Genomic DNA, 144,179 nt, shown 5'->3' with positions numbered 1-144,179 from the left:
CATATGGGAGAAGCGATACTATGCTCCCATATGATTCCTGTTCAGTCCAACTAACCTTTGTTTAATCTCTAACTAGCTCCAGTCTTCATTCCAGCGTAATTAGTGGTTCTCCATATAGCAAGCAGCACTGAGGACAGCGTCAACGAGTATTTTGAGCAGAGCTAGAGCCCACTCATTAGTGCTCAGCATAGGGAGCTGATTATACACCTGTTTGCTAACACATGCAAATTGAGCACATGCATTTTGAACATATGTATAAAGCTAATTGGCCGAGTGCAAGGCTTTTATTTCGGTAGCTAAGTCGCAGAAGCAGAGAAAAAAGGTAAGCCATCATATATATAGCTGACCATACAGATTGGTACTTCAATGTTAGAAAAAACTGATAGCATAACTTGCTGAGCAAAAACGAGAAGTCTGATGGGAAACCAAAAATAATCAGCAGAAGCATCCCTGCTGGTCCCCGTTTTTGGGGTTTTGTTATTCTTCAAGATGTGCTGTCTGAGAAAGTTAGGAGATGGAAAAAAAGCCAAGCTTTCTATTGAAAAAAAAAAGCCTCAGAATGTGAGAACAACATCCAAAGAAGCGTTTTACATTGGCTCCTGTATAGGTGAGCTTTTTACACTCTCAGCAGCATGTCATTGAGAGAGGTGGATCTTGTCGAATGCTTAGAATGGATGGTTTTCTTTGCATTTGCAAGCGAGTTTTAAACCTGGAAAGAGCAAGAGAGATGAGGATGAAAGGCTGTACAACTGAGAATAGGGAGGGGCAGGGGGGTTAGAGAGACAGAGGCAGACAGAGAATTGGAGATTGGAGCTTTCTTCAGGTTATATTTGGGGTCTGTGTGACAGCTGAATTCCCTTTGCTCCTTATTCTTCCAGCCATCATGTATCACTCTCAGCTGCCAGTGTAAAGATAGAAAAAGCAGCTGATGAAGAGGGCAACCTCAGACAGCCTCCATTTGAGCTGCACTGTCTCCACAACTGTTGAGCTTTGTTTGCTACGGCAGATCATGGAAAGAGTCCTGCAGGCCAACATCAATACTATTTCTCAATCTTTCAACATGCTGCAAAAGATCCAGTGTCACCAGGTCCTGCATCTGTTCAACACGACTTAAATCCGCAGTTCTTATCCCAAAAGAATCGGCGCCATCGACCTCTTTTTATGATACAAGCTCTGTTTTGCCCAGAATTTAATCAATTCCTACATAAACAGTTTGGTTCTTCAGGGAGCTTTATGAGTTTTTTGTCTTATAATGCAGATCAATAAGTGCGGTCAGATTAGATGAGTTTACTCCAGAGAATTTCCTATTCAAACATGGAGGACTCAGGAAACAGTGCTCTACACCTGTCAACACGTATCCATAATTGGGTTGCATGTATCGGGATAACACACACACACACACACACACACACAGTGTTTTTAACAAGGAATACCACAGGCAGGAGCAGCTCTCACCCCAGGAGATGCACTTCAGATGGAAGGCCGAAGCTTCTGTTTGATGTCTGCATGTTACTGGAGTCAATACTGCTCTCTTTCATCACTGTGTACATTTTCCTTCTCGCATTTCACCAAGTCTGAACACTGAGTGAGCAAAGCACTTTCGTTATCAGTAAAAAAAAAAAAAAGAAAGAAAAAAAACCTCAGTAACATATTTATGACGTCATGCCACGTTCTGATTTATTGTTTATCCTGAAGCTGCATTCATACTCAAACATAGCCGTAACCACCGTTTTATTTTTGTGCCTGCCCAAATAAAACCAAGTACATACAAGGCTATCCATAATGAACATGTTATAAACATATTTCAGAGACAGACATCTCAGACTCTTTCACTGTCTGAAATTTCTGCCTCAGCTTGAATATAATAGGTTGGTTAAAACTATTGACAGCCAGGTCTGTGAAAATGTGTCTGGAAAAACATGTTGCCTTTGCAGATGTCATTTTTCTCAATGCTGTGGGCTCAAAGACAAACTCCATATGGTTCTTATGTGATAGTAGAGGACCCAGCAGAAGTTTGGCTCAACATTGGCTCACCGTTTAAAACCTAAATACCACCTTTATTTACGCCTGAGGGGTGACAAGCTGATATTACTGATGCTCAGTAGTGGGTACCAGTGTTGTTCAGGCAGTGATGTTCTCCTTCAGGATGCTCTTGAAGGTGCAGGAGGAGAAATTCCTCAGTGTTGACACCTGGGATTTCCTCAGGTGTCTGAGGTTGCTGATATTCAGGAGTAGCTTGTTGTCCCGACATCAGGAGGTCAGGTTTTCTACTTCCTTCAGGTTGGCTTTTTTATTATTATTTGTGCTCAAACTAACCACAGCTCTGTCCAGAATGATGTGAATGCTTTAAACAAAGGCAAGTCTACACATGAAGAAACACATGAAGGCCCATACCCTGTTAAAAATGATTCCAGCCCATAGCTAACAGTAAAGCCACATCTCGCTTATCCATATCCAATGAAACATCAGAACAAGGCTACTTTCCGCCCTTTATTTCAATCTTTATGCTAAATTAAGCCGAGCAGCTCGAGATTCAGAACGTTTGAATACTATCCAATGCGCTGAATATCCTATGGTTTTGGGATTAGTATCAATATTCTGATCTAGCCCAACTAGAAAGTGAGTGAACATATTACACCTTTACTGCAGCCTGTAAAAAATGTAATTAACAAGATCCCAGGTGATTGTAGTTTGGTAGAACTGAACCTTTAATGTTTTTCATTAAACATACTTTGAAACCTGAACCAGTTGTAATTCCAATTCCAAGTTTGTACTGTATTTTCTGATTTCTAAGAAACACATTTTCATGTGCGGTTTAAATTATGCTGTGCTATGTGGAAATGTTTCAGTGATTGTGTGTGTACATTGCTTTCACTTTTGACATTAAAAACCCTCAATGTAAAAAAAAACAACAAAATAAAAACAAAACGAAACATACTAACATGAACACCTGTTGTGAATAGTAGAACATTTTCTTCAAGTGACTGAAAAAATGTTCTTAAGTCTTAATCTTAAGATTCAACGCAGTGACCAGTAACTGTGTCCACACTGTCAACAGGTGCATTCATTCAGTGTCTAGGTCAGCGCTGCGTTTAAGTGTTGCACAACAAAGAAAGCACTCCTTTTATGTTCAGCTTCACCATTCAACCCAGGCTCTCATGCCTTCTTCACTCTCCACTCTCTTTCTATGCATCCTTCCCTCTGTCCACCCTATTCTCCATCCAGCACGATGGATTTATCCTCGTTTCACCTAGCTGACTCGGTATTACTCATACACTGCAGTGCCAGAAGAACTTGTTGAATTATGCAAATGGATACAGAGCAGCAAAGCTCTTTGGAAGCTACTAAAACAAACAGTTGTGTGCGTTAGGAGAACAAACTCTGTTGTGTTGAGAAATTGTGTTATTTCCTGGAAAACCGTGCAAAGGATGTTAACAGCTGTTTGAGTCAGAATCAGAATCAGAAAACAAGACTTATTCTTTCTCAAGAGTGAAACTTTATGTGAGCTCACCTCACATGGCTCCAACATGCCATACATGCCAAATTTTTGTCCTTTTTTCTCTTCCCTGCTCTTTAACTCATCGTATTTGAGCGTATGCCCACGCTTTCCTTCTCACCCTTCCCTGTTTTCAGAATCATGCATATATTCACGTTATGTGTCCTAGTTTTTAACTTCAACTTATCTCCCTCCAGCTAAACTTTCTGTGTGGTGTCCAGTTTTCCTTTGACATGTGTGAGTATTCCTGGTCTGTTTTTTTCATCAACATCGATGCATGTGATTGTGTTCCATGAGTAGCATGGCTTGTAATGACTTGAGGGAAAGAGAGTGGCTGTGCTGAGGGTAGACAGTGTTGACCACTGGAGCAGAGGGAAAGGGGGAACGGTTAGCAGTGAAGCTGTCTAGTGGCAGTGAATGTAGAGTATGTTTGTCCATGAACAAACATCCACTGGGCTATCCTTTGGTCTCTGCACAGGCGCCTCACCTCATCCAGTGCAGAGCCTTCCTTTACTGGGCCCTGCACATCCCTTTTAGTTTGTGATGTTTCCAGTTAAGATCATATTGCATGAATGTGAATGTGGCCATGGGTGCACAGTGTGAAAAGGAGCACACTGAACATGCAACCCTGGGGGACTCCAGTGTTGAGCACTACTACGCAACTGTCTTTTGTGTCTCTCTGAGTCCAGTTGTGGAGATGTTTGGTCCAGTTGGTCTGGCTAGTTAATTGCAAATTGCCAAGGGCAGTGATAAGAAGATCTCCTGTGCTAAATCCATTGTCTGCTTTTTTCCCCCTGCATTTCTGTCATGAGCAATAGGTACTTCAGTAATAAAGGTGAAAAAATAAATGAAAACAAAAATGCTGGAGCTACTTGCTGCTGCACCCGCATTCGTCACTGTCACCATGGTAACATGATATGTTTTGTTTAAAAAGGTGAACTAATGTGTCGTATGGCCAGAAGCCCCAGAGGGAACCTTAAGTGGACTTTAAGGAGGGATACTTTAGTCAAGAGTTGTCTCTAAGTTCAAGCATGTATGGACAACCTCAGCTCTCAAGTCAAGGTAGATGAGAAGTCCTGGGTACTCAGACTGAAGGCTTGCATGTCTACAGTTTCATGACAACCTGCGATGTCTGTGGAGAGATGATAGATAGTTTTATTAACTGCTGTTGTGGTAGGACTAAGCTGTCAACCTCAGTTAACACTAGTGCTACAGAGTGAGGAATTAAACCAGTGATTAGACCGCTAGTACTGGCAAGAATGTCGGCGTCGCTGACGCAGAAATATACTGAACCCCGATGCAGAGTCTAAGGAGCAGGTAGGCAGGTCCAAGCAAAAGTCTTTATTTAAACAAAGCTAAACTCAAAAATCACACTGTGGCAAAAAACTCCTGGGCAAACATGGCAAGGCATAGCAAGGTAAAACAAAAGTGCATGGCATGGCATGGCATGGGGAAAAAATGCAGATCCTGGCATGGCATAGAGAAAAATGCAGACGCTCAGACAAAGGTGACTGGGAAGACAAGGACTAAATAGACAGGACAACGAGACACAGGTGACACACATCAGGAGGGAGAAAGTAATCAGGAAAACCAAAGCAAAGCTACATGAAAACAGGGCACAAAGGGGAAGAGACACTTTCAAAATAAAACATGACAAAAACCTTGAACATAAAACATGGAAACACATGACAAGACAAACATGAAACATGGCACATGGACTGAAATCAAAAGACAAAGCATAACGAAAAACCACCAGGCATGACAAGTACAGTGAATAGAAACTTGGTTTTATGGGGACCCATTATGTTCCTGCTATGGTACATCTGGGAATACGTTTTATTGAGTGGAAGTGTGTTGATGTACCTCTTCTGAGTGTGTGGACAGATCTGAATCAGACATGTCAGGTAACGATTAGAACCATCAGTTCCTGCCATGTTATTGTGTTACATAAAAATGAATAACAAATAAGCACATAACATAATCAAAACATAAATAAAAACGATCAAATGAAACAATGAAAGCGATACATTGAAGTTATGTAGGCCTCAGTTGAAAGTACTGTGCATTTTCTGACATTTTTCATCTTATATGTTATGTTGGAAAAGAAAGTAAAAGAAGTTAGCAAATAAATAGTTTTGTGAAGAATAAAGAAAAACTGAATAAATATGAGAAAAACAACACTGTTCCTGATGCCAAGGCTGGAGAAGGTCACTAGAGGTCAAATGCAGAGATGTAAATGCTTACATATTAACTTCTCACTGTCCTGTAAATAGGGCATAGTGAGCTTATACTCTTATTTTAAAACACTGGAAATATAGTTTATAAAAAACAATATCAATACGTTGGTCTCTTTCTTTTTAAATCTACAATAATAGTGTGAGTACAGCAGGTTGCAATACTCATTATTCAGGAATTCCATGAAGAAAAGTAGCTAATTATGCTGTTCAATACGAGGTTACCTTTGAAGAGTCCTTTCATCTGATAATTCAAAATCATTTCAATAATATCAAGGTCTCTGGTCGGTTCTGTTCTTCTACCTCTTACTCTAGCCTTACTTGTTTGATTTGGTTAAAATAAACTCAAAGTCAGATCACAATGTGGGTATTGTCCTGTGTACGGCATTAATACGGCAAAAACTAAAACAAAACTTAATTAAAAACAATAAATTTTTAATTAATTGACATGACTTTGTAGATTTTTTTTTTTTTTACTTTGACATTAAAGGTATTTTTCTTTTAAATCAAAAAAGCCAAATGATATAGACCACAAGTCCATTTACAGAAGCAATAAAAGGGGAAAACATTCAAGGGGATGGATACTTTTATAGTTACTGTATATCTTGTTTGATGGATACCAAGGTATGGTAGGCCTATATATTTGTGCATATGTGTGTAGGTATATATATATATATTTGCTTAGGTTATAGTATTGAACATGCAAAATGGTGGTGCAGCAATGTCACATTTTAAGTAGGTTTACTAAAGCAAGCTCAAGAATGGAAGTCGGGCAAAAACATGAATCAGTGCCTATGACCAGAACCAGACCCAAGTCAAATTGCAACAGTGCATTATTTTTCCCCATGGTCCAGACCAAATGAACTGAACTACGGGTGTGAAATCACTCTTAGTGTCTGCAGGGCCTCCTCTCAGGTTGGATACAGCCCTGACAAATATGTTACACTGGGTATAAAAGGACTCAAAGCACTCACTTCTGCTCCCTAAGCTTGCAGCCGTGCGCTTGCTTGAAAAACTGAAAGCAAATCTTTAGAACATATGACACTTTTATCAACTCCTCATATGGATTTTGGCAGCTTTAAAGACAGCGGACAAAAAAAGCCTATATCTATATAAATGATAGGGGAAAAATTTGGATTTTGACAAGTGAAGGGGACATGTCCCACCATTCCCATTGGACATTTCACCATTGATTGTCTCCACTGAGTATTGCTTTTTCAATTTACTTTTGTAATTTGTCTCTGTCTTCTCTTAATTGTATTGATCAGTCTTTAATAGCAACACTAGTCAAAGTAATACAAAAACTCATGTGTCGGTGATGTTATACAGAGACCATAAAAATAAATATTGTCATATTGTTCATCATTTGTGTCTAGAATTTTTATCAGGACAATGCCAGAACATGAGAGAACTTTTCTTCAGTAAAGCAGACAAAGAAATCTGTGTACTCAAATATCATTATGTCAAACCCTTAATTAAAATGTATTGTAATAAAGTGGCCTGTTGCACTGTGTAGTTTTAATCATAAAAGGACTGTTTCTTTTATTAAAGGATAAAAGAACTAATCTGGGAGATTTTTTTTATAATAAATTATTTTAATTCTTTTTTTAAGACAATTACTTGTTTTTTTAAAAAAGCAAACATTTCTATGCTTATTTGAATTCAAATGGTAATTGGGAGTCACTGAAAGATGATTATTTTATTTATATGTTCCTCCACGGTAGTCCATGATATCCTCATCACAGCATCTGTCTGTTTGAACACTTCTCATGAACATATCTTAACAACTTGATAGAAGCTGCACTGCAGGACCCTCCTATGGAGAGGATTATTTCATTAGATTTAAGAGCCTTGTCTGCATAAATCTACATACTAATGTGGAACATCAGATTTTGATGAAGCCAATACCCCATTTCCTATTCTCTTAATGCAACAGGATTTATATTAATTTCATTATGCTATAATATTAACATTAACCATTATTATTTAGTTCAAGAGAATGGCAACATGCTGAGAAATAAATATTTCCTACTTAATGCAATAAATATCACTATTGAAACATTCAGTATGTCATTAATTTCTTGTGCCTTTTGTCTCGTTCATTTATTTTCGGGACTCTCTTCAGCTGTTCTTGCTCTTATGGCAGCCACTGGCAGAACAGACACTACAGCTAATAGAAGTTGAAATACACAAAATTATGCATTATTTTCAGTTGATATTCAGATTATTCTACTCTCATGCTCTAACCAAGGAGAACCACCGCTCCTCTTTGACAGAAAGATTGTGAAGTAGCTGTGATCAGAGCAGAGTTTCTCTTAAATATGGATGATATGAATGATTAACTGACAGTGGAGGATAGCAATGGACATCAACACAAAAAAACAAGATTTGTACAGTTCACCTTGATCAACAAAGAGACATTCTTAGCTTTAATGCTAACAGCTACATTTAAAAAGACAGACAAGGGCAAAATTTCTTACAAAATGACACAGCATAAAGTTTGAATTTATGGTCGCAATCTGTGCATATTTAGTTCCTGATTTTTTAAGGCAGAAGCTCATTACACAACCAGCTCCTTACTTGACTTGAACTTCCAAGACACATTTTGCCAGGCAGGGAGAGCTCACACATACAGTTCAGTGGTGGGATTTCAATGAGCTCATCAGCTTCTGAAAATAAATTATTAAGAATGATGATGATGAAATGATAACTTGAAATAGCGATCTTGATTTCACAAAGTTTGCTTCCAGCATAGTCAAACTCCACTTGAGAAATCTTTATTTCTCACAAAAGTCTTAAAATCTTTTGGACCTATTCTGATTTTAATCCAGTGGGAGGCAGAATAAGTGTATGGGAATTACAAAGCGATGGAGAGCAGCAGGTGCAGGTATTGATTGTATTGATACAGCTAATGTTTATCAGTAAAACACTGAGGTGATTGCTATCCAATGAAACTATATAAATGCTTTATCAAAAGATAGTTATTTTACAATACGGTCTGTGTAAATTTAAAATTCAAGTTTAGCAAACATAAGCTACAACTCATTACATCTTAATTAGTTTGTCTAATTATTTTTAGATAACTGATAAGACACGGCTCTCTGGATATTTAAGACTGATCTAAATCTGATGTGGCTAAGATTTCTGTAGAATCAAGGTACAGTCTTTTCCTTGTGACAAGGGTGAATCCTATCAGAACAATGTTTATATCTACTTTTCATAGACTGAGAATTACAAAAACTGCAAATAGTGTGATTTTCATTCATTATTCAGTATCCATATCAATATATTCATCATCCAAATGTGAATTTGATGCAAACTGACTTCAGTTTGCATGTGTTGGGGCTGAATATGTCACATCTGTATCTGAAAGCTGCAGCAAAGGTCTTTGTAAATCCCTTCCTGTATCAACATTCTAAGATGCTTGTAATGACAATGCTGACATGCTGATCTTAAGCAGGTTTAAGGTTACCTTGTTCACTAATTTAGTGCGTTAGCCTGGTAACATCTGCAGATTAGCGCTAAACTCACTTACAGCTGCACCTGATGGGAAGGCGATTAGTTTTACAGGTATTTGGTGAAAGAAAAAATTGAAATGTCAGAGAACCAAAGTCAGAAATTTGTGCACTGCCTTTTTAGGTACTGTCATAATAAAGTGGCCAGCTTAAGTGCCACATGTTTGCAGTCGACCTTCTAAAGGCATAGAAACTGCAATATTTTCTGAGGGCACTGAAGTTATTTCATTCTCATGCACAGACCATGGTTGACCATCACCTGCTGTCACTAGAAGGAATGTAAAGTAGCTGTGAGCAGGTTATTCATATGTCTTGCAGCAAAGAGATCACAGGAAAAGAGGCAGAATGAGACAGGTATGTTGCACTTCACAGTCAGTGTCTTAGCTGCTAAAATGTGTGCTAGCATTTTATTTTGTTTATGCTAATTTGTGTGTGATGATCCATATTGTAGATAGATTAACATCTACTACAGGGGCAAGTTTAACCTTTGACCTCAGACTCCCCTCACCCCCTCCGAGGAGGAATTAGAAAATAAAATTTCATAACAATCCATTCAGTAATTGGTGAGATATTGCAGTCTACCAAAGTGGTGGACTGACAGACAGACTGACATTGTGATACCAGAGATCCTTGCCATTAGCAAAATCTAGTTTACTAGCATGTCCTGAGAGAGCTGGATGGAATTATATTCATGGGAACACAGCCCAGCTAGCTGGCAGTGCTCACCAGGCTTCAGCCAGTCAGAAACATAAAGTACAATTCTGTAGCAGTCATAAAATCATGACAAAAGTCTTATTGTAGAGTGACAAGTTAACAACAAGTGCACCAGTTTCATTTAGAAATCAATGGCTGATCGTTACGCAAGCATCAGAGGTGACATACATTGATTTAATGCTGGATTTACACATAAAATCTGAGAATCATGTAGAAACTGCTGCCTAAATTTTGATTGATCAGAAATAGCTTGCTGCTGCAGAGATTTTCATATGCTCTTTTCATAATTAAGCGATTGTGTAACGTCATGGTCTCAAGGAAATCCTGCTGTAACCAGACCTCTTAAGATGATATACAATGAAGCCATAAAAACTTTGAAAGCCAATACTGTTTTGGCCTCATAAATCAGTCTAATCCTCCAAGCTGCTGTGACCGCAGGGCTCCACATTGTTGTGCTCCCTCATGTCCAGGATAGGATCCTGAAGGTACAGGAAGATATGTGCTGCTACTATAAGAACTTGTTCAACTTAAAGGTGCAGTACATAAATCTGATATGTGGTTATACTGGTCTGTGAGTCAGACCAGCTTTAATTTGATTTTGGATTGATTGTAATTTAACAGTTGCACAAAAATAGAAAAAATAATCAGAAACCTTACTATAACCTTATTATACCTTAATTATTTTTTTCTGTTTTTTCATGGCAACAGTCAGTGATTCCTGCAGACAATTGATGGCATCAGTAGGCATCAAAATGTGCTTTGTTGCACGTGTAACCACACACAATATTCCTCCGATGTAACGAGTAATCACGTTTTTTATATTCTAAATAGTAAAAAGTAAACTGACTCTTGTTCTATAATAAAGGGGGCAGATAACATGATGAGGAAAGCATGGTGAAATTTAGGGCTGGTCTGGTGCCCAGAAGGTAGCTATTGTGTGTCTAACATGTCACTATCAGTAACCCTCATCTCTACCTGCGTTTTCAGTTGATTGTTGTTAATTTCCCTAATATTACATTTTAGCTTTATATCTGAAATATATCTTACTTGTGTATTCAATGATAACTGAATGCAAGCACTCGAATGTGGACATTACTTAATATGTCCATTCCTAGCATATATACATATACACTTATGCATCTAGAAAGTAATAACGTGTAGTGCATTGTTTTGTTTGCATCTGTGTAAGTTTAAACAGTGGGGAAAAGAGAAACATTGTCCATTAACTTTGACTACATTTTAGCGCTACGAGCCATTGGTGGAAACGCATGTCCCCCTGCTTTGACAGAACCTTGCATTCTGTCTATGCTGAACACAGTGCAATAGCTCGCCAGGTCCCTGTGAAGACGTGGACAGACTCCACATTCTTCCTACGGCTGGGTCAGCCGGAGTCCTGTTTCATCTTTTCCATTTCTCTGTAAGTGGACATTGGCCATGAATAGCCTGGGTAGTCTGTCTCCCTGTTTTCTGATCTGTGCTTTGCTTGCAAATGACACAATTTATGTCAAACTTTGACCACCAAGGGAGAGCATGTAGATAGAGCAAAGTACTGGACCAAGTACCAAGCCTCGAGGAGAACTATACCTTGTTGTTGAGCAAAGAACTGTTTTATAGGCAAAGTCACCTTTAAATATTTGGTTTTATTTTAGCATATTTTATCATAATAGTAGGATGGCTGTTAAAGAGGGTTCCAGGTTCGAATCCCGGTCTGGGCCCTTCTATGTGGAGTTTGCATGTTCTCCCTGTGCCTGCGTGGGTTTTCTCCGGGTTCTCCGGCTTCCTCCCACAATACCAAAAACATGCACATTAGGTTAATTGGCTGCTCTAAATTGCCCCTAGGTGTGAGTGTGAGAGTGTGTGGTTGTTTGTCTTTGTGTGTCGGCCCTGCGATTGACTGGCGACCAGTCCAGGGTGAACCCCGCCTCTCGCCCGTAGTCAGCTGGGATAGGCTCCAGCTCCCCCGCGACCCTGACGGATAAGCGGTATAGAAAATGGATGGATGGATGGAAGCTGTTAAAGTAAACTATAATTCCTCCTTGCTCCCCCCTCCCCTGATAAATGTACAACAAAAGCCATAGAACAACAGCACAGTACAACAGAGTTATGTTATATTCACCACTCTGCTGCTGCAAGTTAGGTTATGCTGACAAAATACACTTTGCTGTTCTTAAAGCTACTGCCAGTGACACACAATGCTTCTTCACAAATGTTTCAAATTTGAAGTCTACTAGTAGCTACTAGTAGGACACACTCTTTGCTTGACAATCTGCAAGAAATGTTGAGTTGCACTGACGGTAGCTTAAAAACAAAAAAGCGGAAGCAAATTATTTAATAAATAAAATTATGTTTTATTTATTAAATAAAATAAAGACTTTACATGTATCTTTTATCTGTAAAGGATTTCAAAAGTAACAACCTGTAAACTTTATGTAATGTAAAAGGTGATGAGCGCCGTTTCTGTAAGATTAGCAAAGCAGGTTGCTCTGTGTTTTTTCACATCCCTCTCTTTTGCGTCAAATACGATTTCAGAAGCATCACGCTGGTTTCAGAAGGTCTAATGAATACCAAGCATCTATTTGGCACCCTTGCCCATGTGTGACCTCCGGGCTCCCATCGATCATCAAATGGTCCCTGTGGAGCAGCAGACCACAGGTTGACTCTGGAGAGTTGGAATAATAAATCAGCACTGGAGTCAGTCAAATGGAGAGACCTGGAGAAATGGGCCTTGATAGGGATGGTGGATACGTTGTTGGGACCTGTGGTTGAACTGGAAGAAGCTAAATCTGTAACACAAGGAATTTTAGACACGTGAAATTCCTTTTCATGAAAGCGTTGTATTTGTAAAAGCATTTTTTATGGATATACTTAGAAATGTTTCAATTCTTGGGTACACATATGTCTTGGCTGTGCTAATAGGGGACAATTCTGAATCAGCTAAGTGCTCTTTTAAAGAGCCATGGTGCCAGGTAGTAGATCTTGTCTGAGGAGAAATGCACCAGTGTCAGCTGCAAAAAGTAGATTGTTAAGCCTTTTGTTAGGACAAGTTTCAGGGCTGTGAAATGAATGGTTAGAAAAAAAGAGATGTTTGGCTACTATACATTGCCAAACTAAACATTTTAATAAGTGTGTTTGAAGTTGTTATGTGTATGTGGATCTAAAGTTGGCTTTTTGATATCTACAGTTTTAAATGCAGAAGACACAGCCCCTGTGGAATGTGATGCATTAATATTTATTACACTAGGACCATGTATTGATCTAAATCCTTTTAAATGTTAGATGAGAAGTTTAGCTCTTTCCCATGCTTTGCTCTTTCTGTGCATATCTATGTTTGACTACAGAGCAATATATGAACAAAAAACAGAATAAGTACTTTTGCACTAGGTTTTAGTCCGTTCCCTGTTGCATCCAGTGACCTTTGCTGTGCTAACAACTCAGTCTCCCTTCAAGATCAATAATATTTCACCTCATTTTCACAGCTATTGACAAGCCTGAAATTGGCTTAGATTTTCAGTTCCAAACATACAGCAGCATCAGTAACGCTGTGTCATCATCACAATAAATTTGTCGCTAGCATCATTCGTCCCTCATGAGGCTGTCAACTGAAATTATTTACAAAGTCTTTCCCCTGAGCTGTTGTCGCCTCCTGCCTTGCCTCTGCATCACTTTACAGTTCCAACACTTTCTCCTTCCCCCGTTGGATCCAAACAGGCTACAGCCCTTGAACCGAAGAGGCTAAGGGCTTTGGGTTATGATCACCCTTGAACTACAGAGGTGGCAGCTCTCGTATTCTCTTTGAAACCTAAATCCTGTCTCCGGCCCTTGACATCAAAAAACGGCAAGAGATCAAGACGAGGAGGATGAGGAGGAGGAGGAGGAGGTGGTGGTGGTAGGGGTGCTAATTAAAGGCATGGATTATTTATTTGCTTTGCGGTGGCATTTTGCTTGTTTGCCAAACAGCTGCTGTGGGCTGAACACTGCCTTAGCTTGGCTGGCTGCCTTACACTGGCTGTATTATAGACACATATGGTCATATACACAAATCCTCTACACACACACACACACACAAACACACACACACAAAATAGTATTTCCCCAAGAATTTTATTCCTGTCAGGGTGGAAAAACCTCTGAAAAAGTGTAATGATGGAACTCACACTGAATGGTAACATGTCTACAGTGTGAAAGCAGGTATTGAATGTGAAGAAACAGAATTTATATTCCATATTCTAAATTTGCAATGTTTTAAAAGTGAATGGGGGAGGGGGGGGTCTCTTCTTGTATGTACTTGCTTTATTTGTCTCCTTGTACTTAATACAGGCTCAGCCAAGCTCCCAAAGTATGCCAGGTGCCTCAAGTGAACGATGTAAGAATGGCTTATTGTCATGGTAACGCTGACAAATTATAATTGGAGTGTTCAAATGTAAGTTGCATGTAGGTTACTTGCCTTGGGGATCAGATTTGGCACCATGTGTTACACATCCATGAGGTCCAGATGGAATAGAAAAACAGAAATACAGCTCCACGAAGCTTTTTTTGCTGCTCACACTGATTAAAAAAATCCATCAGATCTGTGTCACATGTGAGGGGACTGAGAACTGGGACAAGTTCAGCAACACTGTGGCTGTAGCCTAAAAGCCTTGAGAGGCAAAGTTAATGAAATTCTTGTAGGTGGGTTACCAGCTTGTTAGGACAGTTAGGCCAGAGTTTTATTTTTTTTCATTTAGCAACTTTGTCACGCATGTGAAAATACCAGAGTCCTGAAAAAAATTAAACAGTATTGAAATCGATTCTATAAATATTAGTTTGAATTGATCCCATTCACATCTGACTCAGAGGGCTACAATGCGATGACAGAAGCGATTACAGATGCCTCCTGAAACATTATTTGATTTATCGCCGTAATTTTTTTTTTCTCACTGTGACATTCTACATTTAAGACAAAGCTTATTTGCAATGATTCATAATTAGTGCAGACACAACTTTCATGCAGTGTGACTCTTGTCTTGTCTTTTCCCTTCAAATTCATGGAAGCCTAAGTGCTTCCATAAGCCAGCTTTTAAGGCTGGGATGCCTGTCAGATTATTTATTAATTAAATGACTTGAAAACTTCCCTTAGTCCCCTCCCATTATGAGCATAACAAAATATGGTGAAAGTGCATTCATGTGTTGTTATTGACAACAGCTGTATTGAGCAGCCTCTCTGCTGTACCATTTGTGTGGGTCAGCTGGTCTTCTTTGTTGCTGCTGATTGCTGCTCCATTCCTTTCAGTTTGTGGATGATGACATAGATAGTATTGACTATATACATAATATTTGTTGGACAAATGTAATTATTTAGATTTTACATGGAAACAATGCCTTTTGTGAAAATGAAATGAAAAGAAAACAGTCCACTGTACACTGTCCAGGTGCTGCACTGCCCCCGCTGTTGAGTTCTGCTGTTGAGTCAATGTCATGTCATTAACAAAATGTTAAAAAAAATAATAATAATCATAGCTGATGGCAGCCGTGGCCTAGGGGTTGGAGAAGCGGCTTGTGATTGGAGGGTCACTGGTTCGATTCTCCTACCAGACGGGCAGGAACGATTTAGGTGTGGTGGAGTTATTAATGTGAAAAATGCCCCTCCCACCTCTCCATTAGCTGGCTGAAGTGCCCTTGAGCAAGGCACTTAACCCCCCAATATGCTCCCTGGGCGCTGCCCACTGCTCCTGTGTGTGTTTCACTGCATGTAATTTGCTGGGTGTTGCATGTGTGTGTTCAACTAAGGATGGGTCAAGTGCAGAAGACGAATTCAGTGTGTGTATGTAAAAATATATATACTGTCAATAAAGCTGATTCTGATTCTTCTGATATTTGTTAATCAATGCTGGATCACCCATGTCCACATCGCAATGCATCTAACTTTCTACCAACCGTTACACAATCATAGCAGCAGCAATAGTTAAAACAGTTGCCAAAAAATTTTATATATATATATGAAAAAAGGACATTTGAGTCAACCAACTCACACAGAATATGTACAGATTGATTTTTGGCTTCTAGGCTCTGACGTTGTCACCACCCACTGCAAAATTCCAAGCTCAGCACAGCAGGAAGTGGAAAGTAATGGTAATAACTTCACTTGTGCCGCCTCGTTCACCTGCCTTAGCAAATCTTTATGAGACATTAGAGCAGTTTTCGGTCTCTCAACAGGTTCCCTGTCACTTTTAGGAGTGCTTTTAAATTGTTACTTTTGACTTGCATTACACCAGTGTATTTAAAGTTTGTTGTGCTCTTTGGATCTTCAGAGCGGGGACTTATGACTGTTCCCAGGTCAAAGCTGAAAAATAAGTCTGACAGTCCTTTTCTGTGTAAAGGCATCCCACAGAGTCTTAGAGAAGCCAGATCGATGCTTAAAATCAAGTCACAACCCTTTTGTTTTCTTTCACTTTAACTCGATTTTGGGACCGATGGTTCATTTAAATCTGCTTTGTTTTTTTAAATTGGTCAGAGGCAAACTGACCTTACATCAATGAGAAAATGATGTTCCACTTGACATGATTGAGAGGGAATTCTTTTGTCATTGTATCTGTAAGGCCAAATATAGCTGGCTGGACTCTACATGGCCTGCAACCTTGAATAACATGGGGGAGTCACTGTGGACAAAGGAGCTCAGCAGCTTCCCAGTGAACACTGCTGAACACCAGACCAGGACCAGATCTAACCTCCACGATTGGCAGATGCCAGTTTGACGACATGGGATACAGCACAGAGGTTTACAGCGGATTTACAGCACCTCCAACTGCTTTTTCCTGTTTAAACTATGTCTTTTAACATCATATGGCTCCAGGTATAAAGCAATAGACACCACTGTGTGCTCCACTAAACTACAAATAATGTCAAGAGCTAAGGGTTCAGAGTCCTTTTTCAAGAAGTGCAAGGAGCTCCTAAAACTTGAGGTGCCCATGGTGCATTAGCAGTGCATAGAATGCTTACTACCCATAGAGAACAATGCAATAACTCTCAATGCAACAACTATGCTCTTAGGAGGTGCAGGATATCACACGTCGAGGTATGGATAGATCAGCTTAGTTCTGCGGGGTGAAGGTGAGGCTGTATGTTGGGTTGTGTGTGTGCCATTAATAAGCAGCCACTGTCTGACTGTCCCAAAGCCATGTTATGATCACTTCAGATTTGACACATCTTCTCTCCTCTTGCTCTTTCTCTCATTCTCATCTTTGTTCATTATCATGTGTGCTTACTCGTGGCAATTAATCTGTGATTTGTCCAAAGATATTGTAAGGCAGGCGCCGGCTTACACTGATCAGTCTCTCCAGCAGCAGTCCTGCTTCACTGAAAGCAGCAGGATCTCAGAGACATGAAGGGCTCTCTGCAGCTCTGATTAGCACTATGTGATTGAAGCTATGACTTTGAAAGGGATGCTTTTAATTGTCAACTCTACAGACCTCCTGTCTCCTGTGATTTCAGCTTCAGATAAAATACTAGATGAATGTTCTTCTTTGGTTTATGGAGCCTAAATACCAGCCTGAAGAAAGAATGTATCCTACCTCTTGTGAGCCAACATCCATATATTTTCCTCACAGTGACTTCAACTCGCCATGAGATGGAACACACCATATGACTGCTCTGCTGTCATACAACAGTGACAAGAGGTAACACAGTGGCCACTGTGACTACAAGACAGAAGCATTTAACCCTTTACTACCAGCTGGAACAGTCCAAATGATACAAAGGTCCTCCAAATTATGTGACAAAACACGTTTTGTAATTGCCTTTACAGAACAACGCAGAAGCATTTCATACCTTATCAACAGGATATGCTTTGTCAGTGCAATCTTTCAAATTTCAGAATTTCAAATTCCTGGTGCTTCATCACCAACTTTGAATGTTGGTAATTATCTCTCTAAATTGTGCTTGTTTTTATTAGTGATGGAGTCTGCCAGTCCTGGGCTGGATTCATATTGCCTTCACATGCATAAGGGATTGACAGAAAAATGATACATGCATGTAATCCAGCATTAGATGATCACATGATAACATGAAAGTCTCACATTTACTGTCCTGACTCTTTACATCATATTAAAGCTACAATAAGATCCTGTTAATGCAAATGGAACATTCTACTGCTGCTGCAGCTTCAGATTAAAACCATTTGACCAGTGAAACACTGGGTGGCTTTTATAGTGAAGGAGCCACATGAAACAATTTATGCCATGACAGTTAATCTTGATCAAAACTATCAAAACACATTTCTAAAACAAAACAATGGTCATTTTCAGCATTTTTTGACAACAGATCATTTTTAATTTTTGCAAGGAATAATGGAAATTCAGTCCCAAATTCAAGTCAAAGGGGGGCTATTAGATAAAGAGCTGCAGGGAACAGGCTGCACACCTCCAGCTTCTCAGCTAGATAACAAACTTAACTGTGTCCTGCTGCTTTCAAAAACTACTCACGCTGTGTGCAGCATGAAAAAAGACTGGAGTTGGAATTATGTTTGACCGACCTCTTTATTGAACCAAAAATAAACAGAGCAACCGCTAAGTGTTGTGCTGACAATTTTGGGACATGTAGTAGAGAACCAAAAACCCCTCCCCCCAGCCCTAGTAAAGGGAAGCTGGTGAACATGTGAGATACTCTATTGGCCCAGCTTGATTGTGCACCAGCAGAGTCCGAAATTAAAAAGTAGTTCTTGAAAGGTATCTGCCTCACTGGTGTTTAAATGTTTGTACCAAAATATGCTGAGAGTCCAGGTTTTGGTGTTATTTACATTTCTGTCTTACTTTCTGTCCCTTCCTGTCTGCGTTGGAGTCTGACGCACAGGAACGGAGACTTAATCTTCTTATAGTTTCTTCCTTTAATGAAATGCACAGACCTGCATCTGTACTTACTCTGGTCTTTCATCCGAGCGTCTTTAATAATTAAATACTAAAATCATACCAATATCTCATTCAATTCTACGTAGGCAAATTTCAAAAATTCTACGGAAAAAAATCTTATCAGTTTGTTATCAGCATATTCAACCATATTCTTGCACAACATGTGGCTCATACTTATGTATATAAAGATGGATAATGTGCTTCCACATCCTCCCACTTGACAAAAATGAAGCCACAATATCCCGGATGTGAGCACTGCCATCTTGTGCTGATGATGTCATTTGGAGCCAGAGTCTGTGCAGTTGTAATCAGGCTGACTCAATCATGAGAGGCACTTAGCTGTCCATTTGGACATTTCAACCCCTTTTTATAGCCTCAAATAACTAAATTAAACCAAACTGAACATGTGAACACTTGGTAAATCACCTGGTAAAGCATGGAGCCCTGGTTCAATTCCAGCCTGTGGCCACTTGAACATACAAATATGTGTATGTGTAAATAAAGAAGCCAGTTTTAGCATGTGCAGCATAAATATGCAAGTGCAAGTGCAAGTATGAGGTAGTCCAGGAAAGTAGTCCGTAATATTCCACTTGTGGTATTGCACTTGTAAGATCAAGTGTTTCTACGTTACGTTCTGAAGTCAAACTCAATATCCATTTTGGCTAGAAAAAAATATTCTTGGCCAGGGGATATTTTACTGTACAAGTCCCCTTTGCTACTGAGTGATAAAGTCAGTTCTATTAGGATTATGTGTTTTTCTGTCAATTCTGCCTGTCTCTCCCTCACTTCCCCTCTCCTGTGTGTGTGTGTGTGTGTGTGGGTGGGTGGGTGTGTACTCACCTGAGCCAATCCGGAGCACAGCTGGGTGTCTCCTGTGTTCCTCCAGTCACCTTCACTCCTGCAACCTGCTCCTCATATTGGCCAATCAACCCAATCATTTTGGAATAATTTTGAAAAGTAATCAGGCTATTGCCTCTCAACTTTTACATCTAACTCATCAGGTTTCTTGTCTTTTCAGTCTTTGGAGGCTTAATGCTGTGCTTCTCAGAGCCCTCTCTGCAGGAGTGCTCATCTTTGCCTGAACTAGCAATTTTTGATACAGTAAGTTAAAATATATTGCTTTTATAATTAATGTAGTTTCATCAGATACAAAAATGACTAATCAAAACAAATGCATACTTTACATCAGCTGCACGTACCACAATGTTCCTCTACGAAAATGAACATGTTCCCGTCTTTCTTCCTGACTTCCACCTGAGAAAAGGTCTCAGTATTTGATCCCTGAGATATTTTATCAAGTCAGTTCAAAGTTTATTTGTTGGTTTATCTCCTTTATGCAATCTCTAAATGTCAGCACCATGTGGTTTTAAATCTGAGGGAAAATAGATGGGGGAATGACGGAAAGGGACACTAGACATTTTTGGGTTAATAGTATCGTACATTATTTATGTTTCATATTCATCACCACATGAAAAGAACACAGCAGGAAACACCAGCCAGCAGTTTTGGCCCACCATGGCTGTTGTCAACATGAAGATATACAAAACAGCTTTTATATGCTGTTCTTTTTTTGCACTTTGTATTCATCCTCTTTATTGTTCAGACAGGTTTTGTTGCATTTTAATCCTTTCTTCACAAAATAAGCAGCAGAAGGTTGTTTTGTGCCTCCATCAACAAAATACTGTTTCAGACACTTTTAGACCTTACCAAACATTTCACATACACTGAAAATCATTTCCCACTGGAATGAAATAAAGTTCTTGGGCATTATGCATGACAGTATCCGGGGCAAACTTGCTGAGCAACTGTACACAACCCGAGTTTTAGATCCAAACCCTAGCAATTCCTTATCAGACAAACACGATCAATAATCCCAGCACGGAAACCTTTCTCACGTTTGGATGTCAGTCACACACATCACAGGATCAGTCTTATCAGGAAGTGGAGCTGCAACCATACTGACTCTCAATCTGAGGAACCACGTCAATGGATGCAGCCAGTGTCACAGTTCAAAGCCTTCTTGACATTTTGATCTGAAAATATTTCTGTTTTTTTTTCTTAACTGACTTTTCACTCACTTCTTGAATCCATCCTTTGAGTTTGCATCATTCAATCCACCAAGTTTAAAGAACAATTTACAGAATAAGGTTAAGCATGTTCCTTGAGTGCACAGGTCATGTTTAGGTAAATGACTGTGAAATTATGAACTTGATATTACATACAGAAAACGTTGTGATCTTAAAGGGACAGTCCACCCATAAATCAAAATGCATACCCACCATCTTACATGTAGTGTTGTTTAGGCATCTAGATTGCTTTGGTGTGAGTTGTAGAGATGCCTGCCTTCTTGTGAATATAATGAAACAAGACGGCAAAACAAACAAACAAATAAATAAATCTTTCTTTCCAAATATCACGACCTAGATCAAGATAAGACCTTGTTTTGCAGTTTCTTGCCTTGTCTTCTGTTTACAGAGGTTGCTGTTCAGAAAATGTTATGTCTTTTTGCTGTTTGATGATAGCAGAGCAGTGATTTTGTACCTTTATCATATATTTATTTTTATAAGGGTTATTCTCTTTCCTGAAATGTGCATCGTCTCGCTGACAGGAGCCTCACGCTCATGCAACATATGTAGACATCAATGGCATCCTCCTCTGCTGAGCTGTAACATTAGCTAATTTAATGAGCTTAGTTTGCTTAGCTAGCTAGCCTCTTGTCCATGAGTAGATGGTGGGTGTAGCTTGGTAGAAATAAAATAGTTCCTACATGAAAACAGTGTGTGTGTGTGGAATATTGTGAGTAATTTTCTGTTGAGTTTTAGGCTCTTCTTTATAAATTTCTCTGTTAAGCAATCAAAAATTGATGCGCTCCTTATCACCTCAATCTCTTTCTTTATCCTCAGCCTGTTTGCTGATTTACATCACATCACCTCTGATCCCACTGCTTGCATTAAGGCTCCCATGGGTGTTTACTGTTAACACCGATCGTAGCATTCTCAGTCTGGGTGTTCATCTTAAAAGGAAACTACATCAAAGTTTGATAAATGTTTGATCAATAAAGCTTTGAATCCAGAATCCTAATCTCTCTTGATTTTAACCACTCTTCACAGGTAATAAGTTGACAGTTCATTCAAGGTAAAATAAATTCATCTCACCTCAAAACAACCCTGTCAAATCTCAGATCTGGGGAATAACATTGTTCAGCGCTGTCAGGTTGGTCTGTATCTGCAAGAACGATTAGATATTAATGTTAAAGGAGCTGACAACATCTTTTTTCCTGAAAGAGAAGCAGCTGTCATGTCACCTCCATGCTGTCTCGTCACTGCAACATCTGTGACTTAATTATTTGAATTTCCCATCTCTCCTCTTCCCCATTGCTTTTTTTCCCTCTGCATCACCCACTGTGTCTCTTCTGGCTTCACCTTGTCTAATAGATCAACCTTGCCAGAGCCCTCAAGTCTGCGGCACATATCACTTTTGACTGGTGAATCAATAACTGAATTACTTTTATGAAACCACACCACTAGAAGTGATGAGGGCGCAGCGGCTGCCTCAAGCCAACCACTTAACATTTTTAATCTCACAGGAGTTCAGAATGGATCTGCCAGTTGGGGAAAAAGTAGAGGGAAATCAGACACCCGGATGTTTTTTAATTAGAGCCAGGAGCCAAACAAGCAATGTCAGCTGGGCCATTTATCAACATTAGTCAGCAATAGTTAATAGTGAGTGTACAGGTCACTTAAATAAACAAAAAAAATGAGCATTTTAGGCATTTAGCTGAAGCTGTTTACAGGAAGCTGATAGACAGTCAGACACTTAGGATGAGTGGGCACGCAGAGAGACAGACAGGAGAGTGATTCAGATTGCTTGTGCTTGATGGCTTAGTAAGGTTTGCACAATTATTAGGCCAAAAGACATTAAGACTGAAACCAGGTTAAATACAGACAAATGTCAACATATTTCAGGTTTCTAAGTGTCTTTACCAGCCTAATGGACATGGCATCTTATTACTGTTGGAATATAGTCATTGATATGCAAAGCACAGACTGGATGTCATGGAACAACAGTGTTGTATGAGCACTGTATATGAACAACCTGTATGTAATGTAACCCAATCTGTAATGTGTTATGGGTGTATTCATAGAGTATTACAATGATTCATAATGCTATGTAACTACACTCACAAATACATGCTTCCTGAGGCACTATATAAACAGTCATAAAATATTATAGATGATTTATAATGAATTATAAGTTCCAGTATCTTATGGATGCTCTTGACTGGTTAGAACCTACAGGTTGACCAATTTCTAACCAAATGCCTATAATGCATTATATAATACCTGCATGACTACTTATACTAGGGCGGCACGGTGGTGCAGTGGTTAGCACTGTCGCCTCATAGCAAGAGGGTTCCAGGTTCGAATCCAGTTCGAATTTCTCCGGGTACTCCGGCTTCCTCCCACAATACCAAAAACATGCACATTAGGTTAACTGGCTATTCTAATTGCCCCTAGGGCAATTAGAGTGTGAGAGTGTGTGGTTGTTTGTCTTTGTGTGTTGGCCCTGCGATTGACTGGCGACCAGTCCAGGGTGAACCCCGCCCGTAGTCAGCTGAGATAGGCTCCAGCTCCCCCGCGACCCTGACGGATAAAGCGGTATAGAAAATGGATGGATGGATGGACTACTTATACTCATCTAATACACACCTCGGCATTTGCATACTCATAGTATGCAGATGCACATGTGATAATGAATTCTTCATCATAGCTTTCATTCTTTTTTGTACATTAATTATATATATAAATATGCAATAAGTGTTGCATTCTTTGGCAAATTCCAATAATTCCAATATTCCAATAACAAAAATATAATCACATTCAAAACAACACAGTGGTAAAAGCTAAGAGAAGAAAAGAGAGACATATTTTTTAGACACGGGCATTGTCCTGATATAATGTATATTCCCTCGGTCTAATACTGTGGTCATGTTGCATGCATTTTCAAGTATACCTATTGTTTTAAATGGCTGAACACATACGTAAAGTGTTATGATGCTTGTCAAACTGCCCAGATGGCCCTTCTTTGACCTTGTTTCAGTTTTGGACCATCAGATTAGGACACAGAGAGGAAAGCTGCACCTGTTAGGTGAGGAAGAGTGAGAGAGTGCAGCTGAGCCCCACTTGATTCTTATCTAAGTTGGGAAATTCTGTGGTTAATATAAAAATGTTCTGTCACATGGAGGAGAGAAAACAGGAGGAGAGGTCAGAGTGATGCAACATTAGAGCCAGAGAGAGTCTTGTTTTGTTGGTGGGTTTGACACAGACTGCATGAGTGTGTTTTTGTTCATGTTTGGGGGAATCTGTGTGCGTAACTGTGTGTCTTATAGAAGAGTATGAGTGCTATGTATAACAACATTTTCCCAAAATACTGCTGATTTCGTGCTTCAAATCTGATGCCTGCAGTGCGCCACAGGAGCATCAAATGACACGTGTCAGTTATAGCTTTCAGTGCATTTGGGCTTCAACTGTGATACAACACTCGGCAATTGGAAGCAATAAGTAAATGAAAACAGCATTTTGTTCAAAAAAAAAAAAAAAAAGAAACTCAAAGTTGTGTTTTGTTGTTGAGTATGTAATTGCTTTATTGATATACTGGTGGAACTGGTGCTGCATAAATAAATTTTTGCCTTGAAGTGCATTAGCACACGATCTATTTAAATGTAGACAATTGTGGACTATTCCTATTATCAAATGTTACTCATTCAAGTTTTTTTCAAAGGCCAATGACCAGACCCACAAAGATCCAGCAGACTATTCGGAAGTGACTGAGGCTTTTGTGCACTTTCCTCAGTTCTCTGGCTACCTGTCGATGTGTTATTACCGAAGAGAACAACTGTAACAGTTTCACAGATTGTGTAATGAACCTGCCAGAAGAGGACGAGCTATAGAATGAAGTGGTTACTTCTCTGTAAGCACACTGCAAGCTGATAACCTCTGTGTGAACCAAACCATCAGCCGGCACTCTCACACTCTTCACACTCACTATGAAAATGCTCATTGAAGGATGGCAGTAATTTTATACGTGACTGTATTGTAATATAATTCCGAAATAAATCTACAAAAGTTATTCACTCGGATGGCTGGAGATTCCATCCGGGTTGGATAACTATTTTCTTGAGTGATACTGAAAACATTACAACACTATATAATGTTCAGAGGAGGTCTGGGAATAGTCATGGATGGGGCACCGCTGCAGTGAGGCTCTCAGCATGTTTTACACTGATAAAAGCTCCCATTATTGGAGGGTTGACACCAAGCACACACTTTCCATCTAGTGCAGTTCTAATTTAACATAAACTAATTCATTAACAACACGTGGTGATTAAAAATTGCTTTGTGTCATGTTACCTGAAAATTCAATTAAAAGAAGATAATATAAGCAACTGCTACATCCCCCTCGCAGTCAGCCAGCATGGGTAACCCCAGATATATAATTATGGCAAAACCAGCGTGATGAGTTCACTCTACAGGCCATTTTATTTCATACACTCGAACACCAGGTAGGAGCCCATTCGTCTACAGAACAGCCTGAATTCTCTCAGCGTTGTGGTTCTGGACGTGGTCAGAATGGAGGAGCAGAAAAGAGTCCCCACATAAATATGGACCTTGCTGTGGGCTTCTTACCGGCTCACTTCAAGGAACAGAGTGGTTCGAGTCATGCTGTGGAATTATTTATATACTTCTACTTTGTATCATGTTATGTTATATAAATGACTGCATAAATTGTGACACTGTATGTGCATGTTCAGATAAAATGTAAGAGATGAAGCAAAAAAAATTACAGTTCTAGTATATTTTCAAAGGGTCAGCGGGTCATAAATTTAATATATCACAGCAATTGAACTTTTGTCCCGAACATATTGTTGCGCATGGTTCTTAGATGATACAGAAAACCGCTGAATTGATGTCTGCTCCAGTGATGCAGCTCTGTTTGTTACACCAATAGACACAGGCATTCATTTTTCAAACTGTGATGGGGAGATGGAGGGAATGAACCTCTCAGCATCTGACTAGTGAAACTGTCACACGACATCAAAATGAGCGCTGACTGGGATACAGACTGACAAATTAGTTTCAGTAAAATTAATGTTTTACACTTGTCACTTATTTACATATAATTTGTACATGACACGACCCACTGCCTGTTTGGCTGCTCTTCCAGAATGATTTCATAGCACAATTAGAAAAAACTCAAAGCAAAACAATACAAAGTCAAACATCACTGGCACTGCAAGTTTTGATTTACTGTCACTCCCAACATCACATTTTCACATGGAGGTCTCTGTCTTTAAGGTAGCAATAAAAAATATGAACCATCTGGTTAGACTTTCAAAATAAAGCTTACCAACAAGTATTTCACATATCATGACTTAATATGATTTCTGAACTGTCGTTAATGTTGGAAAATGGTTGCAGTTTGGTTAGGTTTAGGCACAAAAGTTATTTGGTTAGGTGCCATGCTTGTGGTTAAAATAAACAAGTCAACCTACGTAAATAACATACATACATGTCATACATATGTACATAGCTAATGTCGCCAAAGTAATTAATATTTGGTTACACATGGGACAGGACCTAGGGTGTCCTGCAGGACCTGTATTTGACCCATCCAACTCCTGTAACAAAAAAGGCTAGTGAACGGTGTGAGGTCAAAAAAGATTCATATATGATATGTTTGTAACATAATTATAGGACAGGCCTACAGCTGACAGTTATGGGAATGTCCTTAGTTTGGTATTGGTAGTGGCTAAAACTTTAATATTGGACAAACTGAAATTTTGGCCCGATGAAAACCTGATGATTCATCTGAGGAGGACATTAATGCCTATACCAAATGTCATGGCAATGTTTTACAAAATGAGCCAAAATTCCAACATGATAAGGGTTATAGAGGAAAAGTCAGAGGATCTGTCTTTGTGTCTGTTGTATGTATATATGAATGAATGAATCATGGCCAGAGTCTCTGCGCTACCTCGCATGTAAAGGAAGCGCGACGAAATGTTAGTGCGTCATGGTTCATAATTTTCTTCACGCCAGGAACTTCCTCATATGTGCAGTTAACTCTGCAGGGAAGAGGATTCTTGTGTGGGTGTCTGGTGACAGCAGAGAGAACAGGCCCTGGGCCTCTCTGTGAGCTCCCTTGTGGAGGTTGCACCAAAGAGCGGGGGTGGGGAATGACCCTCTGCTGTTCTGGAGACCAAGCAGGGGCCTGAAGAGGAGAGAACAATCAGTTATACAAAGTGTTTTCTCAGGATGAAATGACAGCCAGCCAATTGAGAACGTATCCTACGAGCTCAGGAGGGTTAGACGTGAAGAATAAGACTTTCTGTGGTAAATTTTGCAGTCAAAGATGCTCTGTTAAAGTATAAAACTGTTAACTTTCATGATTTTATGTGGTGCTATAGCTATCAATCAAACTTTTATTCAGTCGCATACAGTCAAGTAAGATGAGACTCTCAGAGGACCAAAAGGTGATGGACTGACCCCCATTTGCACCTCCTTGCAATGAGCTATTGAAAAATCGAAATCGAATGAGCCTTAGAGGGTTCCCCACTTTTATTCACAGCTTTATGTTTACACAAAGTTAGTAATGAGATTGTCTGATCTGTCACATGAAACTCATTTTTTGTTTTAGTACTCACACAAATGTAGCTTTGTATTAGTGAGAGTGAGAAAGGTAAAACTCTGCTCCGACAACATGAGAAGAATGGAGCTCATTTGATGTTAATGGCTACAGTTTGGTTCAGTGTGGTTAGGTTCACACACAGAAATACCTAAAATAAAAAAAACTATATTAATATTGTAATTATGTCAATCAAATTTGTACATAGGGATGTAAGCATCCATGCTAAAAAGGAACATGATCAATGAGAACGGATGCCTGAAATGGAAACCATGAATATTCTGGCTTTAAGACTAATCACATTGTGATCTTTTGCATAACAGTTAGGTGGAGTTCATATTTTATGGCCATGAAACACAGCCACACTCATGGGTTGAGTGAGATTTGGTCATGGACATGTTTACCAAAGCATGCATCGGACATATCCTTATACAAAAAGTCATGAATCCATGCATTTACAGGCACATTTGCATACAGACACACCCCCAGAATGCCACACGTGGTCATCTCTCTAGTTAGTAGTTGTGGTTAAAAGTAACAAACCAGAGACATGAAGATGAAAAACATCTCAAACAATAATGTTATTATCGTTAAGCATCCGGAAAGCTGGGACGTGAGAAAGCTTCAGAGGCAAACGACATGAAAAAGTTTCATTTAATGTATAATTCTGCATCATTACCGGTGTTTTTGTATTTCACAATGGGTTCTATAACATTTCCACAATTTATACACTTCATTTATTGCTACACAACTAGTTATTAAGAGCAAATGCAGTCAGATCATTAGTGATGTGGTTTACATAATTTCTCAAGGTCTTCCCAATGATCTGTTGTTACCCATATAATTAGACTGTATACTTGGACACATTCTCTAGTCCATTAACATTTCATAGACTAGAAGAAACAAGAAACCAAGACAACAATAGAAATAAATGAAATATTGCTTAAAACAGCTACTCCAAAAAAAGATACAATATGAGCAGAGGTTTACAACTAAATAGATAATGGCTACAAACTACTTGGATGCAATTTGTAGACTGCAAATTTATTTGCACTGTAACTGTTGAATTGCAACAATACAACATCAGAAAAAAAAAATGTATATGGAATAGTTACATAAATTTGAATGTATAATACAGATGTGTAACCAGTAATTATTAGTGCAGATTGATAACAACTGCATGTCATTAACACATCCTGTAGAGATTCATTATTACTATAGAGGTCTTTTATAAGTATTAGTATTAAGTATTAGAATTAATACTATTAATACTATTATTAGTATTAGTATAGTATTAAGTATCATTATAAGTGGCAGGTGCTCAGTACTGCAGTAGGCCTACTGGAGAAGAAACGCAAGATGGAGCCATGAGTGCACTGTTTTACTCTGAAAGAATGATTACCTTGTTTTCTAAATATATTTTTTAAAAAGTCACGTATCGATATAGCTGACAATAGAGTCCGTTTTGTGTGTCTGTAATTAACAAACCAGTTCAATTTGTCTGTGTGTTTGTTGGGTAGCCTTGTGTGGTTCTTCACATTCTCAAGCACAAGAAGGAATTGATCGATCTGATTCAGCAGGTAGAAATGAGACACACACACACAGATGATAATTGAAGCCTGTGCTGTGGTACGTTGTTGTACTCTACGTTCTTCAAAGTTCCATAAGCTTTTGTGTGCACCAATGAGCTTTTGAAAACAACTGCTGTACTGGCTGCTGCTTGGCTGCCTTTCCTGTTAGCTTCAACAAGCCTGGCCAATGCTGGCTGACCTTTCCCATGGGCAAAGTGTTTTAGCCACATAAACTGCTACAGAGTGAATTTTTTTTTTGTTTGTTTATCACACCACTTCCTGCTAACTGTAGAAACTCTAATGAATTCTGCTGTTTCATGACATTGAATGCCCTGTGTCTGGCACCAGTAATCACAACACATTCAGAGTCACGTAGATGAGACATCTGGCTCATTTTGAGATTTAGTCAAACAGTAACTGAACCTCTTGACTGTGTCTGCATGCTGGGCGTATTGAGCTACAGCCACATAATCTGGTGTTTGGAGGAGCAGGCTGTTTGCTTTGCCAGACAGGTGTTACTAATGAAGTGGCTACTGAGTGGATGTTACACCAAAGAAAGGCAAAGCCATCCAAAATGAAAGGGAATCAGACTGTTTAGCTTGAAAGGCATGTTTGTTACTTATCATCTAACTTTGGCTTTCTGTCAAACAGACCTTGTTTCCTTGTGATTTTCCATTGAACCAATATCACACTATGAATGAAAATAGCTCAAACAGAAGTAAAACAGTTCCTCAAAAACACACAGGATAATCAAACGATAACAAATCTCAGTATTTTATTTCTTATGGTGATGTTTCTGCTAACAGGTCTTGATCAGAGCATCAAGATTGGTCTTCTTATATGGAGAACAATCGGGTTTGTGTTCATAGCCCAAAGTAAACTTGTTGGAACCTATCACCCAACAAAGCCAAAACAGGGAAAATTACATGCTATAAAATATATTCTGTCAAATAAATTTAATAAATGCCAATAGAAACTACAAATAGTGTTTATTTGCACTTAGCTGAGAAAAGTCAAACAGCTTTACTGGGATGTGATTGGCAAATAATTATTGCCTTGAGGTATTATTGAGACTGGGTGTGCCCAGCTGTGTTATGACCTGGAGACTAGATATTGGCAGTTTGGAAAGGTTTATGGGTGAAGTTATGGTGGATAAATGGGTCAGACACAGGCCCTTCACACAGGAAATGGGGTTTAAGTCCAACTCAGTGCTAAAATTTGGTGTTTATTTGTACTTATTAGAGTTACTAAATTGACTTATTCTTTCTTTGGATTATTTTCTGTTTGCATTTGCAGTCTGGCAACAAAAATTACTTCACTAAGTTACTACTTATGTGTAAATAGCCACACTGGTGAAATCTTTTTCACCAGGACTGCAAATAGCCTTGTGGGCTATGAACACCAGAACTTCACAGCGTCATGGATAATGGTGGATCACAGAATATCTAATATTCTCCATGAAGGTGTGAAGGCTGGGAAAAAATTAAATGGAGATTTATTTAATTGTGAGAAAGTGGAGACAAAGGTTACGCACTGTAACAAGCAAGTGAGGACAGAGTCGGACAGAAGGCAGCTCTCCATGCACCGACAGGCCAGGGGAAGAGTGCACAACCGAATCACCTGCTGCCAGACAGCAAAACGGGAAATCCAGCGTAAAGAAGTAAATGAAAGATCAGAAAGAAAACCTGAAACGAACCACACCCAGCACTCTATGTGAACAAGTGAGCCAAGCAAATACTTATCTTTTTAAAATGTTAAATGCCAAGCTTATCAAGTTAACTCCCTAGCTGCAAAGCTAAATGGAAGTGAACGTTACATGTATAGATGGTGATTGCTGACTGTCCATAGGCGCTAACGCTCTCGGATCTTTTATAGGGATACCGCAGATGTTGGAATTTGTGTCATTTGGGCTTTGTGTGTAGTTATTAAAGCCAAATATAATGAATGACAAATGTCTCAGCATCTGCAGGTGTGCTCATTGTGGTGCTGGTACTGCAGCAGCATTAGTGGCTTGGCGCTCCAGACTGGTAACAATAATAAGGGAGGGGGTGACACTCAGCTCGTGGTTGTCAGACATTTTCTCAGTGTTAATGTGGCAAAAAGCATAAAATAAAGACTCTTGGAGTTCCAGTCTAGTCTTAAGTCCTTTGAGGATGAGTCTCAACTCAAGTCTCAAGTCACTGTGTGTGACTCAAGTCGAAGTTGCAAACTTGACTCCCCATTTCTGCTGCCAGGCAAACAGGAACCCCCACTAGACCTGTTAAATTTTTGAGGAAACCCTGATGAGGCAGTATTGTTACCCATCAGGCAGGCATATCTACTTTGAAGACAGAGCCCTGCACATGCAAAACTGACACCGGACAAGTGAGTAGAGCATCATTGTTTGTGCTTTAACGGCCAGCGACCAAGCTGCTGTATTTGAGTGTTGGGAGTGAAAACATGTTGTTTGTCAGGATTTAATTCTCTTTGTTTGTTTCATGGCATTTTGCTTTTGACAATACATCAACATTTTTATTTCAGCAAAGTCTATAAAACTTTTCAATGTTTTATTTTTTTTTTTATTGTGGACTGAGTGTAATGTTTTGTGATGGCATACCCTATACTACCTGTATAAATTACTGTTTCATTTTCAGATATTCATATTTTGGGATCTCTTTTGATTTGACAATATATGCCTTGCCACAGGGACAAATCAGCATGAAAATTACATTTAGGTTCAGCAACTCAAATGATATCTATCTGAAAGGCGCATTGCTCGAGTGTTCCAAGAGAAGTGACCTATTTTTATGTACCATTATCTAATCACCCGGCTGTATTACAAAAGAACAAACCATTTTGGAAACATGACATGAAAAAAAAACACAAAAAACAAAAACACTTGAGTGTATTGTATCTAGATATTTTAATTTGATATGTCTCTGTAAAGATCTGCCAGTTTTCCTCCCTACTCTCCCTGTAATCTCCTCTGTTTTCCCCTCCCTCGTGTCTTGGTTTTCTTTCTAAAACATTCATTCTCCCTCTTTCCTGTCTGTCTGTTTGGTTTGTCCAGAGCTGGGCTTGGCGTCCTGGGTTCCCTTTCATGCCTGTCCACCTGCAATCACTGACCTCCAGTCAACTCCACCTCCCGACTGCAGTTAAAAGAGTGACTCTCCCGCTCCATCTTGGGCAGAACGTTTTGACACTCATTATGTCAACAACGCTTCGGGATCTGCATCTTGTTGGATTTTTGTTCTGTATTTTTGGATGTTCTTTCTTGCCTCTCTTGTCCATGGTCAACCTACCTCCCTGCCCTGTTTCCTGAGCCTAGCTCAACTCCTGTTTCGTTGGACTCCTTTGGTTTTCCAGCATCCAGACTTCCCGGTTACAGCACCATTTTCTGAGTATAACTTTGACCACATTGCATCGCCTGCTACACCAACATTCGTGGCTATTCATCTCTGCCTTAGGAAGACACCTGTTTGCATTCTTGTGAAATTCTGCTATACAGAGTTCGAATATCCTATAACCTTTGAACATTTGTTGCTAAATCTCATTTTTACCTGTTGTACCTGAGTTTGGTGTCATCATTGTGGGTTCTTTTCTAGTCTAAGATCCAGTTCTTGACATTTTCCTGATGTCTTGTAGACTGTGTTTCCTGGCGTAAAACACTCCACAAGCCATAATGAGATTCTGTTATCCATCCATCCATTCTCTATACTGCTTTATCCATGCAGGGTTGAGGGGGGCTGAAGCCTATCCCAGCTGGTTGGCAGTCAGTCGCAGGACAATCACACACACTCACACCTAGGGGCAATGTAGAATAGCCCCTTGAACCCAAAACCCTCTTTCTGTCTAGTGACAGTGCTAACCACAGCGCCACCCTGCCATCCAAGATACTCTTAGGGTTAATGGCAATCAGTTTATCCGTGAGTCCCAGCCACTCATGATGTTTTTTTATTCTTCCAACCATGCTGGAAATAAGAAAATAATCTGGGAAGAGGTCTTGTATCAGTGGGTAGCAGCATTAATAAATGAAACCCAATGTTGTCATCTCTAGACAGGACATCTCTGGGCATTTCCATTGCTTGAGTGACAACATTATCAATTGCATCACTAGGGTACCATACCACTGTGACCAAATCTAGTTAATCTTTAGCTCCCTAGGAGTCATTTTTTGGAACAGCCAATGGCTTGTGTTACATAGCGTATGCAGGCAGGCAATATAGTAATAGCTCTAAATTAAGAAAATTAATGAAATTTGGTCAACATGATAGGAGATTATAAAAGCATAACGAGTGCAGCTTGCAAGCAGACAAGTGCAGGAGCCTCTGGGTGTAAACATTGTGAGGATAAATATTATTTGGCTCCGATGTAGCTGTAAAAATGAAACAGTGAATTGGCCCATATTTTATGACATGAGCACACGCTGTGTACTACATTAAGAAATTAATTCCCTGCATAAAGACAGATACTGGCCCTGTAAAGACCAGCCTGACTCATTTAGTTGTACATGATGAATTGCATCGGTTATAACAAAACATACAACCTACATATCATTTGTGCAATGCCTGCAAATGTTATATCGCTCTTTATGGCTAATTCAGGCAGAGTAGAGTACACCAAATAAATTATGGCAAGTTGCAGCCGCTCGCACGAATTATTGAATCTAATTTCTTAAGGCTCATGTCGTGTCACAGTGATATTTGGCTTGTGTATTAAATTCATTCACAACAGATGAATGCTCACTTCTATCATTCTTTTCTCTGATGCTTTCCACTGGCCTTTCTCCTCATGATCTCACTTATCTCTCACCTTTTCTGCTGGCCTCATATGTTTTTTAAGCAAATATTCATATCTGTCCTATGGTGTAACCCTCATTGCAATTAAACAGTCAGGAACACACTAAAGACAGGCTATGTTCGGGAAAATTAGGCTGATTGGGCAAGTGATGGCAGTCATGCATGTTTTTTCCATCAGTGTGTCCTTCTGATCTCCATACTAGTGATAGCTTAGCCAAGAGTCATGGGTGATAAAATCTGAATGACTTTCAGACAACAGATGCTTGACCTTACATAAATCTCTGGTTGAGAAGTGAGATGAAAACTGCCAAACAGCATCCAAAGTATCCAGTAAATTCAGAAAACTTGCCATAGATGGTGCGACTTGACAACAGTCAATATGGTTTCACTGTTTCAATAAAACAAATGCTTTTCTCAGGTCAGAAAACATTTATATGTGTTGTTATGTAGGGCAATTACAAACAATATATTTTGGCATGTAATTTGGAGGGCTTGTTTGGAAATTTGAATGCTCTCTCTATATAAATATGTATTATACAAATGCAGCTCACTGACATAAAAAAGTGATTGTGATGTGAAAGGGGAATTGGCACACCGCTCAGTAAGAGTATTATTCTGTTCTATACAGGATCTGCTCTGCTCTGGAATATGGTGCTCCACAACAATACCAGTCTACACTTTGACCTTGACCTTTCACATGCAACATGAGTAACAGCAGGAAAAAACCAAAGCCAGTGTTGCATTCATATGCTTCCACCAATGGTGATTTACATTGATTTGCGCTCTTTATTGTCAATGCTGAAATTCAAAGCAAAGAAAGAAACTGGGGATGAGTGTATTAGTGATTGCTTTTCAGCAACAGCAGTCGCTGCAACCAGTTTTTTTTAGTGGCAAATGTATTACTAATCAATCAAGGAAAAAATAAATAAATTAAATCCCATATAAAATCTTTTTTGCAACATCCAAGTTACAAAAAGGTTTTATATGAGATTTGTAAAGCAACAACAACAACAAAATAACAACAACAACAATAATCATCATCATCATCACCATAAAGGTAAAATACAGCTATGTAAATGCATCCAGCTAGTGTCACAGCAAAATAACTATGTAAACGCAGCAATACCACACTGTAAGAATGCTGTGCACCAGTAAAAATCAAGCATTTTTCTTAATTGTAAAGTCTTTGCATGTGTGAACACGTCTGAAATATGCTGCCAGTCTCTTTATGCGACAGACCTGGCCAAAGCTAAGCATGAGGTTCTCCGAAGTCAGTCCATCTTTTATTTATTAACTGCTGTGTACTAAATTACGATTTCAAATTGAACAAAGAATAACCCCATGTGATTGATTTTCTTATCTTTTGTGGGACGGTCAAACTGCCAGGGCAGTCACAGACCTTTTACCTAATGGTAATTATGGTAATTGCTCTTTCTCTGTATTCCCACCTGCTGTTGAAATGGAAACCAGTGCCTGAGCCCGGCACTCCAGTGAGCGAGCTGTGCCGAGAGCCCATTTAACTCGCAGAAAAGAAAGGGATTATGGCTCATAATTGACAGAGGGCAACAGGATTTGGTGGGATTTATTGCCATCTGAGCACATCCTTGCTCTGATAGCCCACACTGCCTGACCAGCTCTCCAATCCATTGGCTGTCCAACAACATCATCTCCTACAGAGTGCTGAGGCCTAATATTGGCCATCGTGGCTCAGTGTTCGACAAAATGCTTTGAATTCTTTACTGTCTTTGCACATTGGATCCTGAAATAAATGGAAGGATTAAGTGATTGCATACACAAGTGAGAATGAAGTCTGTAATTATTCACAAGGAGGAATGATAGGAAAGCAGGGAGACATTGACTTGGGAGTTGTAGGTCAAACTGAAAACAGCGGGGCATTTTAAGAAGCTGCTGGGCCGTGCAAGTGGCTGTCTAAGTGCAGAAATTAGTGGCCTTTTGTGCCTGGCAATTATGCACTTCAGCATGCACGCACACACATAAGTTTCTCCACTTCATCACTCAGACACACGCAAACACACATGAAGACGAACACTGTGCAGTCGCAGGTGCAGACCGAGTCGAGAGCCATGATGCATTCAGGGGCACACAGCGTCATCCAGCCACTCTGGGATCCTGAAGTGTCCAGGAGAGCAATCCAGAGCCAGGAGGGGGGCTGACAAGCCAGATTGACCTTGTCTGCACTCACAGGTCGAGAAGAATAAATGACAGAAAGGTGACCATCAGTCTTTAGAGCCATGACAGATTTAGGAGTGATGATTTCAACCCTCCCTCCCAAGTCTACAGTGTGCACGAGAGGCCTGGCATTTTCAGGTCTGAGGCCTACAATTCGTTAGATTCTCATTCAACAAAGTCAGAGTTTTCTTGGCTGTGCTCTCACTTGCAGGATCGTACATCAGATGCAGCTCATTTATCTTCTTAAGGCATGGACCCAGTGGGAATGAGGTGGACAGACCACAGGAATACTTTAAATGGTAGAAATGGACAAGAATGGAGAAATAGAGGATGGGAGATTTGGCACTACAATACCAAAAGATTAAAAAAGTTAAAGTTTAACGGGCCAAATGAGAAAGTTTTTTCTTTTTCCACTGCACAAAGTGTCTGTGGAACAACAACAGGGGATCAACAGGATGAGCCCTCATGGAGTCATTTCTGACTAGAAAAAATTCCCATTTTTGCTCATACTAAAACCAGCAGCTTTTTCACCAGCAAAGGGCACGTGAATGCAAAGTGACATACTATTTGTAAAATACAACTTTCAGTGCTTCCAGAGACCTACTGTACCACCATTTTCTCAATTTCTAAAACAGGACTTAATGAAATTACAGATTGAGTTTTTCTTTTTGTAGATCAGTGTATCCCATAGGACTTTGTCAGACTGTGGCAATGTGGACCTCATGAAAGTTCAATGCCTCAGTCTCGTGCTCTTTGAGAGCAAAATTAATTAGGTAGATCAATAAAGAACTTTGTGCTCTTGTAACCAGTTTAATCATAAACTCAGTTGTATAGATGTGAACGGTGATGACGCAAAAATATCACACCCACAAAGCATGATAAATGAGATACAGTAGAGTTTAATTAATATACCTAACTTAATCTACATTAGATGAGAGTTCAGTTATAACGTCTGCCATAATGTTATGTTACTGTTTGCTGTTATACTATGATAATGATAAAATTGTGTTTAGACCAGTGAATAACTGCAGTGGATACTATAAGTTTAATATTGCTCAGCTCAAACAATTAGTCCTCAAAATGCCTTAACCCCTAACCTTTACAGTGAGGGCTCAGCAAGTGTTGAAACCACAAACCAATGGGTGACATCACCACGGCCCCAACCACTATAATGGCTGTTCATAAAAAACGACTGAAGACAGCACGGAAACAGAAACAAACAGTAGAGCTGTAAGAAGAAAAATATCTGGAAGTTGCTGTTGATGTGCAGAGTTGATGATAATTCATTGTAGGTTTGTCAGTATGACCAAGATATTGTTAATATATCCCATTAACATAAAATATAGATTAGTGCAGCTTTAATACTCTTGTAGGTTTGTTTAGCATGGTCTGATATCTCTGTTTGACACGTTATCATCTCAAATATGAGTAATGAATAATGTAAGAAGTTCAGAAATCAGTTTAGCCTCAGCTTAAACAATGATTGTGATTATCTCTAAGTAGGTTTCCTACACAGGGAGACTCTATCAGTTTATACATGTTCATTTGTGAGTATTGACAATGAAGTTGGTGAAAGTGAGTTCAGCATGGATGAATGTTTCTTTTTTAATTATGTTTATCTCTCTCTCTCTCTTTCATCCTCTCTGTCCTGTCTACCTCTTCTTCCCCCCTCTTCACCCAGCCGACTATCAGCAGGATAGTTCTCCCTCGTGAGCCGGGTCCTGCTCAGGGTTTCTTCCTGTTAAAAGGGAGTTTTTCCTTGCCCCTGTCTGCTCGCTCAGGGGTTCAGGCTCTGGGGTTCTGTGAAACATCTAGCGACAGTTTTGATTGTAAAAGGTGCTACATAAATAAATTGAAAATTGAAATGAAATGGAGATCATGTACTACAACCCAATTCCAAACACTCATAAAACTCACAAAGTGGAGGAAGCTCTATATCACTCTTTGGAAAGTCAGCCTTTAATAAACTCAGTGAATTGGCATTACCAAGACAACATTAAGCCCAGTGCAAGAGTGGCTAGAGATGTATTATCCATCAGCCTGTGGGGGAGCCGGTTGTGGTAACGACATAAAAATATAAGAGTAATTACAAATGAAGGCAGCAGCACGGAAATGAATCAATCAAGCCGTCCTTGTTCAAAGATGCAGTGGTGTTTGTTGATGTGTCGGCTGTTAGGGAGAACAGGACTCCTGCAGGACACATCCATCAGCTCCAGACACCAGCGAACCTGTGATAACAGTAAACAAAGCATTGTGGAGTGTCGGGTTTACTGAGAGACACCATGAAATACAAACTAATAACCCATGAGAAGCAACCATCCAAGGGAAATGCTACACATACAGCAATATTTTTAAGTAAAACAACATAATGTGTTTAAATCGCAAATGGAGACACAGCAGAGTGCCTCATCCCCACTGACTGTGACACTTCGGATGCACTGCTAAGGTCCAAATTGAATTCTAAGTCTAATTTGGAACTTAAATTGCACTCAAGGAAAAACACATCTACATCCACACATGTTGAAAGAATGAACAATTTGAACAAAAGACAGGGTTGGTCCTAGGTTTTCTGCAGCCAGAATGACACCCACTACCCACACCCCACCTGCCCCGAAGCCCACTGCTCATGCTACAGTGCGTCTTTGCTGCATTAATACTGTTGTCTCTTACTGGGAAAATTGCTCATTAGCCAACCTCGTTTTTACATAAAGTGTGTATATAGTATGTATCTTTTGTCTGTGTGAAGTCTGATAAATGTCCTCAAGTGATGCCACTTGAGTCATCATAAACTGAGGCTGAAGACTAAAAATATATCTCTTCTGCTGCGTTGATTGTGGTCTCTTTTTTGCATGTCTTTTCATTGTGAATCTGCCATAGTCTGTTAACATTCTAAAATAATATAATAAATTGAATAATATCAACAACAAATGGAAAAATGTAAGAACACATTTTGTGATTTCCATTTTGTGAGCAGCTTGGAAAACCATTTCTCTATTATGAAAAATGCTATTATTGTAGATTATATTCATATGTAAATGTATTAATTTTACTGATTACGATCATGATTCAACTCTGTTTATTTTAAGAGCGTTCTTTGCAGTTTTCTGCAGGGCTGGAAATTCCAGAAGTGAGAAAAGGCTGATGGATTCATTTAATGCATGTGTTTGGAACAGTGCTGTCACTTCTGCTATCTTACAGCTGTAGCGATCCATCAGATAAACAAGCTCAATCAGAGGAGGAGTAAACATATGCCAAACAGATACAACCTAATCCTTGCCAATCTTTACTCCTAAACAACTAATTTGCATTAGCTCTTAGAGTTGCCACTCCCTAACTGACTAATCATGTTAAGTATCTTTCAGTCTGAACAAACGGGTATGAATATTAGTATATTTATAAATACAGTGTGTACTTTTCTCTTTGACAATCAATCAATATCTTAATGACAGCTGTAATTCTTCATCTATAACAGCCCAAAGCTTGTATATTTACTAAAATGAGTTATTTAGACACGGAAAAACTGGAGTCACATTCCTTGTAAGTGTACACATACTTGCCCACTAAAGCTAATTCTGATACATCACAGGAGAAAAAAACAACAACACAGGATTAAGTAGTTAAGATACGTTTTACGATAAGCTTTCAGAGACTTAAACTAAAAGGCTTTGCATATGGACAGGATGAGGTTTCTTCATCAAAAATACTCCAAATGCAAACCTAATTGGTAGAAGACAGAGTTGGACACCTGGCTTTAGAAACTGCAGTTTGGGACCAATCTGTGAAGTAGCGGCTTATATTATTGCATACATGTGCAAATTTGAGACAAGTTAGACAAATTTGACTGTTTTAATATTTCTCTATAGAAACTTTTTTTTTGAAACATAAAGATTAACAGGATAATTCAATTTGTGAAAAGCCTTAAATGTATTTCTAAACTTAAAATAAAAATCTTAACAGTGGCCTCTTTCAGGTTTTTCCTGAGCTTTAGGGGGTATGTATCTGACCCCTAAATGGAGTTTACTGACAACAGATGGCGAAGTCTGTGGGGAAGAAAATGATAATAATACAAATATAATGCAAAAGAGTACAAAAGTTTGACATTATGTAACTTACTAAACAATTTATTAAGTATGATAAAAAAAGAACATTTTATTTGTAATTTACTCTCTTGTAAGCAGTTTAGTTCAGACTGCCTTCAAAAATATTGTCTAATGTTTTTACCAATGTATTTAAGATGGTAAATAGGATGGTCAGATTTGTTGATGACTCTTTGACATGGACTGAGTTTTGAAAGCAGTGGCTCTGTAGTCTATGAATTGAATTTTCTTATGCAGCAGATAAACGCTGCAGCTTTAAAACCACTTTTCTGCCTGTCTGTTTGCACCTTGAAACAATTTTTTTTTCTGCTGAGAATGTGCTTACCATACCAGCTTTTTCATTTACCTTTAGAGACTGCATTGACATATTTCTCACACTGTGCTCACTTTGCGTTCTCTTTTCTATATGCCATGCCATTAAGCCTACGTTAGATAGTCCCGTAAAATGCTCCTCTGCTTTAATCCCAGAGAAAAAAAAAGTCTGAAAAGAGTCTGAATATAAAAGGCATTTCATGAAGGTACTTACAGCAGCAATCTGTGACTGCCCAGAGGAAAGGAAAAAATAAGATCTCCTCTTTGGCCAGCCTATCTCTCCTGGACGTAATGGAACTCAGTTTATAATATGAGATTTTGACCATTATCTGGTACTACTTAAGTTCAGCTCCTGAGAAATAACCTCCCTGTTGCCCCAGTGGGGCCCTAATTTAAGATCTTAAAATGCACAGTTTTTTTCTCTCACTGCATTGTTCTTTATTTGAATAATAATCACCTCTTGAGATGACAGTAATATCCAAAAGAAAACCTGATTGTCTGCATAATATCAGAAATGTGACCAAGTTCAAGTGCCAACTATATTTTATTTGTTCTCAGTTCTTTTATTCCTACCAAAAACCAAATCAAGACAACACCTGCATATAAACGTCAATTCCACTTGTCACAAATACATTTCAGATGCCTTATAAACAACAGCATTATTTAGCATTATTGCTGGTGGCGCTAGAGGAAGGGTCATGGGCTCACCAAAATTGCCAGCATGTTTCATGCCAACATGAATGTTGTCAATGTTGTTGGGGATACAAAAATATGTTAAAACATATGCTGCTTCGGACAAAACTGTTGATGGACCAACATATCCTTCACCTCAAGGCCCTACATAGCAAAAAAAGGAGAAGCTGACTGTTACTGACTGTAAATGTCAGATATGTTTAAAATTAGGGCTAGGTCAGTTAACACGTTGTTATTGTGGTCTGGTTTCTGGTCTTTGGAAGGTCACAGAAACAAAAATGTAACCTCCAAGTGTTTGCTTTCACACTTCCACTCATCTTCTACAATAAAACATCTAAAAGTGAAACATTTTTTTTTTTTCATGGAAGGACAAGAATCGTCTTCATCTTGACATAAGATTTTATTTAGCTTAAAATTTGTGAGTAATGGTAACCGCCTAAAATAAGCTCAGAGCTGGATCAAATGTGAGCACAGCTGGTTGGCACATGTACTTCATAATTATTATTTTGAGAGACCAAAAACTATTATGAAATATTTAAAACAATTTCTATATTGTACTACTGGTTCATGTTTGAATTAAATTTGCACATTATTTCAACTATTTTCTTCAATTTTTATTTTTAACTATAGCATTTCAACATTTTGACCAGTCCCTTAAATGATAAATTATTTAGAAGAAAATATTTATGTATATTAAAGCATTTTTGTTTGTAGGTAGAACATGAATTTTTCATTTGATGCTGGTTAAAATATTCTGTGGATGGAAGTATGGAAAAAGTTCACTTCACAGGCAGCACCAGAATCTCTCGAGTTGGTGTTGAGTTGTTGAGTAGTGTTTACTCTGGTATGAACTGTTCACATCTGAGGTGAGATTTCGATTTGTCATCGATCGGCCGCCTCTTCTCATTGGTTAGCCAAATTTTTTTTCCAAAGGCATGATCAAAAAACGTTTGATGCACAACAACAAAGATGACTCTGGATCAGGACTTGAGAGTCTCTTATTATCTTTAATGTGGCAGCACAAGTTTGGTACATGGTATGGCAGTCAGAACAGGCAAACAAATCCAATGGGCTAGACAAAGACGAGAGGACAAAACACTGGGGAGAATGCTGGAATGTATGACGCTATGGTACAGTGCCTAAAAAGTATTCACTCCCTTGGATGTGTTCCCCTTTAATTGCTTTTAGAAACGGAATCAAGGACAATATAATTTGGCAATTATTTTTGACAAAAAAATTACAAAAAAAAAAACATGTCAAAGTGAAAACAAAAGTAATGTCAGTTAATATATAGTGCAAGTAAGTAACTGCATAAATATTCACCCCCTTCAAGTCAGTATTCAGTAGATGCACCTTTGGCTGCAATCGCAGCACTGAGTCTGTGTGGATACGTCTCACTCAGGCTTGCACATGTGACTTTTACTCCATTCTTTTCTTTGCAAAACTGCTTAAGCACTGTGAGGTTGCATAGGGATCAGGTGTGAACAGCCCTTTTCAAGTCCAGCCACAAACTCTCTGTTGGTTTGAGGTCTGGGCTTTGACTCAGCCACTCCTGAATGTTCACCTTGTTGTCTTTAAACCATTTCTGTGTAGCTTTTTCATCTGTATGCTTTGGGTCATTCTCTTGCTTGAAAATAAATCCTCTCTCAAATCATAGTTCTCTGGCAGACTCAATCTGATTGTTCTCCAGGATTTCACTATATTTTGCTGCATTCATTTTATTCTCTAACTTCCAGCTGACCTTGGAGTATCCCACATGCCTTTGGCAAAGCGCTAATTGAGATTTATTATGAGCTTTCTTCAAAAGTGGCTTTCTCCCATGAAGCTTTGACTAGTAAAGAACCCAGGCAACAGTTACTGTATGCCGAGTCTCTCACATCTCAGCTGCTGAAGCTTTTAACTCCTTCAAAGTGGTCAAAGGTGTCTTGGTAGCCTCCCTCGCTAGTCTCCTTCTTGGACAGTCAATTTGTGAGAGCAGCCTGGTCTTGGCACATTTATACATGTGCCATATTCCTTCCATTTCTTAATGATGGATTCAACTGAATCCCAGGAGATGTTCAGTGACTTGAATTCTTTTTTTGTACGCATCCCCTGACTTATACGTTTCAATCAGCTTTTCTTGGAGTGTTTTTGTGTGTTCAAGGTGTAATTGTAGCCAGGAATACTGATCAACCAGTGACTTTTATACTACAATCACTTGAGACACATTCACTGCACTCAGGTGATCTCCATTTCACTAATTGTGAGAGCAACTTGCACCAATTGACCAGGCCTCTGTTGAATGAGGCCAGTCACTTTAAAGGGGGGTAGACATTTCTGCACTTATTTTACATTATATATATTTAATTCATTGATATTTCTTAGTAGAAATCAGTTTTCACTGATATTAAAGAGTTGTTTTGTGAAAAACTTTCTTTCATACGCTCTTTCATACGCTCTTTACATGACAAACTGGCAGGTAACACTCGGGAAGTACAGGTATATATAGGCACCAGGGAACAGAACAAAGATGGGACTAATCAGGGCAGGTGCAAACAATTGCAGTGGCAGGAAAAGACAAAGGCAGGAAGTGTAAAGCAGAAAACAATGCAACAATTGATCAAACCATATTAAAGCACAGAAAAACACTATACAGTCCGACGGGAGGGTGTGACAAGTGCATAATGCTATTTTAATTTTCATAACTAAACAACTTAAACCACTGATATTAGCAGAGAGAAGAGGCCTGCTGTCAGGTTTCAGTTCAATTTAAACAACCTGTTATGTTAATGGTAAAAAGTGCAAATGTTTAATCCCATTAAACAGTGTTAGTCAATCAGATTGTTCAGCAATAAAAACTACAGAATTCGGTTGTTAGCAACCTGTTTACCGCTCCAGCAACCTGTTTTCTTTTCAGTACACATCTAGTTTGGAAGCATTGTTTATATATTTTATCTTGTAATATCCCCACAAATTTTATCATGTGTTTCTTTATTAAATCATTAAAAATTAAATAATTGCCACCAAACCATTCATAAGTCTGATGAATGGTTTGGTGGCAATTATTTAATTTTTAATGATCTGAATCATGCAATAACCTTTCTCTTATTTGTACATTTATTGCGCCATAAAAGGAGAAAACTCGGAGAAGTCCACTACTGCAGCAAAACACCTGCTTTTCTTGTGTTTCTGCTGATTTTCTCAAACTGGACTAAATCATTTTCCGAGATTGATTTATACTTTTCTCCTTATTTCACCTAAGGGGGAAAGGAAAGAAAAACAGATCAGAATTTGGAGAATTCTCAAAATAAGAGGAAGATTGATTTCAGAAGAGGCACAGAAAAGCTTGTTGTGAGCAGCATACAATATCTGGACCGCGGTCAAAATGAATGTAAAACAGAAATTGTACGTGCCGTCCTATCTGAAAGGTGACCCGTGTTAAGGTGCAATTAAGAAGCGTACAGCACCGAGACTGCCAACCTTGAGATATTAGTTACAAAATGGCTTTTCCTCATGCTGTTCTGTATCTCTTGGAGAGGTTTCAGTGTTTTTACAAATGCATTCGAACGGGCTCTCTAACACTTGTCTGACCCAATTTAAATGACGTGTGGAGAGGAGCGAGCGGGGGGCATTTAAATGCAGGAGATGACAACATGTTCGCCCCCGCATGTATAGACTGTGTCTTCTCTCGCTTACTTTCACACCGCGACTCTCTCCCTCTCTTCCTACTTGCACTCATCTCTTCTTCACACTCTCTTTTTTGTTCACTTTTCTTCCCTCTCAGTCTCTGTCTCTTTCTCTTTTCCTCTGGTTACATTAGCATAATGCAGCCTTTGCCTGCCAGTGAAGGGGAGCGTATCCGGCCCACACTTCCCTCAGTCATAGCGTGCCAGCCACGGCTGTATATACTGTCGAGGCTCATAGAGATGGCAGCAACCCTCTCTCCTCACATATGGAACGCTGTTGACAGGATTATAATTAATGGAAAACAGGGGACCCACAGTGAACTTGCAACAAGTTAACTTTGTAAAGCTGCATTTGGAAACAAATTCCACACAGTCCACTAAAAGTCCCGTAACACAATGTGCCTCATTTGCATCATCTCCAGGAGTGAGTTACCTAATGTCATGATACCAAGACTGACTGCAAGGCGCAAAAAAACCACCAAACACAGAGAGTATGACAGCTTGAAATTAGAGGAGTTTATCTCAGTCAAGTGCAGTTCTGAGATACTGAGCATGACAGATTTTACATTTCAGCTTGAAAACTATTATGTTCTTCAAATACTCAGCCCCAAACGTTTATTTAAAAAAAATAAAATAATAGTAATAGCCAAACAAAGCATAAAGAGCACAAATATATAGCACACATCAGATAAAGAAAATAAAATATAGCTGCACTGTTACATCAGATGAGGATTTTAATACCTTTAATACCTAGAGTTTTAATGATCACAGAGCATGGATTTGTAATTATGGAGCCAGTTGTATGTGTGAGACTTAATTACATATAAATATTTTCAAAACATATGGTTTTCATTCTCTGTCACTGTTTAGGCATGAAAAGGAAGTGTGAAGGGAGATATAACGAAAGCGTGGTTTGTATGTATGCATTTTAATGTTTTACTCCAATATGTGCTCGTGTACTCCCACTTACCACCATGAAATTACTGGCCATTAACTGTGAGTTTAATATCAGATCAAAACAAAAACATCATGACCAGCAACACCATAATTTTCCTGACAGCCAGAATTCAGGGTGGTGATCAGGACTTTCATATTTTCTCTATTTTAACGGCACCTTAAGGGACACCACTGAAAGGACCCCTTTGAATGTATTTTGTCATGTTTTATCTGCTAGAAATGAATCCAAGAGGATACTTCTGTGATTTTTGGGTCAAGTGTGATAAAGTCCTCAAGTGATGTCACTTGAGTCAGTGTCATTTGGGGGCTGAAGATGACAAGTCTGAAAAATAGTGTGGAGTTAGACAGAAGTGAGTTTACTTCATCTACGTAACCTACTCTTAATATTTACCATTGCTAGCGGCTCCAGGCTACACTGGCCACTACTAGCATAACACATAAAAACAGATAAAAACTTCTGCTGGTAAATTGTTTCATATTCATTATTTGGGATGACATAGGCCAGTTATAGATGCTGGCTATCTGGTCAGCAGGTCACTGTTCAGTGATTAACGAGTGGCTCTCAGTAGTGACAAACCTATTACAATAATGAATAACGTCGGTTGTTTGCATGTCAGGTTGATGTTTGAGGTTGAGCGGAGCTGATTGTGTTTTATGAAGTAGGTGTGGATATTAAAAAACCACAACATCACTAATCACCAGCATTCATTCAGAAGTGGTCTCTTGTTCACGTAGGCAAAGTAGTATTGCACCTTCAAGGGCCTATGATTTACCTAATGACTTGTTTTTTTTTTTTAATTAAAGGATTTTATTAAGGTTGGTCAAGATTGATTCATTAATAGTTCAATCTAATCAGCAATGATGTGTCCAGAATGGGGCGCTGCAATAATGTTGCAATGGATGAGGTAGGTCCCCCCGCCCCACCTCCCCAAGTGGTTGGTCACAGTAGCAGCACGCTAACATGTTTAAAGGAGCAGAAGGGTTTCTTTGCATCTCTGGGGCTGTTTAATCAATAGAGCGTATATTCCAGAGAGAAGGGCATTTTCTGCCTGGCTAAGGTGGAAATGGCCAGAGAATTAACATGTTTTAGAGTCCTCAGAGGCACCTTTAGCCATGAGGTCAGTTTGGCTAACAAGATTATCATGCTTGGCTTGAGTAGCAGCTGAGCAGTAATATTGTTGTGACATCTTGCATAAAAGATCTGACCACAGTTTCACACAAGTCAAGGTGACTGTCTGCAGCAAGCTCAAACAGGAGCTTTAAAAGAGCCTATCTAAGGAGCCTAGCAAAAGGAAATGAGAATTTAACAGCTATGTTTGGACATATATGTGAAATGTATGCTGTATTTACAACTTAATTCTGTAAAAATGCCTATATTTCACATTGAAAAGTCATTTTTATGTTGAGCAAATCTATTTTGCAGCAAACAACTGCACTATATAGCTACAATCACTGTCTCACAGTTTTATGCCTCTGCGCACCACGTCTGCCAGCATTCATATTATACCTTTATGAAGGTGACGACGGTTTTCAAGAAATTTAATGCTATGGTAAGTGGTGGTTATTACTATATTGACGTATGATTCAAGGTAACAATTTCCAGTGAGAAAACATGCTGTTCATTTACAGACTTTTTTTACAGAGGAGTACAGAGGACTGATTGAGAGCTCCATCACATGGTGTAGTGACATTAATCAGAGGACGCTCAAAAAAGACTCGGGTTCCTTCTATATGTTTACGAGCTTATTAAAATGATAATTCTGATGCTTCATACACTTCTTCAACCTGGCTGCAGATAAGATCAATACAATCAGTGCATTTTTAAGAAGAGCACCCATACTTAGTGTCACCAGTTTGGTATCTGACCAAATGTGAAATATGGTCACAGTCTACCGTTTTGTTACTGAGTTATGGTCAGAAGGGTGTTGTAAAAACATTATAATATCAAGAGACGGGGTTAGTTGACATTGACAAAAAAAAACATTTTCTACTATAGACTGGTGTTGTCACAGTATTAGGAGGTACACGAACTGCACAAAGAATGTCGAAAATTGATAAAATCTATGATAATTTTACTTAAATGCATCAAGCATATGGTGACACGGAGACACCCAGTCATTTAACAGATGTGTTGTTTGGTTGCACCTTCAACATTACCACATGACTGGAATTTCAGAGAAAGTGCTGTGACAGAGATAAGGACCATATCAACACCAGATGCACTCTCCTCTTTCTACTGGATAAGCCATCACAACCTGATTTGTTGTGTGAGGTCAATTTGGTAGAGAGTGGAAGTGGCCTATTAGATCCCAAAGCAGTCTACAGAATTCACTTCCTTCAGTCTCCTTATTTTGAGTCAGATTTTGTAGGTACTGCAGATTATGTAGGCCACAGTTGTTTCTCCAAAATAAAACAAAATTCACCTTTGTCACAAGATAATACAACGCAAAATGTGGTATAATTTGGAATGAAATATTTTACCTTGTTAAAATTTTCAGTCATCGCCTGTCCCGATTTGATGCTATTTAAAGTACTACAGATGACTGACTGTAACTATGACGCTTGCAGTCAACACCTCCCTGCTGCTTGTTTTGTAGCAATGACTGCAGGTAAAGACGGACAACATAAGAGCTCCCCAATAGTGAAGTCAAAACATCTTGTTAAGTACCGTGGGGTCGAGCGCCAGGGGTCAGAAACCCCTCCATCTTTGACCTTTAGGGGGACTTTGACCAAACTAAACATATGTATAGTATATGTCAAATAAATTATTCCCAAAGTTGGTTTCTGTCATTTTGTCATTTTGGTCATTTTGGTTCTGAGCCGTGGCCTAGAGGTTGGAGAAGTGGCTTGTGATTGGAGGGTCACCGGTTCGATTCCCCCACCGGACGGGCAGGAAAAATTTGGGTGTGGTGGAGTGATTAATGCGAAAAATGCTCCCCCCTCCATTAGCTGGCTGGTGTGCCCTTGAGCAAGGCACTTAACCCCCCAATATGCTCCCCGGGTGCTTGATGCAGAAGACGAATTCAGTGTGTGTATGTAAAAATATATATAGTGTCAATAAAGCTGATTCTTCTTCTTTCATGCTGATGTATGTTAAAGTTTTTCATTTTCTTATTAGTTTGGTTTCAATTAGTTATTTGATGTTATGAAAAAGGTGAAATGTAATGATTAATAATGATTGACAGCTGAGCGTTTCCCACGGCTCCATCGCCTGATCACTACTGCACAGTTGTGGATTCCAAATTACGTCATCAGTGCAAGATGGCAGTACTTGTATCCAGATATTTTGGCTTCACTTTTGTACAGTGGGAGTAAGTGGTGGCACATCATCCATCTTAATATATGTCAATGCTCCCAAAGCATGAAGATAACTCAGATGTGCTTATAATTACCCTCTTCTCTCATCTGGAATATGGTGGCTTGACAGTCAGAGGACAATGTTCACTGAGGAGATGTTAATAAAAAAAAACAAACAAACAGAAACTTAATTTTTTTTTACCTTAAAACCTTTAAACATTAAAAATGAGGAGCACAAATAAAATTTTGAAAAGCCCCCAACATCCCCATTAGAAATAACACAAATATAACATACAAAGCAAGTCAGTATGCTGACAGAAAATAGGCAATTTAATTTCAGTTAAACTTAATGAGTCTTCCCTTTTATTGCCTTTTTCATTTTATTAGAATATACAGTGGTCAGTCTATGACTATAGATAAATATGAGAATACCACAACACGCAAACACTACCTGAGGTGTTTTGTCCTGATAAACTTGCTTGGCATATAATTGCAAATGTCCTCTTTATAGGCTGAGCCAGTATATTATCTCCAGAAGTTTATATTTGCAAGTTGTGACCTCAATATTTTCAATGATAGCCTGGGTTACTGCAGGCAAAAACATATTGCTTTTTCTTTAATGCGAAATGTTCAGCTCTTTTGTCCATTGTGCCCTTTATCATCAGATGAAAGCAAAATCATTAGGTTGTGTAACGTGTTCTGTGATCACAGGGGCTTGTAATGAATTTGGGAAAGGAAGAAGGACTCAAAAGTAATGTCAAGCATGCGCCTTAAAGGCACACCAACTGGGAACCAGTGAGCTTAGCTAATTGAAGTTGGGCTTTGTTCTGCATGGCGCCTGCTGAAAAAAACAAGCTTCTTGAGTTGAAAATAGTTACTGAAGTTGACTGAGGAAGAGAGCAGCAAAGAGTTTGACCAAACTCGCTGAAGTCGTAAGCTGTGTTGTTAGAGCAGCCCTTGGGGGGTGGGGTGGGGGTTGGAGAGTTCATTTAGGATTGAGCTGTAGCTGGCTCCTCAGAGGACTGGAGCTGTAGCTGTAGCTCCAGCAACATCAGAAGGACTAAAAGATCAACTAAGCCAATAAATAAATAAAGAAATAAATAAAAATGATAATAACTGCCATTCCTGCACTTGTAAAACCATTCCCAAAATTCACACAAAGCAACAGTGCTTGAAATTGGCTAACAATGATGATTCAGAAACAATATTTGACTCATCATGAAGCCTTGGAAAATGTTTTGAGTTTACCATGTGTTTTCTGTGATGAATTCCTCTTCCTCAATAATCCCCTGTCGAGAATCACCAATTATCCAAGCTTAGTCTGGCAGTGCCCTTGCTTGTGTACAGTGTACAGTGTACAGTGCCAGAGAGGCCAAACTTTGACAGAAAAAAGACAACACGTTATTTACTCTGTTGACAGACCCAAAATCTCTTGTTGCCTGCAGAACACACAGAAAGCAGGAGGCTTCGTCTGGCTGACAGCTGGGCTCCAAAACCCTGTTTCTTTTTCCCTTCCAAAACTTTCCAGGCACGAGTGGATCTGCCATTTGGCATGACGGCTCAAGCACCGGATACAGTGAAATTCAGCTGTGTGAGCTTGGGAAAATTACCTGCAGCGGTGAAAGTCTGAGGCCTGAAGGAGCTGCAACTGCACAATGTGAAAGCTTTAGAGAAAATGTACTTACGAAATAGCGTGGCTAAAATGTGAGGTTTGACAACTGAGTTGCAGGACAAGAAATCATCAAATTCAAAAGGGGAGCATAAAGCAGAGCATGAAATTTGTACATAAAAGATCTTCTAGTAAGTGGAGCATGTGACTCATCCAAATCACCGTTTAGCTTATAGTTTATACAAAGTTCATTATTTGAGTTGAATATATTTAATGGTTAACCTTCCCATTACATTGTTGAAATTTCATGTCTTCAAACAGGAAATCTTTGCATATGGTAGCACAAGATGATAGGGATCAGGAATCACTTCACTTATCAGGATTCATCCTCTGGGAACCGTGAATCTGAACATATCATTTATCATTTTATCTAAGAATCGAGATATAGGAGTGTATAGGAGTCAAGGCTCAATTTTCCTCAGTTTTATGTGATAACATCATGTGGCACTGAAGGTACCGACTGTAAGATTCCTATGTTTATGATTTATGCTGTTTTTTTGTCATTAGACAAGTCAAGAAGACTACTGACTGCTACTACTACTACTTATTGCCATTAAAAGATGAAAATCATGAATTGACTGATTGTATCATAAGTATTGTGCCTATAAAAACCTGATGTATCTTTTTCTTGTGATGTAGAACTCATTGTAGAACTCATCATAGAACACACTGTTGTCCAAAAACTATTAAAAACACATCAGTGAGCCACATTGTTACACTGAGTGACATGTTCATTCATCTTCATTGCATTCCTGACAGAGAAACATTTTCATATAAAACTACCAGACCTTTTTAAATAATAATATAAAATAATTTGTGAGCTGTTTTTTTATAGATTCTCCATATACAGTATGTATGTATGTATGTATGTACATGTATATATATATATATACATATATATATATATATATATAGTGCCTTAGAGGTGGAGCACAGCCAACAATATTTCCCTGTTTCTTGCCCTATAAACACTTTCTTTTTTACATGCTCCATCACACATCTTTTCAGTACCATAAACAAGAGGGATGACTCACAGCGACGCATGCTATGAAATGTCGAAGGTAAGTTGGGGCTTCAGTAATATGAAACAAGCTTGTTTTTTTTTTTTCCATGAGCATAAGAAACATAGGTATAACGTTTTGACTTTTGCAAACTTCAAAGTCTTCACTGAATGGATTGTACTGTCACATTGTGGAGAAACTGCCCTTGGAGAAGCGATTGTACCTTTGAACTCAATGCTTCATAAAAATGGTTCTGTGAAATAGTAAAAGACCTAGGTCAGACTTCTCATTGTCTCTGTTTGAAGCTTGGACTGAGACCTATCTCTTGCAAAGTATGACAAATTGCTTCTGCTTCAGCAAGATGAGCAAACAGAGCGCAGTGGCTCTGTGATTAAATATGGGTGACTGGTATCCTCTGTCTGAGCAAATACGGACGTCTCCCTATCCACATCCTTTATTAATATAAAAAATATCACACCACAGCCAGAGCAGGAATTGAATAAAATGAAAAAAAATACAGTTCAGTGTACACATCTAGTCATTTAAAAGTTAATTTATTGAAAGCTTATAATTTTGTTCTGGCACAGATGGAGGGTATACAGTTAAAGGCCAGTGAAGGCCAACTCATTCATTGCAGTGCAGCATACACATAAGTTTTCCAACCCTCATTATGCACAGTTGATGGGCAAAGTGTACATTTATCAGTGTTCCTTTGCAAGGGACTGAATAAAAAAACAGTAGATATGATTTATTTTGGCACCTGAAGAAGAATGGAAAGTTGTTATTAACAACAGGGTATTAAAGCAGAGTCTTAAGACCAGAAAGAACCAAAAAGAATAATAGTGCAATAAATTGTATTATAGATATATTACAAACATTGTGTGTATTTACTGGTTGAAAAGTTCCTTTTTTAAAGAATACATATAAAGAAGAAGCCCTGTGAAGCTGTTCTTTGGCACTGCAGTAGTTTCAATTTAATGCTAACATCAGGATGCTAACATGTTCATAGTGATTCTAATGCTGTTTAGCCGCCATTTGAAGTACACCTGAGGGGAGTAAGTATACATCGTTAGTTACCAGATATAAATATCATAAATAGAAATATTAAATATCCATCCATCCATTTTCTATACCGCTTATCCGTCAGGGTCGCGGGGGAGCTGGAGCCTATCCCAGCTGACTACGGGCGAGAGGCGGGGTACACCCTGGACTGGTCGCCAGTCAATCGCAGGGCCAAAATATTAAATAGTGGTATACAAAAATATACTTATTGTTGCTAACTTAACAATGAAGCCGTGAAGAAGGGTAAGAAGAATATCAGAGTTTTCATTTTTAATTTTTTTTTAAATCCTGATCTTTTAATAGATTTAATGCACCCTGTTATGAATGCAGGCTTTCTGATAAATGTCTCCAAACCCAGGCTTCATGGGTATTTAGTACTCCTTATGATGAGTAAACTGAATGTCATGGGTAAAATTTGTGGAACAGTCCTTTAAAGCATGCTGAAATCCCAAGAATGTTCTGGAATCATAAAATAAACAAAGAAAATGATGGGGGTGGGCCTCAGAGACCTGAGAGTTTGAGCCTACACTTGCAGATAACAACAATTAAATGTTTTAAAATTATAATCTCAGTTCATTTTATTTCAGTTGACTCAAGTCTCTTGTATTTGTATTTGTACAAAACCAAGCACCCACTTATATGCTGTGAAGGCAACGATTCTGCAGTATGAGCCTTGGGACAACACGCACACGCACAAAACTAAATAAGCAATGGAAGATAAGAAGTAAAACTTTCAAAAGGCAAATACATAAATTATGTGATTGTCAGTCACTTTCAAAATGCACAATCAAATCCCAGCTAAAACCACAGAAAAAGAAACAAATGTACACAATGTCAATAAAGTAAACTTTCTGTCTACTGGAAAAAGGTTTTGTTCATTTGTGTGTGGCATTTCTGTGATGAAAGACAATGAGAAAAGTTAGATTATAGTTACGAATGCCACTTGGGCTTTGTTTTAGCAGCTCACTGCTTTATATGTGCCAGTGGATGGTAGCATAAACACCCGTTTACAGCCAGCATTAAAAAGTGATGTGTATCTGGATATGTTAACAGGTTCAGAACGAGAACACCACATTGGTCCAGCAAGTGTAACCTTTGTGATTTGGCTCTCTAACGGTACAGATAAGAACTTTCACAGGTGTGGCTGGATGGAGGAGAATAAATAGTTTTTGGAGTGCTATGCTAGGCAAACACTGTGTTATTGTGTTGGTGAAATGTTTGGCTGTATGGAAATTTATGGACAATGGTTATGTAATGCGTTGAAGAACATTAGCTGTGAGCAATAAATATTCCATCAAGGCAAGAAAAGTCTGACTATAAGCTCACTACGAACATTTGAACCAAACTGAACCAAATGATTCAAATCAGAAGAGTGAGTCCTTTGAACTGGGACCTTCCATGTTTATTGACTGTTCTGCTAACTTCATCTGCCCATTTTGCATATGAGCTGAGACTGTAACTGATTTGTATCTGTTAATGTCTATTATATTACATCTTATGCAGCTGGATGCAGAATACTGCATACAGTAAAGCTGTGTATGCTGATGAAGTTACAGACAGACATAAAACTGCTGCTTTTGCAAAGCTACTAATGGGAGAAAAACATTCAATAAGTAGGAAAAAAACTACTGTAATATGCTTCATTATGCCATGATAATGTTTTTTTATTATTTAGAATACCAAATAACTGTAGTACATAATGTACATAAAAGGCTGCTGGTTGAATGTCTATTTTTAATAAGCCCTGCAGTACAACTCACTTTGAGGAAGATCTTCACTGTACAGCAGTAGGATTTAATGTATCTTAAGTATCATGTTTGCTTTAATCTACAATATGTGTGTGTGTGTGTGTGTCTACGAGTATGTGCTATTGACACAAATTACATTCTGCTGTGAACTCCTAATGGACACATTGGTTTGAATTCTGTGGATGACTGATATGACTCATAGTCCACATTTAGATATCAGAGAGTTTTTCTGAGGCTGGAAAGAGTTCTTTTACATTTCAAGCAGCAAGCTTCCATCCTTCTGAAGGATCCTATAGCAACACACTGCTTCCTGCCAGCACCTGACCCTGGCCTGCCAGTGGAGAGGTGAAAAAGAAATCACTCCAGCAATAGATTTATTGGTACCAGTAGTGAATTTAAACACTAAAGTTTCAAAGTGAGACTTGTAGACGTGTTATCCACAATGCATGTGTTGCAGTTAAAATTTGGATACAGTTATTCTTAATTTAGTCTCAGGATCAAAATCCTCCATTATTCTCAGCAACACTCCTCTCTTCTAGCAAATCTTGTGATTCTTCAGCTTCTCTGTGCATAATGAGTTCAGGGGATTTGCATCACAGTTAAGTCTGACTTTTCACTTCTGGACCAAAGTTAAAAATTGTAACTTCTGTTGTAGAGGTATAGTATGTGTGTGTGTGTGTGTGCGGAAGAACCACTTCCACAACATTTTGATGTCTGTTTAAGCAGTAGCCTGTCAATATGCCAGCTACTATAAGCCTTTAAAAAGATTAGGATTAATGGCCCTTGGGCCCTTCTGAATGCTCCAGTTGGAAAGATGAATACTTATGAATGAACGTACATTAAAACGATCAGTTGCTGTTTTTTCTCATGTTTGAGAGTAGGGGTCGCAATTAGACGGGGCTATGGGCCAAGTGATATTCTCTGGGGAGCAGGTGCAGTCGAACCACAGTGCTGCATTTTGATTTTGAACTTTTGTTTGATCCAATGCTCCCTTCTAATTGACAATATAATTGGCAACCTAACCAAAATGCAGTTGTTGATATCTGGAAAGGGAAAATCCATTTCCACTAGTTACAATCTTTCAGTGGATTGAATTTTAGTTGGAATGAAGTGAAAAAGAAAATGAAAAGGTGAAAAAGAAATGACTGATATCTCTACTTAAATTTACGATATCTGTAAATCAGTTCATTATGCTGTTAATGCTTTTGTTCATTTAATTAAGTAAATGTAAGTAAGACAAGTTATCGCCATACTTTTCATTAACAACATGTCTTCTACAAGACCTCACAGGACTGGTGCTGTGACTACAGACTTTTACCGTTTTATTGTGTTTTACTGCAAATATATCACTGCATAAATCAGTCTTTGGGAGGAAGGATAGTCTTGTGTAATTTCTTTTGACATCAAACATAATTCAAATACAATTCAAAAACCACCACTGGTGCTTGTATTAATGATTTCCTTTTCAAATTAATATCAAACCAGGCTACTTCACACGCTTGTCACAGCTGGTGTCTGCAAATGGAGTCAGAGGTTCACAGCTTCAGAATGTTTGAAGCTAAGGGAAGATGACTTCAGCGATTCAGCTTCTATCCTGACCACTAAGCTTTTCACAAAGATAAGATCTCATGTAAATGCTTCTGACATCTTATGGAAGGTTTTGAGAACAAATTTCCTTTCTTGATTATGAATTTTAGAGCATGAACATACTGATGGACAGTGGAGAAGTAAACTGTGCAGCAGGAACTGTATGACTGAATTCAAGCTGACAAGATACCTTTCTCAATCAGTGTGCAAACAATTAAAAACAAAAAACAAAATTAAAACCAGCCTTTAACACAGCTGATGTGCATTTGACACAGCAGCAACAACCTGTGAAAAACAATTGCTGTTAACATTTACTATTATGATTATAAAGTCCAAGGAAATTATAGAGTCATTCGTTATCATATGTTTCTCTTTACTTTTCTGTCTTTTTTTGGTTCAGCTGTTCTCTTCTCTCTCCATTTTATATGTTTTTCTTCTCTCTTCTCTCAGTTGCTGGCAGTGGTAACACCATTGCCTTGACAGGTGTATGATTTTGAAGAAACCTTATAGTCTTGATGTCAGCTTCCTCGCCACCAAAATTATCAAAAAAGCCAATTTTGAACACATCACAGCCCATTGTCCAGCCCCCCTGGCCAAACATGAAGCTCTGCAGTCTGTGGGCTGTGATAACATGTTACTGTAGGGCACTGTCAGAGGAGGAGCACCTGTCCCTTTGCTCCTGATGTCCAAGATGTCAAAAGTGGCAGCGTTATGTGTGTATTGTTTGGTGTATTCTGGAAGACCAAGTGACCATACTGCGCTTACTTTATATCTGTGTTTATCTGCGGTGCTGTTCTTCGACTTTAAGGTAATGGCCATCAGCCACAACACAGTTGTACTGCAAGGCTAACAAGCATAAGCAGGTTTTAGTTCTTAGTTACTCTCTGTCTGTATTTCTCCTGTCCATCATTTTAGAAAATGCTGAATTTTACTCACAGAGATTTACTATGTGGTTTTACTACTAATTGACATGTAGCCTATACTGTTTATCTGTGCAGAACATTTGATATGTTTTCTGACTTGCGCAAGGTAACCATGCAAGTGTACCAACAAAGTGAATATTACTTCTGCTTTATGAATGTAACTATGGCAAGATAAATAAATATTAAGAACAGATTCTGCATGAGTACACTGATGAAAACTTGTCACTATGTGTATGTGTTTAGGTGCAAGCTTGCCACTGTGGTCTGCACTCTGTACATGTATGTATTTGTTTGTTTTGTTAAAGAGCACATCCTGTATGACTACTACTGTCTTACACTGTGCATGGGAGTGTACTTTAGTGCAAAGCAAAAGTTGCAAATGTTTTTTTTTTTTTTTACTTTCGTAAATTATTCACATGTCCACTCACATTTTATTTTGGATGGGAGTCAGAATTTTCCTTGGCTGCCATGAGGAAGCCATAAATACAGCATAAAAATGTCAGTGTTGTAATAATTACCCTGACAGTATGTACAGAAGCTAGTGGGACAGATTGGAAGCATTAACTCCTTGACATGCACAAAGTTCAGAAAACACCAGCCCTTCCCATGGTTTCCACCAATCATTTGGGTTGTGTAGTTGCATGTTTAATAGTTGCCAGATGAACACACAATAGAGACCCAATCATAGTCCCCCTCCAATTTAATTGGATGATAAAGTATGATGTGGTTTGTCACAAGATGCCATGTTGGGGTTGTTAGGGTGTTTGAATATGTGTCACTATAATTCAACAGGTTATGCTGGTGTTTTGAAATCGTGTTCCATGTTCCCTTTTTTTTTTTTCATTTTTACCACCTACCCTTCTAAATGTCTCTGCCCTGCTATGGATGCGGTGGCAGCTGCCTTCTGATTACCATTCTCCATACCACACTGTTCAGAGCTGCAACGAACTGTGGCGTTGACTCAACCTCTTTACCTGCAGGACAGTCCTCAATGGGAGAACATAATCTTGCATTGTTTGAGAGATTATTTCTAGATACAATAGGCTGCTCAAACCAGCATTTCTCATGTGTGACATCATATTTTGAATAAAAGGCAAGCACTCAGTGTAATTAGCACACATTCTGTTGACTTCTGCTAACTTTATTGTACAAAGATAAATTAAATCAAGTAAGTTGCTCTTTTCCTCTGAGTTTTGCTGGAACAGTTGAATAAGGTTTGCTGAAACCTCATTTAACATCTGATTGTCTTTCTCCAAGAGATGTTAGCATTTATACACATCTTTTTGAATTCCTGCCATAGCCCTGCTCCTTGGAAATCTTTTTAGCCCTGCGTTACCATGGCAATTCAGCTCCACTGAGCTGGTGAAGGGTATATATGTATGTGTGCGAGTGTCTGTGCAGTTCTGCCAAAGCAAAAGGGGACAAAAGCATGATTACTGAAATGACGGAGGAGATAATCTGTAAAATGTTGCCAGTTTTTGCGTAAGCGTAAGTTCCTTGCACCCTTCTCTCCTCACTTTGTCGACAGTTATTTGTGGGTACTTTACAGGTGACTCATGATGGTGGATTAATGGAGACCCTGAGACTTCCTACAGGCCTACAGCAGTGGGGAGGATACATTAATCTCTCAAGATTAAAGCCTCTCGAGCTGGTAAGGCCTGGTAAAATGCAGGTTATGATCAATGTGAGAGGGAAAGTGGGAACTTTTGCACCAATCTTCACACCATGTTTCGATTAAGGATTGGAAGGGAGTCACATGTTGCCATCTACTAAATGCTGTTGTAATATTTTCTTCGTTTTAAATGGAGAAAGCTAACCAGAATCACAGGCATCTTTACTAAAGGGGTTCTCCAGGGATTTAGTGCACTTTTATGAGATCAGAGAACTTTCAAGATTTAAAGTAAAAGAGACAACAGACTTTCTGTGAATATCTCCACACCTCTAGTTTGTAATGCAGCCTTTTTTGTTGAATTTGTCTCCAATCCAAGCTAACACACTGGAGACTACTGTCCATCTTGCTGTAGCTTTTTTAACCACTAGCAGAATCTTTCTCTAAATCTACTCAAGTAGTCTCTGTACCTAAATTTAACCTAAACATTAACTGCAGCACTGGCTGTTGAAAGCAGATTTCTGAGTCATTTCTGACTCATTTAGTCATATGGAGAGCAAGGTCTATAAGAAAAAAGGTCCAGAAAAACTAACAACCCCAATTGCTTTTCTATCTTTTGAGTATGAAGTACTGTTTACTCATCTTCAGCTTGAAAGGTTGCTCTGACGAGTTAATTGCTGTGAACTCAGATTCACAAGTCATTGTGGATTACAAGATTGACCCAGAGTGCTAAAAAAACAGGCCAGAACAGCCAGAGGAACTTATCACATCCCTCCATCTTATCACCCACCATTGATTCCAATGTTTAGTATGTTCCTCACTTTGCCAATCAGTTGCTAAATATACAGCATCTAGTGCAGCTTTGGGGTAGGACCACACAAAACGACTGTATATTTATCTATGTTGTGTGAACATACAAGTGATACTGAATTCTTTTAAGGGCCTTAATATTAATGCCTTTTGTTAATGCGCCTTAATATTAATGTTGAACTCTACAAAATAGTACACAACAGTTTGTTGTGTTTTCAGCTGTTGTATTTGTCTCACCATGTTCTCATAGCAATGATAATAAAAGCATTTTAACACCAAATCTGGAACAAACTCTTGCTATCAATACACCATGAAATGCTTCTTTAAACTTAATGGTTGAGGGACTAACACTGGCTGTGGCATTGGCTTACTAGCAGAATTAACATGGGCAGGTTGGCATGTGTACATATTAACCTGCTCAGCATTACACACAGATAATCCAGGTCCCTCAGTTTATTCCCACACTTATTTTGCAACCATGTGCATTTCTGAACACTCATTTCACTCACTTTAGCCGGCATAAAATGTTCTTAGCTTTTACCGGAGTTGTTTCTTTTGTTTCACACTATCTTAGCTATAAACACATGGCGACATACACTCTCTTACTCTCTTAACAACAATCCAATGCTACGTCTCTTTTGTTTTCAGACCGTAGACTTTCAAAATTTACACAGGGCCAATACTGTTCTGTCTTTCTAAACACACAGTGCTGCAATACAATTCTCTAGTAACTCATCATTATCCTTGAATCAGAGTCATTCAGGAAGTACATGTTAATTAGTAGCTTGGAGGTGCTGATACACCAACTTTGTTACATTTGGACAAAGCCAGCTAGCTGCTTCCCCCTGTTCCCAGCCTTTAGGCTAAACCAAGCTAACAAGCTGCTGGATTCAGCTATATATGTCCTGTACAAACACGAGGGGTACAAAGCTGCTCATTTAACTTTCAACAAGAAAGAATTTCTCCAGGACAAAATGGTTTACAAAGGGAGTATCTGTTGTGTTTTTAATGTATGGACACATGGATCCATAGGGACACAGTAGCTGTGTGACCATAAAGGGGGGTTGCACATTGGAAATGTTTCAGCCACATCTCTCAGCAGTTTCGCAACCTGCTCTTACACTGCAAAGGGTTATCATTAGAGGGGAACTGTTATTACAGTGTAGATTGGATATCAGAGGACACATGTACAGTGGTCTGATGTCTGAGCAAGACTCTTGCAATACTCTGAAAGACATTCCTCTTTACTTCGAACACAACACAGCTCTGGGTTGTGGTTTTGTGCGAATCTAACATCTGATAACAAGCCATCCTTCTTATCTGTCACGATGACATCAGCATGAAGGATGCATGAAAAACCTGATTTGGAAATAAAATCTTTGCTCCTAACCCATAAAATTAAAGAAAAATTAGACTTCATTCCATTATACTGAGGTACTCTGCTGTAGTGAAAATAAGTTTCTAAGAAATGAAAAATGACTTTTTCGCCTGGTTAGCTAATAAACAGTGACAAAATGGGAATGCGCTTTCCTCAGGACTTTAATGAAATGCTTTCATTTCACAAGGTGAATCTTTAAAACAGTCCCAGACTCATTTCAGCTCAATTAAATCTTCGTCAGGATGGTGCGAGGACAGGAAACAGGCCACTCTAACCTCTCAACTGGAGAAAATTAAGTGATAAAAGCAGTCATTAAAGCTAGAAATCACAGAAAAAGGAATTGTGAAATAATAGTGAAATAATTTAAAGCGAAGCAGTGAAAAATGAAAAACAGAACTGACTGTTAATGTGTGGAGTCTGTGTGTCCTCTGGGAGCCTCAGTCCCACAGTCCACAATCATGTAACTGCAAGTGAAAAAAGGTCAGGAGAAAGCTTTGAAAAGTTCAAGTACACAGAATATCTCTGTTTCTGTAATAAACTCTTTGTTAGCTTAGACTCTGGAGCTAGTGATAATGAAGATTTCAGCTTTATCATAACTACTTTTCCTACATCCATAGACTTGTGTTTTTTCACCACTTTGCACTTTGTATGTGGTCATTTCCTCACTCACAACCACATCATCAAGTCCTCTTTCAATTTTTATTTATTTTGAAGAACACAGAATTACACAAAATAACACAAAATAAAATATCATACACAAATATTTTCATAGCAACATATACAATGTGATACAAAATCAGAAATAATCAATCACAAATCCTTTCTACCAAAAATGCAAACCTTAGCTCTTTATCAAGAGAAAAAAAAATCATGTTCTCAAATATACATATACACTCCATATGCACATACCGTATACAAATGCATACTCCCTATCCATACAGTATACAGTATGTGCATGCAGTACTTACATAAATAGACATACACATACATTATTTTAATATTTTTCCAATGGTCCTCATGTTTCAATATCATCAATTTTATCAACATTTAACATCAGCTGTTCAGAGAGAGAGAAAAAATCAGATCAGTTATAAATCAAACCCAGGTTTCTGTCCAAGATTTCAATTTTATTTAATGATTACATAAGACACCTAATAAAACAATATGGCCTGTCCACTTTAAAAATATATATATATATATATATATTCAGAAAGTAGGTCTTTGTAACTAGAGGTTTTGTGACATTATTACTAGAAGCTCCGTGGTGGCTGATGTCAACATCAATGTGCAGAATGCAGCTTTTTACACAGTTTAGAATGACAAACTTTACCAGCTTACTTTGATGTCAAAATACATTTGAGCTGCAAATTTGAGTGTGAAAGACACAGATATTTTCTTTTGCTGTATAAATGCCACCTTAATATCATCATATCAACGTGTGGTCATTGTGGTCCTAAGCATCGCTGAGAAACATTAACAGAATCCAACTAGTTTAGCATGAAAACTTCAAGGTTATTTTTTGACGATAAAGTTGTGTTTGTATGTTGTAAAAGTTCCACATGGTTGTCTGCATGATCAGCGGCTCTTTCATGACACTTGACATTTGTGACTGTCTAAATTTGATTAATTTACTAACATTTATATAAGCAGTATGTCTGTTTTATACCATTCCATTGTGCGATATTCAGATTGCAATGACCTTACCTCCAAGTGCAGTACCCATTATAACACCTCGGTATTTGTCACTTTCTGCCCACTGCACAATGTTCACTGCCCTCTGCATGCAATGCTTACATCCATCTGACTATATATATATACATGTAAAGTCTATACATAGCAATACAGCTTAGTTGTGGTAAATCACAGAGTTGCACCCATTTTTCTTACGTGTACTTTTCTAGATTCTTTCTTAGTTTCATTGTACATGTTCAGTGACAATAAGGAGGACATCTTATCTTATTTTATCCTATAAAAATATTGAACCGACTGTGTGGTTGTACCATGGGATGTAAATCTTTGGAGGTGTTGCTACATTTGTGACCCTCCAGCAATCAGTGCACAGTTACACATGGGTCTCCCCAAAATGAATGTTGGCCAGTCACATGTCAGTCAGTGTGTAGTACTTTTACAGCTTCCATCAATTAAATTCACTAACTATGTAGGTGTGATCAGCAATCTTGCCAACAAAATGGACATGAATGTGCCAACTGAAACATTCAGTAAGTTTGAATAACATCATTAACAGTTTCTAGCTGAAATGTTGTTGATTTGCCTTGAAAGCTATCTCAGTTATCAATTATTCTTACCTTATACAGTATCTGACAGAGAGAGAAAGCATCATATAATCATGTAATGATTGTAACTAAAAAAACCCTAGTCACTTTCACTCTGATAGATCTATATTACATAGCGCAGATTTAAATGCATGATTATTAGCAATTATGTTCTCTTTCAGTTATCAGCAACAAGAATATGTCAGTTGCATCTGTAGTCTCATCTGCAGTAAAATCACACACCTTTTTTGATAGCAGCAAACTCTTTAACATTAAGCGAACCTCAAAACAACATTTCATCTCTATAACCAAAGTGTGTTAGCAGGATTCTTTCAGATTTCTTAGTTCATGTAAGTGACCAGATTTCTATTCTCACACCTTTGACTTTGTTGTTGCGTACAAATGATGATGTCACTGCATGCAACCTTTTCCTTAAATATAATCATATTGTATTTTATTTATTCCTTACTAAATATAAATTATTTTGAAAGCATATTGAGGATGTTGCATATTAATATTTGAATCAGATTTAGATTTAAGATTTCAATGTACAGCCAATACATGCCTTTATATTAGCAGCATATAATACAGGATTTAATCAGTCTGCTGCTTTGACAGGGTTAAGATATCTGAAAGAATATCTTAAGGTGAGGTGAGGCTGGATCAGGCTGGAAGTAACCCCAACTCAATCTGTTTAATATTTATTATTTATTTAATGTTTCTCAGCATCCCTGAGCTCTGCATCCTTTTCTTCCATGTCCCTTCCTTATTTCTGCCCTGCAACTGAATGTTGTCACTGGGTGTCAGAAAGTGAGGAGCTGTACCGTCTCAGCCAGGAACCAACCAATAGTCACTTATGCTTTTGTTGTGCTTTTAACCTCACCACCCAAACGAAATCACATCTAAAATGTTTTTCCATATGTTTGTGTTCACTGGTAATTTCTAAAGTCACTGGACAGGAACTTTGGAAAGATGAAAAGATTTTACTATAAAATAAACCTATTGATTTTTTTCTCTTTTTCTTTTCTTTTTTTTTTGTAAATACACACTGAGTCTAATTTTATGCCTACAGCATGTTCCAAAAACTGGGGCATGTTTTCCACTGCGCTGCATCACCTTTTAACGACTCTCAGTGTTTGAGAACTGAGGACACTAATTGTTGAAGTTCTGAAAGAGAATTTCTGTCCCATTCTTGTTCAATACATGACCTCAGCTGCTCAGTGGTCTGGAGTATTAGTGAGAACATCGGAGAGAGATCTCGAACTCTGGTTAAAGAAGTGTCAAGAGACCAGCAAGGTAATAAAACAGTGTCTTGCAGATCGTCATCTTACAGAATATCGGTCTTTTGTTTTTTTTTCTCTGACTTACAGGTTTATTGCTCCATAATATTCAATACAATTGAAGCCAACACATAGATATTTTTGTTTCGCAGCTATAGACAGTTGACAGCCGCCTCAGGGGATTTAGAACAATAAGACCTAAAAATATTTACATTGACTTTTTTTTTATTTCACTTACATTGACTGTTCAAAACATTTCTAAAGAGATGTATATGGCTTTAATTCAAAAAGCAATAATGTGCAACATCATCTGGGGCACTTTCTGCAATTTATTTTCCGTCTCTGCTTTGGTTGCAGCAAATGAAGGTTAAGTAAGATGAAGTGTTAAGTAACAACTTCTGTAAAATTCAAGTTTTTATTTTTATTTTCCTTAAATACCTTTGATGCTAAAAGAAGGGAGGCAATAATCTAAATTAAATTCTCCCTGAATATCAATATTTATTTATTTTGCTGCCATGAGGTGGCATTTCATTTCTTTTTCTTAGTTTAATGTTTCCTGTAAATGTCACTGGCTTGTTTGTTTATATGACTTTATAGGGGCATTTCCATATGCTAATTAGAAATCTCATGGCAGGCACATCCAATTAAAGATACAAAGCAATTCATCAACATACTTACATGGGTAAGGACAGACTTGGTTCATGAATCTCACATATTTTTTTTTTTTTTTTGATTTTTATTGCTTTGTTCAAGAAGAGAAAAATGCTTATTAAGTGCTATTATACAAGAACGGACTACTCCCCCTGTCCTTTCTGCCTAGCTAAAGACCAATAGCTGCTTTTGACGGTACCAACAAGACCCTGTTTAAGTTGTACTCCAACCTCCTCACCTACATCAGTGTTCCTCTCCATTTTGAGTTGGGTTTTTCGAGTGTTGGCCTCCTTTCATGTCCTGTGTTGATGAAGTATTTGTCACGGTCATATCAGCATGCATTTACACTACAAAAGACATGTCTCCGACAACTTCGAACGAACTGGTTTGAGTGATCGCATTGAAATGCGCTTTGGTGGCCATTTCCACTGAGAGCTGTCTGTTTGTGACTAGATCACCTGAGATGCATGTCAATGCCAAGAATAAACAGGCTCTGAGGGGATACTGGGAAGTAGTTGTTTGGGGTTTGTTGATCACATTGAATAAGTTAACCTTCAATTGCCTTGTCTGTTTGGAGGCGGTCAGATATTTCTCTGCCTGCTTTTGTAATATGCATTAACAAACCAGTTGGAAAACAATCCAATGAAAGATTGTTGAGTCTATTGATGTGGTTGGAAATTATGTTTGCACACTGAGGTGGAAAGAGAAGATAAGCATTCACATTATAAAACTTGATTAACTTGCATCTGCTTAGGGTGTGTTACATTTCCCCAACACGGCAGGCTGTTGGAACTCCTGACAGTCCTGTATCTGCAAGCTGATATCACTTCAGTCTCAAAGTGTTGCACTGCATTTAACATCAACAACCATTACTGCAGAACTAAACACAGATCATCCACTGATCTTGACAAATAAATGACAGTGAAGCGGTAAAAGATGCATCACAAATGGAGAGAAAAGATACAACAACTGTTGATTTATTGTTCATACTTAAATGTTGGCAATACAATGCACACAACTTAAACATTAATTTCTGAACCCATAAAGTGGTTTGCATCCAGAGAAACACCACAGAAATAAGAACTAACTTGATTCTAGAGGTTAGCTGGTGTTATTACATATATTTTCAGATTATTAAAATCACAAATCACTTGAAAAGCGAACAACAAAACCAACTGTGAGGTTTGTCTCTGTTCAGTGGGAGATTAATCCTCATTTGGTCCTGGGATGAGGACAAAATCTAATGGTGTGGTATAATCCTGCAGGCCTGTGCAGAGGTGTGGGTGTGTTTATTTGTGCTTGAGTACATAGTCACTGTGAAACAATTAAGAAAAAAATCTCTTATTTGCTGTGTTGTTGTCGCTAATGCTGCTCCCTCGCTTCATTCAACCGCCGCTGCTTTCTTGAGCTGGGAATGAACACACAATTCTACTGATTCTGTGAACCTGAAAAATGATCTGTGTGTATCCACCCCATGATTCAGATTTGCTCCAAACTTGAGGGTGTGTGGCATCTAAGCATTTATTAACTACAAAACCGTTGCTGTTGTTGTGTACCCTTCATCTTGCACCTGTGGTTGTTTTTATATAGGCGGAACAAAGAGACAACTAGAAGACAGATTCTCTGAGCAGAATGCTAATTTGGATTAGCCTATAGCTCAGCACTTTCATAGTGCACTAATAGTAATCCAGACATCCTTATAGTTGAAAGCCTAAGAATATTAGAAATATAAGAAAAAAAAATATATATATCATATGCAGGCCACAGTATTCTCATACATATATATAAAAAGAAATTAAATAATTTTTTTGTTGTTCTGATGCTTGAGGTCTGGTACCTGTGATAATGGGTGTAAATTGTTTTCGCTTTCTCTCCTATTGTTAGTACATCTATTTTTACTCATTTTGTTCTTTGCATTACTATTATTCTTTTCTTTTTCTTCTTTCTTCTTTTTATACGCACTGCAGTGGTCAAACTGTGCTGGTGGTTGCACTTGAACAATGCAGCTGATAATGAGTCACTGTGGGTTTGTTGTCACTCATAACATGCATTGTGTCTGTTTTTTTTTTTATTATTTTTACAAATTCAACACAAGACAACATGGACAATGACTTTTATACCCTTTCTCTGGAAAAATGCCGTGTATTTTTCTAGCCTGAATTTTTCTTAAATTTAATGGGTTCTACCATGGCCCATGATACCCCTGATGTCACTGAATCACCCCCCAAATTCCCACCCCCTGTGGGGCCCCACCAAACTCTACAATGTTAACTGCATCAGGTATCTTGAGAAATAAATAACTTTTATCTTTAACAGCATAGAGTGGCTCTTCAGATATTTTGTTTTTAGAAGTTAAAATAGGAGAAAACACATTCAAGACCTTGACCAGTGCCATAGACATAGAGTCATAGAGTATTTTTAAATGACATGCAGACATTTAATCAGCATGATAAAGACAACAGGTTTTCTCCTCTTCAGTCCAGTTTGGCTCCTTTTCCTCTAATATTCATAAGATAATTTTAACTCTAACTCTTTTAAAAATGGTTAAGTTTGCAGTCAAGGCTTAATTCAACTGTGTTACCATAGCAACTTCACCATATTTGTGTTGGACTGTAAGAAATCGCACACAAGAATCTATCTGAGATGTTTCTTTCGGAAGTTGATTGCTTCCGTAAGCAAAATGTATGAAAAATGTGGAAGAAAAATGTAAAGTGCAATAGAACTGTTTTTGAATTTGGACAATGTAACCCCGACATGAAGGCAGACATTAGCTTTAGAACTGAAGCTGAACTATCACAGAGGCGTGTGAGATAGCCTCAAGGAAACGTTTTCAGTTGGCAGTCGAAAAATCAGTTGACAGAAGAATTAGTGCTGCAGTATTTGGCTGTATGTACGGATATGAGCCTTGTTTGGAAGTGAGCAGCGGGTCCAGGAATCCCTCCTGCTGATGGTTTAATAACCAGAGTGTTGAGGAGACTGGCAGCATCCAGCATCCCTAAGACTGCGGAATCACAGGCCTTTTCTTCTGCCGTCTGAAAATCTCATATGAAACGGTTGGCAGCTATTCGCATGTTGTTAAACGCCCATGGCTTGGCAGTCAATTATTTCATCACACTGATCTGATGGAGAGACGGGGAGTTTAGAAACAAAGACAGAAGAAATGTATATAGTTTGAGTTCACAGGGAAGTTCAGCAGCATAGTCCTGGTTGAAGTTCTGTAAAGACACTTTGTTCCAGCAGTGCTGAGCAATAGACACACATGATCTTGAACCATTTCCAAGTCCACAGCAGCACATGCAATACTCTGCAACAAATGCAGACATGTGGTTGATATCTTAATCTGTCTCCTCAGTTATTAAATGATGAAATATATATGTGTGCTTACCGGTTTAGGCACCGTTTGATGACTTGCGCATTGTGGCGTGAAGTGCCTGTTGTAGCACTCACATTAAATAATGTTAAATAGCTGTGACTTGCATACTGTGTGTCAGCTCAGGAAGCATAAATAATCAAACAGGACCCTACTCAACGATGCTGCAACATATTTTAGTGTGTGTGTGTGTGTGCCTAAGATGCCAGGAGTGATGTAGCTTAATCAAGCATTCATAAAATAATTAGTTAAGAAAGAGAAGGAAATTTATGATGATACAGATGCTTTCAAAATTATTGAAAGACTGAGAGGTCTTTCACTGACGACAGACCTAATGTTCATGAAGTAAACATGAAGTAATAAGGCCACTATCCTTGCACGATGAAATGAAAGAGTGAGTGACCAAATCACATTGCTCATCTTATTAAATCATTTGATTCTAAATTTGGTCTATATTTTTGTCTGTCAGCATTGAGGCCTTTGACAGGTTGATGCTCCTCTTTAAATTTCGAGACTGCTTTAACTGTAACATAATTTGGCTGTTATAATTTTCATGTATCATCTTTCAGAATTTTTTTATAATAATATCATGAATCAGCCTTTGATATCTACAGAAGTCCTTTTCCACAGAGACTGCCATGCTCCCACAGTAGCCCAGAAAGGACAAACCAAACATGAGAGGACATTTTGTGTTTGTCACAATTTAGCCACCATAGAGAAGAGTTCACAGCTATTCAATTGTTTGCAATCTGACAATCTGATGCAATCTGATGCCACTACATCCTGCGTATATTAAGTTAAAACTTGTGTGTTACATGTGGTACCATATCTTAGAATAGTATTCAACTATTATTATGATTTATACATAAAAATACAAAAAACAAGAGGTAAGGATAACAAGTGGGTGTCAGGCTAAGCTTAAAAATGTATACTTACAACTCTCTAACTGTCTAACTGTCCCACTACACAGAACGTGCCCCCCCCCACCAACATTTGTGCCTGAACAGCTGACATGAAAGTACGAAAAGTGGTTTCAGTCGATAAAAACAACTTCTATGAATTGGAGAAATAAGATAGGGTGAGATAGGCCTTTATTAGTCCCACAGAGGGGAAATTCTCATTGTTACAGCAGCAAGTCGAGTAAAATTAGACAAAGTACACGCTCAGCATCTGGATGATCTGCTCCCACAAATGGGCTTTTCTGTCTCTATTATGAGTGGCATGAGACCGTATGATAAACCTCAGGATGGACAGACACTAGCAGGGTAACAAGGCCATCTAATTTAATTTTGAAAGAAAGAGCATCATTGATGATCCCTTCATCTTTCTGAAAAGTTCAGATATATTCAACATGAACCACTGAGAATGGTCACACGAAAAAAAGTTGGAGCACTCTGGAAAAGACAATGGGAACAACAGAGAAAAAAAAACCCACTCTACAGCACGGATATGGGCTGTTCGCCCTTATGACGTCTGTTGATATTGTGGTAGTCAAAATAGATTAAATAAGAACAATCCAGTTAATAGTGTATACACAGTAAGGCTGGAACTCTAAGAGCACTGGATGTTGGCAATGGACATAAATTGCCCAATATGACCACAGAATTTCTAAGAATACTTCAGTTCTCACTTATAAGGTACTGCTCTGATAGTACTGCTCTGTCTGCTCTGCGCAGACATCATCAAGGACACTATGCTCTGAAAAACTCAGCAAGGTACCCTGGAGACTTTGCTGTGTAATAAGTTGCAGGTAATTTAAATCATTTTGAAATCACTTCTAACACAAATTGGATGGCGGTGTAATGAAGCTAAAATGATTAGTATTTTTTTTTTTTTAAGTCAATCAGCAGGCTTTTTGATGAACTGACAGTGTTGTCTCCCATCTTAAGCCAGTGTAACACTTGGCTGAGTATTGCTGGTGCTGTGTGCTGGCCTGCAGAAAAGTGCAGTCATTTGAGTTTAATGGTGCAAATGTAGCTCTCCGGTTTCTCTGCTAAACTGAGTGAGGCACTGGTTTCTTTTCAGCGTGCACTTTTTGACAGACGTTGACAGGTCCCGTTGGGCTCTTTTACTGTGCTGACTGCTGACAGCAACATGGTGGAAACAAAACAAAAAAGGTTCCCTGTAGCTCCCCATGTGATTTCTGCTCTGCCTTTACCCGTACCTGACCAGGCAGCAACATGCACTTCTATCAAACACGCTCCTCCTGACTGAGTGATCGCAGCTGCCTGAGATACTGCACCTCGTTGAAGGTACCAATTATAAAACTCAATGAAAATCTGCTCAAATAGACCACAATTTGAGATTTCTAACCCTGGATGCTAAAAATATAATTCAAAGAAATAAATTGTCTTCTCATGATTTTCTTATTTTCTCAAGTGCTGTTTTCTGAGGTACTGTCAGCCTAAGACAGCAGATCTTGCCATATATAAAGACAGGCAAATCATGTGTTATCTCATTATGACTTAATTATCTTGACACAAAAGACAATGGAAAAAAAATTGCATCACTATTCCAGAGACGGTTCTGATTGAGCCCCTTCATGCATGCATTATTAGATCACAAAGTAATCTTTTTTCTTTTTCTTTTTTTTTTTTTTTACTTTTAATCAAGTGAAAAGTCAATAACTTTTTTTCAATGTGTTATTTTAAAAGAATGGTCACCATGCATCTGTGATATGAAAAATGATTCAGGAATATCTGTTAAATCCTTTTATTCTCAGAAAGCCAGATGTATGTGATGGTAAATCTGGCACATGCTAACATGTAATTGTAATGTGAAGAAGAACAGAGAAGCTGAGAAAAAAAGAAAGAGGCTTTGAACGCCTCATCAGTGTGAAGAGGTTTGATAAAGGTAGGCTTCTCCTCTTTGATACAAAGGAGTGGCCTGCCACTGAACTGTTCTGGGTCATCTCTCTTTGCTGAGTTTTGTTGCTACATGTAGGTGGCAGAGCCCTCAGTGGTGTTCATGCTATATAATATATATAATTTCATGTTTGTATGTGTAAGGGTGGATTAATTCTCCAGCATCTTCTTTGCTGCTCAGATCCTTTAGGAACTGCCTCAGTGAGCAGAACCTTTTCCACCAAGTCTAACTATGACGTGTATAACCACTTGTTATAAATGTGAAATGCCAAAAAGTATTCATGACTTAACTCAGATACTGCGGAAATCGAATGATTTTTTCAGGAAGGACTGTTATGAAGCGATAATAAGATAAAGTTTAGATCACAAGACAACCTGTTGATATAAGATCAGTAAGAGCTAATCTCCATATAATGAGTCTGAATGATATTAGTAACCCTCACCTTCCATTGCTTTGGTGCGTCACAGCTAGAAAGGAATAATTAACATGAAAGGGTGCAACAATTTTAGCTGAGATTCAAGTGGAAAGCTATTAACTTTTGAACATTTAGACTTTTTTCTGTGCTCTCTGTCCCTGACTGTAATTTATTTGCATATGATGCACCACTATATGGCTCTTCAAGTCCTTGAAGCCAAAGAAGAGGTAAATAAATAACATTTTGTTGATGATCTTGTCCAGAATGCTTTTTAATTCAGGATAAATTTAGATAATGTTGGAACAAATAATACAAATATGGACAAGCTACAGTCATGCTGAAGCTTTCCTTAGCTCATTTTATTGCATAAAATTGCTTCATAGCTCAAGTGGAGCTCAAATGGCTGTTTAACAGTCTGCCTTGAAGACTGGGTAACATCACTCTGGGCTTTGATGGAGGGTGAAGATGACACATTTACTTACTGTTTAATTTGGATTCACACTACATTTCCACAGAATGCAATCACCAAATGACCATCTTGTGCCATGAAAAACTGTGTGCAGCAGTAAAAACAACACAGAGGCTCATTTTGCCTTCTTATTTTCCAAGTGTTTACCCCCTCCTCTTGCTGTACGCACTCAGGACTTTCATTTGCTCTTGAAAATAGAAAGTTTATCTCAAATTCATTTTTAATCTAATATCCAAGCTATGCTGGCAGTGATCTGGAGTGTTTGGCGGGGAGGTGGGGGCGAAAGCATATCAAAAATTTCTGTTTATACCTTTGGACATCCAGGAAAACCAGTCAGCTTATAAGTGAAAGGTTTAAATGGACAGCATTTCGCTGATGGACATGGTGGCTAAATGAAATCTCAGTCCTCTGAATAAGGGAAAAGATGGAGGGCTAAGCTAACTGACAGACGGCCCAGGAGTGTCTGTAAACCAAAACACATTACAGAGCCATCAGACTGAGTGACACCCCCCCCCCCCCCCCCCCCCCCCCCCCCCCCCCCCCCCCCCCCCCCTTCTCCGTTTACAGGAGCCACAGTGAATGGCAACCCCTTGTTCTCCCTCTTGAAATGACAACCTCAGAATATCAAACGTCAATTAAAGAGGAGACAGGCACAGTTGGAGGAATGGCATATAATTATCATCAATGTGATGGGTAGAGAAGGGAAAAAAAACTGCAGAGAATGGGGTCACTTTGAGAGGGTGATCTGGTCATTGTGCTGCCCTGAGATATTAAAAAGGGAAAGGCTGTGCACAGGTGCTAACAGAAGTCGTATTAGAGCTGCTGGGATGAAATCAGAAGTGAAAAGTGTATCAAACAAGGCAGAAACAAGTGAATAGGATTGTGTGTTTGTATTGTGTGCTGTTGTTTAGCTAATTTTGCGATTTCCCATCACAGCTGGGTTTCAGGACATGGCCTTACAGCCCATTAGATATGATTCATGCGACAATGTAGATAAAAGTCAAAATAAAGCTCAAAGATTTACATGTCGTAACATATACATATATGTGCTAGCGAGCAAGACATAACTTGTCTTGTTGGAAAGAAAGCAAATACACGTACATACGTGTAGTTTCAAAAATTTGGAAGTGTTTCTTTAAATAAGGATCTCTGTCTCCTACTTAATACATAGACCTTATAATATAACATATGATAATTACAGTTTTTGCTTATAATAATTTGAGTTGAAAAACCCTACATCACTCAGTGCATATAATTTAATTTTCCTTTTTCATGATGTTATGTTAAAGTTTAAACATTTTATTCATGTATGCATGAATGCATGTTTGATGATTTCAGAAAAACAACACCTTGACTAATGTTAGGTTGGAGATCTAATTTACCTCTCGGGCCACTGAAGAAAATGACAGCTTAAATATAACCAAAACTAGGGTGAGATGTTGCTGTTGGGTAGATTTGGTTAATCAAAGATGCAAACGCAGAATTTAACAGCAAAAGCATCAGATAGTTCAACCTGCTATTAACTAACTGAACTAAACTAACTGAACATGTGTTCACAGTGAACAATGGACAGATACTGTATATTCAAGATACACCGATTAGCCATAATGTTATTACCACCCACCTAATATTGAGTGGGTCGCCCTGACCTGTCAAGGTATGGACTAGGACTAGTAGGTCTCTATGAGATGTGAGATGAGGACTCCACGGATCTGACATGTTTTTCCACCACGTCCAACAGATGCTCGATTAGACTGAGATCTGGAGAATATGGAAGTCAACACCTCGAACGTCTTGTTGTGTTCCTCAAACCATTTTTAAACCATTTTTGTAGTGTAGCAGGATGCATTGTCCTGCTAAAAGAGGCAGACAGGCCTCAGCAACAATGTTTTGGTAGTTGTCAAAGTAACATCCACAGGAATAGTTGGACCCAAGAATCCCGGCAGAATATTGCCCAAAGCTTCACACTGCCTCTGACAGTTTGCCTCCTTCCCATAGTGTATCCTGGTGCCATGTTTTCCGCCCGGTAAGCGACACACATGCAGGTCATCTACATGATGGAAAAGACAGCACGATTCTTCAGACCAAGCCAGCTTTTTCCATTCCTTCATGGTCCAGTTCTGATATTCATGTGCCCACTGTAGGCGCTTTTGGTGGTGGACACAGGTCAGCATAGGCACCCTGCCTGGTCTGTGGCTACACAGCCCCACTGTGTGTTCTGACACCTTTCTGTTGGGACCAGCACTAACTTTTTCAGCTGTTTGAGCTACAGTAGCTCTTCTGTTGGACTGGACAACACGGGATAATTAATGTTACTCACCTCACCTGTCAGTGGCAACAATGTTATGACTGATCGGTAAATACTTCTTTGTAGGGAAGAAAAAGAGATGTGCTGGAGGGCAGTATGTTTCAAGTTTGTTTTTGTTTTTTTTCCCAAATGCCAGTTAGATGTTTATGTACATAATTTTGAACAAAAAATATGACAGCATAAGGCCTAGGCTTAGGAATGGAAGTCCACAATGCAACTGAATTTTCCTTCATGGGTAAGGTTTGTAGATATAGTTTTGGGATATCCCCAGTAGAGGGTCGGGTGTCTGGAATTTTATATTATCAGTCCACTTTGGATCAAGAGTCTGTACAAAATGAAGACAGAGTGCTCAGTTCAAACTAAAGCAGACATACTCTGACTGGGGCTCATGAACTCGCTGAAACATGAATGACAACATATTGCAAAATGGTTTCAGGGCTGTTTGCAGTTAATCATCAACCTAGTTTGCCACTGGCCCTAAGGTCTATAGCTCATCTCGTTAAAATTAGAACATAATAGATTATGAATGTGGACGTACACCAAGGTAATTTCCTTTTCTATCCAGAGCTGTAAAAAGAAGCATGAATCATTGAGGCTGAAAGTCTTGCTGTATGAAGCAATTCAAAGCCAGTGGAATAGTTTCACTTTATCTTTAGACCAGAGGCTGCCCTTTAACTCCTCTTCTACACTTTATCCTGAAACTATGGAATGTAGGCAGAAAAAAGGTAAATCAAGATGTATGTTATTTAATAACTCAAACCCAATTTATTAGCTTTCATATGGAAAACATTGTGCTTACAAATCAATTCCAACACAATATTTGGACGTTTGCTTTATGCAGAGGTTTTTATTTTTTGGGGGGGGGGTAATGTGTAAGGGTGATATTATAGATTGTTAATATAGTAATAATAACTAGAGAAGTTAATTGTTAACAATGATATGTGCACATTCCTGGTGAACTGCGGAGGTTGCAACATTAATGTAAAAAGAAAAATAACACTGCTACACTAAATGTGTATATATATGTATTGTAGACGATTTTCTGATGTCTTCTTTTTTCTTCTCTTTTGAAGAAGGGGAAAAATCACCTCATCTGTAAACTAAAAGTGCTTACAAGTCATAGGCATACAACCTACAATCTGCAGTGGTCAGGAGCAGGTGTTGGTTGTATGTGTATGTATGGATAGGCCTGGCAGTATTCTCTGTTTTCTCATTGTCAACAAATCCAGTGTCAAGACCAAATCAACAATGCACAACAAATCCATTTCTCTGTACTTTATGATTTCACTCCCTAGTCTGTGACTGTCAACTCCAAGCCCATTCCTTCTCACTGAAAATGCGAATTAGTCACAAATATATAGTTTCGTTTTATTTGAAACAAAAAAAAAAGTAATTTCCAAAAATATGTAGGACATGTCGTTTTAAAACATGCTCATCACTCCCCTGGTGGCTGGTACAATACAGGTCATACTCCCCTCCACTTCCCTGTTAGCACATATATGTATGTATGTTCAGATGTTCGTTTTGCTAAGTTTGGTTTTAATTAGTTTTCTGATTCTATAATGGGTGAGTGAAAAGTCATGATTGACAGCTGAATCCTGCTTGCAAATGAGTCAGACGGGTGTATGGCCAGGAATCCAATACCATGACTCCACCACTCGGTCACCACCGCACAGACTCTGGCTCCAAATGATGTCATCAGTGCAAGATAGCAAGATGAATTTAGAAGCCTTTTACATTAATCATGTTGCTTTTCAGAAGATGTAACTGTAAGGTAATGCTTCATGATTTTAATGGATGGATCAAAAATGCTGCTCTTAGTCCTCTAAGTTGAAGCTTGTTTTAAGGAGCTGACCATTTATTTTTCAACTTTTTACACAACTGCCAACTATTCATTTGTTTGACCTCATGCCACAGATAGAAACTACATGTGCATATCTTCTATATTGTAGTACAATGTAATATTATACAACTCAGCTAATAAGAACATTAATGTTCCATCCATTCATCTCTGACTGTATATTAATGTGGACATTAAAAGCTGCACTGCTATGTCTGTCGGGAATCGGGGAACATAAGCTAAATCTATCAATAACCCCAGTCTTTGATTCAGCATCTGCATGCAACTGTAAAATGTATATGTAATAAGTTATGTCATATAATCAATACTTAAAGTCACGTCATACCTAATCAGTCTATGTCTTGTTTTGTTTTCCTGCAGAACACAGAACATTCTGAACCTTCTCTCTGGACCATGGTCTTCATGAACAATACTCTAAGCAATGTAAGTCTTTTATGGCTTCTTTGTCCTTATTAAGGCATAGAATCATTGGGACAAGGCATAACATGTGTTTAATCTTTTCCAGACACAACAAACACAGATGGGACAAAGTATCTCTTGTGAAAGGTTTTAACCTTATGCAGAAACAACAGATATTTGCTGTGTTCCTTGCATTTGCATTTGGAAATGTTATTTTTGTCTATGCTGTTGTAAATTTCCTGTGACTTTAGCATATTAAAGGGTTAGTAGTCCTAAAACTAATTCCACTTAGATAAGGCTTATGGAAGGAAGCTAGTTGATACACCATTTTGTAACACACTTACTCCTTGATTTAACATGACCTGGAGAAGAAGAAAACCTGGATTTACCGTATCTGGAGATGGTCTTGCTGTATGATTTCCATTTATACTTGGTTGAGATCCAATCATAATGCTGGACTACTGTGCAAGTTGAAAGGTCACATAAACTCCACCTCTTCCTCTTAGCTTAACCTAGCAGAAGTTACAAGCTGCCTTGTAACTTGCATTGCATTACAAAGCAGGTAGAATCAAGATAACATGAAGACTCATTAATACCAGGTGTAAATGCATAGGGTTGTGGATTGAAAAACATTTCTAAGAACCAGTCACATATTTATACCAAGTGGAAACGTGGTCTTAAACAAATGAAAAGTTTAAAATATATTTGAAAAAAATCCACATCAAAATTTGTAACATTGGAATTCATTTAGAGTCTTGTTTCAGTTGTTAAATCCTCTGAATTAATGTATCACTTTTATCCAAAGCAATAAAATAACTCATTTAATTTACCCATTCATAAACTCATTGAGACACTGATGCTGGTGAGATGGTACTAAGATACTTGAGTGGGTCAGCTAGTTTGTTGTTTTGCACTGGGGGTGTACAATTAGAGGCTTTATTAAACCAAACCAGTAAAACCAAATGAGTTTAAAAAAAAATGTCAAGAGGAAGTCTCTATTGCTATCATAATTCACATCTTATTTTTTTGGATACAGTTAATATACTGTCTCAGCATGAAATAACAGTGGGATTCTCATTATTATAGGCTGAGTAACAGTAATAATAACCTATTTTGGGTACTGCCTGAGCCTTCAACATTTGACTGAACCGAGATGTCTACCTGCACAGTACAGATTAATACCAAGCTTTCTTCCTGTTTTTAAATGTCAATTAATTCAAGCTGCCGTGTGATGTTTGAGACAAGATTACATTTGTATGACTTCTCCATGATACAAGTTGAAAACGAGGGTTTCAGTGCATCATTAGTGGATCAGGGTGATGAGGAAACATCAGGGGCTGAATTCATAAAACTCGACTAAAGAAATGATGAACACATAGACAAAATTCGCTTTGGTCAGCTTTGTAAAGCTGCTTGTACAGTTGAGTCTGTTTTTTTATTTCTCATTCATTGTGGAAATGAATGGAAATTCACTTGCATTTATAGCTACTTGTTGAGTTTCATTTCCCCCTCCCAAAATTATCCATAAACGGATCAAGAAACATCCCTTTGCACGTCAACGTGTGCATCTGCGACCATTCATTAGAGCTGTCAATGAGAAGAATTGCAAGTGCTGGTATACCAGCAAGGTTCTCCGACAGCATCAGAGCAGTTGTCATCACCCACAACCAACATGCACAACTGTGACTATTTAAACATAGCAGTCATAGCAGTAATGTCAGTAATCTCAATCTCAGTCATCATTATTAAACAGCAGACCCTCAATGATTAGTCTATCGAGCTCATACTGAAACAGACTAAACACAGTACTTCACACTTGCATTTACCTAATTAAAATAAAAAGAATGATATAATTCATTTCTCATAAACAATATGCAGCAATTTCTTAAAAAAAAAATCTCTCAACCTCAAGAAGTGTGTGATAGTGACTGTATCTGCAGAGTCTCCGTCCTGTGCCTGTTTGTGTGTGGTTAAAGGCATATATATGGTTTTTATTTCATTTACACATCGTTTATACATCTGGCCCAAGGTCTGTGTCACATGTAAGGAATAAAAACCAGAAACCAGGGACACTTGAAGCAAGATTGCGAGATTGAGACTGATTGAGTTGTGGATCTCCAAGCAGAAGTTATTACCTCTGCAGACTAATTTATGGAATCTTGTTAAATTATCCTCATTGCTACTTAGCTGAGTGATTTATACAGATAGAGAGCTTACATAACTGAAGGTCAATTATGGAAAAAGTACTCCACTTTAGGCCAGTAATTAAAATTTTGGTCAAAGTGCTTATCAGGAGATGGTCGTGTTTATTTCCATTTCTCCAGGGAGGGTGATGAGGGAGTATTTACTAAGGATTTATTTTTTAGGTTTTCCAGAGCTTCAGAGCATCATTTCATGTCAGTGTTGTTGCTTCTGAAATACACAAAGATGATTAGACATGTCGGCGGACACAGTGAAAATGGCTGATTAAAAAGAAAATGCACCATATATACCAAAACATCTGGATCTAATTTAACCCTTGATGTTCACTTACTCAAATCTCTACACACTACTATATTTCTTGTAAAGTTTTATAAACCTTCAGACATACAAGGCAAGAAGGATAACAGAACATTTCAATTATCAAGGAAATCTACTTGGCCTTGTGCACCACTGGGTTACACATCAAAGTGAAAGTCAGTAGTCCCCTTCAGGTCTCACATATGTACACTTATGTACTTATGTACTCTGCCTTGTACTAGTAGGTCTATTAGTACATGTACAGTGCTTTAATGCTGTGCTGAAGAAAAGGTTGAAGGCTAGCGAGAAATGCTGTGTTTCAAGGATTTCTAAATTAATTAACGAATGCTGACATCAAAGAAATTGCTGCCAGTTTGTTCAGCTTCGACTAGTTCAGTTTTGACTTAGGGGGCTGCTTTTTGTCACAGTGCATGAATCAAGCGCTGAAAGCTTTAGCAAAAAATGCATAGCTTTAGCTCTTGAATGCATCCTTAGGTGTTAAAAAAACACTTTTTTTTCTTTTTTTTTTTGCCAATTAAACCCTCAAGTCCATTCTATTCCTAAAACTACTTAAATAAATTAATAATGTGTCAAAGTAGCAAAGTTATTGAAAATCATGTCTGTCTTTGTAGCATGTGTGCGCACACTGAGCTCTGCAAAGTGTGCAAAATAAATAATGCAAATAATGCAGTTACCTATGCAGGGTTTGGAAGTATGAGCTGTACTAACTGGTACTGCATAACTGCAAGATGAGGGATACACACTGATTTGATTGATTTATTTTAACATGCAATGTAAAAACACCCACGAGTTTGCTCTGCTGCATTACATTGCCTTTGGTAAATGAGATATTTATTTAAATCATTATTAACAGCAGTGAAGGACAAAGTAGATTTACATAAGTAAAAGACCTGCACCCTGCATATCTTGAGGAAAGCAGCAAAGCATTAGATCAATTCAAAATATTGCATTCAAATTAATGTCACAGCTTGTAAGAGTGGTTGGTTTGGTAAAGGTAGTTAATTTGTAGTTAATTTTTTATTAATAATCAGAATCTTCAAAATAAGTAGTACACACACACACACACACATACACACACACACACATATATATATATATTTACTTATATATATATTAATGTAGCAGAGTAAAATGTACAATATTTCCTCCAAAATGTAGTGGAGTAGTATTACAAAGGTGCAGAAATTGGAAATATCCCTGTACAGCATAAGTGCCTCACCTCAAAACTGTACTTGTATGATATTAGATGTACTTGATTATTTTCCACCCCTGGTGTCTACATGTGCATGCGCCTGAATGAGGCAAAGTATTTGTAGTGATCATGAAGTGATCATGTGAATAAGACACACACAATGAATTATTTAAAAAAGGTAAAGATTTTCAGAAAGTTTTGGCAAGCAGACTGAAGGCAAATAATTGGAAAAGACATAAAACATGGCAGTAAAACTGCATGACAAGGAAACCCCGAAGTGTTTCATTACCACCAAAGACACGAAGGAGAAGGCCTGTCTGTGAAAATAATTGAACCAAGCAAAAGTCAAGCTGGTGGAGGGAAAAAAAAAGCGCAAAATATGATTGCATTAGCTGCAGGGCAGAATATCAATTGCCTTGGACTATAATTTAATAAGTCACTAATTAAGTTACTGTCCAACTTTTTGGAGCCTGCTTTGTCTGACTGACTCACCAGGGAGTTTGTCCTGGCCTTCATAGACTCTAAGTTGAGCTGTCTCCCTCCCTCCCTCCCTCTTGATGGCAGCAGCAGGAGCAGAGATAAGAGGACTACGGGAGTCACACTGGACTAGTTGTCATTTCCCAGAGAAGCGTGCTGCAGGGTAGGCCTCATCAGACGATAGTTTACTCTGTGGTCGGACACATCCTGCCTAATGAGCCACAACCAGATGGAAAGAGATCATTAATATGAACTGATGTTTGAGTCTCAAGACTGGTGTGAGATACTACATGGCTGGCGATGGGTGTATGATGAAGAACTACTGGTCTGCAGACTGGAGTCATGGATTTTATTTCTTGGACGAATCCAATAAGCTGACAAATATTATAAAGAATCAGTTGCTCAGGGGTGGTAACAGAACAGGAGGAATGTTCCTCACTGAGATATAATTCTGTGCCTGGTTTCAGCTTAGCTTTCCTCTGTAGGTTAAAAAATACAGGACAGTAAACAGTGCAGAGGACAGGTTTGCGACTGATGTCAAGAGAATGTCTTGTATCTGCCTTCTTTATCTTCCAGTCAACACGTAACCCTCAGTAAACGTGTCACAAAAGTTAATTCAGTTCATGGCATTGTTGGAGTTGGTAGATTTGAACTTTGCATTTGTGATATGTGCTGCTGTGACCTCAGCCACTTTTATGCAGTTCTTATTTGGCAGATTGAAATTGGAATGCATACGGCATTGGTTCAGTTAGTTGTGATTCTGCATGAAGCAGAAGTTACTCTTTAAGAGAACCATTCAAGAGGTTTTGTTTTGTGCCAGAGTGAACCGAATGCTTCTGCATATTATGAGAATAAACTCACTTGTGACTTTCTGACCATTAGTAAAAAGTTGGTGCAATGTTTTTACATGTGGGTCCCTGTTTTGTCCTGGTGAATGCACGTGAAGATGCATATCTACTTCCTGTTAATGATTTCAGGCTGCTAGTAAGTAAATATGGATGTAAGCAATGCAGGTTTAAATTTCTCAACACAGCTTTGTAAGCATTTTATTAGAAAGGAGATGTGTGCAACAAGTGTGTTACTGTTAAGAATACACACTCACCGTCTGTCACAGTGGCTGGCTTGGCTTGTGATTCCTTAAATAAGCAAAGTCTACTCGTCCTGACATGAAACTTGTCCTCCTTATGAGTGTTCCATGAGTTTTTTCCTTCACAGTTTCTCTTTAATTGGATGATGTCAGAGTAGGTATGAATCTAGTATTTGTAATTTCATACCTGTGGTAGGCCAGTAGCATTAAGGACCTTGCCTAGGGGTCCACACTGGATATATTGTCTTGCCCTGTCTAACCCCACCTTCCTGTGCCAACGTCAGTGGTGTCACCCACTGAACTATCCAGGCCCTCTCTCTCTCTCTCTCTCTCTCCATATCTATATATATATTTATTCCCCTCTCCCCCCTCTGGGGTGATCTGTGTGTGTGTGTGTCTTCCTCAAGTTTGATCCTCTACCTCTTTCAGCCCTTGGTATTTTTGAGCTACTCATGTTCCTTCTTCTTCGTATTACTGTTGCTTGGGACTACTACGTCTATCACGACTGCCTTCTACTGTTGTTTGTCAACCACCATAATGTCCGACTGGTTCGCCAGCACCATTTTGTCAGTCTGGATCCGGAAGTCCCACAGGATCTTGGCTTGGTCATTCTCAACCACCTTAGCAGGTGTCTTCCAGTCTGACCTTGGGACTTCCAACCCATACTCAGTGCAGATGTTCCTGTATACTATGACAGCTACATGGTTATGGCGATGCATACTGCTCCTGCCTGCCTGTTACACCCTGCTGTTATGTGCTAAATTTTCTCAGGGGCATCTTTGCACAGCCTGCACCTGCGGTCCTGTCTGGTGTGGCAGACCCCAGCCTATATTGATCTTGTATTGGGTGCTTGTTCTTGTGCTGCCATGATTAGCACTTCTGTGCTGTCCTTCAATCCAGCCTTCTCCAACTGGTAGGATTTCTTGATATCAGCCACTTCTATCTTTTGGTGGTGCAGGCTGTGCAGGGGCTTGTCCCTCCATGATAGTTTGCCCTGCCTGAGGTATTCACTTAGCAGTTCATCTCTGTGGGTCATCTTCCTGACATATTTCTGTTGTGTCATGCTGGACAGTAGCTCTGACCCTCTGACAATCACTAGTCCTCAGCCTCCCTCGTTTCGCTTAATGTATTTCACACACACACACACACACACGTATACATATATATATATATGAATAAGATTAATTATATGTTTACAATGCATGTTCTGTAGGAAATCCTTGGGTTCTGGCAATCATGTGGACGCTCTGTGACTCACACCACCCATCTCAACATTGCAGACCAAACACATCCCATGGCAACTGCTCTTCCTATCAGCAGCACATATCCAGTGCAGACCCTTAGGCGAGGTCCTCAGTGCTGTGGACCTACCTCAGACATGACTGAAACTGAACAAACAAGAATCACGCCAGCTCAGAAGTCGTCCAGGGCAACAACGTGTGCATCAGGTGTTGGGGGACCGGGGCAACCTGATAAGAAATGGGCTACTGGACAAAGGTATTTGTTGACAAGGACAGAGAATAGGGAACTCTTAGAATGCTACTATACAAGCAATCCCAGAGAGAGGATACATGCAGACACTCTGGGATATATGGATGTTTTAAAAACCAACACCTATGCTAACAAAGAAGCAACCACTAGCACAGTCTTCCAACATCTGCAAACGATGGCCCATCAGGTTTATTTTAGTACCCCAAGGCGCATGTTAACATTTAATCACTTTGATGTTAGTTGCTAGACACGTACACAGACATACCAGATACATTATTTGTACATGATCAACCAGTAAATGATCAGTTTCTGTATTTGAATAGAGGACTGGGAATGCATGTAGTTTATGTTGAAAGTCATATATTCATTCATACCTTCATCTCTCTCTCTCTCTCTCTCTCTCTCTCTCTCTCTTTCTCTCTCTCTTTCTATTTTCAACTAAACTATTTTAACCCCCACTCCAGTCTAACATATTCTTATTTGTCGTTGATTATGAGTTTGCATAGATTATTGCATCATATTGTAGTGATGGGTCAATTTTTCAAGAGAATATTGTACACAGTCCTAGGGTAAAATGGCAATCGCTTAAACAGAAGCCCTGCTTAGTTTTATTTATTTATGTACAACTGCCTGCAGCTGGTGCGTATAATGGAAGAGACAGCAGCACAGACAGGAGCTTTATGCTTGTGGTAGTTTCTGTAGTGGCATTTGATGTCCTCTGAGAGAGGGGGGGGGGTGTTTCCTGCAGCACATTCTGAGTCCTGTGCAGAGTGATGCACACTGCCAAAAAAATGTATCATATTCCCTCCTTTAAGGCTTCCATCCATCAATCCATTTTCTATACTGGCTTATCTTGTTTAGAGTTTTATCCCAGCACGCAGCCATCAATCCCCAGCTTACCACAGGACCCTCAAAACTTATTTTAGGACAAAATCAGCAAAGGAGTGATATAATTCCACGTACATAAAAGAAAGTTCATCCAGACCAGAACACCAACAACTTCCTTTTTGCAGAATTTGTTCATTCTTTTGGGCCAAAACAAAAGGTAATCAAAAGTGTCATCCCCAACCACACTGAGTTAAGTTAAGCTTTTGTATAGCCGCTTGTGGCAACTGTGCTCCTCCCACCAAGGACACCAGTTTCCCCATGGGACTGGCTTATGTGGCAGGTCTCGCCTGCACTGTGCACCAACACAAAGTTACCATGGCATAGAGCACACTGCTTTTAACAAGAAGGGAAAGGGAAGGGAAGGGGTGACTTAATGGGTCATGACCAAGTGCCCACTGCCATGGCTAACAGCTAAGTTGATGTGGAGCAGGCAGTATTATTAATGACTGCTAGATGCTGCTTCTAAAAACATCACATTGTTATGGGCTCCCTTCAAAATGCCCAGACTTAAAATGATGTCAATAGCATATTTTGTCTCAATAATAAATCTTACACTACAAGAGGTTTCAAGGAGGCATATTTTGCTTTAAGCACATAACAGCCTACTTTGAGCAAAGTCTACTCCACATATTTTATTTACCATATATACATATATATATGGTATAAATAAACCACACGCACATACTGTATACACACACATACACTCACACACACAAATTCTATATGTATATATAGTGTATATGTACATTGCAAGGTAGTATGTTTGATGAACAGTGTGTTTCCATTGTAGACAGTATAATAAATAGACAGAACTTCATGGTGTGAAACTTGAAACAAGTTCCTTAAACTTGCCAATCAGTGGATGACTCTACTAGTTTATAATGAGAGCCTGACTGCGTGCAAGTTTATAAGAAAATGACACAACATGATGTATAATTTTTAAATTATAGTCCCATTTTGAGTAAAATACCACCTTAAAGCATACTAGACCTTTTTGTAACCAGTTTTAGTGATATACAAGTGAATTACAGTGTAATAACAAGTTGGATTAGTAATAAGACCACGGCCAGAATCAGAAGAAACCAAATTCATTAGGAGCCAATATACTGAGCAGCAATATTGAATCAGACAGAGGGATAAATGTTAGTTAGAGTAGCCACTCTCTTCTCTGATTTTTTCACAGTATAGAAAGAAAAAATTTCAAGTTATGCAAAATTATAAAGTAATGACCCAAATGACCAGAAACATAAAGTGTGCACACAAAAAGAAATAAGATTGTCTGTTGGAGTCCTTATGAATTGAAAATTGTTGCAGATGCACCTGAATTTAAAGGTTTGTGGAAGTGAGATGGGGATTCACGTGAACAAGTAGTACAAGTAAGTAACCATCAACATTCAAAATGTCATATCATAACCAGAATAACATATTATGCAAATAAAATAACAGTACGCATGAGTTTGTTCCAGAGGTATCAAAGAAGTGTGCTTAATTACTCCTACACTGTAGGCCTACTAGTGCGAGAGAACTGCACCAAAAATTACCCTCCAGGTTACTTTAAACTCACTCTGAAATGAAATGAACTCCCTCACTAACTTGCATTTTCAAAATAAAATTGTGCTCTCATATAATAAGTCAAATTACTTTATGAATTTGCAAATTTGCAAACAAAACAGACTTCCCTTTTAATGCGTACATCGGCATAAAATAATAGACACAATATACTCAGTATACACGTGTACAACACATTGCACCATTATTATATAGAGACACGTTTCTCAAAACCGAGTGCGTCGATGTCAGAGCCTGCAGCAGCTCTCCCGCAACTCGTCTCCTTTGTTTAGTCACTCGGCTCTGGACTCCCAGTAGATAAGTGCGCTGGCTTTGTCTTTCTCCAGTCACGGTTTAATTCAGTATTTTTCTCCTTTTTCCGTCCTCTTAGCAGGTAGCTGTCCTCACTCCCGTAGCTGAGATCAGAAGGGACCGGGACAATAGCGCACCTGCACTTCACCTCTGAGCTGACAGGCTGCACGTGGCCTGCATAGCCCCTGATTGGCTGTTGAGGGTTAGGTACCCCCAAGTGGGGTCATGCCAACTGAGCGGTGCAGTAGGACATTTAACACTTTGTCGATGTAAACAAATAAAAATAAAGAAAATAAAAACCCTCTCTTCTCTCTTCTACATGGGCTACATTTTGATTGACAGCTACCACAGTGTGTCCTTGGGTTCTCAGTCATGTCAAATCAGATAGAGATGTAGCAATGCATATCCTCCTCCAGCTCCACCGTCTTGTCTTAATGTTGTCACTTTTGGCTCCAAAGAAGATGGCAACGGTCATAAAGCCAAACTTAAGGCTTTTAAACTGTATTCTGTCTACTATTTATGATATAGTGTATGGTTTTTATGAAGTGTGGGTGATCTGGCCAAAAAATTATAAGCTTTCTTTCTTAATTTTTAAATACCATTACCCTGTGTAGACTATAGACAATTTTGAAATAGACAATGAATTTCTCAATTTTTACCATTGTGCACAATATTTGCATTAAGTAGCAGTATTGCATTAATAGTTATTTTTTGTATGTTTTCTTTTGGCACAAGCCTCTCCTCTGCAGTGACTTACACTGTGTTATTTACAATATGTCACCAAAGAAAGAATGACATTAATTAATCACCACAGCTATCTAGTTGGTTCCATCACTCTCTTGGTTTATTCAAGTAACACAGATCTGCTAGTCAATGAGGTCATGTGGTTGGAAAGAGATGTAAGAGGACATTAAATATCACAGTCTCTATGATTCACCTAAAAGTAGACCTCTTCAAGACTGACCTTGCCCTCAAATTGTCAGATTGTCCACCCCTGGTTTCTATGCGTTCTTACATTTAAAGTTGCAGTGGGAGGCACAAAAAAACCCCTCCATCACAGCCACTATCTAGTAAGCAGTGGAACAGACAGCCTAGATGACTAAATAATTGTTTTATGGTTGGGACCTCGTCCAATAAAATCAACATAAATACACATAAATGACAGCAGATGTGCCGTTTGATCAGCTATGTTGATGCTTAAAATGAGCACAGAAAAGCTTTTGAACTGAGGGCTAAATGAACATTTTGTTTTTACTTTGGCAAATGAAGTATCTTGTCATTCCTATTTCTGCATGTCAGTTTGTCTGTCTCAAAAATCTGCCAATAGATTTTAATGGAATATGGTGGAACAACAGGTCTTCGGCCAAAGAATCGTATGCTACATGTGCACTGTGCACAACTGGATTTAAGTGCAGATGAAACTTTTTAAATCATTTTTCTTGTCAAATGTTGAAGGCTCTCAAAGAGCACATATCCTCACCAAGGCTATTTTTTCTCATATATCTCTAACTTAGTTGACAATAAAAAAAGCTTTTGGTTGAGCAGCTACTGCCCTGGTGTGGGTTTAATTATATGAGTATTCATGTTGTTCTGTCCTTCCTCTGTGTTTCATAATAAAAGCCTCAGTGCATTCATGCATGAAAAGTTTTATCTTTCTTCGTGGGGGTCAGTTTAATCCTTCCACAAAGTTGGAGGACACTTTGTGTGTCCTTGGATTCGAACAATTTGGCAGGGATGTTTAAAATGAGCTTTTTTTCTTTCAGATGTCAAATTAAAGTTTTTATGTTAAAAAGAAGAAGTAGAACAGCATAATTCGACACTCTGGCTCAAATTTTGGTGGTGGCAGTTCCAGTCACAGCAGGGATGCAAAACAAATCATATCCACTGCCAGTTGTCCTTGATTCCCAGTTTGGAAGCATTTCTATTGCCCAGTGCTGCTCATAAACACCATAATCTGTGGAAGCAAACAGTCTGCTGCTTAACATGCGCAGCACCGTTTCCTGATCTGGCAACCACACATGGACAATTTGGATGACCTCTGATCATAAAAGAGGCTGCCTTCGTAAGACAACGCCTCGAGACAACACGTTATCACCTGGACTCTCGCCATCTAACAAGACCTTTTAATAGAGATTGGTTTATCTATTTATGAGGATTTATTGGAGGGAAAGGTATTTCCGTCAGTCTTGATAACAAGCCTTAAGGGATGTGCAGGGGGCTGCACTTGTGTGTGTGTGTGTGTGTGTGTGTGTGTTCTTGTCACCCAAAGACTTCAATGTATGTGAAGGACTGTTTGCTTGAATGTGAAAAGCATCTTTTAGATGCAGTTTTCAAGGACATACACACAGGAGGCTTTGCAAGTGCACTCCCAAACACTCATACAAATGAGAGCTACAAACACTCTCACTCATTTTTAATACTGTTCTTGTAAGAAGCTTTAGTACCAGCCTTATTCTATGACCCTACTCAGTAGGAGTAGAAAGAGTAAGGAATAGAAAGTAAAAAGAAAACTGAAATCTGACTGGCTGGCAGCAATTAGCTAGAAACTTGCTGTAGTACATTGCGCAATATGCTTACTGTAAATTTAGTTACAATACCTTTAAAATTTTATCACTTCAATCAAATTTCAAACATTTTATATTTTCTTTCTGAGAAATGCTGACATTTCTGCATATTTTTTAGAAACAAAATGGAAACTCCAAGTACTGGAAGCAATAAAATGAAATAAGGGCCAAAGAATTATGCAGAATTTTAAGGGGAAGGAAAGGAAAACAAAGGAATAAGCTGCTGGAGTAGAAATGTATAGGCAAGAGCAGTATTACGATATGTTTTTATTTGTCACAACACAAGATCAAAGGGCAGTAGGATGCTACTTGAGCTCTAGAATGTCTTGTTGGAATCCAGTCAAAGTAAAGTGAAGTAAAACTGAACACTCAGCCACTATCCATTGTTCAGACCACCATGGGGAGTGTCCAGCTCCAAAATGAATTAAGTAGATAAAGACTAGCAGCAGGGTCCTGACATTGTGGTCCCAACCTAGTCCAAATCTACGCCTAGACAAGCTCATGATGCATACAAACTAAACACACCTTCAATTATATTACCTTATGTTCATTTTGTCAATCATTGTACTGCCATTTCAGTTACTTTTTACAAAAGGAATAAAAGTGTGCAATTAGAGGTTAGAGTACTAAACTAGAAGAGGGTGTCTAAATAACATTTGGATGGGGATAAACCTTGGGTTAACGTTTTTAATCTGTATTTTTAACAATTTTTATACTGCAGAGAAAATTCATCCCAATGAAGAGCTCAAAGTCATTTTTCTTTGTGTATTTATATCATTGGCATATATAAAGATGGTTGACATGTGTCCACTTTCTCCCACTGTTCCAAAAATGAAGCCAACATACCTGGGATTCGAGTGCTGCATTCTTACGCTGGTAATGTTATTGGGTGCCTGGGTCTGTGTAATAGAGATCTTTTCATTTATTGGAAAAATGAACACTTGAAAACACCGGTGTGATAAGAACTACCTAAAATGACAAAAACAGGTATTCATATCTTTGAATGCACCATCATACAGCTGCAGGGAACATATTTTTTTGTGAGGTTTATGACTAAATTAATTTGGCCCCTGGAGAAAAAAAGAAATCTATATATATATATATATATATATATATATATATATATATATATATATATATATATATATATATATATATATATATATATATATATATATATATATATAAAACGTATATAAATAATAATATTGCCATTTCAGATTCCCAGCATCAGTTGATCACGGTGTGAGCAACCAATGCAAAGTGAAACTGATAGTTTGTGTTCTGAAGATTGGGACTTTTGTCTTTCATGGTAATTTAGATTCGCTCAAAGCACTAAAAAAATTTTATAAAGTTGCATTTTTTTGTTTTTAAATCTATTACAACTATTATCTCCAGAGAAAGCTAGAGGTAGGTGGCAAAAGTGACTTTTGACTGTGTTTGATTCATGGTCCTTTACAGTTACACCAACATCTCACCAATTACTGAGAGATCTCTGCCATTTTTGATCGTGCGAACAAGACTGAAGCAGCTGAGCGTGAGTTGCACAGACAATCAGCCACTCACACACAGAGGTGTAGTATTTCCAAAGCTGTGTGAAGAGCGTTCGTGCTGACAATGAAACCTGATAATCGCCATTGTTCAGCAGAAAGACATATAATAGTAACATTAAGCATGAACTGTATACCTGCCAGGCAGAACTGTGCTAAAACTGCTCAGTTTGACAATGTGATGTCTTCTTAATTGTTCCTGAGAGGAAACCAATGAAACGCCCTCCCCTAGCAGACAATAAAACTGTCTATTACATTCCTTATCAGAGCTGTTAATACAGCTAGTACTGTGGAGGGCTCCGGAGTTGGAGTTGTAAAACCGAAATGTTTTTGCAATCTTTCATTTCAATCTGTCTCTTTTTGCCTGGACATCTTCTGCATCTGTAAATTTTAGCACATGCACTCTAGGAAAAACTCCTTATGATGAAGACATCGAGGGCTGAAATGAAAAGCAATTGAATCTATTTTCAAAATTAAAGTCATGTTTGAAAATAAGACTAATTTTAAACATTAAAATAAAAATAGAGAGCTTAAATATCTTGGCTGCAAAAGTAAAGGCAGTAAAGGTGTATTTGAATTTAAGGTTTAACTGATCACATCCTTGAGCATGTCCGACGCTAATCACATCCTTGAGCATGTCCGAAGCTAATTTGCTTTCAGCAAGTGAAGTTCTTAAAATTAGACAAACCAATGAAAACCAATGAAAGCATGGAAAAGGCTCTTAAATCCTATCTTTATGTAAACATAAGTTGGTATTTTTTTAAAAACTCTGCACCATCTAATCCCTCATGCTCAAGCACAACGGGTTTCATTCACATGAAGAAACCGCCTTACATAACTGTTTCTTGTCCTTTTAATAGCTGCATCAAATGTCTAAAAAGTCAGAGGAAAAAAAAATGAAAGAAACAGTGGAAATCACTGTAATAGTAAAGAGAGAAACTTACAGTAATAAAAAAAAGTCTTCTTTATTTCTTCAGTGGTCTTCTGACATAAGTTATAGGTCCAAAAGACACGTTAGTTCAGATCCATATTTGGCTTAACCCTTAGAGGCCAATGTACACAAAGTCTGTCCAAATTCACACCCCTTCTTCTCTGTGGAATTACTCCAAAATTACCTGTGGCAGCGAGATGGCACTCATATCACATGAAACTGTACAACCTGGGCTATCAAACGGTACCTGGCACTTGTCTTTGTGTTCAAATCTATGAGAGAAAAAAAATAAATGAATTTACATCACATTTCAGCATAGTCACAGTCTGTATACAGCTTTGCATTCATCTGTGCCTCTAATACTATTAGGAATTGTGTTAGCATCGTGTTATAAAGACAGATCAAAAACTGCAAAATAATACAGTAACTAATTTCTACTTCCCCCATTTTACACTCCTATCTAGCAGTCACTGCATAACATGAAGAACTACAGAGCATACTATCATGTGTTTCTCTGTGACAAAACGTGATCAGGTTATGACATTACAGTAATTTTTTTGCATGGTGTCCAATATGAGGCTGACACTGCATCCTGCTTTGAATGATAGAGAAACACTTTTGCTTTTCATTGCAACGACTCAAAAGTTTTCAAAAGAAGAGCGCAGGTCACCAGTGCTCACGCAGGCTACAGTAAATGCGCAAAAGCAGTAGCCTTAGTTCATGTTCAGGTCAGATCGGTTCAGGTCACAATTGCTGAGCAGAAAGTTCAGAGTAAGAGCAGTAAGAAGTAAAGAGTAAACTAAGAAGTAAAAACTAAGAAGTAAACTTTCTGTTCTGTGAGATGTGATATATATATATATATACATATTGTATGTTTGTTTCAAATAAAGCACATTTTTCATCAGGGGTAAACCATTATCATTTATTTTATTAAAAAAATATTTTTTTCCAGCACATGTTTTGGTAAACTGGTAAGTCATAGCGTATCCCACCATGATGGTTCTTATATTGTGTCCTCCTGGCATGGCAAGACAAGGCCAAAAAAAAAAGATTTCCTGACATAAACTCTCAGGCACACAAAAGTAACACTCTGAAACAGCTGACTGGGAACACGAGGACTAAATAGACACGACAACGAGACACAGGTGACACACATTAGGTGGGAGAAAGCAATCAGGAAAACCAAAAGCAAAGCTACATGAAAACAGGGCACACAGGGGAAGAGACACTTTCAAAATAAAACAGGACATGACATAACACTTGAACATAAAACATGGAAACATATGACAAGACAAACATAAAACATGGCACGTGGACTGAAATCAAAAGACAAAGCATAACAAAAAACACCAGGCATGACATCTTGCCAGATTCCAGAGAACCTCCCCTATATAAATATGAAATAATATGTCTCTGGCAGCTTTCTTTGGTGGGAAAAATGTAAGAATTTCATAATATGTAACTATTTTTTGTTGATACAAAAATCCATATAAAATATGCAATTATCACCCTATAAAAAGATGGCAGATCTGGATAGTCTAGACTGTGCTGAAAACAACAACAACAACAACGACAACAACAACAAAAACCCAATGTATAGCATGTATAGCACTTAATGACCAACATGTGAAATTAGCCTAGGCCTGAAGCACACAGGGTCAGATTTGTACAGAGGTACAATAAAAGATACACTGGTTGCTAAAATCCTTTCTCTGTCTATACTGACTATGAAGAGATTCAGTTGGAGGACAAAAATCCCCCGTTCATCTTCTATCTAAAGAGCAACTGAACACTTCTTGGACAAACAGATGATTTTTTTTTTTTTACATTTATTTTAACGTTGTGCTAAAATACATTTCATTCCATTTCTTAGATGCTTTTACCCTTTATTTCCTACCCAGTAGCAATCTGAGCCCATAAAGTGAAATGTAAATGGGTTACTTATACTCTTTGAGGGCAGTACACACAAGCACAACAGATGCCTCCCTGTCTGTGTGTGTGCGCACATGCACACACTGTAAATTGCGACGCATGCTAATAACTGTCACATTTCCCACTATGCACATGTGAGTATGATTAAAATTTTTCTTTCTTTTTCTATTTTTTTTTTTTTTTTTTTTTTTACTCAATATTTTCTTGTTCCATTTTATCAGTCCTTTTGTTAGTGAGGGCATAAATACCAGGCAGAATATCAATAATATATTCAAGGTTGTCCTTTACATTTGTAACTGGCTCTGGTGTGAGCATGTACAACACTTATCATTCAGGGTTTATCTGCTCACTAGCTGTCAACTTTCACTTCTGTTTCTTTCAGTATTTTAACTAATTCAAAAGTTTCAATGGCGGATTTTCATCTAGAAAATTTTCCTAATGAAATGTTGCCTTTTCTGACTCGCTGGTCATCTCAAAAGAAATCCTCTTAAAAAGGAATATTGATTTCTGAAGTGTTGGATTGCTTATTGCTTTATAAGTATGTATGATTTTCACATCCACCTGATGTTCAGTTTCTTTGAAATAATGCAAATAATATTTATTTGCTGCATTTATAATACATAGTTAGAATACTTCACCTTGATTTTTCTGATAATTTAAGACAAATTTACATGCGCAAAACCACAATGTCATGGATTTCATCTCAGTCCTTGAGGTAACAAAAAATATTTGAAATATTGGAAGACTGCGCCGACACTGGGTACCCATTTCTTCACGGCCTTGAGCTCCGCCAGCTTCATAATCCAGCGTGCGTTAAAGCTTTGGATCATCAATTTCCCCTCACTTTAGCTGGAAATGCGTTGATAAATAATTTAACCCAGAGAAAATGATGAATAATATAAGAGTCCAAATATTATTACATTTATTATGGTGTCCAGTAGAAGTTTGGTGGTGGTGGAGGTGGCCTTTCCCACCTCCTCGGCTGCATTTCATATGTCTCAACTTGTCTTCTGCATCAGCTCACCTCCAGGCAAAGCATCTGCATTTTCTCAGACTTCTCTGTAAAGTAAGTCCTGCCAGCTCCATTATGAGGGTGTCTCTCCTCCAGCAGCCACAGCAGACAATAAACAGCCCCACCTCCCCTGTAACACTTTCCAATTAAATCTCTTCCATTTGTCGACTTGGAGATGCCACCTTTAAGTGAATTACGGTGGAAAATTGAGACGGATAAGAGGGAATGGTTATGGAGAGGAAGCTTCTCTGTGCCATATGTGAACTTAAGACAATGTTATCAGCGCTGGAAAGGAGCAGAATTGATAGATGGATAAAGGGAGAAACAATGGAGGAGATAGACAGAGAGAGAGAGGAGAAAAGGAAGGAGAGTGATGCATGACCTCCAATTTCTCAAGGCTTTGTAATAAAAGGCTGCTGTGTGGTGTTCTCTGTCTCTGTCACATTAAAAGTAAATAAGACTAATAGCATGATGCCGAAAACTCCACGGGCTAGACTGCCCTAAAGTGAAATGTGTGTGTGTATGTGTTGCAGGCTTGCATATATCTTGCCGGGCACAAACACTGCGTGGTTATATTGATGTACAATACCTCCTACCCAAACAGTTCCGACTTCATTATGCATTCATGGGCCAGCAGGATTATGAACAACTCAAACGTCCTCCCTGGCATGGGCACCGAAGTCTCGGTCATTTAGGATTTTAGGGGAATTGGCCAAACATCAGAATATACTGCTGATGGTGAAAACTTTTTAAATTATATTGGGACTAATTTATCAAAAGTCTTCAACATTACTCTGACGAAGGAGTGAAGAATTTGATTACATACCATACGACATTGATTCTTTGAAAAAAGGAAAAAAACCTTTACTTTCTTGCGAGACACATGGAAGAGGGACTCAAAACTCAAGCAGCACTTTTAGCATCAAGGACGACTTTAATATCAAACTTGTTCTGAGTCTTGTTTTAATCTTAATCTTGTTTTATACTAGAAATGTTGCTGGAGTTATAACCCTAAAAGAATTTTTTATTTGATCAAACACTTCAAATGAACTTTAGACTTGTTGCACAATTTGATGAAGTTTTGACTGAGTTCTGCAAGGACAGAGTCACAGGAAATGTAAAGAGAAACATGCCTTTTGAATTGTCAGAAAAAACAAGAAGAACCTCACACATGCCTCAAGGTAAGAATCTTTTACAGCAGTCTTCTTACAGACCTATACATGGTCCATGTCTGGAATGGGGCAGTTAAACAGGAGTGCCTCCACAGTGGCAGATTCAGCTGCTATCTGGGCCGTAAAAGTTGCTTGAGAAGGCAATGACAAACAACCTATTTTGTGATTTGGTTATGTGAACTTGTTGATTTGAATATATATATTCCCATTTTGAAATAATTCTCTGTTGGGCCCATGTCAGTGCTTGTTTCAGTTAAGCTACTTCATTTAGTTATTCATATTGACAGCACTCCCTCTTCTATGGGTGTGCTTGTTTTTAACCCGGGTCTTTCCTTTGAGCTTTGCTGTCTGATTGAGGCTGGGCTGAGTGGCAGTATAATCACCCTGCCACAAGTGAAGATCCTGAAACTAATTGGACTCATGGGACTCAAGAAACTGGGCTGATTTGGAAGGTGGGTTAGAATGAGTTGTTAGAATAGTTTGTTTTTTCTTTTATTCTTTCGTTTCCCTGCCTGTTCAGTTACTTGTTAGTGAGTTAAATCTTGAAATTCTGTTGACTTTAATAAAGATGAGGTTTGACAGTGGCGGTTTCATGACTACGGGCAGGGGACATATGACACCTTACTTAAGCAATATTTTTCTGGCATTTGGTCCTTTTTATATGAAACTATACAGATATACTGCAAAGCTTCTTCACACACGGTGTCATACCAAAAATGGTGTGGTGCGTTTTCTTTGCCTGCTATCACTGTCCGATAATGAAATAGAACTCATCATAGTTCAAGCTGGAGAAAAGCATGATGTGTACAAAACAATATCACACAGTTTATGCTGAAAGGAAGCAGGAAATAAACTGTCTTCAGGGTCCACGTGCATCTTCTTGAGCTGCTTTATGCATGCCTTAGCTCTGTGCTAATATACCATAATTATCTGACAAAACATATAGCCAAGGTGCTGCCAGCAGTTGTGGAAAGCAACTAAGTACATTTACTCAAGTATAGTATGGTTTTTGAGGTACTTATTCTATTTTACTCTACTTTATACTTCTATTAGGTACAAATACTAATAAGTATATTTTGATGCTAACACTTGTACTGCTATTTGTATTTTTACTGGAACGGAGAACATGAGCCAGGCCACCCATCCAACACCCATGCAAAGCCTCACACTCCACTGCATGAATGGGTAGAACTCCCCACAAAAACACTCCACAATCCTGCAGAAAGCCTTCCCAGCAAAAACTATAAGCTGCAACAGCTGCAAAGGGGGGACCACCTCTGTACAAATGCCCATACACTTAGAATGCAATGTCACCAAATTACCATTGGTCAGGTGTCTCAGTACTTTTGTCTATATAGTGTAAGTGCCCTCCCACAAAAGCTGAGGAGATTTAAACCTTAAGCTTTGGGGGGTTGTTACTAATAGGTCTGAATCCCCCAAAAAGTGCATTAAATGCTCTGATAATTTGAGAGGGTGTTACAGTAGGACTCCTACTGTATGACACACAATTAACACATTCATAAAACTTGAGACAATGTTTAAATCACTGCTTTTTGGCTTGTAAGAAAATCAGCAACAAAGGCAGCCGGGAGAGCAGCAGAAGAGCTGATGTAATTATGCAATTGTCAATGCTAATTCATGTCCATAGAAGGTGGTTCAGATGGAACTGTTTTGTTTATGTTCACACTGTGTGCTCCAACATGGTAGACAACATGACACATAGATAAACATGGAACTTTGACAGTTTTATTCAGCTCTCAACTCAGGTTTTCATGCTAATGATAAACTCAACATTTCCCATGGCACTAATATGGTAAGAATGTGTCTCATTGTGTTCATACATATGTCTGACAGATTCTGAATGTGTGTGTGTGTGTGTGTGTGTGTGTGAAAGGCTGGCACTAACGAGTTCCCTCCTGAGCACTATGTTTTATTTAACAAACAGTCAGACCATAGTGCTGTTGACACCAACATCCATAAACAACCATGAAGCAAAACTGCAAGACTCAGCCGGAGCTACAGCAGACGTGACTGGCACCATGCAGATGTAAGGTGCAGAACTAATTTACGGCAGCTTTGTCTGCAGCATAAATACAGCATCCATTCTGCCAGCAGCTCACTTCTACCTGCAATGATTAGAGTTAAACTCGTTACCTTTATAAGAGCAAAACAGAATATCATTTTGGTGCACTGCCATCATGTTGCAGCATGAGAATGCACTCCCTGCACTGCACAGCTGCACCAAAATAGCACTGGAGTGTTCCCTGGGGACCGGTCAAGCTGTAAGCAGTAAGTCCAGAGACATCAATACTGAAACCAGGCCTGTAGCTTGTTTCTTCCTCCTCCACTAACAGGAACTGTTACAGATATTGCTGGAGGGCAAGGGGTAAGTGAAAAAAGAAGAAGAATACTGTAACACAGAAGAGATATACCACATTGAACAAAAAGATAAGCACAATACTTCCATTTTTCACCGGATGAAATCAAAGTCTTTTCCTATTCACACAGAGGTTGTTGCTCTCAAATTTAGTTATCTTTTTTAATGTTTTTAAATTCCCTGGTACCATCTTCCATCCACCCAATATGTGTGGCATAGCAAAGAGCATGCATAAAAGACCACTCTAAAATACACAGGTTTTTTTTCACACAGCTCAGAGTTTTGAGGGAGTCTGTAGTTGTCGTGTTGGTTGGAGGACTGTCCGTAAGAGCTGTCGCTTGTTTCCTAAATGTTCATTTTGCTAACATAAGCCAGCCTGGGACCTCCATATCAGGAACACCTGAGACCAGCCATCCGGACCACTGATGCAATTGTAGGTGTGCATAGCTAAAGAATTTCTGCAACTGTCAGAAATCATCTCACGGAAGCTCATCTGTGTGCTTGCCATCTACACCAGGCTCTTTCCCTGACTGCAGTTCATGACTGACCTGAGTCGCCAAATTATGGGTGTGTATGGTGTTCTGTGAACAAATGAATCCTTCCATTTTCCTGGGCAGATGGCAGACAGTGTGTATGACGTCATGTGGGCAAGCAGTGTTGTTAACTGACTGCCCCAAGGTGGCAGTGGGGTTAAGGTATGGTCTGTAATAAGTTATGGACAACAAACAGGGATGTATTTTATTGATGGCAGTTTGAATGCAGAGAGGTACTGTGATGACATCCTAAGGCCCAGTGTCAAGCCATTTAGCAGCTGCCATCACCTCATATTACACCATGATACTTCACAGTCACTTGTTGCAAGGATCTGTATTCCAATTCCTAGAAGTTCAAAAAACATCTCAGTTTTTGCAATTGGTGCATACTCAGCAGACATGTCACCCATTGAGCATGAGTGGCACCCGCAGCAACTTCACACAGCCACTGAAGAGGGCCAACATTCCACAAGCTGCAGTCAACAAGCTGATTGCACTGCAAGAAGCAAGTAGTGGTAACACCAGATACTGATTGGTTCTCTGGTCCAATCTTTTTTAAAACCTAACCTGACATTTGCAGTTTCCTAGATGAGAGGTTCTAGGAAACTGCAAATGTCAGCTGTCAACTACAAATGTTTAAATCACAGAAGAGAACATAAGGACAGTCATGCACTTGCCAAGAGGAGGACTGGAAGATTCAAGCGTAAGCAAGGCAGATAGGAATGATAATCTCCTCTGGAGTGATATGAACTGGATACATAGTGTGTGTGCTCCAGCAAGAGTGTGTATCAGTCGCTGTGCAAGCCTTTGATGCTGTTTGAGTGATTTTAAAGGTTGATTCATTACTTGTATAATCAGCTAAGTCTTAAAAGCCGTTGTGAACAAACATGATGTTTTGCACTGTACAGAGATGTTTCTATTGTTTTCTATTGTTTAACTGCTGCACTCAACACGATTCCACAACACTGAATGCCTCCTTCATAATGTCTACTGTTGTAGACTGCATTAGCTTTAGCAAGGTGTGCCTAATTAACTGACAACTGAGTGTATTTTGCACTCAGATCTCAACCCTCCTACCACTATCATCTGCACCCAAATCATTTCGACTTACACATGCTGACTGATAGTGGTATAGCAACTAATTAACCAGCTAAAATCCACTGTGCAACTGTTCTGTTTTGCAAATCATACCCACCTGAATATTCCACCAGAGAGCCTGAGGCATTGTTCGTATCTACCCAGTATTATTCTGCTTGTTCCATTGTGAAGTGAAATGACACTCTTGTACAAATTACCGAGGCACTATACAGTGTGTATAGTAGTAAAGGAACAGCCAGGCTCAGGGTTGTTTAAAAGGAGAGGTGGTTCTCAAAACTCCCCTGAGGGATCTTGTTCCACCAAGATATTCAAACTCATGTCTCATGCTCTACCAGGTGGTTAGGGTAATAAGCTATTAAGCATTCAGTTTCACTGCTTTTATTACATACAGAAAAAGGTCTGATCGCTGTTTGGTGGTTAATACTTAATGACAGTCTTTTATGATGTATTTTTAGTCTGCTACATGGCTTTTAACAAACTGCAAATGGAGAAAAGCACATCATCTTGAAAACAGAAGTTTGAGTACCATCCACAAGGGTGAAGAAGTGGAAATGGTGGGGGAAGATGACATTGTAGACTTAGTAAGAGAATACACATCAGGCTGGGGACCTCTGTTTTGCATAAAGTACATTTCAAGAGGTACACACATAGTTCAATCTGTATCTGGTTGTGTGAAGGTTCTTAACTCTCTGTGGGTAATTGTATACCTTCTTCTGAGCAACCCTATAACTTTATTGTTATCGCCTAAATTTGAATTAAGTGTTCTGCCTACTGTTGTGTTAACGATTGTAAGTATATTTACAGGAACAGAGACATTACGACAGATTGTGTTGACACCTGAGATCTTGTGCAAATATTCTTGAATATGACACTTGACATTTGACAATTTTTCTCCGCCAACATGTCTTCCACAGCTTGATTTTTAAAGTAAAGACAGGATGCAACTACTGTCAACACTCTGTTTTTATAAATGTGCCTGAGAGAAGCCACTGCATTTTACTAGAATTACTCACATCACTTCCAAATGGTCCATTAGGTAAGACTGATCACCTTTATTAAGTTTCCTCAGGGAGTGAAGCAACAGAGAGGCGAGACAAGTGAGTGTCTGATTGGGAAAAATGTCCTTTGGATTCATGAGTTCAACTTGAGTGCCGCACGGCAGGGTGTTCTTTATGCCTTAAGTTTCAAATTCAAGACTATAGTTAAATTAAGTTGATTGAGTATTACCCTTGGACTCAACAGAAATGGAGGAAAATCAAATTGTTTAATAGAAAAACTTTAAGTTATTGCATGCACACCACATTTATGTGGGTGTCCAATCAGTGTTGATGGTAAATGTAATCAATTCAAGCAATTAACCACTCGTTGTTTGTTATACTGACTGAAAAAGTTGGGTTCTCCTGCTGCAGAATGTATTGTTCTTTCAACACCAGGGTAAAAGTATGCAGTAAGAAGAAGTAAAAAGCAAGAACTAAAGGCTTTTCAGCCTTGATTTCTTGTCTCCACCTCTGGGTAGCCAGTGAATATGCTGCTGCTAAAAAAAACAACAATTTTTTCTCTTTGTGTGTTAAATGTTGTATTTCCTCAAATGGTGACCAGGCCCTTTATTTACTTAAACTGCACGTTACCAGGCCTTTATGTGAGCTTCTGTTTTTGGTAGGTCTTTGGCTTTGTGTAACTCCCTTTGTTTGATAAGCACCATATATCTGGTCACTTCCTATATCTGTTTCAAATTAAAAACATTCCAGTTGACAGAAACCCTCCATTTCTTTTAATGTGAAACAGTTGGTGGCATACCGTATGCAAAAAGAGCTAGACAGGTTTAAATGGTGACAAAGCAAAGCGGTGTAGAGAATAAATGACGAAGGTAAATGGAAGATGAGACACTACATGGGGGAGCTGTCTGTTCATGCACTCTGATTGGACTGGGCCCCTTGTGGTATTCAAACAAATCAAGAGAATAGAAAAAGCGGGTTTGTGTGGGTGGGAAATGAAACCAGAGTCAAAGGGGAAAGGAATGGATACATTGTGTTTAAACACTTTTTTGTGTTTAAGGCACAGCCTTTGTTCCCAAACTTAGTTTTAAAACTTCATATTATCATTTTGCTCTCAGACTCCCTTTTCTTTGATCCTACTAATGATTATGTATGAAGTAGCCATTGTGGTTGTAGTCTTGGTGAGTGTAGAGATGACTCTGAAATGCAATGAGCATGTAAGGATGTATCAGAGCATACCATCAAGGTGGCCCTCTGATAACACATCTCTGTGTCCCAAATTGCCTGTCTAGAAGTCAAGGAGATTAGACAGAAACAGGCCCTCCTGAATCCAGCAGCTATTACTCTCAAAATAGAAACAGTCCATAGAGTCCACATTGGCAAACACACTTGTGTGCACACACACACAGCTCTGAAAGTGCAGAACCTGTCCAAACAATCAATCTGGAGAGATTTTGGAAGTGATAAGTGTTTTGTCTTTTGAAGGTAGTCTATATCACACTCATCTCTTAAACCCTGGTTATTATTTTTTCTGTTAGGAGAACATGATGAACAGATAATAAAGTGTGGTCATTCAAAACATTGCAGCTGAATTAGATCACTGTTGCACTCCTGAAATTTCAATAGAATGTGTAGTCTGAAGCTGTACTGTTTAATTTTTCACCTCCTTGCCTTCAAATGGCTCCAAGAGATCACTGTTTGAAAAATGTGAACTTTAATACATGAGAATCCTGAAAGGTGATGTAAGTGCACTGCCATAGCCTTGGCAGCCATGTGATTACTTTATACCAAAGGATACCAAAGGGATGAGGGAGGGAAATGACTGAATGTTGGTTGATTGTGGTTTTCTCTGGATATAGAGCTGCCTAGCTGCTGGTGGTAAGGAAACTGAGTTCTGATCTTGTCATGCAGTTAGTCTTCCTCTGTGGATACTTTTCACCACTGACCAAATTGAAACAAGAATTTAATTTAGGCAAATAGGTTAACACTACAGCAACTCAATTAGTGGTGCCAGACTCTTTGGTGGGCTTATTAAGGCTGATGCTTGAGATTTAGCCATAAGGAGGATAATAAGAAAAAACAAACCTATGATGGAATTTTCATGCCAGTAGCCCATGCTGTTACAGCATAATCACATATAATTTGAATTTACTTTGAATTGATCTTGTTTGAGGATATTAGTATTGCCTATGTATGTATTGTACATCCATATATACACTGTGCATGTAGACCTATGTGAATAATTCTGAGATTACTGAGTGAAAACGACCTACGCTTCAATTTTCCCAAAAAATTCTATCAAGACCTCATCCATACTGTGTTATGAATTATAACTTCAAGGTGTTATGGATACTCTTGACTCACAATAAACTAGAGGTTGATTGATAGGGCTCATAATGCATTATGACTACCTATACTGACCTGTACACACTCCAACAATCAACTGTAGTAAAGACTCATTACAATATAACTGTTAATGTATATGATAATCTTCACTTATGATGCAGCATAGTTTTTTTTTTGTGCATGAAAAAGCATTACACTCAATTGACTACCAACAAAGTAACATTATGATGAAGCCTCCATTATTATAGATATATCAGTATATGCTGCACTTTACCAGACACATACACTGATAACTTACGACACTGCATGAATCAGAATCAGAATCAGAATTGTCTTTATTGCCATGTAAGTGAAGAGGTTTCATATTACTAGGAATTTGTCTTGGTGATTGATGCATACCTATAACGTAAGAATGAGTAACATATAATAATAGGATAAAATAAAATAGAATAAGGTAAAAACAAAGTAAAATAAGTAAAAGGAGGTAGTAAAAGGAGGTAGTAAAAAAGTGAGGTAGTACAGAGTGGAAATAGTGCCAGTAAGTGAGGTAAGCAGTGCAAATGGTCAGCAGATGGATCATGACATGAGCATACAGCAGAGGGGAAGAAGCTGTTCTTGTGGCGTGAGGTTTTGGTCCGAATGGACCGTAACCTCCTGCCTGAAGGGAGTGGCTCAAAGAGTCTGTGTCCAGGTTGAGAAGGGTCAGCTGTGATCCGACCTGCACGCCTCAGAGTCCTGGAGGTGTACAGGTCTTGTAGAGATGGAGGGCTGCAGCCGATCACCTTCTCAGCAGAGCGCACAGCACGCTGCAGTCTGTGCTTGTCCCTGACAGTGGCCCCAGCGTACCACACGGTGATGGAGGAGGTGAGGATGGACTCAATGATGGCAGTGGAGAACTGAACCATCATCTTGACTGGCACCTTGAGGTTCCTCAGCTGTCGCAGGAAGAACATCCTTTGAGGGGCCCTTTTGATGAGGGAGCTGATGGTCAGCTCCCTGATGGTCAGGGGGTTGTGATAGCATAATATGAGTCCTGACTGCAGTTGATTTTTGAGATGATTTTAGCATTATAAATGTGGTCTTCTTAAACATTTGGAGAATTAATTTGAAATTTAAACAATGTCTGATAATGTTCTACTGTTTTCTTATTACAAATCACATGTGTAGTCCCAAAGTGTCTCAAAGATTCTCAGTCATCTAGGTCATCTTGTGCAGAAGAGCTTAAGTTCCGTTTAAACAGAAGTCCAGTTGTCCCAACTTAAGCTCTTCTATGTGTAGCCCAAAACCAACACTGAAAGTATTCCTCTGAAAAGGTATGGTTGCCACACTGTTGCACTGGGGGACATGAGCCTTCATTAATATGAATGCACACCCACAATAACCCTATAAATCCATGTATAGATTTTGGGAGGTGGGTTTCAAGATTTATGTCTTCAGAACAAGTCCGCTGGGAGCTGAGGTTCACAAGTTAGAAAGTATGAGAGATTGACTAAGAGTGTTGGCTTTGGTCTTTTTGTGGGATTTGTTGTAGATTATCCATTTCCTTTACGGTAGGAAATTGACTGAAGAAAAGATTGATTTTAATACACACCTTAACTTAAATTTGGTGCACCATTGCTTGCTCATTAATAATGACTATCTCTGTGTGCAAGGTCACCTCCAAAAATACATTTCAGTGTTCAGTCCGAATCAGACAAAACAAGATAATATCATAGCCTTTTTAAAGCAAAATGTCCTCTTTGTGTGGCAGCATATCTCAAGGAGGCCTATTGTGAACATAAAGCCCACTTCAGCTTGTTATAATTGGCCTTTACTGCGTACACTTTAGATTTGTATTTTTCTACTTAGAATTGTATTTTCTTATTGATCTCATGTAACCTACTGTGTGTTCTTGGTTGTACCCACAAGATCCTCTCTAATCTTTCTAGGTCTGTTACAGTAGATGCACGCCTCAATAACAACATCCACACATGTTTGATATCACATTTTAGAAAGTGCAAATGAACAGTGGTTGGCTTGTTCACCTCAGAGATAGCTGGCAAATGACCCTCGGTTGTGAGTAAGTCCAACCTCTCTACTGGGCAGACCCAGCACAAGAAGATAAATGTGAAGATCTCTCTGATTTGTTCTTGGGCTTTCCGGGCTAACAAATTCATTCCCATGCTTTGGTTTATTTGTGCTCATAAGATACAGTTCATTATGAGGTAAGTTGTTGCATCTATTTCCACTACCTTCTACTGTTGTTCGTCGACCACCACAATGTACAGCTAGTTCGCCATCACCATTTTGTCAGTCCCACAGGATCTTAGTTTGGACATTCTCAGCCATCTTAGGAGGTGTCTTCCATTTTGACCTTGGGACTTCCATCCCGTGGAGATGTTACTGAATACTATGCCAGTGGCATGGTTATGGAAATCCATGTACACTGCTCCTGCCTGCCTGTTACACCCTGCTGTTATGCCCTCAGGGGCGTCTTTGCACAGCCTGCACCTTGGGTCCTGTCTGGTGTGGCAGACCCCAGCCTCTATTGACCTAGTGTCTGTTCTTGTGCTGTGTTGAATTAGTGCTTCTGCGTTGTCCTTCAATCCAGCCTTCTCTAGCCACTTTCTATCTGTGGTACAGTGACAATACATACACATATATACTGGGACTCCATTGAGGGTTAGACTGATAGACTGCTTTGTCAGGTGCATAGGAGGTCCTTATACTGTGCATCACTACTGCTCAGATCACATACACTATATAGACAAAAGTACACCAACGGGGACTTTAATGAAATCGCATTCTAAATACATCGACAGTTTTGCAGCTGTGACAGCTTCCACTCTTCAGGGGAGGCTTTCACTGGATTTTGGAGTGTTTCTGTGGGATTTTTTTGCCCACTCATGCAGTAAATCATTTGTGAAGCCAGGCACTGACACTGGACGGAAAGGCCTGACTCGCAGTCTCTGTTCCAGTTCATCCCAAAGGTGTTGGATGGAGTTGAGGTCAGGACTCTGTGTGGGCCAGTCAAGTTCTTCCACACCAAACTCATCCAACCATGTCTTTATGGACCTTGGACTTGGGCACAGTCATGCAGGAATAGAAAGGGACTTCCCCAAACTATTGGTACAAAATTGGAAGCATAACATTGTCCAAAATGTCTTGGTATGATGGAGCATTAAGATTTTCCTTTACTGGAAGTAAGGGGCTTGGTGTATTTTCCTTCGAATTTAGACTGCAGAAGCAAGAAAACAGGACGGTGGATCCTGTCCCCCATCACTTACTTTTACATTTACCTTTGAGTGTTATTTTATCTTTTATCTTGGCATTTTGCAGTATAGCACTACTGACAGTTTAATACACATGTGCACTACTATCCTGATTATGATCAGGTTTTGGAGTATCCCAGTTTTATGCCGTGATGTTAAACCTCATGGTTTCACACATGCACCTTATCCTGTTTTGAGAAAGATACGCTACATTTGAGCACTCACATAGAAACCATGATGCTGTGGTATGTAAACACCTGTTATGTCATTATGTGATGAATGCAGATATTTTCTTTTCATACCCATTTCCAGTGTCATTTTATACTGATTTATACTGACAGCCAGGCAAAGCGATTAGTGTTCTTACAGATAATTAGATTATAACAAGAAAGGACCAAAAAACAGGTGATCATTTTAAAAACTCATTTTAAGAGTTGAGACATTCCTTTGTGAGCACAATGCCTTAATACAACGACAGAGAACATTTTTTCACGGTAGCCAGAAACACAATTACCCTCAGTGACTGCTTTAGGTATCTAACAATGTCTGATGGTTCTAGTGTTAATACAATGTGAATGTTTTGGCTGCACTGCAACCAGATACACCATCTGCTCTTCTTTTTCCTCCTTGCCAAATCAAGATGGAGTGAAATTTTAAAGATTATAACCTTTCATTTTTTATTCCAAATGGAACAGAATTAGAATTAGAAGAAAAAAAAAACAAGATAAACCTTGGAAATGTAGTGAATTTATTACTACTTCATCATCAAGTAATTTTATACAAAAAAATCTAAAAAAAATCTGTTTCCCCCCAAGGTTGCTCAGAAATAAGAAGGGAGGCTGGAGGAGGGACAGCCTGATTCCCTGAAGTAAGCTGCTTGTTCTTGCAACATATGAAAGACAAACACGGTGAGCAGAAATTGAAAGAGCAGTGTGAGTGGTAAGATAAGATAGTTTTGACAAACAGGCATGCAGTGTCCCGGGAACAAGCCCCTGAAGTGAGACCCAGAGCAGTACATATACTCTTGGTTTGTATAAATTACATTACAGTGTTTCAGCATAGACGAGGTTCCATTCCGACAGGGCAGATATCATTACCAGTACTTTTGGGCTAAACCTGCTGATACAGTCGATGTTTTGCTAAAAATATATATTTTTTGTATGGTTATATAGCTGACAAAGCATTTTAGACATGACACGGTGAAACATGCACTGAAATCATTACAGGCATAAGTGCAAGTTCCTCTGTTTGCCAACAGCCACATATGCCAGATGTGTAGTGAAAAAGCACAGCAGTCACTGACTGTAATGTTTCGCTCATTATCACTTGCATGTGTCAATACAAAATTTGCTCATTAAAATGATCTGTCAATCACAGAGGAACAACATTCTGTATGCACAATGATGACTTACCCTCTACTTCATGTCCATCTGTGTTTTGTGTCTGATATAGTAAAACAAATGCTGCATTTTCCATTCAAAGCCAGTTCGCCCTCTCTTTGAAACGTGATCGATGAGGAGATAAAACTCTGGGTATGGTTCAGTACAAGCTCTGGACACTTACTGATAATTAAAGCACCAGTCATATGAGTATGTCTGCTCTGCTTCACTGCTTATAAACCACCAACCATGTGTTACAATTTTTTTTTTTTAATCACTAGATGGATTTAAAAAACATAAGAAATGCACTCACTCACTGCTGATTAGAGCCGGATAATGTGGTCAGTATTGTCATTTAATGAACTGAAGCATAAACATATGGCAACAATATCCAGATATTGTTCTACAAATGATTATGGTAATGATGATTTCAACCATATTGTCCAACCACATGTGTATTCAACTATGACTTTGTAAGCCTGGAGGTCCAACCTACACAATATAGACAAATGTATTGGGATGGGGGTGTTTTTTCAGGGGTTGGGCTTGGCCCCTTACTTTCAGTGAAGGTAAATCTTAATGCTTCAGCATAATGCTTAGGGAAGGTCCTTTTCTGTTTCAGCATGACTGTGCCTCAGTGCACAAGGCAAGGTCCATAAAGACATGGTTGGATGAGTTTGGTGTGGAAGAACTCAACTGTCCCGCACAGAGCCTTGATCTCAACCCCATCCAACACCTTTGGGATGAACTGGAACGGTAACTGCAAGCCAGACCTTTTCATCCAGCATCAGTGTCTGACCTCACAAACGCTCTACTGCATGAATGGGCAAAAAATCCCACAGAAACACTCCAAAATCCAGTGGAAAGCCTCCCCTGAAGAGTGGAAGCTGTCACAGCTGCAAAACTGTCAATGTATTTAGAATGTGATTTCATTAAAGTCCCTGTTGGTGTACTTTTGTCTATATAGTGTATGTGATCTGAGCAGTAGTGATGCACAGTATAAGGACCCCCTATGCACCTGACAAAGCAGTCTATCAGTCTAACCCTCAATGCCAGACTTAATTATAATGAAAATAATTATATAATCTGATTATAAGCTTCTTCCAGGAATGGTTAGCATAACCAATTTGTTATGGTAAATGATACTGCTGTGTGTCAGATCAATGTCATCTCATCATTTAATTTTTTTTTTCTGTCTTTCTTTCTATGTGTAATTCATTTAGACTGTGGTGTCAGGCCCGATGTATAGTGCAGACATTTGCAGAGACTAGAGCCATGGCACAGTGCAGGTATAAGTAATCATCTTTTCATCGTTTCTTACATTTGTCTTCTGCAAAAACAAATCAAAATGTCTGTGTAACAACATGGATTTACTGTTGCTAAAAGAAAAAAAAAAGATAAAGGTTTCTGGTTAGGATGACTGTTTTTGATACAAATACGATCCTAGCAGTTAACACTGTCTGTCTGGCATAGCGAACGCACATAACCATGAAAGTTGAGCTAACTTTAGCATTGAATTTAGCTAAGTTTATGAAGTGTGGTCACCTGCCAAACAGGGCTAAAAGTTCAATGACTGGAAAACACCCTTTCTCCGTAACATGTTTAGGACAGCACTATCTTACATTTGGAAAAACTCAGTCATTCCTTCTTTCCTCTCACCATTCCAAAGAGTTGTGGCGGAGGGTATGGCAGCACTGTTGCCCGGTAAGTCTGTGTGGACCCACGTCTCCATAAAGCACAAACTACTGCTCTCCTTTACTCCCTCTGCTTCAGTGCATACAGTTAATTTCTTTCCATCTTTCCCATAGACCTCGTGTTCATCATGATGATTGACAGATCTGAGGCTTTAAATCTCCTCCTCCTCACTTTGAGCTGTGCTCCTCTGCACCTCTGTTGTCTCCTCCTGAGCTCCTCTGGGATCACAGGTCTGTCTCATGGCAAGAGTGCTGTTTTGGAGAGCATTAACAGCTGTTTACATATGTACACAAACACAACACCACTCCGCTCAGCACGACCCTGTACCACAAAGAGGGACGAGAACAGCAGGAGGACCCATAAAAAAAGAGTGTATGGGAACCACAGTGAGTGATAGTCCAGGTAAACCAGCACACACACACACACACACACACAGAAAAAGCATCGACATCCCAGGTGCTGCTACAACAAGCCTCCACTCTAACACCTGGGACACGCAGGTTGTGTGAGCAGTGTGTGTGCATCATCCAACCTCTTAATTTCCATTTTAGTGCCCATGTCAACAGGTTACAGCAGCCAGAAGCTTGTCTCATCTAGAGATCTGGCACGTCGCCTGTATTTTTTCCACAACACGCATGGCTCCCAGCAAAGAGACGGAGAAAAAGATCTGCTAGTCAAATGGACATCACACCAGTTTTTAGCGATAATTTCAATGTCTGTATTTGTAGATTGTGCAACAGACACGCAGAAAAAGATCAGGACTGCACTCTTTCTCTCTGTGTCCCTCTTATTCTCTCTCTGTCTTTCTCTCTCTCTCTCTCTCTCTGAATGCAAGTAAACAAAAATCGCGTCATCATAATTATTGATCATTATCAAAGGCGGACTCTATGCAGAAAAATGGAAGTGGCTGTAGCGGCACAGCAACAGAAACTGTGCTGTCCATGCTGCTCGTGCAGGCTGTTTGTCCTGGGGCATAAAGACACCATCTTGGATAGTTAATATGTTATTGTAACATAGCAAAAACATAATGTTTAACAAAACACGGAATTACAGAGTAAGTAGAAAGCAGCCCCGAAACATCCTTGTAGCTGGGGTGAAGTGGGGACATACTGTTCAGGTTATCATGATGACAGAGACTAGTTGTTTGAAATGAACATGGATGAAGAACTCTTTTTAACTGAAGTTACCTTGACATGCTGTTATGTGTAATGTTGCAGTGCAAGCTGCTGATCAGACCTATAAGCTACTATTTAGCACAGTGTAAAAAGGTAGCTTTCTAAAAAAAAAAAAAAAAATGCCAGAATGTCATTTCTTATCATAGCAACAGTATACTAAATGAAAAAAATATGTTGTCGCAGGGTGACATGGTGGTGCAGTGGTTAGCACTGTCACCTCATAGCAAGAGGGTTCCAGGTTTGAATCCCGGTCTGGGCCCTTCTATGTGGAGTTTGCATGTTCTCCCTGTGCCTGCGTGGGTTTTCTCTGGGTACTCCGGCTTCCTCCCACAATACCAAAAACATGCACATTAGGTTAATTGGCTACTCTACATTGCCCCTTGATGTGAGTGTGAGAGTGTGTGGTTGTCTGTCTTTGTGTGTTGGCCGTGCGATTGACTGGCGACCAGTCCAGGGTGAACCCCGCCTCTCGCCCGTAGTCAGCTGGGATAGGCTCCAACTCCCCCGCGACCCTGACGGATAAGCGGTGTAGAAAATGGATGGATGGACGTTGTCGCAATTTTAATACCAAGGCAAAAAGGTGTGCAAGGAGCTACACTGCGACACTGAGCTAGTCACTGCTGATGTTGGGGCTGATTACTTGGATGTATACAGAAGGTGTACACCTCATGTTTCAGTCAAGTCAGCCTCAATGACAGTCTGTTTCCCTGATTATCACCGAGCTTCTTAGCCGTCTGGGCAAGAGCTGCCACACTCTCGTCAACACTGGTTAAAAATGGTCTTGAGGAACTCAAGGGCTGAACAGTGTGGATTAGAAAAAAGGGGGGGAGGTTGATCCAGACTAGGCCCTGAGGGAACCTGGTACAGACAGTGCAGTATGGAGAGCTCCCCTCCACTATATCTGATAAGGGTGGTGCAACAGGTGGGTGGCAATCCCTGAGAGATCCTTGGGCCAACGTGGATGATGAGGGGTATCTGCTGGTTGACAGTATCAAAGGCAGGTAGTCAGATAGGTTGAGGATGAAAAGGATAAGAAGCAGAAACTGTTTTAGCAGAGGACAGCTCTTCAGTTTCAGCTGAGCTGGCCTTTGTAAAGCCAGACGGAACTCTGGCAGAGGTCCAAACAATTGTATTGCTCTGTGAATTGATTCTTGGCAGATTGGTAGATAGATCAGTTTGCAATATAGGAGTTAATGCTCTTGCTGGGAAAAATAAGAAGTTGAAGTTGTTTTGTAAATAATTTTCTACTAAATAATAAAAATAGAAAGTTCTTATCAATTCATAGCAATTTGTGGCCTACACCAGGTGTGCACAGACCGAGAGCGGTGACTCATCCAGAGATTTTGGGGTCTTGCATATTTTTTCCACATCATGTATGTGGTTCTCAGTCTGATGGCTGCATTGCTGAACTATGGCTATTATGTCAGCACTGATAATGACGTAAGAGAAAGAGAGAGAGACTGGAAAAATACTGCCCATCACCTGATGGATTTTTCATGTCTGTGATCATTTTCTGGTCTGTTTTTGCTGAGAACCACACACACGACATGGAAAAAATATGCAAGACCCCGAATCTCTGGGTGAGTCACCGGTGGATTGATATGAATGATCAGTTTCTATTTTTATTATTTAGACGAACTATTTCCAAAACAACTTGAGAATTGAGCTTCGTATCAGTGTTGTGATATTTTGTGAAGACTGTCGCACTTTATTGCATTTGTTGGCAGTGTGTATGCTCTAATTTTATGGGTCTCAGTCATTATACTCTTCACTGTGTGTGTATGTTATACATTGTGAGATTTTTTTGTTGTTAAAAAAAAAAAAACAATTCCCACAATTGGAACATTTTTGCTTTATGAATACACTTTTGAGTCAGTTGGCTCAGTTTGTGTATCGGGGCAATCAGCATGCTAGAGGAAAGCATTACAAACGATTATTGTGGCGCTAGAGGAAAGGAAATGGAGATACTGCAGGAGTGTAAATGTACTCAGCAAATTCCATGGTCCTATGAAGGTTTGAGGTTTTCATTCAAAAGTTGACATTGTGGTCTGGGGATTGTGCCAGGAAAAAAAAAAATGTTCAGAATGGATAAAATGTTCATCCTCTGAGAAGCAACAGCTAATTTTCTTTTGATTGTACAAGGACATTGTACAAGGGTGCAGACAGAGCTCCTCCCACCTCACACCTGTGGAAGTGAACATACAGACAGAACACTAAGGTGAACAATATTTTGCTAAAATAATTTCTGCCCTAATTAACATAAGTATGTTGGACAATCCTGCCTCAAAAGAGAAACCCACAATGAAGTGATAAGTCATCTTTACCTTTAACCCCACAGCAACATGCCCTTTGGCCCCATCACTATGATTTTATGAAAAGAACACCTGACACTGTTCCTCTCAGGCTGGCTGAGGATTGCACATTGCAAAGTCAGGTTTAAATTTTGCGCTGTTACTTCTAACATCCCCCTAAAGAAGCCAAACTGAATGGATGAGATGCTGATGTAGGTGTGTGTGTGTGTGTGTGTGTGTGTGTGTGTGTGTGTGTGTGTGTGTGTGTGAAAGAGAGTCAGACTTAAGTGAGTCCACAGAGAGACACAAACAGACAGACAGAGTGAAAGACAGTGCTGGAGCTGACTGCCTCCTCTTCCTCTCGAGTTGCTCCGAGATGTGACTCGTCTTCTTCTTCTTCTTCACTGTGTTAAATACTTGAACACCTGGCTCACATCCACAGCAAAACTTGGCTCTCCCTAATGTCCTCAGTGGCATGAGAGTATATTGCTGATACTTCTGTGATACTGGTTTAAAATGAACAAACGAGGCACTGCACAGCACTCCCGTAGGTTTGACCATCTCGTTCCTGCAAGCCCGCAGTGGGCAATACATAAAGAGACAATCAATAGCAGCCTAACCATTACACTGATAGATAAGGGGATGAAATTAAAAGAGACCTAAACACTAATGAGGGAGATAGGCAGAGACAGACACAAAGCTGTTTTGCCTTCTCCATCCATTAGCCCAAACCAACTCACCAGCTTTATATGCATATAGACAAACAGAATAAGAGGAAGCAGTCAGGAAAAATGAGAAGCACTAAGACAGGGAGGGTGCAGGCTTAGAGATTTACTTTATAAATACTTTGGACTTGTGCTGCAAGACGGGGACGGCTGGGCTTTAATGAAACTGTCAGGCCATGTGAAAGCCTGATGAGGTTCCCCTAACGCTACATTAACGTTAGCCCCTCAGCCACCTTTTCATGCCAAATATAATTACAGCATCATTACCAGGGCTGTCCAGGTCCCTGCTGGACACCCCCCGACACACACACACACACACACACTCTGTCTCCCCAACTCCTTGTTTCCCTTCCACCCCCCCATAATCACACATTTCTCTGCACTGCGGCAGGGAATAAATAAATAAATAAATGAAAAGAAACAGCAATTGATAGTCTCATTAGTTTTCCCATGTCTTTCCTGTAGTGCCATTTTCACATGGAATGAAAAGAAGAGAGACAACAAACAAACTGCTGTGTAAGGAAGAGGGAGGCAAATGGAGGCAGAGGGAAGGGAGGAAAGTTGTGACAGAAATGTAAGCCTGTGCCTTAATTTTATTGTGATATTTTGCAAGCTCTTGTTGCGTTTGTCATAGTATTTGTTTTAAGAAGGCTCTCTTGCCGACTGAACTGACAGCTGGGTTTTGCCTGACTGGTGATTTTCCTCCTTTTAGCCATTTTATCACCTTATATTTACATAAGTGCTCAATATAAACTGATAGTGTTATTAAGTTTAATGAAACTGCTTCCCCCCCTGTGTGAATAGTAGCATGTGTTCCCTTCACGTGTGAATATGTTGTCTGTGACCTTTTTGGTCGGTTTGGTAACTTTTGGTAGTCTGACTTTTTACACACTATATTTACTCAGCATTATATACTGTGTGTTTCATTAACTTCAAATTGTAATTTTTTTCTCTAGATTAGCAGTCCATCCTGGATTAAGAATTCCTTCCCCTATGCTCTTTCTGAGGGTTCACCATTTTTTTCTTTTAACGCCGTCTGCACAGGAGGAGAGTCAGCTACGTCTGTGTTATGTATGTCACTTATGTCTGACTGAAAAGTCTACAAAGGCCACTTAACGGCTTGTGTTTCACTTGTATAGTCATGGCCTGTACCTTGTGTGTGTGTACCCCCATTTTCCAAGTCCATTTTCTTCAGTTTTGCGCCTAAGTAGGATCTGCTGTCTAAATGCAGGTCACCTAAAGCACAATACCACACCTGGATGGATCCTGTGCAGATACAGACTGAAGACTAAACATGGTGCTGCTCTGCTGAAATGTTTCTTTCACTACACAGCTTGTGTAGACTTTTTTTCCTTGTCTGAATCAATGGTCATGTATTGTTAATACTGTAAAGCCATATGAGAAAAAAATTGAGATGTTTAGGGTTTATAAACATTAAGAAACAAGTCCTCCAACCTGAATGGCAAAAAACTGTTGGTTCCCTTCCACAGTGACCCATAATAGCATTTTCTGAGCTGTTGTTCCTTTTAGGATGACAGTGTTTGTTAGTGCTCTTCCAAACACCTCTTCAGCTTCTGAGGTACCAAAGTCATAATTCAATTCATTTTCTTGTCATTATTTCTTTCTCGTCTTTTTTGGAACAAAAGAACTGAGGTGTCGATGTTGGAGACGTTTCTTTCTGCCACTGGCTTCTGTTCTTATCACTATGCTTGCAGAAATTTTAACCTTGCTTGGGTCTGGTAGAACTTTACTGAAATTCGTTGTTTTGAATTTTCATGAAGACACCTTATCTTGTATTATTACGCAGTTTAAAGTGAGCACTCGTTTGAAAAGTCTGTATTCTGATGCTCTCATGTTTTTATGAGAATGTAAAATAGTCGTCAGCTAACCAGTGAGGAGAAAATCAAACGCAAGGAGACACACAGTAACAAAAAGTAGACGTTATGATAAAGTGGATTCGGCAACGTTTTAGATACATTATATTCTGTTCAGAGACCAACCATTGTTGTATCACAACAACAATAGCACTCTTGACAAAGAATAGAAAGTTTTATCCAGTCCAAGTACAAGTAACGTTTCTATCTCAACAAATCCAACAAATATTGACTTGTGTGAACACACCTTGTGATTATGGTCCAAGTGATTTAAAAAGTCCTACAGTTTAAAGTTGTCCAGAAAGGATATCCACACACAGAGTGCATTATGCTCTGCAGCCTTTGTTTATCAAAGGCTCAATTCAGATCCAACAAAGCGAGGTGCTGGTTTGCATAAAGTTTCCCAGAGCTTTCACTTCATTGGTTTCCTTTCACGTTACTTTTTTACAGATGGAGCTTAGTCAGCGGATTATGCACAATGCTCACCTCTGCCAGAGACAAAGAAAGCGCCAGCATTCCGTTGTAAGAGCTCAGACATGAGTTAGAGCAAACATGGCTCTCTATTGATTACCTGTGACAGGAACCTTTTCAATGGGCTCAGAGATCGATGTGTATTCACCGAAAAACATGCACAAGTATTGATGCCAAAGCATTATGCACAGACCATCCATAATAATACATCAGGGAAAGTGAAGTCGTGAGCAGAGGAGTTAGCAAGACAAATTTCTCCAACTCAGAAGAATGATAAGTGTAAAAAAAAAAACATTCTGCTACAAAGAAGTAAAATATTCTGTAATCTAGAAATTGTTTGAATGAAAAAAAAAGGCCCAAAATTTTGAAACAGAAAAGATTGTCTGAGCATGAAACAAGAAAAAAAAAAGGAAGAAGTTAAGAAGATGTGATGAGAAAACATGAATTCAAAGAGTAAAGTCTGTGAAATGTCCCATGTAGATGTCTGAAGTGAAAAATAAAAGGTGATGGCTTGTAACTTTATCTTGAAATAAACTGCTGCTGTACACGTGAAGTGGAGCTTTTGCTAGTGAGCCTTTGCACTTTGGTTCCGTTGGTCTTTGAGAAGAAAGCATGTCTGTCTGTGCTTTCAGTAAGCAGTCAGGTGCTCGTCTGCCAGAATTAATTAATATGGCTCTCACTTAACTGTCAGCTCAAATTACCTCCTGAACTTTGAAACAATTAACTGTGACAACACAAAAGATATTCAGGGAACTTGAAATGTGCAGAATGTAATGAAATACTGTAGAGTTGCTTTGAAGAAAAAGAAAATGTTGATTTCAATGTTACCTGTTAGAGTTTAGCCAAAAATCTAATATTAAGATGCAAGTTTTTGTTCAGGGGGGACTCCACTATGTCATTGCCAACCCATAGATATATATGTTTGATCCAGTTTGCTGCTCAGCCCTCCAGCTGGTGTAAATAATAAAGTAAGAAGCAGCACCTACTGGGCCTGCATACCATAATCCATCTGCTCTGAGCCCACTGCTGCCTGTCTTATTGTTTATCTCCATGTGTGTGACTGTATTATTTCCCATTTGTACCATACAGAAGATATTGAAGGTCTACACACCCTTTCAAATATTATGGTTTCATTGCCTTGAGGCCTGGAATAAAATCTCATTCAATCAACCTCTCAGTTTCATTTAAATATTAACGTCACAGCAAATCAAAGTGACAGAAAAATGCTATTTCTGGCTCTATAAAAATTGATTTTTACAGATAATGTGGGGGAAAAAAAATCATATGTAGTTATAATCTCTTTTGATGTTACTTGGGCCTGCGCCTTATGAAGAAAGGACATGACACTGTCACTGTCAGCATCCAGCGGAGTTGCCACACTATTGTATTTATACTTTATGACACGTTATTATTTTAAAGGAAGAAGCCACTGGTTTGCATGTGTCACTCCAATGACTGCAAATGCACTTTACTTTACTGTGCAAAGTTTGAATGTGTGGGCTGATTTCCATTAATTTTACTTGCCAGGAATAATCACATAACAATTTTGTCAAAGTGACATCATGAAATAGTACACACACATTTTAAGCAGACCTGTACCTCAGTTGGATTACCTCAGGATGATAGTGTGACCTGTACAGAAAGCTATAAAACCAACTCTGGAACTTCATTGGAAAAAGTCCAAAAGCTGTCTAGCGTAACATGTATTAGAAAGAGGAAAAACAAGTAAAATGTGAATTGCTGGTCACTTCTGTACACCTGCCTTCACCAAGAGTCTAAATCATCTCCACAGTGCAGTTATGTGTCCTGCACCTGGACAGTGCAGTATAACATGAAATATAGTACAATTTGCAGAGTTAATATGGAATCCCATGCTGGATTCATGAGTGTATGTCGCTGAACTTTTTCCTTCATTGACCCGGAATATATCTAAATTCCATTGCCGCTTTGCGGCGTGGCATACCAACACACCTGCCAATTGCTGGTGTGGTTATATATGAAAATAGGCACCTGACCCATACTGAAGGAAATGTATGCTCAGGTAATCTGTTTTGTCCTGAGGAACTAAGACTTTAAGGATCTAAATTAAGGCTATGTCAGTCTAATCCGTGACTGGGTTAATGAAGATATACAGATAACCTATGTCGCTCATTCTTTGCTAATCAGCCACACATTCGCACTCATCAAATGCTGGCAACATATGCAAGTCCATGACACAAAACAATTATACACACTATATTGTTTTTAGAAAATTTATGTTGATTTGTTCATTATTTTACAGTGATCACACAGATTCGTCCATGGATATGAATTTATGTTGGGAATTAATGTTGTGTTGGGTGGTTGCACTGTGGGGTGGTGGTTAAAACTGCCATGGTATAACGTGGGTTCCCTTGGGTGCTCCAGCCTTCTCCCACAGTCCAAAGAATTAACTGGTGACCCTAAACTGCCTGTGGGCAGTTGTTTGTCTCTATGGTTGTTTGTCTCTATGTGTCACCCTTGTGATGAAGTGTCAACCTGCCCAGGAGGGTGTACTCTGCTTCTTGCCCAGTGTCATCTGGGATTGGCTTCTGGCCCCCAGCGACCCTGAATAAGTGGGCATAGATAATGGATTAATGATGTGTTGTTAAATTTGGGCAGGAGTTACATGGACACAAAAAAAAAAGGAAGCTCGGGGCAGTTGGGGGACCTTGAAGGTCTTCAGGAAGTGTAATTATTGATGCAGCTGACCCAGAGCTTCAAGGGAATATATCAGGACCGGGCTCAGGCAGGACTCAGATGCAGAGCAGGTAGACATGTAAGCCGACTTTATTATTTTAAGGCAGCCGGGTAATACCTCACACAGAAAACAAATGGCTATGAAAATACTGGAAGCTCGTCTTCAACTCGAAGACACGCGGCTATGAAAATTAATAATCTCCGAAGAGAAGACACAAAAGAAAATTACAAATGAAATAAACAACCATCTGTAAAACTAAGGATCACTCCAACAGGAGGCCAAAAACAGACATGGAAAATCTACAAGGAACAAAAAATCACTCCAACAAACAAAAGAGAAATCCTAACGCTATTCTAAAGCTAAATCCTGAAGTGAGAAACTTACAACATAAAATCACTCTGATACAGAGGCAAAAGAAAAGGAAAGATGCTCAAGGCAATAGTCAAGGCTGTGGCAAAGGCAAGGCTGGGGTGAACGTATTCGGACGAAACACACCAACACAAGACAAGAGAAACGCAGACTATTTGAGCACAAGGAGGTAATGGGGAACAGGTGGATACAATCGGGTAATCGGGGAGACAATCAGACTGAAGACACATGAGGAAGGGCAAGTGTCCTGAAACAAGAGGAGAGTTACTTTTCAAACAGGACATGGCGAGACGTAAACCCAAAAGAAGACAATACGTCACCGCAGTGTGAACAGAGATGTGGTTATCCTGGTGTTTCCTTATGCTTTGGGTATGAACAAAATACCACATAAATCTGCATATAACTTTTGTATATTTTAGGTATGCAATATAGTATTGGTGTAAAATGCTCACTTTGAGTTGACTTCAGATTTCCTGATTTAGTAACAGTCTGGGTCAATTTTCATAATGCATGCTTAAAACAACTGAATAGGTCAACTGTAATTTCATATGCAATTTACATATTTAATTTACTTGATGGAATACTTCAGTATTCATGCTCACACTCCTAAGAGGAACACCTCAAGACAACAGAGTACTCTATCACACAGCTGAATAGCAGCCAGTACTGCTATTCAGCTGTGTTCCACAGAACACAAAGTACTGTGGAGCAATACTGTGTGTTTGAAGTAATTTTATGGTCATTCCATGCCCTTTTTTGAACTCTAACAACCAGTTCTCAGCCTTTCCAGCTACTCAGAGCTGCACAGGCAAGCTAACAGTGTGGACTTACAATCCCCACCCTTTAAACAATTCATATACTCACCCTGACATGTGGGTGCATTTTCAATTTTGGATTGCAGTGTTCCCTTTGACCCCAATGTTCACCAAGCATTTCTCAGTCCTGAAATCTTTCCATAAAAGATATCTGCTCTCAAGGTAAGAGCACATCAGTGAGGGATCAGAAGGCTCACAGGTTTATCTAGATACTAATGTTTGTATGATGATCTGCCCTGTGGTTTGAACTCTTATACAACCTGGTGCCTTGTGAAATACAGGACTGAACGCAAGATTCTACTGATCACCTGCGCGACAAGTGCGACAAAACACACGGTATGTATGAACGCATGTATGAGGGTTCACTAAACACAATATGTAACAAACATCAATTCGTTTTCAGTCAGATCTTTTTTTCTTGCGTGAGGACTCTGCAGCAGCGCTTCATCACTGGCTTTGTACTGTACTCTCCACAAACTCATCCAGTCACATGCATCACAGCATGCAGGGTTCAGCTCAGGGTAGGGAAATGTTTGGTGTAGTCCAAAAACCAGAACAAGAAGTAGGATTTGAGAGGGAGGACTGGGGCAGGAGAGATTCAACTTAAGGCAAAGCAGCTCATTAAATGATAAGGCTGATATTATTTTATCTTTTCTTATTTCATTTGTCAGTAAACAATGTGCTCTTCAAAAGATCGATATTTCAGCCTGAGAGGACTTTCATTATAGACAGACTGTGCTAGCTATCAAGTTAGCAATAATAAACATGCAAATATGCAGCTGACATTTTGCATATTATGACTTTTGTCTGTGAATTTTATTAACATTGTGAAACACAGTGTCACGTTTAAGCACAAAAACTACTTGTTTAGTTTCAGGAAAAGAATCATGCCTGGGTTAAAATGAGGACTTAACATCATATTTCAAATTTCAAATATCCAAAAAAAGAACTGCTATGTAAAGGGAAAAGAGCAGTGTGTGAGCTGTAAGTAAGATGGAAATTTTCACACTAACGAGAATGACTGAGGATTATCCCATGAAGTTCAGACGTAGGGCATAACATGACACAGACACACCTGGTGGATGTTCTTTCTTCTTTTTTGTTTCGATGATGATTACATTATTCTACTTTGAGACATAAGGTAAAATACTCTTGAGCCTCTGTGCGTGTGAACAACATTACATCACATTAGCCTGTCAGCCTTACATGTAAAGCAAAACAGGCTTTCAAATTTAAATGTGTTGCTGATTACAGTTTGTAAAGGCTTATATGCAGATTGCAGCAAGGACAGTTCTGTTCCTTTCAGCTTCAAACATTTCACTCTTATTGAATCAAACAACTACAGTCTTTGATTTAGCAAACCACCCGCGAGCTCAGTGGACTCCCATGCAGTCGATATTGTTGTCACCTGTATTCACTTCCTAAGCAGTGGGGTAGAATCTGCCATGTTGCTCAGGAGGACTTCCCAGAGGGAAGCAGATGTTCTTTCATCAAGCCCTCCAACAGAGTAGAGCAAAGGAAAGGAATTGGAAAGCAGAGGAAGGAGGGTTGAGAGAGGAAAAATATAAAATATGAAAGAGTGTCATATACAAAAGGATGCAGATAGCGGTGAGAAGACTAGTCCTTTAAGTGACTCACTTCATCTTTTTCAGCCATCACCAGATATCCAACATGTGAATGACTCTTATTATTATTATTGTTGTTATCAATCCCAGTCAAAACCACTCTGCCTGTGTAGTTTTAATAGACTTAGTTCATGTTTGTCATGGACCTGGACATTTTGAAGGAGACAGACAGAGAAGACGCAGATTTCATCATGAGGTCTGTCAACGACCCTCACTGCTCTTCTTAAGGTAAGATCATGATCAAAGTCAGAAATACAATACATAATTTTATAACAAAATGCAACTACAGAGTTAAATGTCCATAATAATCTGAGTTGGATGCGTTCTATTGGCTACAATACAAGCCAGTTCAGCGACATTATTCAGCCATATTTATTCTTCTTCCCTGGAGTCCCTGTGCTTTCTCATCTCGCAGGTTCCCATGGAGCGTGGTCGGACCTCCTGCTCGAAACTTACTGCGATTGCTACTGTTTAGACATAGTCTGTTTTAGTTCTATTACTACTCTGCTGCAGCTGCTACCATTATTATTGTTACTAATTTTGTTATCATAATCACCATAATACCTCCTGTGTACTTCATTGTCATTATCATTATCTACAGGTTCAATACTTCTTGTATTATTACTGCTGCTATGCATCTCTGCTTATGTGCTCCTTCTCTCACGCCCCACCCCCCTCCCCCCTCTCTCTTTGTTTGTCTATTTCTCTCTCTCTCTCAACCCAACCGGTCAAGGCAGATGGCCGGCCATCTTGAGCCGGGGTCTGCTCTGAGGTTTCTGCCTTCTGAAAGACAGTTTTTCCTCGCCACTGTCGCCAAGTGCCTGCTCAAGGGGGAATGTTGGGCTCTCTGCATTACAGTTTAGAGTTTGGTCTAGACCTGCTCTAATTGGAAAGTGTCATGAGATAACTTTTGTTGTGAAATAGTGCTATATAAATAAACTGAATTGAACTGGAAGTTGGAAGACAACATAGCAGGACTGAGAGTTTCTGTTCAAAAAACAAGAAGTGGTACATGGTGAACTGCAGCTCAATGTGAAAAAACAAGTTGAACAACTTTAAAATACATAAATGTACTCAAGGACATTAGCTAGAGTACAGTTTAAACATAAACATACTTTGACTTTGGAGTTGCAGACGCTTACAGACACTTTACTAAACTTCTGTCAGCGATGTGGCCAACTGGTGGAGTAGAGGTTTCAGGACATAAAGACCTCAGGACAAAGACTGAGACAACTGAGACTGAGACACAGAATTTTTATTTATTTATTCACAATTTATAAATCCCTTTTGTTTAAAACCTATTTCTTTGTATCATGCAAAAATAAATGGCTGAAATGGCTTCCAGTACAGTTCCAGTCATCGGCCCCAAAAAATCCACATCTGAACACCCTTAGTGAAGCGTCATCCAAAAACAATAGTTCGTTCACAGATCCGATGTCACTTGAGGTAGATGTGGTGGAGAATTAGGTGGATGTAGAAGAGAAGAGGGTGGCTACAATTGTTTTTCTTCAATCTATATATTAGTAAATGCTAATGGCCAGAATCGTGGTTTGGCATCACATTTAAAATGCTTTCTGCTTGTCTATTGCTCTCTGTCTTCTGTTCTCTAAGGGAGAGAATTTTATTATTTCAAAGCATTCCTTCTTACACTACAATGCTTAGTGGAGAACTTTCATTCAAAACGGGCATCTCTGAGTGTTTTCCCGTTTAATTATTTAAAACCATTTTCTTTCTTATTTGAATTGCAGATCTCGGTCGCTCAGTGCAGCACGTGTTTTGGTCTCCGCTACAGATTTACAACCTCTCCTTCCCTCCACCCGCTCATTTCGCCTCGTAGCAGGCACAACAGGTGTCGTGTAAAAAGGCATTAAAAAAAAAAAAAAAAAAACAGCTTAATGAGAAGATCAGTAAATCATATGTTTACAGAAAAGCCCCTCATGACAGAGCTATTCAGAGAGGCTGGCTTTGCTCTTTCCAGAGCCAAGCAAACAGACTGCCTGGGCAACATGTGTCCTATTAATTCTGTCCATGAGGGTTCATAGATTGCGACTGCTGCTGCTCCTGCAGAGGAGGAGGCGCAGTCACCACCAGGACACACATGATTCATCTCTTCTCGGCGCCTGTGCCCACGCTCAACAGCAACACACAGGGTAGGAATACATATACTCAGAGGTGGGAATATGACTGTGGTGTTTGTAAATGCTGCATCATTTTTAGAGAAAAACAAACTTCTGCTTTGGGTATTGTTAACATCACACTGCTGAGTGTATGCCAGGTCTTACTGTTGATTAGATGCTTTTAGATAGCTTTGGTGTGCCTTGAGAACCTGTGGAAATGAATGAAAACAGATGTTTCTCTAATCTCATCTAATCGTATCCAGAAGAGATATCTTGCACAGTAATATCATTATGGCCCTTTTTTGTGGTCATTTTGTTCTGCATTTTGCTTGAATTCTGCAGGACAGTTTAGCATTCTTTATAATGTACCTGCAAATGAAGATACATATCCACCCTGACACCCCTAAAGTTTAGGTTTAATCAAACATTGGATACCGGGTAGAAAAATCCACCCTAACTTATCACACTTATAATGACAAAGTAAAACATTTTGAATAATGTGCCTGTGTTTTGGCTGCTGTTAAACTGGTGCAATAACGTGGATTACAAGAGGAGCCAAAAACGCCAAAATCATCTCCTGCATACTATTCTGTTTCTTTTTATGTTTGTATCATTGAAACAGTTGAGTTAATCAACAATCAGTTTGGTAGGAGGACAAAGTATATAGCTTTTTGTTGACAAAATAATCTTCATTATGTTTTAGTCCCTAATAATAAACTGTGGGAATGCTAATTTATACACGTTTAATTATTTTAGAATGAATGAACTGCAGAATGAGAGACAACAAAGTTACCAAAGCTAGTGGGGCTGATGTTACGTGCCGACTTTGGCTCTGAATAAATAAATAAATAAATAAATATCAAGATGTGATTGTCCCTTTCTCTTCCAGTCTATTTATCCACAAAAGCTCTTCTTCGTCTCAACGTCAAAACATCCTCCATAAATATGTTTTGTAGAAGTGCTGAAAGTAATAATATCATGTGTTAAATAAAGGAAAAATAAGGAAATGAAAACCCCAAAAACTTTTGTGCTTCTACTGTAGTTCTGAAGAACCCTGGAATAAATAAACAACATTGTTTCATAATATATCTAAAGAGTCAAAAGAGAGTTAAAGGAACCGTTTGACAGTTTGGTAAACAAGACAGCTTGTTTACTTTCTTGCCAAAAGCTAGATGAGAAGATCATTATCACCCTCATGTGCATATGTTAGCTTGACTTAGCTTAGCAAGACTGGAAACTGGAGGAAACAGCTGACACTTTGACATACTATAGCATGATATGTCTTGTTTGTTTTACCTATATAAAAAGAGAAATATAAAAACAACTTAATGAGGTTAAAGAGAGGCTCACACATTTAGCTCATGTCACCAAGCAAACATTTTTCTGCAATGTGCCCGCACAGTGCTGTCAGAGAAACTCCACCCATTGATCAACTATTTATCCATTCCTTTTATCAATTTTTATTCAGCCATTTTAGCATTGATATTAAAGGCTATGGATAATGATTAAAATTCAGTTGCAACAGTTTATTATTTATTACTTTTATCTAGCTTTTTCCTGCTTGTTATGTAATGTTCAGGTGTTGCATCTGATTCAGTAATTAGACATTCACACAAATTAGATGGGCTTCTTTTCAATCTTTCAAAGTACCCACTGGCAACTACTGGAGTGCCCCATGGGGTACGCTGACATGAAGGGTTGGGCTCTCCCTGCTGTTACTGTGCAAACCTTCTAATCACTTTAAATTTCAGAAGAAAATGAAAGTTGTGTTCCATTTGGTGGCATCTGGCAGCACAGGGAATAGGTATATTGTTTTTCCAGCAGAGAGACACGTATGGGAGCTACGGCACCACAAACTGTGTTTACATAAACCGACAAAAAAACCCCCACACAACTTTTATGGAGATTCTCTTCCCCTAATGAGCTGAAATGAATGCATGTCTGCTTTCTCCTCCTCAACTTTTAATTGATTTGCTGTAATAACTGGCAGTTTTTATCCACCGCAAATGGCTGCAGCATATTCTTACAAACAATAGAAAATGGAGTGACAAACAAATCAGGTGTGGAGTTTGGCTGCAAAGGTCTCTACTGTACTGAGTATTGCACATTCGCAAAGATTTAAAAGCGTAACCAATGCATGTGTGTGAGTGTGCATATCTTTTTGTTTGCCACTGTGTGATTATACATTTTCATTCAAACACATGAAATAATTCCTCAGCACCTAACTGACGCACGATAAGTAGACCAGAGATTTAGAGATGGTTCAACCACTAGCTCGTTAATCTCTCAGTGAAATGATGTTTGGACTGACTGCAAAACAGTTTTCTCTGGTGGAACAGAACCAAACTGACTACACTGGATATACAGTGAATATACTATGGTTGAACCAGATGCATGTGAACTGAGCATGTGAACGGAATTATGAATTTAGCTAAATATAGTAGAATTTTGGTGGTACAAAATTAGAGAAGTATAGTATACTCTACCTCTAGCTTTCAAACAAATAATCTGAATAAACTTTTTTTGATTAGACATCGCTTTATGGACAAAATCAATATGTACAACTGTAATAAAAGGGTAAAAAAAAAAAAAATTACAAAAATTACAAATTGCATTTTTTTCATGTTTAATAAAGAAATCAAAGAAATTATAAAAATAAAATACAAAACTGACCATAAGAATGACTTCTATATTTAATCTAGAAACAGCCTGTTGGACATGCAGATGTGAGAGTGAGATTTGTTAATATTCACAACTGTAATTGTGCTTAAATCTGGCTTTGTTTAATCATTATTACCAATCTTCAAAGTTCCAGTGCATGTACTTACCTGATTATTGACTGTATTGTCATCAAAAATGTCACTGAATGTGGTGATATTTATGATTTTGTCCATTATTTTTGTACTGTGTGTGTCAAAAACTAACTAACTAACTAACTTACTAACTTATCTAGAATGTCAGACTGCATGTTGCATGCTTACTATTGCATAAACACACACAGTACTCTATTTGACTCTCTATACACTGCCCAAAATACTTAATAGAGAACCAAATGTGTCTTAATCTGCAACTGAAAATAGTCATCAGCAAGTGCATTACATCAAATTAAAAATGAAATATTTGTAAGTTATTTTTGCTTCTTTAGTAGGAAACATTGGGGCAGCTCTTAATGTATAAAATGAAGACTTTCCTTTCAATACATTCTTGTAAGGATGCCTGTTTAGGGGCAATTATTAGTCTTCTAATTCTCTATGGGGCCTCTTTTGTGTGTTTTTCTGCTTGCAGTTAATATTATTCATAATTTTATCAACACTTGGATTAATTGAATTTCTCTCTTCAACACAATGTGTCTATGCATATATGATGACGTAAGGGGAAAGTACAGGAAACTCTACTGCCATGTGATCTCTATGAATGGGGATTATGGATGCTTCAGAAAATATAGACAACCTTTTAGAAATTTACACGCAGCAAAAGTAAAATCTTTGTCACTCCCACAATCCATCACGGTGCTTACATTGGCTGGTTAATCCCAACATGCTGCCTTGGATGTAATTCTCCTGCTCCTTGTATGTTGTGAGAGCCCTTATATCCTTTTCCCTGGAGGCATGTGATGCTGTAAACATGCTGAATTTAGTCAGTTCGGAAGCCACAAAGAAAACAATATTCCATAACACATGATTTTCAAAATATAGTGTTGATTTTGGCAATATCTGCGGATTTGCATGTTCCCGAGACAAAATGTTGTTCAAAGAAAAAGAAGGCGATTGCATGGATGCAAAGCTCAAGCTGAGAAAATGGAAAAACAGCCAGAGGCTACATGTTTATTTGCTGCCTTTGCAATTCTGCTATGTATGTCTGTTTTTAGCGCATGTGTGCTCTACATGCGTGGGTATCCTACATATACCTTTTCCCATGTGTTTTCATGTGTGTGCAAACTTGTGCTTTAATCTCATTTTATTGACACTGCTGCGTTACCTGCTGGAGTTAATGTGGGATGATCTTTTTCTGCCCCTCAGCTCAAGGTGCAGCCAGAGATATCCCACATACTTGAAAACACTCCCTGTGACGAGCTGGGAGATCAGCAGAAAGGCACGGCTTATTACCTAGCAGTTGCTCACAAAGGAAATTCATCCCATGTATTTATTTATATGTAGTTTATGAACAGAAGCATAGCGGAGAAAACATGCAGATTGGAAATGCATTTTGAGCGTGATCTAAACTCGCTGTGGGTTGTGATTATATAGCAGCAGCAATGTACAGTATACCACCTGAGAGTAGATGCACTACAGCAGAGGGCAGGGACAGGATGAGAGTCAATAAAGTCATCAGCTAAAATCTGGTGTCAAATCTCCTGTAATGATTATTGAAAACTGCCTGCAGTGATCATCCTTTCTGATTAGAAAAGAAACAGATTCTTGCCATCTCACTAATGACAGGGCCACAGTAGAGATTTCTGCCATTACCCATTTGTTTTACCACTGTTTGCACCATTTTTAATAACACGCTGTTTGACTGCCTTGCATCAAAGGCTACTTTATCATAATTATAACAATTTACTAGTTTAGCACAACTTCATCAAAATCAGTAGCAACAAAAAAAGTCAATATCCCATTCAGGTTTATGTTTAAATGGAAATTAAGGCTAATGTTATCCTGTAGTGTCAGGTACATTTGTCACACTGTTTTTTTTCCATCTTCTGCAGCTTACTTTTTATTCTTTTTTGATGATAAAAATACAATTATTATATATAAAATGTTTCGATATTGGGCGTCATGGTGGTGCAGTGGTTAGCACTGTCGCCTCATAGCAAGAGGGTTCCAGGTTCGAATCCTGATCTGGGCCCTTCTATGTGGAGTTTGCATGTTCTCCCTGTGCCTGCGTGGGTTTTCTCCGGGTTCTCCGGCTTCCTCCCACAATACCAAAAACATGCACATTAGGTTAATTGGCTGCTCTAAATTGCCCCTAGGTGTGAGTGTGAGAGTGTGTGGTTGTCTGTCTTTGTGTGCTGGCCCTGTGATTGACTGGCGACCAGTCCAGGGTGTACCCCGCCTCTTGCCCGTAGTCAGCTGGGATAGGCTCCAGCTCCCCCGCGACCCTGACGGATAAGCGGTATAGAAAATGGATGGATGGATGTTTCGATATTGTTTTATTCCAACACTTTAAGCCTAGCTCATTAATCATACATGAACACATTACAGATGTGTGGTACAGTGGTGCAGGAAGCCTTACCATGTAAGAATCACGTAACTCAAATTCCTAAGAAATTGATTGTGATTAATGCATGATCCAGCACTACAACAAGGTGAGAGTAGGTTAGAGATAACACACTGTCGGCAGCATATCCCAGTGGAGACAGATGGGACATTGGCTGGAAAAGACAGCAGCTGCACAGTTTGTTGGCAGACAGCATCCATGTCACTGCTGGTGTGAATCCACTGTTAAAAAAGCTGTGGTTTGAGGCTCAGGGACTCTCTTGCTCATGCTGTTTTGCATGAGCAAATGTTTTGGATCTAAGCTCAACTTTCTAAGTAATCAGTGTTTTAATGTTTTCTGTTCCTTTTTGTGACCACTGCCTCTGAATTTTTTCACCAAATTCTTACAAAGCCCATCTTGTGTAGCAACAATGCAGCTGTAATAGTATTAGTTCAAACCCCAGAAAACAGTTTCCAAAAGAACAAAAATAAAAATAATTTAACATTACTAGTGCTGTGCCTGTTCAGAACTCATCCAACTACTTCACAGTTGATGCTGACCTTGAAGGGTTATCACCTGCAATAACTGATTTTTTGTTTTGTTTTCTCAGCATCAGTGGAAAAGGGTTGTGAATTTAGCATTGCATATCAATTTAAATGGCAATGCTACGTTCCCAACCAGCTGAACATGTTAGCAATTGTTTATTTAGATGTACAACAGTCGGGGAGCACCATTGCCACTCATTTGGAGTTTTGGAGTGTTTTGTCCACTTGATGAATCCAAGTCCTATAATCACCCTCTTTTAGCTCTTCTTTTGGTCTCTACCACCCCCTGAAGGAAATATCTGCTAAATACTTAGTTAGGTTCACCAACTAGTCTCTAGTCTGTCTGCTGTTTGGTGCTGAACACATGGTTTTAATGAGGAGTGATGAGAGTGAATCAAGCTGGACAGGGCTGTCGAACAATGAGCTGAAACTCATTGCAAAGCTCTGTAAAGCTGAGGGCGAGCAGCAGATTCAGGTGATAATTCTTTAGAAGTTCATCCCCGTGACCCTTTTTACATTGTTTTCACAGTTCTCATTTGATACATTGTTAATCTAAAAATGTTCACATACCTTTAGAGAAAGAAAAGGTTCGTAAAAAGGTAAACCTAAATTGCAAAGGAATGTAAAGTCCAATCAGCTCCATGAGATTCGCTACTTACTTGTCCCCCGTCCCCCGTCCCACACCCCTACTCTACACCTCTCTACACAAAGAGCATACTGCTTTCTTACACAGAGAAAAAAATAGGAATATGTGTGTAGAATAATCTATATGGACATAATTCCTTTGGATACTGGGATCATATTGTGATGTTACATGTGTTTTGGTCACACATTTGTGTAAATGCAAAGTAACTAGGTGGATCTACTGGGAGAAAACTGAGACAAAAGGCAACTTTTTTTGAAGGGAAAAGATTCCAGCTTAGAGTGTGTTTCATCACACAGTTTTTATGTTTGATCAACCAAGCAAGCTATCATCTCAATATGAATACTGTAGTGGGTAAAATAAAAATATATGGCATGTGCTGCCTTTAACAGGGAGGTATGAATGCTCAAAGAAGCTGATGTGACACAGATCGATTGTAGTTGAAAGTAAACACTGCCAAAACTTCCCAAACAGCAGTCCTGTGTTAGTGCTTAATTTGACTAAGAATCAAAAAGGATGTGACCATCACCAGTGCACAAAAACAAGACAGACTTTTCTTTATTTTGTTCTATGTTTAAATTAGATTTAACAGGCTTCATCACTCTCAGGCAAACAGAAATATTTCCTCCCAATAGCTGCTGACAAGGTCAGGTAGTCAGATTAGATGAGTTGATGAAAAGGGAAGACACAAGTGATTGGAAATTGCTGGATAATTGATTTTTTTCAGATATTTTAAGTGGACAAGCCTTTCAGCTAGATTCAGTTATTTTCATACTCAGTTTTGTTATTTTGTTGATCATTTCAGCCAGCATTGCCATAACTGCCCTTGTGTTGTTTCCCTTGATGACCATCCTATTAAGTTAGCACTTAAAATTTATTGACCTGGCGATGTTTCTCAAAGTCGTTCTGAACAATTCTCCGGCCCCATGCTTATCCAAGTGGCCTCTGGTGTTTTTGACGGATTTGCTTGGAGATCCTCAGAAAGTGGTCGAAGATTTATGGATAAATGTTTCTGCCAGATGACTTACAACAGCCTCTCCAGCTGCGACAGTCTCATCCACGCTTTCTAGTAAATTTTTCTGGCTGTGACACACAATTATGATGTCCCCATTCTTTCTCCTGTCTATAAATCTATGACTGCTTTGCTCTTTTTTAAAGCAGGGGGACAGAACTGTCATTAAACATGAGCGAGAGCAGATTTGACCAGTGATTTGGCAACTCCTGCACCAAACAACTGGAAATAATAAATACAATAAAATAACACAATGGTTATGGATGGCATATCAGTATCATAATAAGCTGGAAATGATGAGAAAATTCCATGATGCACCAGACTTACAGGAGCTTTTCATCGTGTAATCTTGTTTAATCTTCTAAACGCTATTCACCTTACAGGAAAACACAGAGATCGACATTTTCTTGCCAACTGCTTTGTAATTTGGGCAACATTTAAGAATCCAAGAGGGTCACTGTGCCTTTCATTGAGTTCACTGAAATACAGCTCCAAGTCTAGAAGGGCATTTGGAACGTACATACCTCCACCAAGGCCAACAGTCCTATATTCTATGATATGCAAATCTGCATGTGCAAAGGCCTTTATGTCTTGGATATTCCCAAGAGTATTAGAATTATGTCAAAATATGTTTGTATGTAGCGCCTTCTTGCCAGGTTGTGTGGAGGTGTGGGAGTTTATTTGTGCTTTAGAATGATAGCGCCTTGAAACAATCAGAAAATAACATTTTATTCATCTTATTCACTGCTGTGTTGTCTCTAATGCTGCTCCCTCTCTTCATTCACTGTCAAGCTCAGTCAACACGGCTGCTCTCTCGAGCCGAGGAGGATGGGAAAACCTACTCATTCCGCAAAAGCGAAAAACAATTTGCGTATCCACCTTGTGATTTGGATGTGCTACAAAATTTAATGGGTTCCCCCTCAGCCCATGATATACCCTTTTCATGAAAATCATGCCAGTAGTTTTTCCTTAATCCAAACAGGCAAGAAAACAAACAAACCAGACTGAAAACAGGACCTGCTTGGCAGAGGTAAGCAAGCCGTACAACTTGACAATATATGGCTAAACACTGTCTAATACAAACTAAAGCACAAAAGTGTTACTTACTTATAATATCCCCCGTCCAACCCATTAAACATAATTACAGTGTCAACGCTGTATGACCAAACCAATGAGATTATAAGCTTGAGCTAGTTACAGTGAGGTCATTTCATCTGTGATAAACCAACAAACAAAAAAGCACACTAAGATGTTAAAAGCAATTTGGCATATATCTTGATGTTGACCAATGGGAGCACAGTGCACCGTAAACATGCAGACGTAAAAGAGGAATAATGTTTTATTTAATGTCAGTGAACCTGCAACCATTTGACTTGCACCCTCAGGTCTGGAGCATTATACCACATTAATCACACATGTGGGTGTGACATTACCTCTGCATACATATTATGCTGTGCACCCATACTCAGTCTCTCTCAGATAGAGCACATCTTCATCACTTGCTGCCCATGACTGCTTCCAGCTTTACTTTCCTTCAGTGCTGTCAGGTGAAACAGAACTCACGGTTCCATCCAAATGTTGCACTTTTTTTCCTATCCACTGCTGTTATGTGAATACTGGGAGATAAACAGTTGGTCAGATTCAGCTTTCACTTTGTTTTATTAAACTAGAGCAGAAGAAGAGGACACAACAAGATGACGCAATTGAAGGAGTGATGGAAATATGGTATTTATGCTTACATTTCAACATGAGACTCCATCAGCACACATTAAGATTCTCTATGACAATTTTTCATCAGATAACCCACATGTTCCTTGTGCCACATGTGATTTATTTGCATTTCATCGTAATTTGTTACATTTTCTTTTTAGTGCTCAACTTTTCCATCTCATCAAAGTGTGAAAGCTTTTTGTGCGCTATTTTGTCATTAAGTTTTTTATCCAAGAATTGAAAATGATTACAAGACTGTGAAGGTCCAACTTGCAGTCAGCAATATTTTTTCTTTCTTTTTTTTTTTTAACTGAGGCACAAGAAAAATTTATAATTCTGTGTTTACCTAATCGGACATGATTTTCTGACTATCTCAGAGCAAACCCAATCATGTGATAGGCAGGCCATGAACCCCAATCTCAAATTCTGAAGCTTCGAACATCTGTCCATTCCACCCTCCAGTTTCTGTGCAGTCTAAGGTATCCTTCTCTCTTGGACAAAATGATGCCAAAATAACAACAAGTTAAGACTATAATTCTGACAAATGTTTTATGATGTTTTGGTTCCTACCATGCAGCCTGATTCACTCACATTCATATCGTTTAGCAGACAGTTGTGAAGTATGGTTACCACTTCTGCCTGTCCAAGTGTCTCATAGATTTTTGAACACATGGACACATTGCAGACCTGCTTTTTGCAATGGGGACAGACTGTCCCCTCCAGAGACCAATGGTCTGCTTAGTAATGCAGCATTTATCCCTCTTTACCCTCTCCACTCTTCTGCCAACAGCAACACGTCAGTACAACTCTGAATCCCCGTTCCAACCATACACATCTTTTCATTACATGCCAATACTGTCACCTAGCAACTGTATGTGTGTGTGTGTTGCCTAATAATGTGTTTGTGTTGATGTATTAGTGTGCTGTCACTTAGCAATCAGCCAGCATCCTTTCATTGCATCTCCGATGGAAATGTTTTGCAGCATGCCAGTGAATAATAGACAGCTCTGCTGCTAAACAGGGACACTTAATAAAGACAGTCCCTGACACAGCCACTCACACTGGCACTGATGGACCCAGATTTGAATGATAGCATGGTTGTTATGTAGATAAGCAGCTAAAGCTTTCCATAAACTGGCGTTATTCTTAATCATTTTCATTATGTGGCTGTGCACTTTGTAATGCAAAAAATAGAAAACCACTCACAAACGGATCTACTCTTTGAGAACCACATAAATTTGTGTATTTCATATTTTCACATTTTTCTTTCTACAATATCTGTAGAAAGAAAAAAATCTATTATATGCAAAGTACTTCTACAACAAGATTAACCCTGCACAGACTTGTGTATTTTGGTCATGCAGATTGGTTTGGGTTAGGGCAACTAAAACACATGGTTCAGGAAAAGTCATGGTAATGGTGTAGAAGGTGGGTTCTGGACATTTTGGTGCCCTAGAAAAGACATCTACTGGTTCCTAAGTGCTTGATCTTTCCATTATAATCTAAAATATTTTATGATTTTAGCTTTAACTTTGTTCAACTTCACTCAGCTTCTAATCAATGGCATATCATCCACATCATCTGTTAATTTAGTTGGTGACTTATATGCATAACTGTTGCTGTTATGTTTGGTTCTGGATTCGATAATAATAATAACAACTTTATTTATATAGCACCAGGGTTCCAAAGCAATCATTAAAAACAAAATAAACAAATTGTACACTGAATAGAATGCAATAAACAAAATGTAAATAAAAAAATGGTGAAAGTTTAAGATTCTCTGTATGTCTGTCCAGGTTTCTGCTCATCTGTACAAGAGTATCCATCATTTATGTAATTATCAGTATTATCATGTATTATCAGTATCAAACTTTCACCAATTTTGATCATCTTTTCCATCATCATACAACTTAGTGCACATTTCAGAGCTGTGTTAAAGGTAGTAGATGCCTATTTTGGCTCTGCATCAAGAAAATATAGCATGCTAATGTACTGGCTTTAACCATAATATTACGTATAGCGTCCTTTAATATCTTCTAGATTATCTATAAATGTATAAACATTATTCCAGTGTGAATCTGTTGCTGAATGGTCTAGACAGGATTAAGACAGGCTCATTACCTTAATACCCCAATTACCTCAGTTAGTTCAGAGGTTTATTTATTTATTTATTTTTGCAGTCTTGCCAATTTGGCAACTTTCTCTCTAGATTAAGCTACTTTTCAGTTCCTGTTTGTGACGAAAAGCAACTAGGGGCAAGTTTAGCCCCTAAATCATCAGAGAAAAGATGAGGAATAGATTTATATATACAGTATTGTATTTTAATCTACTTCTATGCATGCTGCTTTACTGCCAACACAGTTGGGGTCTCTCCTTCTCCTCTTTGCTCTGTGCTGGCAGTTAGTAGGTGTGGTATGTAGAGCAGTCAGACATTCAGTTTTGGCGACGTTCTGCTGTTGTCGCTCTTGCTCAAAAACTATGTACACACTGTAAATATGGGCTAATGGGAACCAGAGCCTTCAGTTATCAATCTCCTCTACTGGTTTCAGTCTGGGAGGTAGGCATCCTGTCTATGTTTAAGAGTAGTTATGGCTGGTCTAGGCCGGCCCCTAGTTATGCCGCTATTGGCCTAGGCTGCTGGGAGATCTCCCAAGATGCACTGAGCTTCTGTCTTCTCCTCTAATTCTCCTTCCACAAATATTCATGTCCAATTAATGCATGTTACTAACTTGACTCCTTCCCTCGAGTCTTCGTGCTTTCTCACCTTACAGATTCCTGTGGATTGTGTTTGGACCTCCTGCTGTGGTCCTGCTTGACACCAACTGCTATTATTAACATTTAGTCATAGTCCCACATTATTATTATTATTACCACTAATGCTAGTAATATTATTGTTGTTATTGTTTTTAATATTTCCAGTACTCCACTATTATTGCTGTTGCTATGCATGTGTCTCTGTACCCCTTTACTTGATCGTGGTTTATTGCAAGGCTATAAACCTACTAACTATGAATACCTGACACAAGCTGAGGATACATCACAGCACAAAGTCCTATATCCCAGAAAGACTTCTTCCCAGTGTGCACAGAACATACATTTATTGCCTACAGATGTGCTGTGTAAAACTTCAATATAACAGAATGTGATAATTTGCTTATCCCTTCTGACATATGCCAAATTGAAAACGGCACAAAACCAATATATTTAATGTTTTAATTCATCAGCTTCACTGAAGCAGATATATAAAGAGTGAGCCTGTTTGTTTAGCCCTTACTGTAGCTCTCCTCCTTGCGCCTGTGGTCAGTTAATCACTGAGACAACCTAATTGCTGACAAATGTCTTTCTTTGCTGTAAATGAAGATGCTGTCCGCCTTGTAAATGCTGAAGTCACTCTAGATAAGATCATCGACACGATATAAAAAAGTGTGAATGAGGTGATGAAAGAATTTGTTTAAATGCATATCATATGTGAAGGATCTGTTCTCTAAGACTGAATTACATTCAAACAACTTTATAAGACAGATATTTTTGCAGCAAACTTCAAGCTACCACTCATTACTAATTGATGCATGTGACATGTAGATACAAAACTTTGGCAGAAGCTATTTTTTTTATCGGTGTAAAACATGAATGTAACATCGGGGTTTGGTGTCTGCCTCAGAATCAAAGAGGCAAAGCTTCTATCTGGAGCAACTTTGTACTGACGATCAACAGTCAAACAGGGACACATCCATCATAGAGGAGGCAGATGCACCAATTTCTGTTCTGACAGTAGCCTCAACAGACCTGACTGCGCTGCAGCTGGAAGACAACTTCTTTTTTTGGGCTATAAACTCCCCATCTCTCCTTCTGATGAGTAATATCATTTAAGTTTATACTTTTTGGAGTCTTAAAGAATATATTTACATACTTTAATGTTGCAAAACCACATTTTTATTTTTTTCTCACACTGCTACAGCACCTTATTGACATTGTGTCTGAAACTCTCTGTTTTAGCTCCGGCCACTTTCATGGCCCTGCCAATGTCAGGTGATCGGTGAGCATCTGAACCTCTGTGGCCCTGGTTCTTTGTGGTGCGTCCCATTCCATTTGCACTCATGGGCTCTTGTCGGAGGCTATTCAGCCATTTGAGTATAGTGAATCAGTGGAAAGACAAAATGGGCTTGAAGAAAGTGTAATGCAACATTAAAACCACAAATTAATTTTGATACCTAGCTTTACCCTCCATGACCTTGGCAATAACTGTGGTACGACTGTGAGTAGCAAGCTAGATAGCTGAGTGTGCTAAAGGTTATAGCTTATGTTCATCTTACACTTTGTTGTAGTAATGGTTTTGGAAAGGTTAATCCACAACTTGACAGGGTTGTTGTGCCAAGTTATGGTTGCTAAACTATGACTGGACCTGTCTGACCAATCTAATAAGAGTATTTCTGATGTATGACAAACTACCTCTTTATGATTCAGTAATAAAAATATCTGCAATATTTTTGTCTCAAAGAGAGATGGATCACTTTATTTTCGGTTCTCATATAGAACTATTTTGATTTTACTTTAGAGTTACTCAGCAAGGTTACACTGAGTAGAAGCTTGGATACAGCATAAAATGTCATAGCCATTTAAAATGCTGACGGCACTGACAGCAACTCTGCACTTTCTGACCTCGACAGATGCCGTTTTTGCTTGAGTAAAAACGCCCTTCACCCAAATATCCAACAGCCCATTCAAGTTGTTGGACAAAGTTAAAGAAAACCACCACTGGCTCTGTTTACCAATGCTAGCCATTTGAAAAATGAGGGCAAGTCAAAGTTAATAATTATATTAAAAGCCTGCCCTGGTGATGCATTCTCTTTTGACACATCCATTTGTCACGCTTGTGTAGTGAAATGTTTCCCTCTGATAAATATTTTCAGGGATCAAAATGGAGTGCTGTGAATCATTATTGGGAGAGATTCATTGATATTTTCCCCATAAGGCAACAGTCGGCATTTAAGAGCACTATACGAAATAAAAGGATATTGATTTGCCCAAATGAATGCCTGGCCTAACCTTCAGGAGTGCATGAATTGAGGGCATGAGTCTTGTAAATTACTAGTGGCAGACAAAATTTAAAATCTTCGAAAATCGGCACGATACTGTGGACATGTTGATACCTTGAACTGCACATAATGTAATATCAGTGGCTGGGCTCACAAGCAGAGCAAACTTTTGTTTCATGACTTGGGAGCAGAGACTAACAGGGAAGGTGTAGGATGGCAGAAAACTCGACAGTTTCTCGACCTCTATTTTACTTACAAAATTGCTGACTTTGACCTGTACTAGCTGCAGAGTGATTTTATGGGTCCATGTGGGACCAAGCTTGTAAACAGAGGATGAGACAATAAATTCTTACTCTGTGAAACAGTCAAGTGATTCAGTTGTGGCTGTTGTGATGCTCCTGGATATACAAAACCTGAAATATGGTTCAGCAGAAAGGCGGCAAGATTGTCTGACATGTGGTGTGTAAAACAAAAAAAAAAAAAGAAAAAGTTTTTAAACTTTCAGAGTTATTCCTGGCTCAAATCGATGATGGCCTTACAAAAACTCAGAGGTCAGTCCTGTTCCGCTCTTCCTGTCTCTTCTCATCCACTGTACCAACCACCTGACGCATACCGTTCTATGATCAAAAATGGCTTCACAGGCTCAGATACATAATTAGTTTCAAGCTGGTGGTGAGATTTTCAGAATAAAGCAATGGAGCATTCATATATCTGGATACTTTGTATTGTCACACTCACTAAAGTATGCAGATGCTTAGCAGTGTTAAATATCTATTGTATTTAAAAATACTTACCGTATACTGTGAAGGAACCTTCAGATTTCTTAGAATCACTACATGTAACAGGTTTTTAATATGACTTATTCTTGAAGAGTTAGTAGAAAACCATGTACCTCAACGCACTGCGAATATTTGAGCCCAATGAGGGAAGTGATGTCTGAAGGTTAAGATATTCCGTCATCTCCTGCTGTACTCCTGGTGAAATTATTTTAGGATAATCTTTATCTTGTTTATCCAAAAGGAAATAAGAAGTGTTTGCTACACCTCTTCCCCACCCACCACCACATCCACCCTGTCAAACAGGTAGTATGTAGTGCATTAGCTGTAACATGTAGTGATGGGAAAAAGAATGGACTGATGAATGCGAGAGGTATGGAGCTCTGCATGAGCTTCAAGAATTCTGATTCTGATTCTGATTCTGATTGATGACTTTTGAGTCTTGAATTTGCCTTTTTTCAAATCTCGGTATTCACAGCTAGGAATATTTATGTTACAATATTATGGTTAATCGTGCACAGTTGAAATATCATTTTAAAAACTACAACTGTGACAGAAAAATATGGAATTAATGTTTTATTAGTGTAGCTATATATTATATTTATATTATATTTTATTTATTATTTCTATTTTATTTTTGTATTGATCGGTTCGTCTGATCTTTGCATGGATACTACTTTTAAGCGTCTTGGTAAGTCATGTTAAGCTTTCCAGTCCCTGTCACCACTCCCTGTATGGGGTGAAGGCTACGCAGTAACAACGCAATGCTTCCCACCTATACATGTAAAGCAGAAAACAAAAAGCCATCAAGCCATCATCACTGGCTGATGGAGACAGCTGCATCAATTAAGTATTGAACTGTATCTTTTCTGTCAGACAGACATTAATCTGAAAAACCCTAAAGGAATCTGTGGACATTTTGAGAAATACGCTTATTTACTTTCTGGCTGAGATTTAAGCACCTTTAATCTCCACTGCTTGTCTGGAAACTTGCTCCCAGCCAACAATTTGTCTGACACATAACTCCTGTAAAATGGCAAACTGTAGTTTTTACACTTTGGTTTTTGTATAGATAAACATTTACAGAGTTATGTTAACCAGAAGGTTTTGGTGGTAGGTTATTTGACCTTTGGATAGAACGAGGCTTGCTATTTCTGTCTTTTGTGCTATAATGAGCTCGCTGGCTGCGGCTAAATATTTAGTGTAGAGACATCAACGTGGTGTCAGTCTTCTCATTTAATCTCAAATATGCATATTTCCCAAAATATTTAACTATTGCTTTCATATCTCACCGGCAATAAGATGGGTTTAGTGATTGTGATGTTAAAGGGTTCAAAACACTTAAACCTTCGTCTTCTTGGCTGGTAAGACTGTGCACGCCAGCCCCTTCAGGCACCACTGAAATATGCTGCCCTTGCGTGAGAAAGCCATTCATCACTCTCTAAAGATTTGGTGCATTACATTTGCACCCGTCTACCCTCTATCATTACTCACCGTCATTATGTTTCAAACATGCTAGAGCTTTTATGTCTTCTTGCCTCTACTCTTTGGATAGATGAACAGAGAATGTGGCAAAATGGATGAGAAAGGCCATGCAGTCGGTTTGCTGTCCATTCTGCATGCAGGTTACAAGGTGTTCGTGTTACTGTAGAGATGCAGAGGTGGTTATGGCTGCTGTTATCATCTTTACCCACCTCCACACACACTGTATCATGCTCTGTCTTTTATTTCTGTCATGCTCGTGCTTCATCTCTCTCACACACATAGACGCACACACATCGGCACACTTCTAGTTCTGCCTTTTTTAAAGTCATATTTCCACTTTTCTGCACTGAATATGTCGCCTTTACAATTAAACTTACACTGTTTTTTTTCAGATTTTATGTAACATATTTGTGTAGGTAACAGTTTCTTTTTGCTTTGAAAATGAAGTGTGCTACTAACCCATGTGCTCTCTGACAGACCATCTGGGATGCCAGAATCCACCGTTGAGCCCTCCGGAGATGTAGTGGGCTAATCAGCGAAACGCTGAAGATGGAGGGTGTCTACGACTGTTAACAGTCTGCCGCTTTCAACAACAAGGTGAGGCCCATGCAAGCACTCTCCTCTTATTCACATAAAGGATTGTTTTATGTCACATAATGTGTTTTGTTGATTCTTTGTATTTGCAAAATTGATGTCTATAGCATGAAAGAAAAATGCTAAATAAAAGGAGAGCCAAGGTCTCTATCATTTTATTCGCAATACACTGCTGTGTGAGTGTTGTGCTGCTGTGTGTAGGTGGACATGGTATTTTCGTGAGACTAACACTGGATTTTGCCACACTTGACATGGCATTAAGACAAAACAGCTAGGGATCACCAACTGGTTAATATTCTGTGTACGTGACTGTTTCTATAACATACCCTTTTAAGTTTCCATGCTGGTTCATATAAAGACAAAGCTATAATGCCACACTTGACAATGCCAATTACACCCCACTATGGAAATCATGAAGATTCTAATACAGCTCTTCTTAAATCTCATAACATTTTGTCCTGAGGTTCTGTTAGATTTTCTGACATGGAGAGGCTTCTTCCTATGGGAAGAAAAAAATGCATGGAAAATTCAAACATTTAAATGTATTGTACCTGTGTATCACCATCTGCATACGTGAAAACATCACGTTTGAACACATTCAGATATGTGAACGCATAAAATGTTTTGATCAATTTAATTTAAATGTTTGAATGTGGAAAAAAATTGTGTGACCAAATAGATTATAGTTGTTGAATCCGTAACATTTGTAGCTGTGCATGGCATTTTGTATACAAATGAAAAGTGTCCAATATTTAAATATTTAAAGAGGAATTGCACAAAGGTTTGCAGTTACACATTTAATTACATTTACACAAAACTAAATTCCCAAGTGCTTACAAATCAAACCTCCAAGTCGAAGTAAATTTCTCTGAGATTTGACACTACGTTGATATGGAGGTAGAAGCACAGTTGAAATCATGTGAGTCCATTAAGAGGAAAATTATTTGTGTTGGACAAGCTGCTTGTGTACATTACTGTTATTTAACTGTGATTCTTCTGTCATTAGTGTCTGATGTTATACTAAGTATGTAAGTAAAACTTCATTTCTATCACACCTTTTTAAACACAGATTAAACAGATTATTGTCTTAAAAAGTGCATACCACCATCTACTGTACTGGAGTGTGTAGCTTCTCGTTGTCACCTTGTTACTTGGTCGATAACACAAACAGACTGTGGAACGTAAATGAACAAGGTTATTTATGAGTAACATTGGTGCGTTAGTGTTAAATACAAATGTAATGGACCAATAAGTGTACCAATTTTGTTTCTCATTTGTTATTATTAATAAAGTGTTGTGTTTTACCAAATGCATACAACAACAACTACAACAACATGCTAAAGGCATCACATATCGGCTATTGGCTGCCTTGCCCTCTAAATATCAGCACTGTTCACTGAAAATCTCCCTCACTCGCACTAAATTGCAAGTCAAGAATTGCTAAATGAAACTATTCTATTATCTGAACTGGTTTCACATCTGCACCAGCGCCCCGGTTTGGTTCCAACAAGAGACCCTTTACCGCATGTCAGCCCCAACAAATGCTAGTTTCAAGATCATTTAGAATCACTGTCTTCATTACAAATTTATTTTTACACAGTAATATGTATTGCTCAGTGCGCATCTGGATCACAGTAGTAGTTATAAAAAAATCACTTCATCATTTAAAAATCCAATATTGGTCAGATTATACTCATCATCTGGATAAATTGGTGGCTTGTTTGCAACCTGTCTGATCATCTGGCTCTTCATGTTTCTTGCCAATGTCACCGCAATCTCAGCCAGAGCCATTAATTGAAAACTGAAGTCGTAGCAAACTATTATTTAACCTGGTCCTTCACCTGAACCAGCTCCATAAACACTGTAAGATGCAGAAACTGAAAACTACCGTATCATGTGATTCATGCCCCTAAAGATAAAACATTTAAGTTGATTGTGTTCCTGAACCTGTCTCTCAGCATGCTGTCTCATGTGTACTCACAGTGTACTTACATATATGATCTTCTGCAGCGACTATACTAACATTGTCAAATACAAGGGTTGTCTGTGTGCTCAAGGAGTATTTTATGTGCATTTATGATAACACACTTTGAGCTTAGACCAATTATAAAATCAAAATGATTTATATATTTCATGTAAATTATAGGAAGAACTGAATTTGGGGATAGGACATGAAAGAAAAAAATGTCAGATAAAGCCTTATAGTTAGAGAAAATGAATTCCCAATATGTTCTATGCACATAGCAGATGTCTCATCTTATAGACTGATCAACAGCTCAGTCTTAGTCTTAGGCCTCATGTAAATGTGGCTGACAGAGCTCAGAACCATGCTGCTGGGTTTAAGGTGTGCACTGGGTGTATAGAGACATTTTCTGGCCCTGAGCTGTTAAGACTACTGCACAATAAAGAGCATTAGGGTGAAAAGTAAAACATTTGGGTCTGCAAAATTAATACAGTAATTAATTTTCTGTGGAGCAGCTTCAGATTTACATGTTAATGAAATTTTTGCCTCGAGGCATGGCTTTGTGTTTTCTGGCTTTGAAAAAGCTATGCTCCTACAGCAGTGAACTGTTACAGACATTAGAGAGACTGTTGAGTAATTGTGTTAAGAGTTACAATACAATGTTATTTCCACGGTATGTAGTGAAAGTTTCTGTAAGTACAACAACTACATTGTTAAAGTTCAGATAAGACATGTAAAGAGTGTACCTATTCACCGTTCGAGTTCAAGGGGCAGTTGCATAACAGTCATATGCGAGGAAAGACAGAAAATAGAACATAGCCCTTACATTGCTATACCAGCCAAGGTTACGTGATAAAATGGTAGAACAATAAGCTGGAGTGTGTCTGAACCCAGAATTGCACAAACTGTTGTAGACATGCCCTTAACAGTCTCTTTGTAGTTTATACTCTTCACAGAAATTAACAACATAGAGACACAGGTTCAGCTGTCATTATTGTCAGAAATTATACAAAGCTGTAGTTGTTGTCTATCATTAATTCATCACATTTACCTGTAAACCATCATTGGTGCTCTTGATCAGCTTTAAAGTGCTCATATCAGACTTTTCTAAGTGATTAATCACACAAAGAAAGTCAAAAGTCATATGTGACCCCTTGATGGGAAAACCCTTTTTCAGTTAGGGAAATATAAACAAGTACTGATTCTGCCTCTCATTTTTTGACCATGTCGCCCTAGGATCACATTAGAAAACCACGTGTGCGTGGATCCGTTCACTTTAGTGGCAGTGTGCTAAGCCGAGCGGTGCCGACATGTTTCAAGTACATCCTCACAGCAGGAGAAATCCACTCCAAGCCACACTGCTGTGGTCCTGCTTGGTAACTCTTTCCTTCTCTAACTCTCTAACTCTTTCCTTCAACATATCAGTCTTACTTTACTGTTACATGATTTCAGTTGAATTCAGAGCTTAATATTAAAAGCTCTCAGCTGGCAAACCAGTGGGATACTTTTATAGTGAAATACTTACCGGAAGTACAATATGCATGTTTCCAGGTTAGCAGAGCTACATGCAGGTTGCTATTCTTAAATAAAAGCAGGTGCGATCAACCACATAAAGACATATTCTGAGCTGTTTGTGGATCAGTTTTAAATTTGGTCGAGAGGGATAACACAAACAGCAGCAGCCGCAGCAGACTGAGAAGGGCTGCAGGCAACAAGCTCTTACTGTGGTTTATGAACAGCACACTTCATCAAAGTAAACAACTTTGCCTTGCTGTGCCAGTGCGGTTCGACTGCTCATGATCATATGGCTGCCTTTGAGTATCCCCACCTCCCCCACTATGGAAGAACTTTGAATGATATTTTCTTCTTTCATCATCCAACACAGGAGATGATGGCAGATGCCGACACAGTTTCTTCAGTTTACCCT

This window comes from Scatophagus argus, chromosome 18 (genome assembly GCF_020382885.2).
Source record: "Scatophagus argus isolate fScaArg1 chromosome 18, fScaArg1.pri, whole genome shotgun sequence".
Taxonomy (NCBI): domain Eukaryota; kingdom Metazoa; phylum Chordata; class Actinopteri; family Scatophagidae; genus Scatophagus; species Scatophagus argus.
This window is presented reverse-complemented; position numbering follows the sequence as displayed.